Source organism: Mytilus galloprovincialis, chromosome 3 (assembly GCF_965363235.1).
Source record: "Mytilus galloprovincialis chromosome 3, xbMytGall1.hap1.1, whole genome shotgun sequence".
Classification (NCBI taxonomy): Eukaryota; Metazoa; Mollusca; class Bivalvia; order Mytilida; family Mytilidae; genus Mytilus; species Mytilus galloprovincialis.
Genome location: NC_134840.1, coordinates 4328449 through 4472627, shown reverse-complemented (window position 1 = coordinate 4472627; position 144179 = coordinate 4328449). Strand labels below are relative to the sequence as shown.

At 31.2% G+C, this 144179-nt stretch overlaps 1 protein-coding gene and 1 long non-coding RNA gene across 2 annotated transcripts; both read right to left on the bottom strand.

Moving 5' to 3' along the window:
- Nucleotides 1–44049: 44049 nt before the first annotated feature.
- Nucleotides 44050–88429, bottom strand: LOC143066997 (uncharacterized). The gene is made up of 24 exons (XM_076239918.1): nt 87912–88429; nt 84917–84987; nt 84176–84210; nt 83266–83326; nt 82578–82641; nt 81516–81596; nt 80589–80698; nt 78982–79019; nt 67753–67835; nt 67456–67495; nt 66592–66663; nt 64432–64562; nt 58411–60779; nt 57348–57423; nt 56678–56750; nt 55666–55793; nt 55237–55383; nt 54562–54650; nt 52139–52170; nt 50775–50897; nt 50180–50256; nt 49207–49339; nt 46953–47132; nt 44050–45936 (listed from the first exon to the last, which is right to left on the bottom strand). The coding sequence occupies exons 1-24, from the start codon at nt 88029–88031 to the stop codon at nt 45647–45649; spliced, it is 4623 nt and encodes a 1540-aa protein (XP_076096033.1). The 5' UTR covers nt 88032–88429; the 3' UTR covers nt 44050–45646.
- Nucleotides 88430–101419: 12990 nt separating this feature from the next.
- On the bottom strand, nt 101420–102629 carry LOC143066981 (uncharacterized). The gene is made up of 2 exons (XR_012975823.1): nt 102063–102629; nt 101420–101837 (listed from the first exon to the last, which is right to left on the bottom strand). It is a non-coding gene; the product is annotated as an uncharacterized LOC143066981 (long non-coding RNA).
- Nucleotides 102630–144179: the final 41550 nt, after the last annotated feature.

The following is a 144179-nucleotide window of genomic DNA, read 5'->3' as shown; positions in this document are numbered from 1 at the left end:
AACAAACAGCTCTACGTTGTTTTGACATTTATCAATTTTCAGGAAACATTGCGAAAAATGATCTTCAATATTTCGAAAACATGTGAAATAAAATTGCTAACACGGTGGACCGTCGAGTGTCAACAAACGTAGTAGACTTGTTCACTGAAAAGACGAGGATAATTGGTTTCATCTGACATTTGTTATGCATTTCCAGTTTTGATCATGATATTTAAAAAGACGTACTTTTTTTCAATCTATGTAACTAGAAAATTCCAAATTGAAATATCTCTTCATCTGGACCGACTTGGCATCTACTACGTTTGGACGGGTCCATTTCATTAGTAAGGTGATCGATAAATATTACGGAGTTTGACAGAAAAGGAAAACGAACTTATTGTTATGTGTTTTCAACAAGGGTTTCGTTCCGCTAAATTATTTGCGCAAACAAAGTTTGTCTATTTTTAGATTACAGGTAATCATTGACACTACGCATTAACCTGTGTAGTGATTTTGATTTTACGATAAATGTATGAATGAACGATAATTTTATGAATGAACAAGAGCACCTGACCTCTTAAAGAAACACAAATTAAACATATAAAACCGTATTTAATAGGAGATAATTCAGTTAAATTTTCAATACTAAATCAACAACTGAAATGAATCCATATTTTGTTGAAACATCGTACGAACGGCGGAAAACGGAATCGCAGTTATAAAAATGTACTTTTTTTCACTCGGACTTCTATGTTATTTGATAGTCAAACGGTTGACCCTTTAAATACAAAAATACATCTACAAGAACATATTCTGAAACTTCTTAAATCCACTAACGTTTTTTTAAAGTTTCAAGCTATGTATTGCATTAGAAAACATACATAGGTGTTAAAGAATGACAGACCAGGAGCCTGTTTAACAAAATACTATGGCTTGATATGGGCGGAGTCTCTGATCTGGGTCACAAAGATGGCCATACGCGATAGCATAAAAGCAATTGCTTTAAAAAGGATATCGACTTGTAGCACAGGAACAGGGCAACAAATTCATACCAGTAGATGTATGCTTTGTTGTGACAAATTTCGGCATTTTATGACAGTCTGGAAAGTCACTTCCGTTTAATGAATTGTGGACAAACTATACATGCGACCCCCTATAAATAGCGGCAGAAAGTTAGCAAACTGCCAGGACAACTAACTAATAACACTAAAGTTGTGCTCAGCCGATAAACTCGCCGAAATACAATTGACTTATTATAAGTCTTTCCCTTTAAACAAACTTAACAACAAGCATGAACTTATAAACTATGTAAAAGTTTCAAAGTCAATAAATCGTGATAATATAATTTCTATTGAAATGATACTTACAAATACCAACAAATTTGCATAGCATGACTGAGGGGGCAGGACCAAATTATCTCCATGGAAATGAGATGTGCTAATGCTTATACAATTGAATACCAATTAACATTGGCCTACCACTTATGGTTCCCTTGAACTGACCTAATCCCAAACTAATACATGTAAACTAAGCTTAATTTTCAAAGTCAATAGACCATGACTTAGGGATGGAGCCAAATAATTTCCATGGAAAAGGGATATGCCAATTCTTATACAACTGCATACCAAATATCATAGACCTTCCACTAGTGGTTCCCCATAAACTGACCTAATCACCAACTAATACATTTAAACTTAGCAAAATTTAAGTCAATAAACCATGACTGATGGAGCAGGGCCAAATGAGATGTGCCAATGCTAATACAACTGCATACTTATCTTGCAGATTTTTTAAGTGTGTTATTTTCTGATGTCTTCCAGACATTGTAATATTGTAGTCAACATTTTCATGGAAGATTCTTAATCTACTTTTATGTGTTAGGCCAATTAAAATTAATTGATAGATTTTCATCCCCGCCCGCCCCTCTGAAATCTTCCCGCCCCGATTTTTTTTATTTTTGAAAAAATTACGATTTCCGGATTTTGTTCATTTCCGTTACCGGTAACCATCGATATTTCGTTTCGTGTAAAGGGAAAACGGTAGTATTTAATTTTCCCAGCATTAGGTTGGCCTTTTGTGTACCCAAGGCAGGTGAAGGAAGTCAAATTAGGAGCGCTGTGATTGGATGTAAGGGTACAATATATTTTTTATTTATCTATGAATAACTGCAGTGTGTATATTTACAACATAAATTTTGAAACCTATTGAAATATTTTCTAGAGAATTATTTGAAAAGACTTGCAAAATTTCATAAATTTGGTGCAAAATGACGGTGGGCATGGATAACATAAACAAGCTCCGTTGGAAGTTGGTCATGCTACTATTTGGCTTTAATTTTTAAAACACAATAATAAAGTACTAACACAACATTTTACTGTTTTATCCAAGTTTTTATCTTAAAAAGTTGTAAATTTAGAAAATGTTAATATTGTCGCCTATGGCAGAATAAATAGTACCGTTTTCCCTATACTGAAGATAGCAAGGGAAATCAAAGTCACTAAGACTTCAATTCTTTTATACTATTTTGAAGCTTTTGATTAGTACATTTGATTTTTATCACAAAGAATAGAATTTTTTCACTGAGAACAATACTGTGTTGAGAAAAGTGCTGAGTCATCATGATAGGTCAAATTGATTGGTAATGATATAAAACTTTATTCTAGGATGTCAATCCTAACTATATTGTGTAAAATGCACCATATTATAGTTCTTTTGTATTTGATTTCACCTTTCGCAATGATTTTTTCAATTGGAAACACCAGAATTCAAGTCGCGACAAATATTTTTTACTGAAATGTTTGCCTTTTTTGCTGCGTAATTCCCTAAATGTATCACTTGGGTATTTCTGTAAACATAATCTATTAAAATGGGAAATTGTCTGGTTTAGTTTGTACTGTTTATGGAATTAGGCAATATTTGGTCACATTGGAAGCATTTTCAGTGTTAGAATTGTTCATCTAAGAAAAAAAGAGGCCCACTTGAGGCTAAATTTACATAGAATTTATACTCTCCTGTGTAAAGAATTGTTCACATTCTTGATAATGCATGCAGCAAATATTTCAAAAGTGCTTCATTTTGTAGTTTCTTTCTTTTATTATATCAGACATAAATAATTTTTCATTTTCTACTGTTTGAAAGGACTTTTGTTGGAAATTAATACTCCCAAGTGACATAATTCAGCTTTTTCATTGATTAATACAGGCAACAAAGACAACTTTACAGCTGAGTAGTTTGCATATTTAATGTTTAAAGTGTCTAATATCTTTGTTTTCATCATCTCAAGACAGAATAATAGATTTTAAAACAAGCTCTAAAAATTTTAACCACAATATGGCATATACTAAAGCATGGAATGGAGATTAGTATGAAAAATCTTGAATTTGTGCATTTCTTGTAAATTTTTGATAAAATGAATACAAATTGAATGGAACTGTCCATTTTATCTGTTTAAATGGAACTATTTATCATTCTTTTTAAATAAGATAAGATATGATTGGATACAGGTTGTTTATTAAGGCTTTTCTGAAAGAAGTAGAGAATGAGGTAAACCAGCATGTAGGGGTGGGGACATAAAATGATCTATGTTTCTTTAAGTACTGGGGACATACAAGTATTTATTATAGCCAAGGTTTTCACAATAGCCCAGTATTGCATTAATAATGTCATAAGAATTCTTTATATCTTTATGTCACAGTATAGGGAAAACGGTAGTATTTAATTTTCCCAGCATTAGGTTGGCCTTTTGTGTACCCAAGGCAGGTGAAGGAAGTCAAATTAGGAGCGCTGTGATTGGATGTAAGGGTACAATATATTTTTTATTTATCTATGAATAACTGCAGTGTGTATATTTACAACATAAATTTTGAAACCTATTGAAATATTTTCTAGAGAATTATTTGAAAAGACTTGCAAAATTTCATAAATTTGGTGCAAAATGACGGTGGGCATGGATAACATAAACAAGCTCCGTTGGAAGTTGGTCATGCTACTATTTGGCTTTAATTTTTAAAACACAATAATAAAGTACTAACACAACATTTTACTGTTTTATCCAAGTTTTTATCTTAAAAAGTTGTAAATTTAGAAAATGTTAATATTGTCGCCTATGGCAGAATAAATAGTACCGTTTTCCCTATACTGAAGATAGCAAGGGAAATCAAAGTCACTAAGACTTCAATTCTTTTATACTATTTTGAAGCTTTTGATTAGTACATTTGATTTTTATCACAAAGAATAGAATTTTTTCACTGAGAACAATACTGTGTTGAGAAAAGTGCTGAGTCATCATGATAGGTCAAATTGATTGGTAATGATATAAAACTTTATTCTAGGATGTCAATCCTAACTATATTGTGTAAAATGCACCATATTATAGTTCTTTTGTATTTGATTTCACCTTTCGCAATGATTTTTTCAATTGGAAACACCAGAATTCAAGTCGCGACAAATATTTTTTACTGAAATGTTTGCCTTTTTTGCTGCGTAATTCCCTAAATGTATCACTTGGGTATTTCTGTAAACATAATCTATTAAAATGGGAAATTGTCTGGTTTAGTTTGTACTGTTTATGGAATTAGGCAATATTTGGTCACATTGGAAGCATTTTCAGTGTTAGAATTGTTCATCTAAGAAAAAAAGAGGCCCACTTGAGGCTAAATTTACATAGAATTTATACTCTCCTGTGTAAAGAATTGTTCACATTCTTGATAATGCATGCAGCAAATATTTCAAAAGTGCTTCATTTTGTAGTTTCTTTCTTTTATTATATCAGACATAAATAATTTTTCATTTTCTACTGTTTGAAAGGACTTTTGTTGGAAATTAATACTCCCAAGTGACATAATTCAGCTTTTTCATTGATTAATACAGGCAACAAAGACAACTTTACAGCTGAGTAGTTTGCATATTTAATGTTTAAAGTGTCTAATATCTTTGTTTTCATCATCTCAAGACAGAATAATAGATTTTAAAACAAGCTCTAAAAATTTTAACCACAATATGGCATATACTAAAGCATGGAATGGAGATTAGTATGAAAAATCTTGAATTTGTGCATTTCTTGTAAATTTTTGATAAAATGAATACAAATTGAATGGAACTGTCCATTTTATCTGTTTAAATGGAACTATTTATCATTCTTTTTAAATAAGATAAGATATGATTGGATACAGGTTGTTTATTAAGGCTTTTCTGAAAGAAGTAGAGAATGAGGTAAACCAGCATGTAGGGGTGGGGACATAAAATGATCTATGTTTCTTTAAGTACTGGGGACATACAAGTATTTATTATAGCCAAGGTTTTCACAATAGCCCAGTATTGCATTAATAATGTCATAAGAATTCTTTATATCTTTATGTCACAGTATAGGGAAAACGGTAGTATTTAATTTTCCCAGCATTAGGTTGGCCTTTTGTGTACCCAAGGCAGGTGAAGGAAGTCAAATTAGGAGCGCTGTGATTGGATGTAAGGGTACAATATATTTTTTATTTATCTATGAATAACTGCAGTGTGTATATTTACAACATAAATTTTGAAACCTATTGAAATATTTTCTAGAGAATTATTTGAAAAGACTTGCAAAATTTCATAAATTTGGTGCAAAATGACGGTGGGCATGGATAACATAAACAAGCTCCGTTGGAAGTTGGTCATGCTACTATTTGGCTTTAATTTTTAAAACACAATAATAAAGTACTAACACAACATTTTACTGTTTTATCCAAGTTTTTATCTTAAAAAGTTGTAAATTTAGAAAATGTTAATATTGTCGCCTATGGCAGAATAAATAGTACCGTTTTCCCTATACTGAAGATAGCAAGGGAAATCAAAGTCACTAAGACTTCAATTCTTTTATACTATTTTGAAGCTTTTGATTAGTACATTTGATTTTTATCACAAAGAATAGAATTTTTTCACTGAGAACAATACTGTGTTGAGAAAAGTGCTGAGTCATCATGATAGGTCAAATTGATTGGTAATGATATAAAACTTTATTCTAGGATGTCAATCCTAACTATATTGTGTAAAATGCACCATATTATAGTTCTTTTGTATTTGATTTCACCTTTCGCAATGATTTTTTCAATTGGAAACACCAGAATTCAAGTCGCGACAAATATTTTTTACTGAAATGTTTGCCTTTTTTGCTGCGTAATTCCCTAAATGTATCACTTGGGTATTTCTGTAAACATAATCTATTAAAATGGGAAATTGTCTGGTTTAGTTTGTACTGTTTATGGAATTAGGCAATATTTGGTCACATTGGAAGCATTTTCAGTGTTAGAATTGTTCATCTAAGAAAAAAAGAGGCCCACTTGAGGCTAAATTTACATAGAATTTATACTCTCCTGTGTAAAGAATTGTTCACATTCTTGATAATGCATGCAGCAAATATTTCAAAAGTGCTTCATTTTGTAGTTTCTTTCTTTTATTATATCAGACATAAATAATTTTTCATTTTCTACTGTTTGAAAGGACTTTTGTTGGAAATTAATACTCCCAAGTGACATAATTCAGCTTTTTCATTGATTAATACAGGCAACAAAGACAACTTTACAGCTGAGTAGTTTGCATATTTAATGTTTAAAGTGTCTAATATCTTTGTTTTCATCATCTCAAGACAGAATAATAGATTTTAAAACAAGCTCTAAAAATTTTAACCACAATATGGCATATACTAAAGCATGGAATGGAGATTAGTATGAAAAATCTTGAATTTGTGCATTTCTTGTAAATTTTTGATAAAATGAATACAAATTGAATGGAACTGTCCATTTTATCTGTTTAAATGGAACTATTTATCATTCTTTTTAAATAAGATAAGATATGATTGGATACAGGTTGTTTATTAAGGCTTTTCTGAAAGAAGTAGAGAATGAGGTAAACCAGCATGTAGGGGTGGGGACATAAAATGATCTATGTTTCTTTAAGTACTGGGGACATACAAGTATTTATTATAGCCAAGGTTTTCACAATAGCCCAGTATTGCATTAATAATGTCATAAGAATTCTTTATATCTTTATGTCACAGTATACTGAAGATAGCAAGGGAAATCAAAGTCACTAAGACTTCAATTCTTTTATACTATTTTGAAGCTTTTGATTAGTACATTTGATTTTTATCACAAAGAATAGAATTTTTTCACTGAGAACAATACTGTGTTGAGAAAAGTGCTGAGTCATCATGATAGGTCAAATTGATTGGTAATGATATAAAACTTTATTCTAGGATGTCAATCCTAACTATATTGTGTAAAATGCACCATATTATAGTTCTTTTGTATTTGATTTCACCTTTCGCAATGATTTTTTCAATTGGAAACACCAGAATTCAAGTCGCGACAAATATTTTTTACTGAAATGTTTGCCTTTTTTGCTGCGTAATTCCCTAAATGTATCACTTGGGTATTTCTGTAAACATAATCTATTAAAATGGGAAATTGTCTGGTTTAGTTTGTACTGTTTATGGAATTAGGCAATATTTGGTCACATTGGAAGCATTTTCAGTGTTAGAATTGTTCATCTAAGAAAAAAAGAGGCCCACTTGAGGCTAAATTTACATAGAATTTATACTCTCCTGTGTAAAGAATTGTTCACATTCTTGATAATGCATGCAGCAAATATTTCAAAAGTGCTTCATTTTGTAGTTTCTTTCTTTTATTATATCAGACATAAATAATTTTTCATTTTCTACTGTTTGAAAGGACTTTTGTTGGAAATTAATACTCCCAAGTGACATAATTCAGCTTTTTCATTGATTAATACAGGCAACAAAGACAACTTTACAGCTGAGTAGTTTGCATATTTAATGTTTAAAGTGTCTAATATCTTTGTTTTCATCATCTCAAGACAGAATAATAGATTTTAAAACAAGCTCTAAAAATTTTAACCACAATATGGCATATACTAAAGCATGGAATGGAGATTAGTATGAAAAATCTTGAATTTGTGCATTTCTTGTAAATTTTTGATAAAATGAATACAAATTGAATGGAACTGTCCATTTTATCTGTTTAAATGGAACTATTTATCATTCTTTTTAAATAAGATAAGATATGATTGGATACAGGTTGTTTATTAAGGCTTTTCTGAAAGAAGTAGAGAATGAGGTAAACCAGCATGTAGGGGTGGGGACATAAAATGATCTATGTTTCTTTAAGTACTGGGGACATACAAGTATTTATTATAGCCAAGGTTTTCACAATAGCCCAGTATTGCATTAATAATGTCATAAGAATTCTTTATATCTTTATGTCACAGTATAGGGAAAACGGTAGTATTTAATTTTCCCAGCATTAGGTTGGCCTTTTGTGTACCCAAGGCAGGTGAAGGAAGTCAAATTAGGAGCGCTGTGATTGGATGTAAGGGTACAATATATTTTTTATTTATCTATGAATAACTGCAGTGTGTATATTTACAACATAAATTTTGAAACCTATTGAAATATTTTCTAGAGAATTATTTGAAAAGACTTGCAAAATTTCATAAATTTGGTGCAAAATGACGGTGGGCATGGATAACATAAACAAGCTCCGTTGGAAGTTGGTCATGCTACTATTTGGCTTTAATTTTTAAAACACAATAATAAAGTACTAACACAACATTTTACTGTTTTATCCAAGTTTTTATCTTAAAAAGTTGTAAATTTAGAAAATGTTAATATTGTCGCCTATGGCAGAATAAATAGTACCGTTTTCCCTATACTGAAGATAGCAAGGGAAATCAAAGTCACTAAGACTTCAATTCTTTTATACTATTTTGAAGCTTTTGATTAGTACATTTGATTTTTATCACAAAGAATAGAATTTTTTCACTGAGAACAATACTGTGTTGAGAAAAGTGCTGAGTCATCATGATAGGTCAAATTGATTGGTAATGATATAAAACTTTATTCTAGGATGTCAATCCTAACTATATTGTGTAAAATGCACCATATTATAGTTCTTTTGTATTTGATTTCACCTTTCGCAATGATTTTTTCAATTGGAAACACCAGAATTCAAGTCGCGACAAATATTTTTTACTGAAATGTTTGCCTTTTTTGCTGCGTAATTCCCTAAATGTATCACTTGGGTATTTCTGTAAACATAATCTATTAAAATGGGAAATTGTCTGGTTTAGTTTGTACTGTTTATGGAATTAGGCAATATTTGGTCACATTGGAAGCATTTTCAGTGTTAGAATTGTTCATCTAAGAAAAAAAGAGGCCCACTTGAGGCTAAATTTACATAGAATTTATACTCTCCTGTGTAAAGAATTGTTCACATTCTTGATAATGCATGCAGCAAATATTTCAAAAGTGCTTCATTTTGTAGTTTCTTTCTTTTATTATATCAGACATAAATAATTTTTCATTTTCTACTGTTTGAAAGGACTTTTGTTGGAAATTAATACTCCCAAGTGACATAATTCAGCTTTTTCATTGATTAATACAGGCAACAAAGACAACTTTACAGCTGAGTAGTTTGCATATTTAATGTTTAAAGTGTCTAATATCTTTGTTTTCATCATCTCAAGACAGAATAATAGATTTTAAAACAAGCTCTAAAAATTTTAACCACAATATGGCATATACTAAAGCATGGAATGGAGATTAGTATGAAAAATCTTGAATTTGTGCATTTCTTGTAAATTTTTGATAAAATGAATACAAATTGAATGGAACTGTCCATTTTATCTGTTTAAATGGAACTATTTATCATTCTTTTTAAATAAGATAAGATATGATTGGATACAGGTTGTTTATTAAGGCTTTTCTGAAAGAAGTAGAGAATGAGGTAAACCAGCATGTAGGGGTGGGGACATAAAATGATCTATGTTTCTTTAAGTACTGGGGACATACAAGTATTTATTATAGCCAAGGTTTTCACAATAGCCCAGTATTGCATTAATAATGTCATAAGAATTCTTTATATCTTTATGTCACAGTATAGGGAAAACGGTAGTATTTAATTTTCCCAGCATTAGGTTGGCCTTTTGTGTACCCAAGGCAGGTGAAGGAAGTCAAATTAGGAGCGCTGTGATTGGATGTAAGGGTACAATATATTTTTTATTTATCTATGAATAACTGCAGTGTGTATATTTACAACATAAATTTTGAAACCTATTGAAATATTTTCTAGAGAATTATTTGAAAAGACTTGCAAAATTTCATAAATTTGGTGCAAAATGACGGTGGGCATGGATAACATAAACAAGCTCCGTTGGAAGTTGGTCATGCTACTATTTGGCTTTAATTTTTAAAACACAATAATAAAGTACTAACACAACATTTTACTGTTTTATCCAAGTTTTTATCTTAAAAAGTTGTAAATTTAGAAAATGTTAATATTGTCGCCTATGGCAGAATAAATAGTACCGTTTTCCCTATACTGAAGATAGCAAGGGAAATCAAAGTCACTAAGACTTCAATTCTTTTATACTATTTTGAAGCTTTTGATTAGTACATTTGATTTTTATCACAAAGAATAGAATTTTTTCACTGAGAACAATACTGTGTTGAGAAAAGTGCTGAGTCATCATGATAGGTCAAATTGATTGGTAATGATATAAAACTTTATTCTAGGATGTCAATCCTAACTATATTGTGTAAAATGCACCATATTATAGTTCTTTTGTATTTGATTTCACCTTTCGCAATGATTTTTTCAATTGGAAACACCAGAATTCAAGTCGCGACAAATATTTTTTACTGAAATGTTTGCCTTTTTTGCTGCGTAATTCCCTAAATGTATCACTTGGGTATTTCTGTAAACATAATCTATTAAAATGGGAAATTGTCTGGTTTAGTTTGTACTGTTTATGGAATTAGGCAATATTTGGTCACATTGGAAGCATTTTCAGTGTTAGAATTGTTCATCTAAGAAAAAAAGAGGCCCACTTGAGGCTAAATTTACATAGAATTTATACTCTCCTGTGTAAAGAATTGTTCACATTCTTGATAATGCATGCAGCAAATATTTCAAAAGTGCTTCATTTTGTAGTTTCTTTCTTTTATTATATCAGACATAAATAATTTTTCATTTTCTACTGTTTGAAAGGACTTTTGTTGGAAATTAATACTCCCAAGTGACATAATTCAGCTTTTTCATTGATTAATACAGGCAACAAAGACAACTTTACAGCTGAGTAGTTTGCATATTTAATGTTTAAAGTGTCTAATATCTTTGTTTTCATCATCTCAAGACAGAATAATAGATTTTAAAACAAGCTCTAAAAATTTTAACCACAATATGGCATATACTAAAGCATGGAATGGAGATTAGTATGAAAAATCTTGAATTTGTGCATTTCTTGTAAATTTTTGATAAAATGAATACAAATTGAATGGAACTGTCCATTTTATCTGTTTAAATGGAACTATTTATCATTCTTTTTAAATAAGATAAGATATGATTGGATACAGGTTGTTTATTAAGGCTTTTCTGAAAGAAGTAGAGAATGAGGTAAACCAGCATGTAGGGGTGGGGACATAAAATGATCTATGTTTCTTTAAGTACTGGGGACATACAAGTATTTATTATAGCCAAGGTTTTCACAATAGCCCAGTATTGCATTAATAATGTCATAAGAATTCTTTATATCTTTATGTCACAGTATACTGAAGATAGCAAGGGAAATCAAAGTCACTAAGACTTCAATTCTTTTATACTATTTTGAAGCTTTTGATTAGTACATTTGATTTTTATCACAAAGAATAGAATTTTTTCACTGAGAACAATACTGTGTTGAGAAAAGTGCTGAGTCATCATGATAGGTCAAATTGATTGGTAATGATATAAAACTTTATTCTAGGATGTCAATCCTAACTATATTGTGTAAAATGCACCATATTATAGTTCTTTTGTATTTGATTTCACCTTTCGCAATGATTTTTTCAATTGGAAACACCAGAATTCAAGTCGCGACAAATATTTTTTACTGAAATGTTTGCCTTTTTTGCTGCGTAATTCCCTAAATGTATCACTTGGGTATTTCTGTAAACATAATCTATTAAAATGGGAAATTGTCTGGTTTAGTTTGTACTGTTTATGGAATTAGGCAATATTTGGTCACATTGGAAGCATTTTCAGTGTTAGAATTGTTCATCTAAGAAAAAAAGAGGCCCACTTGAGGCTAAATTTACATAGAATTTATACTCTCCTGTGTAAAGAATTGTTCACATTCTTGATAATGCATGCAGCAAATATTTCAAAAGTGCTTCATTTTGTAGTTTCTTTCTTTTATTATATCAGACATAAATAATTTTTCATTTTCTACTGTTTGAAAGGACTTTTGTTGGAAATTAATACTCCCAAGTGACATAATTCAGCTTTTTCATTGATTAATACAGGCAACAAAGACAACTTTACAGCTGAGTAGTTTGCATATTTAATGTTTAAAGTGTCTAATATCTTTGTTTTCATCATCTCAAGACAGAATAATAGATTTTAAAACAAGCTCTAAAAATTTTAACCACAATATGGCATATACTAAAGCATGGAATGGAGATTAGTATGAAAAATCTTGAATTTGTGCATTTCTTGTAAATTTTTGATAAAATGAATACAAATTGAATGGAACTGTCCATTTTATCTGTTTAAATGGAACTATTTATCATTCTTTTTAAATAAGATAAGATATGATTGGATACAGGTTGTTTATTAAGGCTTTTCTGAAAGAAGTAGAGAATGAGGTAAACCAGCATGTAGGGGTGGGGACATAAAATGATCTATGTTTCTTTAAGTACTGGGGACATACAAGTATTTATTATAGCCAAGGTTTTCACAATAGCCCAGTATTGCATTAATAATGTCATAAGAATTCTTTATATCTTTATGTCACAGTATAGGGAAAACGGTAGTATTTAATTTTCCCAGCATTAGGTTGGCCTTTTGTGTACCCAAGGCAGGTGAAGGAAGTCAAATTAGGAGCGCTGTGATTGGATGTAAGGGTACAATATATTTTTTATTTATCTATGAATAACTGCAGTGTGTATATTTACAACATAAATTTTGAAACCTATTGAAATATTTTCTAGAGAATTATTTGAAAAGACTTGCAAAATTTCATAAATTTGGTGCAAAATGACGGTGGGCATGGATAACATAAACAAGCTCCGTTGGAAGTTGGTCATGCTACTATTTGGCTTTAATTTTTAAAACACAATAATAAAGTACTAACACAACATTTTACTGTTTTATCCAAGTTTTTATCTTAAAAAGTTGTAAATTTAGAAAATGTTAATATTGTCGCCTATGGCAGAATAAATAGTACCGTTTTCCCTATACTGAAGATAGCAAGGGAAATCAAAGTCACTAAGACTTCAATTCTTTTATACTATTTTGAAGCTTTTGATTAGTACATTTGATTTTTATCACAAAGAATAGAATTTTTTCACTGAGAACAATACTGTGTTGAGAAAAGTGCTGAGTCATCATGATAGGTCAAATTGATTGGTAATGATATAAAACTTTATTCTAGGATGTCAATCCTAACTATATTGTGTAAAATGCACCATATTATAGTTCTTTTGTATTTGATTTCACCTTTCGCAATGATTTTTTCAATTGGAAACACCAGAATTCAAGTCGCGACAAATATTTTTTACTGAAATGTTTGCCTTTTTTGCTGCGTAATTCCCTAAATGTATCACTTGGGTATTTCTGTAAACATAATCTATTAAAATGGGAAATTGTCTGGTTTAGTTTGTACTGTTTATGGAATTAGGCAATATTTGGTCACATTGGAAGCATTTTCAGTGTTAGAATTGTTCATCTAAGAAAAAAAGAGGCCCACTTGAGGCTAAATTTACATAGAATTTATACTCTCCTGTGTAAAGAATTGTTCACATTCTTGATAATGCATGCAGCAAATATTTCAAAAGTGCTTCATTTTGTAGTTTCTTTCTTTTATTATATCAGACATAAATAATTTTTCATTTTCTACTGTTTGAAAGGACTTTTGTTGGAAATTAATACTCCCAAGTGACATAATTCAGCTTTTTCATTGATTAATACAGGCAACAAAGACAACTTTACAGCTGAGTAGTTTGCATATTTAATGTTTAAAGTGTCTAATATCTTTGTTTTCATCATCTCAAGACAGAATAATAGATTTTAAAACAAGCTCTAAAAATTTTAACCACAATATGGCATATACTAAAGCATGGAATGGAGATTAGTATGAAAAATCTTGAATTTGTGCATTTCTTGTAAATTTTTGATAAAATGAATACAAATTGAATGGAACTGTCCATTTTATCTGTTTAAATGGAACTATTTATCATTCTTTTTAAATAAGATAAGATATGATTGGATACAGGTTGTTTATTAAGGCTTTTCTGAAAGAAGTAGAGAATGAGGTAAACCAGCATGTAGGGGTGGGGACATAAAATGATCTATGTTTCTTTAAGTACTGGGGACATACAAGTATTTATTATAGCCAAGGTTTTCACAATAGCCCAGTATTGCATTAATAATGTCATAAGAATTCTTTATATCTTTATGTCACAGTATACTGAAGATAGCAAGGGAAATCAAAGTCACTAAGACTTCAATTCTTTTATACTATTTTGAAGCTTTTGATTAGTACATTTGATTTTTATCACAAAGAATAGAATTTTTTCACTGAGAACAATACTGTGTTGAGAAAAGTGCTGAGTCATCATGATAGGTCAAATTGATTGGTAATGATATAAAACTTTATTCTAGGATGTCAATCCTAACTATATTGTGTAAAATGCACCATATTATAGTTCTTTTGTATTTGATTTCACCTTTCGCAATGATTTTTTCAATTGGAAACACCAGAATTCAAGTCGCGACAAATATTTTTTACTGAAATGTTTGCCTTTTTTGCTGCGTAATTCCCTAAATGTATCACTTGGGTATTTCTGTAAACATAATCTATTAAAATGGGAAATTGTCTGGTTTAGTTTGTACTGTTTATGGAATTAGGCAATATTTGGTCACATTGGAAGCATTTTCAGTGTTAGAATTGTTCATCTAAGAAAAAAAGAGGCCCACTTGAGGCTAAATTTACATAGAATTTATACTCTCCTGTGTAAAGAATTGTTCACATTCTTGATAATGCATGCAGCAAATATTTCAAAAGTGCTTCATTTTGTAGTTTCTTTCTTTTATTATATCAGACATAAATAATTTTTCATTTTCTACTGTTTGAAAGGACTTTTGTTGGAAATTAATACTCCCAAGTGACATAATTCAGCTTTTTCATTGATTAATACAGGCAACAAAGACAACTTTACAGCTGAGTAGTTTGCATATTTAATGTTTAAAGTGTCTAATATCTTTGTTTTCATCATCTCAAGACAGAATAATAGATTTTAAAACAAGCTCTAAAAATTTTAACCACAATATGGCATATACTAAAGCATGGAATGGAGATTAGTATGAAAAATCTTGAATTTGTGCATTTCTTGTAAATTTTTGATAAAATGAATACAAATTGAATGGAACTGTCCATTTTATCTGTTTAAATGGAACTATTTATCATTCTTTTTAAATAAGATAAGATATGATTGGATACAGGTTGTTTATTAAGGCTTTTCTGAAAGAAGTAGAGAATGAGGTAAACCAGCATGTAGGGGTGGGGACATAAAATGATCTATGTTTCTTTAAGTACTGGGGACATACAAGTATTTATTATAGCCAAGGTTTTCACAATAGCCCAGTATTGCATTAATAATGTCATAAGAATTCTTTATATCTTTATGTCACAGTATACTGAAGATAGCAAGGGAAATCAAAGTCACTAAGACTTCAATTCTTTTATACTATTTTGAAGCTTTTGATTAGTACATTTGATTTTTATCACAAAGAATAGAATTTTTTCACTGAGAACAATACTGTGTTGAGAAAAGTGCTGAGTCATCATGATAGGTCAAATTGATTGGTAATGATATAAAACTTTATTCTAGGATGTCAATCCTAACTATATTGTGTAAAATGCACCATATTATAGTTCTTTTGTATTTGATTTCACCTTTCGCAATGATTTTTTCAATTGGAAACACCAGAATTCAAGTCGCGACAAATATTTTTTACTGAAATGTTTGCCTTTTTTGCTGCGTAATTCCCTAAATGTATCACTTGGGTATTTCTGTAAACATAATCTATTAAAATGGGAAATTGTCTGGTTTAGTTTGTACTGTTTATGGAATTAGGCAATATTTGGTCACATTGGAAGCATTTTCAGTGTTAGAATTGTTCATCTAAGAAAAAAAGAGGCCCACTTGAGGCTAAATTTACATAGAATTTATACTCTCCTGTGTAAAGAATTGTTCACATTCTTGATAATGCATGCAGCAAATATTTCAAAAGTGCTTCATTTTGTAGTTTCTTTCTTTTATTATATCAGACATAAATAATTTTTCATTTTCTACTGTTTGAAAGGACTTTTGTTGGAAATTAATACTCCCAAGTGACATAATTCAGCTTTTTCATTGATTAATACAGGCAACAAAGACAACTTTACAGCTGAGTAGTTTGCATATTTAATGTTTAAAGTGTCTAATATCTTTGTTTTCATCATCTCAAGACAGAATAATAGATTTTAAAACAAGCTCTAAAAATTTTAACCACAATATGGCATATACTAAAGCATGGAATGGAGATTAGTATGAAAAATCTTGAATTTGTGCATTTCTTGTAAATTTTTGATAAAATGAATACAAATTGAATGGAACTGTCCATTTTATCTGTTTAAATGGAACTATTTATCATTCTTTTTAAATAAGATAAGATATGATTGGATACAGGTTGTTTATTAAGGCTTTTCTGAAAGAAGTAGAGAATGAGGTAAACCAGCATGTAGGGGTGGGGACATAAAATGATCTATGTTTCTTTAAGTACTGGGGACATACAAGTATTTATTATAGCCAAGGTTTTCACAATAGCCCAGTATTGCATTAATAATGTCATAAGAATTCTTTATATCTTTATGTCACAGTATAGGGAAAACGGTAGTATTTAATTTTCCCAGCATTAGGTTGGCCTTTTGTGTACCCAAGGCAGGTGAAGGAAGTCAAATTAGGAGCGCTGTGATTGGATGTAAGGGTACAATATATTTTTTATTTATCTATGAATAACTGCAGTGTGTATATTTACAACATAAATTTTGAAACCTATTGAAATATTTTCTAGAGAATTATTTGAAAAGACTTGCAAAATTTCATAAATTTGGTGCAAAATGACGGTGGGCATGGATAACATAAACAAGCTCCGTTGGAAGTTGGTCATGCTACTATTTGGCTTTAATTTTTAAAACACAATAATAAAGTACTAACACAACATTTTACTGTTTTATCCAAGTTTTTATCTTAAAAAGTTGTAAATTTAGAAAATGTTAATATTGTCGCCTATGGCAGAATAAATAGTACCGTTTTCCCTATACTGAAGATAGCAAGGGAAATCAAAGTCACTAAGACTTCAATTCTTTTATACTATTTTGAAGCTTTTGATTAGTACATTTGATTTTTATCACAAAGAATAGAATTTTTTCACTGAGAACAATACTGTGTTGAGAAAAGTGCTGAGTCATCATGATAGGTCAAATTGATTGGTAATGATATAAAACTTTATTCTAGGATGTCAATCCTAACTATATTGTGTAAAATGCACCATATTATAGTTCTTTTGTATTTGATTTCACCTTTCGCAATGATTTTTTCAATTGGAAACACCAGAATTCAAGTCGCGACAAATATTTTTTACTGAAATGTTTGCCTTTTTTGCTGCGTAATTCCCTAAATGTATCACTTGGGTATTTCTGTAAACATAATCTATTAAAATGGGAAATTGTCTGGTTTAGTTTGTACTGTTTATGGAATTAGGCAATATTTGGTCACATTGGAAGCATTTTCAGTGTTAGAATTGTTCATCTAAGAAAAAAAGAGGCCCACTTGAGGCTAAATTTACATAGAATTTATACTCTCCTGTGTAAAGAATTGTTCACATTCTTGATAATGCATGCAGCAAATATTTCAAAAGTGCTTCATTTTGTAGTTTCTTTCTTTTATTATATCAGACATAAATAATTTTTCATTTTCTACTGTTTGAAAGGACTTTTGTTGGAAATTAATACTCCCAAGTGACATAATTCAGCTTTTTCATTGATTAATACAGGCAACAAAGACAACTTTACAGCTGAGTAGTTTGCATATTTAATGTTTAAAGTGTCTAATATCTTTGTTTTCATCATCTCAAGACAGAATAATAGATTTTAAAACAAGCTCTAAAAATTTTAACCACAATATGGCATATACTAAAGCATGGAATGGAGATTAGTATGAAAAATCTTGAATTTGTGCATTTCTTGTAAATTTTTGATAAAATGAATACAAATTGAATGGAACTGTCCATTTTATCTGTTTAAATGGAACTATTTATCATTCTTTTTAAATAAGATAAGATATGATTGGATACAGGTTGTTTATTAAGGCTTTTCTGAAAGAAGTAGAGAATGAGGTAAACCAGCATGTAGGGGTGGGGACATAAAATGATCTATGTTTCTTTAAGTACTGGGGACATACAAGTATTTATTATAGCCAAGGTTTTCACAATAGCCCAGTATTGCATTAATAATGTCATAAGAATTCTTTATATCTTTATGTCACAGTATAGGGAAAACGGTAGTATTTAATTTTCCCAGCATTAGGTTGGCCTTTTGTGTACCCAAGGCAGGTGAAGGAAGTCAAATTAGGAGCGCTGTGATTGGATGTAAGGGTACAATATATTTTTTATTTATCTATGAATAACTGCAGTGTGTATATTTACAACATAAATTTTGAAACCTATTGAAATATTTTCTAGAGAATTATTTGAAAAGACTTGCAAAATTTCATAAATTTGGTGCAAAATGACGGTGGGCATGGATAACATAAACAAGCTCCGTTGGAAGTTGGTCATGCTACTATTTGGCTTTAATTTTTAAAACACAATAATAAAGTACTAACACAACATTTTACTGTTTTATCCAAGTTTTTATCTTAAAAAGTTGTAAATTTAGAAAATGTTAATATTGTCGCCTATGGCAGAATAAATAGTACCGTTTTCCCTATACTGAAGATAGCAAGGGAAATCAAAGTCACTAAGACTTCAATTCTTTTATACTATTTTGAAGCTTTTGATTAGTACATTTGATTTTTATCACAAAGAATAGAATTTTTTCACTGAGAACAATACTGTGTTGAGAAAAGTGCTGAGTCATCATGATAGGTCAAATTGATTGGTAATGATATAAAACTTTATTCTAGGATGTCAATCCTAACTATATTGTGTAAAATGCACCATATTATAGTTCTTTTGTATTTGATTTCACCTTTCGCAATGATTTTTTCAATTGGAAACACCAGAATTCAAGTCGCGACAAATATTTTTTACTGAAATGTTTGCCTTTTTTGCTGCGTAATTCCCTAAATGTATCACTTGGGTATTTCTGTAAACATAATCTATTAAAATGGGAAATTGTCTGGTTTAGTTTGTACTGTTTATGGAATTAGGCAATATTTGGTCACATTGGAAGCATTTTCAGTGTTAGAATTGTTCATCTAAGAAAAAAAGAGGCCCACTTGAGGCTAAATTTACATAGAATTTATACTCTCCTGTGTAAAGAATTGTTCACATTCTTGATAATGCATGCAGCAAATATTTCAAAAGTGCTTCATTTTGTAGTTTCTTTCTTTTATTATATCAGACATAAATAATTTTTCATTTTCTACTGTTTGAAAGGACTTTTGTTGGAAATTAATACTCCCAAGTGACATAATTCAGCTTTTTCATTGATTAATACAGGCAACAAAGACAACTTTACAGCTGAGTAGTTTGCATATTTAATGTTTAAAGTGTCTAATATCTTTGTTTTCATCATCTCAAGACAGAATAATAGATTTTAAAACAAGCTCTAAAAATTTTAACCACAATATGGCATATACTAAAGCATGGAATGGAGATTAGTATGAAAAATCTTGAATTTGTGCATTTCTTGTAAATTTTTGATAAAATGAATACAAATTGAATGGAACTGTCCATTTTATCTGTTTAAATGGAACTATTTATCATTCTTTTTAAATAAGATAAGATATGATTGGATACAGGTTGTTTATTAAGGCTTTTCTGAAAGAAGTAGAGAATGAGGTAAACCAGCATGTAGGGGTGGGGACATAAAATGATCTATGTTTCTTTAAGTACTGGGGACATACAAGTATTTATTATAGCCAAGGTTTTCACAATAGCCCAGTATTGCATTAATAATGTCATAAGAATTCTTTATATCTTTATGTCACAGTATAGGGAAAACGGTAGTATTTAATTTTCCCAGCATTAGGTTGGCCTTTTGTGTACCCAAGGCAGGTGAAGGAAGTCAAATTAGGAGCGCTGTGATTGGATGTAAGGGTACAATATATTTTTTATTTATCTATGAATAACTGCAGTGTGTATATTTACAACATAAATTTTGAAACCTATTGAAATATTTTCTAGAGAATTATTTGAAAAGACTTGCAAAATTTCATAAATTTGGTGCAAAATGACGGTGGGCATGGATAACATAAACAAGCTCCGTTGGAAGTTGGTCATGCTACTATTTGGCTTTAATTTTTAAAACACAATAATAAAGTACTAACACAACATTTTACTGTTTTATCCAAGTTTTTATCTTAAAAAGTTGTAAATTTAGAAAATGTTAATATTGTCGCCTATGGCAGAATAAATAGTACCGTTTTCCCTATACTGAAGATAGCAAGGGAAATCAAAGTCACTAAGACTTCAATTCTTTTATACTATTTTGAAGCTTTTGATTAGTACATTTGATTTTTATCACAAAGAATAGAATTTTTTCACTGAGAACAATACTGTGTTGAGAAAAGTGCTGAGTCATCATGATAGGTCAAATTGATTGGTAATGATATAAAACTTTATTCTAGGATGTCAATCCTAACTATATTGTGTAAAATGCACCATATTATAGTTCTTTTGTATTTGATTTCACCTTTCGCAATGATTTTTTCAATTGGAAACACCAGAATTCAAGTCGCGACAAATATTTTTTACTGAAATGTTTGCCTTTTTTGCTGCGTAATTCCCTAAATGTATCACTTGGGTATTTCTGTAAACATAATCTATTAAAATGGGAAATTGTCTGGTTTAGTTTGTACTGTTTATGGAATTAGGCAATATTTGGTCACATTGGAAGCATTTTCAGTGTTAGAATTGTTCATCTAAGAAAAAAAGAGGCCCACTTGAGGCTAAATTTACATAGAATTTATACTCTCCTGTGTAAAGAATTGTTCACATTCTTGATAATGCATGCAGCAAATATTTCAAAAGTGCTTCATTTTGTAGTTTCTTTCTTTTATTATATCAGACATAAATAATTTTTCATTTTCTACTGTTTGAAAGGACTTTTGTTGGAAATTAATACTCCCAAGTGACATAATTCAGCTTTTTCATTGATTAATACAGGCAACAAAGACAACTTTACAGCTGAGTAGTTTGCATATTTAATGTTTAAAGTGTCTAATATCTTTGTTTTCATCATCTCAAGACAGAATAATAGATTTTAAAACAAGCTCTAAAAATTTTAACCACAATATGGCATATACTAAAGCATGGAATGGAGATTAGTATGAAAAATCTTGAATTTGTGCATTTCTTGTAAATTTTTGATAAAATGAATACAAATTGAATGGAACTGTCCATTTTATCTGTTTAAATGGAACTATTTATCATTCTTTTTAAATAAGATAAGATATGATTGGATACAGGTTGTTTATTAAGGCTTTTCTGAAAGAAGTAGAGAATGAGGTAAACCAGCATGTAGGGGTGGGGACATAAAATGATCTATGTTTCTTTAAGTACTGGGGACATACAAGTATTTATTATAGCCAAGGTTTTCACAATAGCCCAGTATTGCATTAATAATGTCATAAGAATTCTTTATATCTTTATGTCACAGTATACTGAAGATAGCAAGGGAAATCAAAGTCACTAAGACTTCAATTCTTTTATACTATTTTGAAGCTTTTGATTAGTACATTTGATTTTTATCACAAAGAATAGAATTTTTTCACTGAGAACAATACTGTGTTGAGAAAAGTGCTGAGTCATCATGATAGGTCAAATTGATTGGTAATGATATAAAACTTTATTCTAGGATGTCAATCCTAACTATATTGTGTAAAATGCACCATATTATAGTTCTTTTGTATTTGATTTCACCTTTCGCAATGATTTTTTCAATTGGAAACACCAGAATTCAAGTCGCGACAAATATTTTTTACTGAAATGTTTGCCTTTTTTGCTGCGTAATTCCCTAAATGTATCACTTGGGTATTTCTGTAAACATAATCTATTAAAATGGGAAATTGTCTGGTTTAGTTTGTACTGTTTATGGAATTAGGCAATATTTGGTCACATTGGAAGCATTTTCAGTGTTAGAATTGTTCATCTAAGAAAAAAAGAGGCCCACTTGAGGCTAAATTTACATAGAATTTATACTCTCCTGTGTAAAGAATTGTTCACATTCTTGATAATGCATGCAGCAAATATTTCAAAAGTGCTTCATTTTGTAGTTTCTTTCTTTTATTATATCAGACATAAATAATTTTTCATTTTCTACTGTTTGAAAGGACTTTTGTTGGAAATTAATACTCCCAAGTGACATAATTCAGCTTTTTCATTGATTAATACAGGCAACAAAGACAACTTTACAGCTGAGTAGTTTGCATATTTAATGTTTAAAGTGTCTAATATCTTTGTTTTCATCATCTCAAGACAGAATAATAGATTTTAAAACAAGCTCTAAAAATTTTAACCACAATATGGCATATACTAAAGCATGGAATGGAGATTAGTATGAAAAATCTTGAATTTGTGCATTTCTTGTAAATTTTTGATAAAATGAATACAAATTGAATGGAACTGTCCATTTTATCTGTTTAAATGGAACTATTTATCATTCTTTTTAAATAAGATAAGATATGATTGGATACAGGTTGTTTATTAAGGCTTTTCTGAAAGAAGTAGAGAATGAGGTAAACCAGCATGTAGGGGTGGGGACATAAAATGATCTATGTTTCTTTAAGTACTGGGGACATACAAGTATTTATTATAGCCAAGGTTTTCACAATAGCCCAGTATTGCATTAATAATGTCATAAGAATTCTTTATATCTTTATGTCACAGTATAGGGAAAACGGTAGTATTTAATTTTCCCAGCATTAGGTTGGCCTTTTGTGTACCCAAGGCAGGTGAAGGAAGTCAAATTAGGAGCGCTGTGATTGGATGTAAGGGTACAATATATTTTTTATTTATCTATGAATAACTGCAGTGTGTATATTTACAACATAAATTTTGAAACCTATTGAAATATTTTCTAGAGAATTATTTGAAAAGACTTGCAAAATTTCATAAATTTGGTGCAAAATGACGGTGGGCATGGATAACATAAACAAGCTCCGTTGGAAGTTGGTCATGCTACTATTTGGCTTTAATTTTTAAAACACAATAATAAAGTACTAACACAACATTTTACTGTTTTATCCAAGTTTTTATCTTAAAAAGTTGTAAATTTAGAAAATGTTAATATTGTCGCCTATGGCAGAATAAATAGTACCGTTTTCCCTATACTGAAGATAGCAAGGGAAATCAAAGTCACTAAGACTTCAATTCTTTTATACTATTTTGAAGCTTTTGATTAGTACATTTGATTTTTATCACAAAGAATAGAATTTTTTCACTGAGAACAATACTGTGTTGAGAAAAGTGCTGAGTCATCATGATAGGTCAAATTGATTGGTAATGATATAAAACTTTATTCTAGGATGTCAATCCTAACTATATTGTGTAAAATGCACCATATTATAGTTCTTTTGTATTTGATTTCACCTTTCGCAATGATTTTTTCAATTGGAAACACCAGAATTCAAGTCGCGACAAATATTTTTTACTGAAATGTTTGCCTTTTTTGCTGCGTAATTCCCTAAATGTATCACTTGGGTATTTCTGTAAACATAATCTATTAAAATGGGAAATTGTCTGGTTTAGTTTGTACTGTTTATGGAATTAGGCAATATTTGGTCACATTGGAAGCATTTTCAGTGTTAGAATTGTTCATCTAAGAAAAAAAGAGGCCCACTTGAGGCTAAATTTACATAGAATTTATACTCTCCTGTGTAAAGAATTGTTCACATTCTTGATAATGCATGCAGCAAATATTTCAAAAGTGCTTCATTTTGTAGTTTCTTTCTTTTATTATATCAGACATAAATAATTTTTCATTTTCTACTGTTTGAAAGGACTTTTGTTGGAAATTAATACTCCCAAGTGACATAATTCAGCTTTTTCATTGATTAATACAGGCAACAAAGACAACTTTACAGCTGAGTAGTTTGCATATTTAATGTTTAAAGTGTCTAATATCTTTGTTTTCATCATCTCAAGACAGAATAATAGATTTTAAAACAAGCTCTAAAAATTTTAACCACAATATGGCATATACTAAAGCATGGAATGGAGATTAGTATGAAAAATCTTGAATTTGTGCATTTCTTGTAAATTTTTGATAAAATGAATACAAATTGAATGGAACTGTCCATTTTATCTGTTTAAATGGAACTATTTATCATTCTTTTTAAATAAGATAAGATATGATTGGATACAGGTTGTTTATTAAGGCTTTTCTGAAAGAAGTAGAGAATGAGGTAAACCAGCATGTAGGGGTGGGGACATAAAATGATCTATGTTTCTTTAAGTACTGGGGACATACAAGTATTTATTATAGCCAAGGTTTTCACAATAGCCCAGTATTGCATTAATAATGTCATAAGAATTCTTTATATCTTTATGTCACAGTATAGGGAAAACGGTAGTATTTAATTTTCCCAGCATTAGGTTGGCCTTTTGTGTACCCAAGGCAGGTGAAGGAAGTCAAATTAGGAGCGCTGTGATTGGATGTAAGGGTACAATATATTTTTTATTTATCTATGAATAACTGCAGTGTGTATATTTACAACATAAATTTTGAAACCTATTGAAATATTTTCTAGAGAATTATTTGAAAAGACTTGCAAAATTTCATAAATTTGGTGCAAAATGACGGTGGGCATGGATAACATAAACAAGCTCCGTTGGAAGTTGGTCATGCTACTATTTGGCTTTAATTTTTAAAACACAATAATAAAGTACTAACACAACATTTTACTGTTTTATCCAAGTTTTTATCTTAAAAAGTTGTAAATTTAGAAAATGTTAATATTGTCGCCTATGGCAGAATAAATAGTACCGTTTTCCCTATACTGAAGATAGCAAGGGAAATCAAAGTCACTAAGACTTCAATTCTTTTATACTATTTTGAAGCTTTTGATTAGTACATTTGATTTTTATCACAAAGAATAGAATTTTTTCACTGAGAACAATACTGTGTTGAGAAAAGTGCTGAGTCATCATGATAGGTCAAATTGATTGGTAATGATATAAAACTTTATTCTAGGATGTCAATCCTAACTATATTGTGTAAAATGCACCATATTATAGTTCTTTTGTATTTGATTTCACCTTTCGCAATGATTTTTTCAATTGGAAACACCAGAATTCAAGTCGCGACAAATATTTTTTACTGAAATGTTTGCCTTTTTTGCTGCGTAATTCCCTAAATGTATCACTTGGGTATTTCTGTAAACATAATCTATTAAAATGGGAAATTGTCTGGTTTAGTTTGTACTGTTTATGGAATTAGGCAATATTTGGTCACATTGGAAGCATTTTCAGTGTTAGAATTGTTCATCTAAGAAAAAAAGAGGCCCACTTGAGGCTAAATTTACATAGAATTTATACTCTCCTGTGTAAAGAATTGTTCACATTCTTGATAATGCATGCAGCAAATATTTCAAAAGTGCTTCATTTTGTAGTTTCTTTCTTTTATTATATCAGACATAAATAATTTTTCATTTTCTACTGTTTGAAAGGACTTTTGTTGGAAATTAATACTCCCAAGTGACATAATTCAGCTTTTTCATTGATTAATACAGGCAACAAAGACAACTTTACAGCTGAGTAGTTTGCATATTTAATGTTTAAAGTGTCTAATATCTTTGTTTTCATCATCTCAAGACAGAATAATAGATTTTAAAACAAGCTCTAAAAATTTTAACCACAATATGGCATATACTAAAGCATGGAATGGAGATTAGTATGAAAAATCTTGAATTTGTGCATTTCTTGTAAATTTTTGATAAAATGAATACAAATTGAATGGAACTGTCCATTTTATCTGTTTAAATGGAACTATTTATCATTCTTTTTAAATAAGATAAGATATGATTGGATACAGGTTGTTTATTAAGGCTTTTCTGAAAGAAGTAGAGAATGAGGTAAACCAGCATGTAGGGGTGGGGACATAAAATGATCTATGTTTCTTTAAGTACTGGGGACATACAAGTATTTATTATAGCCAAGGTTTTCACAATAGCCCAGTATTGCATTAATAATGTCATAAGAATTCTTTATATCTTTATGTCACAGTATACTGAAGATAGCAAGGGAAATCAAAGTCACTAAGACTTCAATTCTTTTATACTATTTTGAAGCTTTTGATTAGTACATTTGATTTTTATCACAAAGAATAGAATTTTTTCACTGAGAACAATACTGTGTTGAGAAAAGTGCTGAGTCATCATGATAGGTCAAATTGATTGGTAATGATATAAAACTTTATTCTAGGATGTCAATCCTAACTATATTGTGTAAAATGCACCATATTATAGTTCTTTTGTATTTGATTTCACCTTTCGCAATGATTTTTTCAATTGGAAACACCAGAATTCAAGTCGCGACAAATATTTTTTACTGAAATGTTTGCCTTTTTTGCTGCGTAATTCCCTAAATGTATCACTTGGGTATTTCTGTAAACATAATCTATTAAAATGGGAAATTGTCTGGTTTAGTTTGTACTGTTTATGGAATTAGGCAATATTTGGTCACATTGGAAGCATTTTCAGTGTTAGAATTGTTCATCTAAGAAAAAAAGAGGCCCACTTGAGGCTAAATTTACATAGAATTTATACTCTCCTGTGTAAAGAATTGTTCACATTCTTGATAATGCATGCAGCAAATATTTCAAAAGTGCTTCATTTTGTAGTTTCTTTCTTTTATTATATCAGACATAAATAATTTTTCATTTTCTACTGTTTGAAAGGACTTTTGTTGGAAATTAATACTCCCAAGTGACATAATTCAGCTTTTTCATTGATTAATACAGGCAACAAAGACAACTTTACAGCTGAGTAGTTTGCATATTTAATGTTTAAAGTGTCTAATATCTTTGTTTTCATCATCTCAAGACAGAATAATAGATTTTAAAACAAGCTCTAAAAATTTTAACCACAATATGGCATATACTAAAGCATGGAATGGAGATTAGTATGAAAAATCTTGAATTTGTGCATTTCTTGTAAATTTTTGATAAAATGAATACAAATTGAATGGAACTGTCCATTTTATCTGTTTAAATGGAACTATTTATCATTCTTTTTAAATAAGATAAGATATGATTGGATACAGGTTGTTTATTAAGGCTTTTCTGAAAGAAGTAGAGAATGAGGTAAACCAGCATGTAGGGGTGGGGACATAAAATGATCTATGTTTCTTTAAGTACTGGGGACATACAAGTATTTATTATAGCCAAGGTTTTCACAATAGCCCAGTATTGCATTAATAATGTCATAAGAATTCTTTATATCTTTATGTCACAGTATACTGAAGATAGCAAGGGAAATCAAAGTCACTAAGACTTCAATTCTTTTATACTATTTTGAAGCTTTTGATTAGTACATTTGATTTTTATCACAAAGAATAGAATTTTTTCACTGAGAACAATACTGTGTTGAGAAAAGTGCTGAGTCATCATGATAGGTCAAATTGATTGGTAATGATATAAAACTTTATTCTAGGATGTCAATCCTAACTATATTGTGTAAAATGCACCATATTATAGTTCTTTTGTATTTGATTTCACCTTTCGCAATGATTTTTTCAATTGGAAACACCAGAATTCAAGTCGCGACAAATATTTTTTACTGAAATGTTTGCCTTTTTTGCTGCGTAATTCCCTAAATGTATCACTTGGGTATTTCTGTAAACATAATCTATTAAAATGGGAAATTGTCTGGTTTAGTTTGTACTGTTTATGGAATTAGGCAATATTTGGTCACATTGGAAGCATTTTCAGTGTTAGAATTGTTCATCTAAGAAAAAAAGAGGCCCACTTGAGGCTAAATTTACATAGAATTTATACTCTCCTGTGTAAAGAATTGTTCACATTCTTGATAATGCATGCAGCAAATATTTCAAAAGTGCTTCATTTTGTAGTTTCTTTCTTTTATTATATCAGACATAAATAATTTTTCATTTTCTACTGTTTGAAAGGACTTTTGTTGGAAATTAATACTCCCAAGTGACATAATTCAGCTTTTTCATTGATTAATACAGGCAACAAAGACAACTTTACAGCTGAGTAGTTTGCATATTTAATGTTTAAAGTGTCTAATATCTTTGTTTTCATCATCTCAAGACAGAATAATAGATTTTAAAACAAGCTCTAAAAATTTTAACCACAATATGGCATATACTAAAGCATGGAATGGAGATTAGTATGAAAAATCTTGAATTTGTGCATTTCTTGTAAATTTTTGATAAAATGAATACAAATTGAATGGAACTGTCCATTTTATCTGTTTAAATGGAACTATTTATCATTCTTTTTAAATAAGATAAGATATGATTGGATACAGGTTGTTTATTAAGGCTTTTCTGAAAGAAGTAGAGAATGAGGTAAACCAGCATGTAGGGGTGGGGACATAAAATGATCTATGTTTCTTTAAGTACTGGGGACATACAAGTATTTATTATAGCCAAGGTTTTCACAATAGCCCAGTATTGCATTAATAATGTCATAAGAATTCTTTATATCTTTATGTCACAGTATAGGGAAAACGGTAGTATTTAATTTTCCCAGCATTAGGTTGGCCTTTTGTGTACCCAAGGCAGGTGAAGGAAGTCAAATTAGGAGCGCTGTGATTGGATGTAAGGGTACAATATATTTTTTATTTATCTATGAATAACTGCAGTGTGTATATTTACAACATAAATTTTGAAACCTATTGAAATATTTTCTAGAGAATTATTTGAAAAGACTTGCAAAATTTCATAAATTTGGTGCAAAATGACGGTGGGCATGGATAACATAAACAAGCTCCGTTGGAAGTTGGTCATGCTACTATTTGGCTTTAATTTTTAAAACACAATAATAAAGTACTAACACAACATTTTACTGTTTTATCCAAGTTTTTATCTTAAAAAGTTGTAAATTTAGAAAATGTTAATATTGTCGCCTATGGCAGAATAAATAGTACCGTTTTCCCTATACTGAAGATAGCAAGGGAAATCAAAGTCACTAAGACTTCAATTCTTTTATACTATTTTGAAGCTTTTGATTAGTACATTTGATTTTTATCACAAAGAATAGAATTTTTTCACTGAGAACAATACTGTGTTGAGAAAAGTGCTGAGTCATCATGATAGGTCAAATTGATTGGTAATGATATAAAACTTTATTCTAGGATGTCAATCCTAACTATATTGTGTAAAATGCACCATATTATAGTTCTTTTGTATTTGATTTCACCTTTCGCAATGATTTTTTCAATTGGAAACACCAGAATTCAAGTCGCGACAAATATTTTTTACTGAAATGTTTGCCTTTTTTGCTGCGTAATTCCCTAAATGTATCACTTGGGTATTTCTGTAAACATAATCTATTAAAATGGGAAATTGTCTGGTTTAGTTTGTACTGTTTATGGAATTAGGCAATATTTGGTCACATTGGAAGCATTTTCAGTGTTAGAATTGTTCATCTAAGAAAAAAAGAGGCCCACTTGAGGCTAAATTTACATAGAATTTATACTCTCCTGTGTAAAGAATTGTTCACATTCTTGATAATGCATGCAGCAAATATTTCAAAAGTGCTTCATTTTGTAGTTTCTTTCTTTTATTATATCAGACATAAATAATTTTTCATTTTCTACTGTTTGAAAGGACTTTTGTTGGAAATTAATACTCCCAAGTGACATAATTCAGCTTTTTCATTGATTAATACAGGCAACAAAGACAACTTTACAGCTGAGTAGTTTGCATATTTAATGTTTAAAGTGTCTAATATCTTTGTTTTCATCATCTCAAGACAGAATAATAGATTTTAAAACAAGCTCTAAAAATTTTAACCACAATATGGCATATACTAAAGCATGGAATGGAGATTAGTATGAAAAATCTTGAATTTGTGCATTTCTTGTAAATTTTTGATAAAATGAATACAAATTGAATGGAACTGTCCATTTTATCTGTTTAAATGGAACTATTTATCATTCTTTTTAAATAAGATAAGATATGATTGGATACAGGTTGTTTATTAAGGCTTTTCTGAAAGAAGTAGAGAATGAGGTAAACCAGCATGTAGGGGTGGGGACATAAAATGATCTATGTTTCTTTAAGTACTGGGGACATACAAGTATTTATTATAGCCAAGGTTTTCACAATAGCCCAGTATTGCATTAATAATGTCATAAGAATTCTTTATATCTTTATGTCACAGTATAGGGAAAACGGTAGTATTTAATTTTCCCAGCATTAGGTTGGCCTTTTGTGTACCCAAGGCAGGTGAAGGAAGTCAAATTAGGAGCGCTGTGATTGGATGTAAGGGTACAATATATTTTTTATTTATCTATGAATAACTGCAGTGTGTATATTTACAACATAAATTTTGAAACCTATTGAAATATTTTCTAGAGAATTATTTGAAAAGACTTGCAAAATTTCATAAATTTGGTGCAAAATGACGGTGGGCATGGATAACATAAACAAGCTCCGTTGGAAGTTGGTCATGCTACTATTTGGCTTTAATTTTTAAAACACAATAATAAAGTACTAACACAACATTTTACTGTTTTATCCAAGTTTTTATCTTAAAAAGTTGTAAATTTAGAAAATGTTAATATTGTCGCCTATGGCAGAATAAATAGTACCGTTTTCCCTATACTGAAGATAGCAAGGGAAATCAAAGTCACTAAGACTTCAATTCTTTTATACTATTTTGAAGCTTTTGATTAGTACATTTGATTTTTATCACAAAGAATAGAATTTTTTCACTGAGAACAATACTGTGTTGAGAAAAGTGCTGAGTCATCATGATAGGTCAAATTGATTGGTAATGATATAAAACTTTATTCTAGGATGTCAATCCTAACTATATTGTGTAAAATGCACCATATTATAGTTCTTTTGTATTTGATTTCACCTTTCGCAATGATTTTTTCAATTGGAAACACCAGAATTCAAGTCGCGACAAATATTTTTTACTGAAATGTTTGCCTTTTTTGCTGCGTAATTCCCTAAATGTATCACTTGGGTATTTCTGTAAACATAATCTATTAAAATGGGAAATTGTCTGGTTTAGTTTGTACTGTTTATGGAATTAGGCAATATTTGGTCACATTGGAAGCATTTTCAGTGTTAGAATTGTTCATCTAAGAAAAAAAGAGGCCCACTTGAGGCTAAATTTACATAGAATTTATACTCTCCTGTGTAAAGAATTGTTCACATTCTTGATAATGCATGCAGCAAATATTTCAAAAGTGCTTCATTTTGTAGTTTCTTTCTTTTATTATATCAGACATAAATAATTTTTCATTTTCTACTGTTTGAAAGGACTTTTGTTGGAAATTAATACTCCCAAGTGACATAATTCAGCTTTTTCATTGATTAATACAGGCAACAAAGACAACTTTACAGCTGAGTAGTTTGCATATTTAATGTTTAAAGTGTCTAATATCTTTGTTTTCATCATCTCAAGACAGAATAATAGATTTTAAAACAAGCTCTAAAAATTTTAACCACAATATGGCATATACTAAAGCATGGAATGGAGATTAGTATGAAAAATCTTGAATTTGTGCATTTCTTGTAAATTTTTGATAAAATGAATACAAATTGAATGGAACTGTCCATTTTATCTGTTTAAATGGAACTATTTATCATTCTTTTTAAATAAGATAAGATATGATTGGATACAGGTTGTTTATTAAGGCTTTTCTGAAAGAAGTAGAGAATGAGGTAAACCAGCATGTAGGGGTGGGGACATAAAATGATCTATGTTTCTTTAAGTACTGGGGACATACAAGTATTTATTATAGCCAAGGTTTTCACAATAGCCCAGTATTGCATTAATAATGTCATAAGAATTCTTTATATCTTTATGTCACAGTATAGGGAAAACGGTAGTATTTAATTTTCCCAGCATTAGGTTGGCCTTTTGTGTACCCAAGGCAGGTGAAGGAAGTCAAATTAGGAGCGCTGTGATTGGATGTAAGGGTACAATATATTTTTTATTTATCTATGAATAACTGCAGTGTGTATATTTACAACATAAATTTTGAAACCTATTGAAATATTTTCTAGAGAATTATTTGAAAAGACTTGCAAAATTTCATAAATTTGGTGCAAAATGACGGTGGGCATGGATAACATAAACAAGCTCCGTTGGAAGTTGGTCATGCTACTATTTGGCTTTAATTTTTAAAACACAATAATAAAGTACTAACACAACATTTTACTGTTTTATCCAAGTTTTTATCTTAAAAAGTTGTAAATTTAGAAAATGTTAATATTGTCGCCTATGGCAGAATAAATAGTACCGTTTTCCCTATATATACTGATCCTTTTATACTATTTTGAAGCTTTTGATTAGTACATTTGATTTTTATCACAAAGAATAGAATTTTTTCACTGAGAACAATACTGTGTTGAGAAAAGTGCTGAGTCATCATGATAGGTCAAATTGATTGGTAATGATATAAAACTTTATTCTAGGATGTCAATACTAACTATATTGTGTAAAATGCACCATATTATAGTTCTTTTGTATTTGATTTCACCTTTCGCAATGATTTTTTCAATTGGAAACACCAGAATTCAAGTCGCGACAAATATTTTTTACTGAAATGTTTGCCTTTTTTGCTGCGTAATTCCCTAAATGTATCACTTGGGTATTTCTGTAAACATAATCTATTAAAATGGGAAATTGTCTGGTTTAGTTTGTACTGTTTATGGAATTAGGCAATATTTGGTCACATTGGAAGCATTTTCAGTGTTAGAATTGTTCATCTAAGAAAAAAAGAGGCCCACTTGAGGCTAAATTTACATAGAATTTATACTCTCCTGTGTAAAGAATTGTTCACATTCTTGATAATGCATGCAGCAAATATTTCAAAAGTGCTTCATTTTGTAGTTTCTTTCTTTTATTATATCAGACATAAATAATTTTTCATTTTCTACTGTTTGAAAGGACTTTTGTTGGAAATTAATACTCCCAAGTGACATAATTCAGCTTTTTCATTGATTAATACAGGCAACAAAGACAACTTTACAGCTGAGTAGTTTGCATATTTAATGTTTAAAGTGTCTAATATCTTTGTTTTCATCATCTCAAGACAGAATAATAGATTTTAAAACAAGCTCTAAAAATTTTAACCACAATATGGCATATACTAAAGCATGGAATGGAGATTAGTATGAAAAATCTTGAATTTGTGCATTTCTTGTAAATTTTTGATAAAATGAATACAAATTGAATGGAACTGTCCATTTTATCTGTTTAAATGGAACTATTTATCATTCTTTTTAAATAAGATAAGATATGATTGGATACAGGTTGTTTATTAAGGCTTTTCTGAAAGAAGTAGAGAATGAGGTAAACCAGCATGTAGGGGTGGGGACATAAAATGATCTATGTTTCTTTAAGTACTGGGGACATACAAGTATTTATTATAGCCAAGGTTTTCACAATAGCCCAGTATTGCATTAATAATGTCATAAGAATTCTTTATATCTTTATGTCACAGTATACTGAAGATAGCAAGGGAAATCAAAGTCACTAAGACTTCAATTCTTTTATACTATTTTGAAGCTTTTGATTAGTACATTTGATTTTTATCACAAAGAATAGAATTTTTTCACTGAGAACAATACTGTGTTGAGAAAAGTGCTGAGTCATCATGATAGGTCAAATTGATTGGTAATGATATAAAACTTTATTCTAGGATGTCAATACTAACTATATTGTGTAAAATGCACCATATTATAGTTCTTTTGTATTTGATTTCACCTTTCGCAATGATTTTTTCAATTGGAAACACCAGAATTCAAGTCGCGACAAATATTTTTTACTGAAATGTTTGCCTTTTTTGCTGCGTAATTCCCTAAATGTATCACTTGGGTATTTCTGTAAACATAATCTATTAAAATGGGAAATTGTCTGGTTTAGTTTGTACTGTTTATGGAATTAGGCAATATTTGGTCACATTGGAAGCATTTTCAGTGTTAGAATTGTTCATCTAAGAAAAAAAGAGGCCCACTTGAGGCTAAATTTACATAGAATTTATACTCTCCTGTGTAAAGAATTGTTCACATTCTTGATAATGCATGCAGCAAATATTTCAAAAGTGCTTCATTTTGTAGTTTCTTTCTTTTATTATATCAGACATAAATAATTTTTCATTTTCTACTGTTTGAAAGGACTTTTGTTGGAAATTAATACTCCCAAGTGACATAATTCAGCTTTTTCATTGATTAATACAGGCAACAAAGACAACTTTACAGCTGAGTAGTTTGCATATTTAATGTTTAAAGTGTCTAATATCTTTGTTTTCATCATCTCAAGACAGAATAATAGATTTTAAAACAAGCTCTAAAAATTTTAACCACAATATGGCATATACTAAAGCATGGAATGGAGATTAGTATGAAAAATCTTGAATTTGTGCATTTCTTGTAAATTTTTGATAAAATGAATACAAATTGAATGGAACTGTCCATTTTATCTGTTTAAATGGAACTATTTATCATTCTTTTTAAATAAGATAAGATATGATTGGATACAGGTTGTTTATTAAGGCTTTTCTGAAAGAAGTAGAGAATGAGGTAAACCAGCATGTAGGGGTGGGGACATAAAATGATCTATGTTTCTTTAAGTACTGGGGACATACAAGTATTTATTATAGCCAAGGTTTTCACAATAGCCCAGTATTGCATTAATAATGTCATAAGAATTCTTTATATCTTTATGTCACAGTATAGGGAAAACGGTAGTATTTAATTTTCCCAGCATTAGGTTGGCCTTTTGTGTACCCAAGGCAGGTGAAGGAAGTCAAATTAGGAGCGCTGTGATTGGATGTAAGGGTACAATATATTTTTTATTTATCTATGAATAACTGCAGTGTGTATATTTACAACATAAATTTTGAAACCTATTGAAATATTTTCTAGAGAATTATTTGAAAAGACTTGCAAAATTTCATAAATTTGGTGCAAAATGACGGTGGGCATGGATAACATAAACAAGCTCCGTTGGAAGTTGGTCATGCTACTATTTGGCTTTAATTTTTAAAACACAATAATAAAGTACTAACACAACATTTTACTGTTTTATCCAAGTTTTTATCTTAAAAAGTTGTAAATTTAGAAAATGTTAATATTGTCGCCTATGGCAGAATAAATAGTACCGTTTTCCCTATACTGAAGATAGCAAGGGAAATCAAAGTCACTAAGACTTCAATTCTTTTATACTATTTTGAAGCTTTTGATTAGTACATTTGATTTTTATCACAAAGAATAGAATTTTTTCACTGAGAACAATACTGTGTTGAGAAAAGTGCTGAGTCATCATGATAGGTCAAATTGATTGGTAATGATATAAAACTTTATTCTAGGATGTCAATACTAACTATATTGTGTAAAATGCACCATATTATAGTTCTTTTGTATTTGATTTCACCTTTCGCAATGATTTTTTCAATTGGAAACACCAGAATTCAAGTCGCGACAAATATTTTTTACTGAAATGTTTGCCTTTTTTGCTGCGTAATTCCCTAAATGTATCACTTGGGTATTTCTGTAAACATAATCTATTAAAATGGGAAATTGTCTGGTTTAGTTTGTACTGTTTATGGAATTAGGCAATATTTGGTCACATTGGAAGCATTTTCAGTGTTAGAATTGTTCATCTAAGAAAAAAAGAGGCCCACTTGAGGCTAAATTTACATAGAATTTATACTCTCCTGTGTAAAGAATTGTTCACATTCTTGATAATGCATGCAGCAAATATTTCAAAAGTGCTTCATTTTGTAGTTTCTTTCTTTTATTATATCAGACATAAATAATTTTTCATTTTCTACTGTTTGAAAGGACTTTTGTTGGAAATTAATACTCCCAAGTGACATAATTCAGCTTTTTCATTGATTAATACAGGCAACAAAGACAACTTTACAGCTGAGTAGTTTGCATATTTAATGTTTAAAGTGTCTAATATCTTTGTTTTCATCATCTCAAGACAGAATAATAGATTTTAAAACAAGCTCTAAAAATTTTAACCACAATATGGCATATACTAAAGCATGGAATGGAGATTAGTATGAAAAATCTTGAATTTGTGCATTTCTTGTAAATTTTTGATAAAATGAATACAAATTGAATGGAACTGTCCATTTTATCTGTTTAAATGGAACTATTTATCATTCTTTTTAAATAAGATAAGATATGATTGGATACAGGTTGTTTATTAAGGCTTTTCTGAAAGAAGTAGAGAATGAGGTAAACCAGCATGTAGGGGTGGGGACATAAAATGATCTATGTTTCTTTAAGTACTGGGGACATACAAGTATTTATTATAGCCAAGGTTTTCACAATAGCCCAGTATTGCATTAATAATGTCATAAGAATTCTTTATATCTTTATGTCACAGTATACTGAAGATAGCAAGGGAAATCAAAGTCACTAAGACTTCAATTCTTTTATACTATTTTGAAGCTTTTGATTAGTACATTTGATTTTTATCACAAAGAATAGAATTTTTTCACTGAGAACAATACTGTGTTGAGAAAAGTGCTGAGTCATCATGATAGGTCAAATTGATTGGTAATGATATAAAACTTTATTCTAGGATGTCAATACTAACTATATTGTGTAAAATGCACCATATTATAGTTCTTTTGTATTTGATTTCACCTTTCGCAATGATTTTTTCAATTGGAAACACCAGAATTCAAGTCGCGACAAATATTTTTTACTGAAATGTTTGCCTTTTTTGCTGCGTAATTCCCTAAATGTATCACTTGGGTATTTCTGTAAACATAATCTATTAAAATGGGAAATTGTCTGGTTTAGTTTGTACTGTTTATGGAATTAGGCAATATTTGGTCACATTGGAAGCATTTTCAGTGTTAGAATTGTTCATCTAAGAAAAAAAGAGGCCCACTTGAGGCTAAATTTACATAGAATTTATACTCTCCTGTGTAAAGAATTGTTCACATTCTTGATAATGCATGCAGCAAATATTTCAAAAGTGCTTCATTTTGTAGTTTCTTTCTTTTATTATATCAGACATAAATAATTTTTCATTTTCTACTGTTTGAAAGGACTTTTGTTGGAAATTAATACTCCCAAGTGACATAATTCAGCTTTTTCATTGATTAATACAGGCAACAAAGACAACTTTACAGCTGAGTAGTTTGCATATTTAATGTTTAAAGTGTCTAATATCTTTGTTTTCATCATCTCAAGACAGAATAATAGATTTTAAAACAAGCTCTAAAAATTTTAACCACAATATGGCATATACTAAAGCATGGAATGGAGATTAGTATGAAAAATCTTGAATTTGTGCATTTCTTGTAAATTTTTGATAAAATGAATACAAATTGAATGGAACTGTCCATTTTATCTGTTTAAATGGAACTATTTATCATTCTTTTTAAATAAGATAAGATATGATTGGATACAGGTTGTTTATTAAGGCTTTTCTGAAAGAAGTAGAGAATGAGGTAAACCAGCATGTAGGGGTGGGGACATAAAATGATCTATGTTTCTTTAAGTACTGGGGACATACAAGTATTTATTATAGCCAAGGTTTTCACAATAGCCCAGTATTGCATTAATAATGTCATAAGAATTCTTTATATCTTTATGTCACAGTATAGGGAAAACGGTAGTATTTAATTTTCCCAGCATTAGGTTGGCCTTTTGTGTACCCAAGGCAGGTGAAGGAAGTCAAATTAGGAGCGCTGTGATTGGATGTAAGGGTACAATATATTTTTTATTTATCTATGAATAACTGCAGTGTGTATATTTACAACATAAATTTTGAAACCTATTGAAATATTTTCTAGAGAATTATTTGAAAAGACTTGCAAAATTTCATAAATTTGGTGCAAAATGACGGTGGGCATGGATAACATAAACAAGCTCCGTTGGAAGTTGGTCATGCTACTATTTGGCTTTAATTTTTAAAACACAATAATAAAGTACTAACACAACATTTTACTGTTTTATCCAAGTTTTTATCTTAAAAAGTTGTAAATTTAGAAAATGTTAATATTGTCGCCTATGGCAGAATAAATAGTACCGTTTTCCCTATACTGAAGATAGCAAGGGAAATCAAAGTCACTAAGACTTCAATTCTTTTATACTATTTTGAAGCTTTTGATTAGTACATTTGATTTTTATCACAAAGAATAGAATTTTTTCACTGAGAACAATACTGTGTTGAGAAAAGTGCTGAGTCATCATGATAGGTCAAATTGATTGGTAATGATATAAAACTTTATTCTAGGATGTCAATACTAACTATATTGTGTAAAATGCACCATATTATAGTTCTTTTGTATTTGATTTCACCTTTCGCAATGATTTTTTCAATTGGAAACACCAGAATTCAAGTCGCGACAAATATTTTTTACTGAAATGTTTGCCTTTTTTGCTGCGTAATTCCCTAAATGTATCACTTGGGTATTTCTGTAAACATAATCTATTAAAATGGGAAATTGTCTGGTTTAGTTTGTACTGTTTATGGAATTAGGCAATATTTGGTCACATTGGAAGCATTTTCAGTGTTAGAATTGTTCATCTAAGAAAAAAAGAGGCCCACTTGAGGCTAAATTTACATAGAATTTATACTCTCCTGTGTAAAGAATTGTTCACATTCTTGATAATGCATGCAGCAAATATTTCAAAAGTGCTTCATTTTGTAGTTTCTTTCTTTTATTATATCAGACATAAATAATTTTTCATTTTCTACTGTTTGAAAGGACTTTTGTTGGAAATTAATACTCCCAAGTGACATAATTCAGCTTTTTCATTGATTAATACAGGCAACAAAGACAACTTTACAGCTGAGTAGTTTGCATATTTAATGTTTAAAGTGTCTAATATCTTTGTTTTCATCATCTCAAGACAGAATAATAGATTTTAAAACAAGCTCTAAAAATTTTAACCACAATATGGCATATACTAAAGCATGGAATGGAGATTAGTATGAAAAATCTTGAATTTGTGCATTTCTTGTAAATTTTTGATAAAATGAATACAAATTGAATGGAACTGTCCATTTTATCTGTTTAAATGGAACTATTTATCATTCTTTTTAAATAAGATAAGATATGATTGGATACAGGTTGTTTATTAAGGCTTTTCTGAAAGAAGTAGAGAATGAGGTAAACCAGCATGTAGGGGTGGGGACATAAAATGATCTATGTTTCTTTAAGTACTGGGGACATACAAGTATTTATTATAGCCAAGGTTTTCACAATAGCCCAGTATTGCATTAATAATGTCATAAGAATTCTTTATATCTTTATGTCACAGTATACTGAAGATAGCAAGGGAAATCAAAGTCACTAAGACTTCAATTCTTTTATACTATTTTGAAGCTTTTGATTAGTACATTTGATTTTTATCACAAAGAATAGAATTTTTTCACTGAGAACAATACTGTGTTGAGAAAAGTGCTGAGTCATCATGATAGGTCAAATTGATTGGTAATGATATAAAACTTTATTCTAGGATGTCAATACTAACTATATTGTGTAAAATGCACCATATTATAGTTCTTTTGTATTTGATTTCACCTTTCGCAATGATTTTTTCAATTGGAAACACCAGAATTCAAGTCGCGACAAATATTTTTTACTGAAATGTTTGCCTTTTTTGCTGCGTAATTCCCTAAATGTATCACTTGGGTATTTCTGTAAACATAATCTATTAAAATGGGAAATTGTCTGGTTTAGTTTGTACTGTTTATGGAATTAGGCAATATTTGGTCACATTGGAAGCATTTTCAGTGTTAGAATTGTTCATCTAAGAAAAAAAGAGGCCCACTTGAGGCTAAATTTACATAGAATTTATACTCTCCTGTGTAAAGAATTGTTCACATTCTTGATAATGCATGCAGCAAATATTTCAAAAGTGCTTCATTTTGTAGTTTCTTTCTTTTATTATATCAGACATAAATAATTTTTCATTTTCTACTGTTTGAAAGGACTTTTGTTGGAAATTAATACTCCCAAGTGACATAATTCAGCTTTTTCATTGATTAATACAGGCAACAAAGACAACTTTACAGCTGAGTAGTTTGCATATTTAATGTTTAAAGTGTCTAATATCTTTGTTTTCATCATCTCAAGACAGAATAATAGATTTTAAAACAAGCTCTAAAAATTTTAACCACAATATGGCATATACTAAAGCATGGAATGGAGATTAGTATGAAAAATCTTGAATTTGTGCATTTCTTGTAAATTTTTGATAAAATGAATACAAATTGAATGGAACTGTCCATTTTATCTGTTTAAATGGAACTATTTATCATTCTTTTTAAATAAGATAAGATATGATTGGATACAGGTTGTTTATTAAGGCTTTTCTGAAAGAAGTAGAGAATGAGGTAAACCAGCATGTAGGGGTGGGGACATAAAATGATCTATGTTTCTTTAAGTACTGGGGACATACAAGTATTTATTATAGCCAAGGTTTTCACAATAGCCCAGTATTGCATTAATAATGTCATAAGAATTCTTTATATCTTTATGTCACAGTATAGGGAAAACGGTAGTATTTAATTTTCCCAGCATTAGGTTGGCCTTTTGTGTACCCAAGGCAGGTGAAGGAAGTCAAATTAGGAGCGCTGTGATTGGATGTAAGGGTACAATATATTTTTTATTTATCTATGAATAACTGCAGTGTGTATATTTACAACATAAATTTTGAAACCTATTGAAATATTTTCTAGAGAATTATTTGAAAAGACTTGCAAAATTTCATAAATTTGGTGCAAAATGACGGTGGGCATGGATAACATAAACAAGCTCCGTTGGAAGTTGGTCATGCTACTATTTGGCTTTAATTTTTAAAACACAATAATAAAGTACTAACACAACATTTTACTGTTTTATCCAAGTTTTTATCTTAAAAAGTTGTAAATTTAGAAAATGTTAATATTGTCGCCTATGGCAGAATAAATAGTACCGTTTTCCCTATAACTTCCTGTTTTAAATTTCGGTTTTCGTATTGCTTAACTGGATGATTAAGTCGATATATTCTGCTGATCTATGATGACAACATCATTTACCGAGAATAAATTAAAAGATTGATTATGAGAAGGGCGTGAAATATTCGCTGTGTCCAAGAACGCAAATCGCCGTACACTATGTCACAAATGACAAATGTTTGCGAGTAAAACACCTTGGATTTATTTTATTTATACAATGACTTTGTGTCAAGAAATTTGGACTGTGAAGGAAACCCAAAAGCGTCAGAATCGTGAAACACATTTGACTGGAATAAAGAAATTGACACAAGCATGAACTTTTTAGATTAATGACCGTATATTGAGTTCAAAAAATCGACAAACATACGCATTTTTAATTTATTAATTTACAGCAAGCTCTTAGGAATAAATTTATCCATGCCTTTCGTTTTTTTGTAAAAAAAAAAAACCCAGCAAACATCCTCTGTCCCAATACCCACGATAGAGTCATTAAACAACTATGTTCTACATTGTAATTATATTTGCATCTTGCATATTAAGGACCAACCCTATTATTTCAACACTGGTTGAGTTTTCATTTTATTCTGTACTTATCGTACTCATGTTGCATACCAATGGATTTGCTTCATTTTATTCGGACAACAGAACATAGCTTAGAAAGCAAAATATATTTCATGTAGGTAGTCCAACTGAAGAGAGCATTTCCTCACATTTCTGCTGTTTACTATAAAATAGGTTTCTAAAGCGGCAATTACATGTAGAACAGTGGTGGCCAATCAGAGATATATACTTGAATACGAATTAGAAAAAGCGGCACCAGCATATGGAGTAAATGTGTCTCAATATTGATACGTTACTCTAGAGCTAGCTCAAAGTACATGTACGCTGATTTTGTTGAACGAGGAATACTGCTTTCTCAAAAGTTGCTAAGACAGGGCTATGAATCATCAAATTAAGGTCATCACTCAAGTATGGTTGCCATCATGAGCTGATTGGCCATTATGACAAAAGTGTGTCAGAAATTATATCTCAGTGATATTCTTCCTCAGTCATAACAACCTTCCATCATTACCGAACAGAACAAACAAATAACATGACAGGTGCCGTATACGGTACAGGAAATGCGTACCTTTCCGGAGCACCTGATTTCATTCCTGGTTTTTTGTGGAGTTTGTGTTGTTTCCTACTTATTATTTGTAACTGTTGGTGCAAATGTTTTTTTGTTTTATGAGTCTTTGGTTACTCCTTGGTTTTGATTGTTATTGTCTTATACACGATACCTAATGATGTATTTACATGATATAATCTTATTATTACACTTGCATATATGATCGAATAACACGTGAAAAAAAGGTTTCATATGAAATAAAATTTAAAAAATAAAATCCTCCCACCCGCCCCATTTTTTTCAAAAATTTGGATGAAAATCTACTAATTAATTTTAGTTGGCCTTACATATCAATTTTTGTTGAAATCAAACAAAGTTTAATTTTGGACCCCCATTTGGACCAACTTGAAAACTGGGCCCATAATCAAAAATCTAAGTACATGTTTAGATTCAGCATATCAAAGAACCCCAAGAATTAAATTTTTGTTAAAATCAAACTAAGTTTAATTTTGAACCCTTTGGACCTTAATATAGACCCATTTGAAAACGGGACCAAAAATTAAGAATCTACATACACAGTTAGATTCGGCATATCAAAGATCCACAATTATTCAATTTTTGATGAAATCAAACAAAAAGTTTAATTTTGGACCCTTTGGGTCCCTAATTCCTAAACTGTTGGGACCAAAACTCCCAAAATCAATCGATCATCCCAACCTTCCTTTTATGGTCATAAACCTTGTGTTTAAATTTCATAGATTTCTATTTACTTATACTAAAGTTATGGTGCAAAAACCAAGAAAAATGCTTATTTGGGCCCCTAATTCCTAAACTGTTGAGACCAACACTCCCAAAATCAATCCCAACCTTCCTTTTGTGTTCACAAACCTTGTGTTTAAATTTCATAGATTTCTATTTACTTATACTACAGTTATTGTGCGAAAACCAAGAAAAATGCTTATTTGGGCCCTTTTTTGGCCCCTAATTCCTAAACTGTTGGGACCAAAACTCCCAAAATCAATCCCAACCTTCCTTTTGTGTTCATAAACATTGTGTTTAAATTTCATAGATTTCTATTTACTTAAACAAAAGTTATAGTGCAAAAACCAATGTGTCTTCGGACGACAACGATGCCACGGCCAACGTCATACCAATATACGACCGCTTTTTTGCGGTCGTATAAAAATTTCACCCGTTTGTTCAACATGTGTAGAAAATTTCTATGCATACATTTTTGTCACATGGTAATGGAAGTCACGTGAGAGATTCATCTGAAAACTGTATCCCAGAACTGGCCTATTGAGAATAACATTCATGTCAAAGGTAACATTTGTATGAAGTAAGATCTGTAGAGAATCATACAATATCAACTTATTGTTCAAACACAATTCATCGTAGTTTGGTGAGTGTCATAGTTTTGAAGTTATCTAAAGTAGTAATACTGAAATTTATTTGCAGGAGTAGTGCATCTTTAAACTAGTCCAAAAACCTTTTGGTGCAATTTTCATTAGCATGCAGGCATAATGAAAACAAAGATATTTTAAGCTGTCATATAAATTTATCAAATATAACAAACAAACAAGTTCAAATGCATATTTAAAATCATAGCACTGGTTTATACGCAAAAAATAACAACACAATTCAACTTCACATTTTCAACCTTAACTGAAAATATTATCTTCACGAAACTTTTTAAGAAAATTTTTCAATATAATTGAAAAATAATAAAAGATATGAATGAAACAGCTCCTCAAATATCTTGATACATTTCTAAGAAAACAATTCTGTTTTATTAGTCAATTGCAGTAACTTAAATGAGTTATCTAAGTGTGTCTCAATACATATACATGTAGGTGCTTCACTTGATAACTTGCAAACAAGTATCAAACAAAATTTATTCATTCCTGTTAAAATTGAAAAATAAGTGATCTAAGATTACAAAATTTGTCTTGTTCCGGAATAATAAGTTAACATTCAAGCCAAGAAAAATGTGTATGAATACATCTAATATTGAAGCTGCCACTTTATTGCACAATTATTCTTATCCAAGTATATACTTAGTATTTCTATGTAATATACATATGATGATAATATTTAGTTTTTTATTCAACATTCTGATGTCTACAGTTCATTTTTCCCCAAAGTTTCAAGATACAATTTCATTGAATATGAATATTATATAATACAATAACTGTGGTGTAAAGCTTCATGAAGATTCATTTTACGTTTTCATGAGCAATGTATGTACTCATTTGTTAAACAAGATTTCAGTCTTTTGAGAAAATAAAAATAAACAAGATAAAATTTCACAGAACTAATCTCTGCCTAGCAAGTGTTAAGAACATTTTCCTTTGATGACAACATCAATATAAAAAATACAAATTTCAAAGAACATGAATTGGTACTATAAATTTTTCACAATAGAAAAACAAATGGTGATGATTAAGTAAGTATAGAACATTTGAAATGTGTACCGGATATATTTTATTGAAATTTCATTGCATCCAGTGATTTTTTAAAACTTTTTTACAGTGAAATACTAATAAATGGGATACCATGGATTTTTTGTTTGCCTAGCTGTCAATATATGGTATCCACATCTCTGTTAAATCTTCTAAATTAATAAATTAAGAACAAGACTTCATAACTCATAATATTTTCTACACTTTTACATGAATCACTGCAAAATGGTAAAATAATGAACATCAAAGAAAATTGGTTTTTAATTTTGCATCTTTTTTTTTAATATCTTTTCTTCAGGAAATGCAGTTATGAAAGACCTCCAAGTTTATTTAATTGTATATTGAAAAATATAACAAGTTAAATAAGGTTTTGTACACATTGAAATAATTACATTATCCGTAATTATTTTTTTCATTAGAAGCCTTGGCTTCAACAATAGTAATTTGAAAATATTGTGATCCTTCGTTCTGAAATGTTAGATGCTAATTAAACATAGAACATGAAAATTTGCCACAACTGATTCCTATATTATAGGAAACGATTAATAAATATGGTTAACGATTTAAATGCATACATGAATTCAATAATAAAATACAACAAATATAAGAAAATTCTAATACTGTTATAAATTTAAAACATGCATAAATGGTAAAAAGAAAGAGATTGGGGACATCATTTAAAAGAAAAGGAAGACAATTTCCCTTCATATGATGTCAACACAGTTCTAGTATGTTCAATACGATGTTTCAGTTGAGAAGATATGCTTTTCTGGTCTTTCTGAAACCATTCTTTTAACTGAGTAAAAATAGGCATAGGAGTTATAAATGCTATATCCAACAAAGCATTGGCAATAAGTTCTTTTGCTTCCATGGAAACTGTTGCCAATAACAACAGACCAAGCATAAATTTTCTAGTATTTTTTGCTGCAAATTTAGGATCCATTTTTCTTCCCAATATAGTAGCTGAAATTAAAAGAGGAATAAAAAATGTAAGTTATATTACTATAATTTTTCAGATAATAAACTATATTTTAAACATTTGTACTTTCATTTGCTAGATATATTCATTGCCTTTATCTTTATCTTAGTGAGCATAAAAGTTATATGTAACATTTTCAAAATTAAATTTATTTATGTGAGCCTTGGTTGCATTCAAAATGTTGAAATAAAAAATATTTGAGAATCTTGTAAAATGAAAATTAAAGGCATATTCAAATATAAAATATCTTTAAAAAAATCTTTATACAATCTTAAATCATGAAATAATAATCTATATACTACTGCTGCATAATAAGCAACTGACATATTAATGATTCATTTTGGTATCCATGGTAATAACAAATGTTTAGAAATTCCTAGCAACAAATACAATGTCAAACCACAGTAAATATTTTTTTTGTACAAAGGGTATAAGCAAATCCAGGGCCCCATTCTTTTGTGGGGAAAAATGGTTGATTATATAGAGAATCATTGAAACATGACTTAAGCAGGACCCCCCTAAGGTCAGTCAGAGGGCCCCTCTTATAAAAAGTTGTGGATCCGCCACTGAGGTCACTGACAGATTTTATTCAAGAACCTTATCTTGATTTTGTATTAATTCTTGCTCTGAATTTTTCTGAAGTTAAACTTGTTTTGGATGAATTGAATCTTAATTTTCTTGTATTTTTGTGTTGTTGATTCCTGTTTGAATCTTGCTCTGCATTTTGTGTTATTTTATTAATATCTGGATACTGATTTTGAAGATGTCAACTTTTAATATCTCTATTGTGTTAGGAGTGTGTGTTGTCATTCTTACATTAGTCAGATTTTGTATGAACTATTAGAAAATAGTGGAACAGTGTGTTTTTTACTAGTAAAGAAATGGAATACAGAAGTGTTTTGTAGGATTTAAGGGGACCTCCTTTTGTAAAAATTAAGTAAAATATGAATTGTCTCCTGCTTTGGTCTTTTGGATTCCTTGATTTCAAACAATTACTTACCAGCAATGTTGACAATACTTTTAATGTACATTAGAGGAAATCCTCCATTCATATTAGCATTTCCCTTTATTTTTTGGAAAAACTGATTCAAACAAATTGGAGTAAAACTGTTTTTGAAGAATTCTGAGTCCTCTGTTAACAGCAACAATTCCAAACTTTTGTAAACCTCAAATTGTTGGTCTGAAATATTAAAATCAAAAGAAAGTAATATATTTATACATCAAAAATTATGGCTTGTCTATAAGAGAATCATTCATACTGCTAACAATTCTTTACTTTATTGTAAATATATCAGAATATATCAAGTCAATTTTCATTTGGGTTTCCAATCTAATCTTACCAATACAATGCATTAACTTTTTAAATGACCTTCTGATTTTTTTAATCAGAGCAAGTTTCCTTCAAGTGAGAGTATTTAATCATTAATTCAGCTGTATATTCTCTAAACATGTATTTATTAAAGTACTTAACACTATTTACAGTGTTCAATTGCAGTCATCAATAGAAACAACATAAAATGAAGTTAAATGAGTAAATATTTACCAGAAATAACATATGTAGTGTATTCATCAATGTGTTAACACTTAGTCCCCCCACCCACACACACAAAATATAGGGCATACACCAAGCATCAATGAGTTAATATTTACCAGAAATAAAGATGTATCTGATAAGAACCAATGAGTTAATATTTACCAGAAATAAAGATGTATCTGATAAGAATCAATGAGTTAATATTTACCAGAAATAAAGATGTATCAGATAAGAACCAATGAGTTAATATTTACCAGAAATAAAGATGTATCTGATAAGAATCAATGAGTTAATATTTACCAGAAATAAAGATGTATCTGATAAGAATCAATGAGTTAATATTTACCAGAAATAAAGATGTATCTGATAAGATACAATGAGTTAATATTTACCAGAAATAAAGATGTATCTGATAAAATACAATGAGTTAATATTTACCAGAAATAAAGATGTATCTGATAAGAATCAATGAGTTAATATTTACCAGAAATAAAGATGTATCTGATAAGAATCAATGAGTTAATATTTACCAGAAATAAAGATGTATCTGATAAAATACAATGAGTTAATATTTACCAGAAATAAAATATATCAGATAAGAATCAATGAGTTAATATTTACCAGAAATAAAGATGTATCTGATAAGATACAATGAGTTAATATTTACCAGAAATAAAGATGTATCTGATAAGATACAATGAGTTAATATTTACCAGAAATAAAGATGTATCTGATAAGAATCAATGAGTTAATATTTACCAGAAATAAAGATGTATCAGATAAGAACCAATGAGTTAATATTTACCAGAAATAAAGATGTATCTGATAAGAATCAATGAGTTAATATTTACCAGAAATAAAGATGTATCTGATAAGAATCAATGAGTTAATATTTACCAGAAATAAAGATGTATCAGATAAGAACCAATGAGTTAATATTTACCAGAAATAAAGATGTATCTGATAAGAATCAATGAGTTAATATTTACCAGAAATAAAGATGTATCTGATAAGATACAATGAGTTAATATTTACCAGAAATAAAGATGTATCTGATAAGAATCAATGAGTTAATATTTACCAGAAATAAAGATGTATCTGATAAGATACAATGAGTTAATATTTACCAGAAATAAAGATGTATCTGATAAAATACAATGAGTTAATATTTACCAGATATAAAGATGTATCTGATAAGAATCAATGAGTTAATATTTACCAGAAATAAAGATGTATCTGATAAGAATCAATGAGTTAATATTTACCAGAAATAAAGATGTATCTGATAAAATACAATGAGTTAATATTTACCAGAAATAAAATATATCAGATAAGAATCAATGAGTTAATATTTACCAGAAATAAAGATGTATCTGATAAGATACAATGAGTTAATATTTACCAGAAATAAAGATGTATCTGATAAGAATCAATGAGTTAATATTTACCAGAAATAAAGATGTATCTGATAAGAATCAATGAGTTAATATTTACCAGAAATAAAATATATCAGATAAGAATGAATGAGTTAATATTTACCAGAAATAAAATATATCAGATAAGAATGAATGAGTTAATATTTACCAGAAATAAAGATGTATCTGATAAGAATCAATGAGTTAATATTTACCAGAAATAAAATATATCAGATAAGAATAAATGAGTTAATATTTACCAGAAATAAAATATATCAGATAAGAATGAATGAGTTAATATTTACCAGAAATAACACTGTCAGTTTCATCTTGTTTAGTAATTTTCAGTAACTCTTGTAACAATATCCTCATCACTGCAGGAGCCTCCATGTTTTGTGGTTTTGACCAATTACACAATGACGAGTAACAGACAATCACCTACAATATAAGTATCATTATCATTATAACAACAAAACATTATTGCATAGTACTATCGATCAGCTCAATCGTTTCTATTACTTTCTTGTTTAAAATGAAATAGATCAGTTGTTGGTTTTTTTTCTGTACTTATTTATTTTTTGATTGTGTCAATTGTAATGATCTTTTCTTAGTTGATTGAATTGACATCTGATGTACTGATGTATCAATTGTGCCTTCAGTTCTATATTATTTAGAGTACATTCCTGATCAATTGTGCCTTCAATTCTATATTATTTAGAGTACATTCCTGATCAATTGTGCCTTCAGTTCTATATTATTTAGAGTACATTCATGATCAATTGTACCTTCAGTTCTATATTATTTAGAGTACATTCCTGATCAATTGTGCCTTCAATTCTATATTATTTAGAGTACATTCCTGATCAATTGTGCCTTCAGTTCTATATTATTTAGAGTACATTCCTGATCAATTGTGCCTTCAGTTCTATATTATTTAGAGTACATTCCTGATCAATTGTGCCTTCAGTTCTATATTATTTAGAGTACATTCATGATCAATTGTACCTTCAGTTCTATATTATTTAGAGTACATTCCTGATCAATTGTGCCTTCAGTTCTATATTATTTAGAGTACATTCCTGATCAATTGTGCCTTCAGTTCCATGTACATTCTTGATCAATTGTGCCTTCAGTTCCATGTACATTCTTGATCAATTGTGCCTTCAGTTCCATGTACATTCTTGATCAATTGTGCCTTCAGTTCTATATTATTTAGAAAAGTATCACCTTACTATAACACAGTTTTGGACTTCATCCAAACCATAAACAATTTCTTACCTTTTCATGTTTTTCTTTATCTGTTAGTAAAATTTTCATAATGCAAAATTCAAATGTTGTCAGCAAAATACTTGGATCTGAAAAGAAAAAACAAAATGGACTATGAACTATGCTCACTAATGATCACTATTTACATTTTTGGTAAACAGGAAGATGACAGCCAACTGATATGAAAATGCATAACATATTGTAGCATGCTCTTATAAAGCTTAATACAAGATTTGAGCAAGCTTTGGTATAGTTCCTGTGAAAATAAGAGCAAAACTTGATCACTTAAACCTGGTTAAACTCCCCACAATTGTGCCTACACATGGTCAGGCTACCTGCACTATGTAATGGTCATTGTTGTCTGTCTTTGTGTATGAAAAGTGTGGTCTGTTTTGCTATCAAATTTAATGGGCTATTTTTGATAATATTTATTATGCATTATCTAATTAATACTAGAAAGACCTTAAGTAAAAGGTTTGAGATATTAAACTAGAACTTTATATTGTCTTATTTTCATGAAATGCTGATATTTAATTTGTAGATTTCAGGCTACAATGCCCCAATGATTGATAGAATAAAGTTTGCACCACTTAGATATCCAACTGACCTGTATTAGTTTTGTACAAGACTTCAGGCCAAACTCCTATTATTGACAAACCAAGGGTTATATACCTTGGATAACCACTGGTTACTATACGGTAAAACAGTACTCTGACAAAGTCAACATTTCCTGAAAAAAACATCAAATAAATGTAAACAAAATTAACCGCAAAGTGAAAGTACATTCATCGGTTTATTCCTTGAATGCCAACATCTTTTGATCTACAGACAATTTACCTGTTAAATTATGTTGGCATTCAAGGAATAGGTGCAAGTAGTTATCACAACAAAAGTGCATGCTTATCAAAACAATCATATTAATTAAACAATAGGTAAATTCCAGGAAGCTAAATCAAATGGGCAGCAATCCTATTGCACCAATTACTGTTTTTCAGGGGTATCATTTGCGCCAATTTTTGTTTTCCAAATGTAAGAAATGAATTCAAATGCATTAGACAGTCAATGTACAGAGAGAATAAAACGTATTGCTTTGCTGAATATTTAATAAAGATATACAAAAAGAGAAGAAAATAGAAGCTTTTGCTGGTTATGTTTTAGCCACATAAATTATGTTGATGACACAGTTCTTGGTTCCTACCATACATATGGGCTTTATTATTATAAGAATTACAAGCAATTACCACATTAAGTCCATTACAAGCGTTAAGTTTAATTAATTGTTCAATTAAAAGTTCATATAGTTCATATCAACTAATAAAATATTTAAAATGATATGGAATTAAATAAATCTCTAATATCCTTTTAGTAGTTTGAAATTATTGATTTTTTTTTGTTGGCGTTCAAGGAATAGGTAACATATAAAATGTTGGCATTCGAGGAAGACACCCATTCATCAAACCATTCTGTTATACAAAATGTAATAAACAGATATGTCAGAAGCACAAGCTGCATATTGAAATTGTTGCAAATTGTATAAGATAATTAATCATAAGTCAAAATAAAAATAATTGTCACTGAAGCATGAAGTGAGTGAGTCGGTGATATTATTAAATTGGGAGACTGCTATATACCCCTGAACAGGCAACATCTCACCATGCTATAGGATTACAGGTTCCTTTGTATCTTTAAAAGGAATTTTGTTTTATGATTCAAATACCAAAAAACAATCAAATTATGCTGTTAGTTTTCTAAGTGGAATTATTTCATATTTTTCATGTCAGGGCCTTTATAGCAGACAACACAGTATGGGTTTTTCTCATTGTTGAAGACTGTATGTTTGCCTATGATTGCTAACATCCACTTCATTTGAACTTTGTGGATAGTCGTCTCATTTGTAATCATACCACATCTCCTTATTTGTAAATATATACCAATGATAATTTTTTTTGATAGATTTTTTAAATCACTTACCTTCTTTCTGGCATATTCCTGTGAACATTCGACTGAAATTGAGAAATAAAAGTTGTTACAAAACTGTAATTTTTCCGGGAAATATTCAAAACACATTGCTGGAAAGAATAATTTAAATTGCAAGCTAATTTATCAAGTTACAGTTAAAATATTAAAGCATGCAAACCAAGAGTTTAAATGCCTTGCTTGCCAACTTTGTTTGGTTGTTTGCTCAGGCATTGTAATTAAGATTGACACCTAAATTTAATGGAGAGGTGGGGTAACAGTTTGTTTACTATATAAAAAAGAGTTGATTGGACAATGGATATTATATTGGAATAAATTTTGATATTCATTGACCAATCAAACCAATTATTTTAAAGACATAAAATTGGCTCATAGTTAATAACTTATTTGTTTTCTCTTAACTAATCATATGATAACAACACTTAGTTAAATATTACATGGAAAGGAGACCAAAATTTTTCACAAACTTGGACTTTATCATTTTTCTTTGCAATATGATATTAATAATAATAATATCTTTATTTAAAGTAAGTAACTCATTTGGATTGAACCAATTTTCAATAAGGCTCTCTACATACAATTTTAACAATATGAATAAAACATAATTAATCTATTATTACACACATGTAAACAATAGATGTATATAAAGTAATATAACAACAACCAGATGCTCCACAAGGCGCAGCTTTATACGACTGCAGAGGTAGAAACCCTGAACAGTTGGACACAACATTTAAGCTTGATACAGCTCTGAATTTGGATTGTGATTAAATAGTTGACACAACATAGGTTTCTGACACAGAATGAATGTGGTCTAAGAACTTAAACTTACAAACTTAAAAATTTTAAATCAGACATTTACCTATTATGGTCCAATATCCTAACTCTAAATACATGGTTAGATTCAGCATATCATAGAACCCCAAGAATTCAATTTTTGATGAAATCAAACAAAGTTTAATTTTTGACCCTTTGAACCTTAATGTAGACCAATTTGAAAACGGGACAATACTGTGCAATTGAATATTTCTTGCTATTGCACAAAACTGTGCAATTGAAAATTTCTTGCTATTGCGCAATATTGTGCAATTAGATCTCTCTTGCTATTGCACAATATTGTGCAATTAAAGATTTCTTGCTATTGCACAATACTGTGCAATTGAAGATTTCTTGCTATTGCGCAATACTGTGCAATTGAAAATTTCTTGCTATTGCACAATACTAAATATAATAATTTTGGACAGCGATTTGGACCGACTTAAAAACTGGGCCCATAATCAAAAATCTAAGTACATGTTTAGATTCAGCATATCAAAGAACCCAAAGAATTCAATTTATGTTAAAATCAAGCTAGGTTTAATTTTGGACCCTTTGGACCTTAATGTAGACCAATTTGAAAACAGGACCAAAAACAAAGAATCTGAATACACGGCATATCAAAGAGCCCCAATAATTAATTTTTTGATGAAAACAAACAAAGTTTAATTTTGGACCCTTTTGGCCCCTAATACATTGAGACCAAAACTCCCAAAATCAATCCCAACCTTCCTTTTAAGGTCATAAACCTTATGTTAAAATTTCACAGATTTCTGTTAACTTATACTAAAGTTATTGTGCGAAAACCAAGAAAAATGCTTGTTTGGGCCCTTTTTGGCCCCTAATTCCTAAACTGTAGGGACCAAAACACCTGAAATCAATCCCAACCTTCCTTTTATGGTCATAAACCTTTTGTTTAAATTTCATAGATTTCTATTTACTTTTACTAAGTTAAAGTGCGAAAACCAAATGTCTTCGTACGATGAGGAAGACGAAGCCAATGTGATACCAATATACGACCAAAAAATTTTCAATTTTTGCGGTCGTATAAATACACCTATGGTATACATTGTGGCTTAACTTATAAATTTAACACTTCTAACAATATAATGACTTATAAGAGTCTATTGTATCTATTCAAGAAATTGGTATTTATTTATTTTATTCTTCAACTCAACCATATTTAGTTTTGTTTCATCTAATTAACATTTACATATATATTCTTTGTAATTATGATTGGCCGATTCAATAATAAACTTTCATGTTTGCAACCAAGAAACACATTATAGCTTGCTGTTCGGTGTGAACCAAGGCTCCGTGTTAAAGGCCATACTTTGATCTTTAATGGTTTACTTTTATAAATTGTTACTTGGATGGAGAGTTGTCTCATTGACAATCATACCACATCTTCTTTCATATAAAAGGAAAAAACTTAATGACAGAAATGGAAGATTTGCTATAAAAATTTTTATTTGGCTATTTAAACAATTCCGCATGGGTATTTTTTTATTTTTTTACTGAATTATTGAACTTACAAAAATTCTTTTAGAAAAAAATAATGATAAAACCTCCCTAAAAAAAAACCCAATGCTAAATATTACCAGAGTGCTGTTCTTCCTAGTATGGTTACCACATCTCTCAGCATGATACAATTCCACAAAGCATCCAACAATCTCGTCTTAAACTCAACCTAAAATTCATCAAAAATGCAAAATAATGCAGACATTTCTAAAACAATATGAAATACATCTGTAATCTTTCAAAGAAAAATGCTTATGACAAATAGAACTTGGAGTCCAATAAATATCTATCTACAGTTTTCATAGTCTTTTAAAATTGTTACTCATTAAAAAAGTTGCAGTCAAATAATATCTTTCTCATTTTATTCATGAAATTAGTTGTCTTCCTATAGAAAAATAAACTCAGCCTCAAATATTGACTACCTGCCAATAAATAAATATATAAACCTATAATGGTTTACTTTTACAAATTGTGACTTGGATGGAGAGTTGTCTCATTAGTACTCACACCACATCTTCTCATATCTACTGTAAATTCAGAAATTATTGCGAGGTTTTTATTATTGGGGAAAATGCAACAGAGTTGTAAACGCAATAATCTAAACTCGCATTTTGAAATATTTTATATGAATTAAACACAACTTTTCTCAAAATCGTAAAAATAAAAATCGCATTTAAGTCTTAAATGACAAAATCACAATAATAAATGCGCACAATAATTTCTGAATTTACAGTACTTGAATACATTAAACATACCCAAATGTTGTTGTGTATTATGTAAACAAATAGATCTACAAGTCTTGACTCCTGTGTAGTGAGGAATGGTCCTGGTTTGGTTTCCTCTTTATTTTTACAGGATCTATACATACTGTTTAACATCTCCTCCTCACCACTTCTCAAATACTGCAAAAATTAAAGTATAGATTAATTGTTATATCACATCACACAAATGTACATTTAATGAAGTTTGGCTCCAAGTTTCAAGATTATAGGGTATACTTTGATAGAAAGCTTTCAGATTAGAGTTTGAACTTAATATATATCCATCAACATTGTAAGGCAACCACTTATAACTTTCATTTTGGGAATCAATATTCTAACCTCTTATTTAGATGGGCAATATTTCTTTCAAAACTTGATAATCCAATAAAATATACAGAATAATATGTTAAAGATAATATATACCTGTGTTGTCCATAATATAACAGCAGGCAGTACAGCGGCAGGATCTTTGTCTGTCAGTAACTTGACCTTGATATCCTCTGGGGTCATGTGGTACAAACATATATACTGCTGTAGGTATATTTCAACATCTGAAAATGTAATGAAAATCTGGAAATTTTGATACAACATATAATATTTGTAGATTAGAATTATATACCATATCTATAACCTGGTTTCAGATTGCTGTACTTTTCAAATATTTTCTTTATTAAATAAAGTTGATAATATTTCACCATTGCAAGAGAATAAAAGAGATTGCAGCAACTTGATAGCAAATGAATAATGCTATATATTAAATTCTGAATGTTTAACTTAACTATATCAAACAATATTAATTTTATTTAAACTGACATATCATCTTAAGGAGGGGTATTGGCAAACAATATCAGTCAAGAGAAGGTAAATTTTATTGCAGTCTCTCTTTTCAATATTGGTGTTTGTTATCAGTTTATAACATTGTATTCAAAGAAAAGCACTTTAAATACATAAAATCACTAAATAAAAATATACATACATTTGTCATAAATAATATTTCATATTGCTAATTAAAAACAAAATTTCGTTAGCTTTTTAAAAATGGTTAACTGTAGCTTGAAAAAACATGTATGGTGACCAACAGTAAGAAATTACAAGATCATATGACCCTTACAGAGTTTATAAATAGAATGTTTCATACTTTATAGTAGAGGCAACATGTTTTACCCACAACATTCTGTATGTAAGTACCTGTCCAAAATCAGGAGTCTGTAATTCAGCGGTTGTTGTAGTGTTACAGATTTTTTTTTTCTTCATTTTTTGTAGATAAATTATGCCATTAATTTTCTTGTTAGAATACTTTTACTTTTGTCATTTCAGGGCCTTTAAAAGCAGACGATGCAGTATGGACATATCTCATTGTTGAAGGCTGCATTATGATATCCATTTGACTTTTCAATTTTAATTGTTACTGACGTTTTAGTCCAGATCATCTTACCTTTCCAATACCCTGTTTCCTGCTTTAAGACAACCTTCTCCTCTTGGGTTTCAGATTTCTTTTCTTTTGTACACTGTAGAATCGAACATAAATAAATTGATATAAAACAATGTATCTTCCCTAGAGAATCAAACATGTTTATAGTTATCATTCTACAGCACGAGGGATTTCCTTTTAAAAATGGTCTGACAGTGATATTTGGCTTATAATTCAAAATACAAAATACCAGGTTGTTTATCCTTGCCACATTGTCATGTGAACGTCACTATCCAATAGTCGCGAACCTTGTCAGTACTTGTCTTATGACATATCTTGACATTTTCCACGAGTTGCAGAATTGGTTGTTAATGGCATTTTTTTATTACTGCAATTTAATTAATACATTTACCCAACATCTTATTATATTCATATCAAACATGAGGTATAATTATAATAAATATAATTTTAATAAAGCAGAGACCACAGAGATATCTTATATGTATGCTTATGATAAAAGGTATGTCTAAAAACAGATGAACAGCTGCCAATGGTATAAATCCGTGAAGAAAAGAATAAATCTTAAAAAGTGTAGTTAAAGTTACTGGACTGCATTCTCTATACCATTAGACATGCTAGAGTTAAAACACATTAAAAACCCTGTCAACATAAAATATATGACAGAAAAGCAAACCTTTTTCTTGTCTTTGATTTCACTTGCTATAGGTTCTAAACTTTTTCGCTTTAGGGCTGCTCCTTGTTTTGGAACTCTGAAAAAAAATATTATAAGGTTAATTTACCATGTTGACACTTTTTAAATGTGTATGATTTGCATAATTAAACCATCTGTCATTCTAAAAATTCCAACAATTGTGTAAAGTTCCAAGTGAATTGAACAAAGCATGCTCATGTTATGGTTCAACATGTGAAAAATTTGAAGTCCTTAACTTCGAAACAACAAACTGTGAAAATTTCAAAACCAAAACAGTGCTTTATTTTGTCAATCTTAACAAAAGTGTAATGTTTTGAAGAAATAAAATTAAGCATACTAAACAAAGTAAGTGTTCATTATGGGATTTTTTTTCATGAACAAAATCCCATGTCTCTGGAATGACCAAAAGGGTATATGAAAATTGAATGGCAATACATAGTCAACCGACTACTGGTTTAATTTCAATTGTACTGGAACAAAATGCTAATTTGATCTATAACTTGTGGTTATAAAACTATATAACAAATATCAAATCAATATTTTCAAGCATGACAAAAAAAGTATGGAAAACCCATTATTTGAGTGAAATTTCAAATTCCATGGACCATAACTCTGTACAAAATTATCAGACAGGAACAAAATTTGAACTTGATCTGTAACATGTCATGTTCAAACAAAATACCAAATATCAAATCAATATTTTCAAGCAAGAAGAAAACAGTGTGGAAAACTGATTTGTAGGACTGACGGATGAACACACATATAAACAGAGTGCAAACCTAAAGACCCCCTTCAACTTTGTCGGTAGTGGACTAATAATGCAATCATTATAAATTCAGGTAAAAACCGCCCATGGACAACTGTGACCACAACAAAAAGGATTACAGACTGAAAATCATGACGCCAAAAATTTTAGTATTAATGAAAATACCGAACTACCTGCCCAATTTTTTTATTTCAAATGTTACTTAAACAGACATTTGTTTTGTTTTTTGGCTTAATGTTTTCTATAGGAAATGTACTATTTCTAACAACGAATAACTACCTGCTAATTCTTTGCTTTCTGTTTAATGTTAATGGATCTCTCTCAGCAGGTACTGGTTTCTTGGCACTGCTGGTCTGGTCAGTACTAGTAGAGGCTGAGGTACAGGCACTGATAGGTTTAACATGTATAGCATGTATTGGCACACTTGATGAGAAGCTACATGGCCTACTCTTGGTTCTTTTCTTTGGAACATTGATGGGTGTACTCCTGTTTGAATGAGTTTCTGAGACATCATCCTCTATCCACGGGGAACCAGGTAGTGGTGAAACTGGTTCACTTTGTCGAGCTGGTGATGGAGGTAGTGGTGAAATCATCATTGGAATGGTAAAATCAAATGGTGAAACAGTTAATGGTGAAAGTGGTAACGGTGAATGTAAAGACTTTGGTTGACTGTCAATCTTTAAACAAACATTGTGTATATCTGGTGATATAACTGTCGACGAAGGAACAGTTTTAGTATTTAATCCATGTAGAACTAACTGATGGAGAGTCTTTGTTGGAATGTTTACTTGACTAGATTCACTTGCAGAATTACAAATCTGTCCAATGGCATTTATTTTGTTTTTCTCAATAACTTTCTTCTTATCCTTATTTTTTTTCTTAACTTTTGCTGTAGGTAAGTCTTCTTTCAAATCTATAATTTTACTTTTCTCACTTGAGTTTGTTTGATAATTATCTCTCTCCGTGTTTTTATCACCATTTTTATTATCTCCCTTAGAAGACATTTTCAGTTCAATATCAGCAGAAATCCTTTCTGTATCTGCAATACTATCCTGACTAGATCTTCTTGATTCAATAAATTTCAAATATTTTTCTTTTAATATGTGATTTTCACTCTTTTCACAAATAACAGAGGAAACTATTTCCTTATCAACATTTGGTTCACCGACATTAACCACCTCCAAACCAGCATGTGCTGTCCTCAATTCAGTATTTAAATTACAATCTGAATTATCCACATGATTGTCAATGATATCAACTTTAAATCCTAAGCTATCCTGATGAGATATTTTTCTATCTGAATGTTTAGCTGCACTTTCTTTCTGCACTATTTTATTTACAGTCATTTCATCCTTTGTTTTGAGGTTTTGATCTTTTTCTATATCAATTTTTTCTTTCACAACTGCATCCAAGTTCTCATTAGAATAAAGATCACCAGTTCTCGATATTTCATTTTGTATAACTTGACTACTTGAAGATTTTGAATACAAATTCTCACTTTCTAAAGAAGATTGTGATTTCAATGCAAAACCACCACTTTCCTGTCTGATCATACTCCTAGTCAATTTTTCAGAAGTTTGTATTCTATTTTCATCCTTAGCACACTTTTTGTGTAAAGAATCTTTTTGAGTATTTTCTGTATGAGATCGCTGTTGACTGTCATCTGATTTGCATAGAGGTTTTTCTTGCTGATGTATAATATTTTCATCCTTTTTCTTTACCAAAGGGAGATCATCCAAATTTGGAGTTTCACAAAACTCTCTCGTTGAATTATCTTCCAAATTACAATTGTCATAAACTAAGTCGTCTAAATCAAATCCATTATCACCAGAATCTTTCTTCTCTTTTAAACTATTATTGTCAATAAAACCTGTATCAGTCCTCTGGTTTGTATCACTTTTATTTATTTTGTCTGATAATCTATTTGCATTCTTTGTTTTCAATTCATCACCAGCTGGTTTCTCAGCAAATTCAATTTTACGAGATGTATTCAAAGAGGGCTTGTTTTTATTTATTTTGTCAACACATTTGTCCTCTGAAGGTTTGACTGGTATGAATTCATTAGGATAAACTTCTAAGCAAGCTGCTTTTTGAACAGGTTCAGTTATTTTTACTGCTTTAGATTTTATAGGCATATCTTTTATTGTTTTAGGGTTGAATTTCTTAAATGCAGAATGTTCACTCAGTTCAACTTTGCTATCAGATTTTTCACTTCTTGTCTTCTCACTTTCTAACACTTTTTCTAAATTGTCACCTTTTTCATTAGGTTTCTCCAAACTATCCAATGATAACACTTTAAAGTTGTCATGTGATTGTTTTGCAGTGAAGTTTACATCCATTTCATTAGATATCACATTTTCAGAATCTGAATCTGACAAACTTTCACCTTCACCTTCAGTCATCTTTATAAAAGAGTTTGATTTGAGTAACTCTATTTTTCTGTCATTTTTACTAGTATTTGAAACTTTATTTTTTGGTTTTTGTTTGATTTCCACCAATGGTGATAGTGTTTGAACTTTCCTCAGTAAGGACTGTGACCTTGATGTTTGCCAAACAGGTGATGACCTAAGAAGTTCAGATTCCAATATATTTGCCATATCATCAATGTTTTCTTCATCACTTTCCATATTACATATCAAAGGCTTGTTCTAAAAAAAGTTTAGAAGAATTAATTAGGAAAAGAGGATTTTTTTTTGTAGTTTCATTGTAATGTTAAACTAATAGACTGAGTAAAAAACTAAGAAGGTGTGGTATGACTGCAAAGGGGGTCCATTAAATTTTAACATTCTGTGTGTGCTTGCCTCAGGTCAGGAGCCTGTAATTCAGTGGTTGTAGTTTGCTGCTGTGTATTATTTCTATTTTTTGTTCATTATTTTGTACATAAATCAGGTCTTTCCTTTTCTGATTAAAATTGTTTAAAAATTGTCATTTCAGGGTTTTTTATAGCTTGCTATGCAGAATTGGTTTCCTGTTGATGTGACCTATAGTTGCTAACTTATTAGTCAAATGGTCTTTGGTGGAGAGTTATCTTATTGGCGATAATACCACTTCATTTTATTTTCTATGCAAAAGTTTCAAAGCAATGAACTATGATGAGGGGTTGGGTTCAATTTTAAATGACCTAATCACAAACTAATACATTGTTGACACTGCCCGAAACAGCAGGACCAAGTCCCAATTTTTTTGTTAACCCTTTACTCCATGGATATTTTTTTTTAAAATACTTGATTCGCATAGGATTTTTTTCTGTAAAAAAATCATCAGGTTTAAAGTGTTAATGCATTGTGAAAACTAATATTTCATCAATAAAATTCAAGTCAGATATTCCTATGAATCTCCTTTTCATATTGGATACAATTTTTTTTAAGTCTGATGCAGACATTTTGGAGACATAGCGTTTCAACTGAGGTACTACACAGGCGTCAAAAGGCGTCATTATGGAGTAAAGGGAGTGGCCACTTACTACAGGTGTTGGTGACATGACCTATATTTATATGTTTACAATCCTACAAACAGGGGTGTGGAAATGCTATGGCCGACTCGCCCGACTCGTACATTTGAACAACCAGACAAGTATTTGTTTTTGTCTAAGCTGCCCGTGGACGAGTAAAAAGTTATAGAGACAAAGTTCAAATCCAACAAAAATATAGAATACATTTAAAATGTGTAAAGATGTTCAATTTATGTAAAAGAAACCAATGGTCAGCAAGTAAAAACACCAATGTTCATGATGTTGAATATTACATAAAGGAAATAGATCAATTAACCAAATAAATAAAAATAAGTATGTGAACCCGAGTCGCGTAGGATGGAAATTTGGAAAATAAAATTATTTTCAGTTTGTCTTTATATTTATTGTCAGAGTGGTAAATAGAAGGGATGCTTTAATTGCCCATTAAGACAATTATAAAAAAAAAAAAACCAAGTGTGTCAGTTGACAGAAACACCAAAAAATTCAATAGTTAATCCATTATTTAATTTTCATTTCTTCACTCACTGTCCTCTAAATTAGTGCACGTATGTATGTATATCATTATATGTATCTACTGGCTACAATTCTTATTCAAAAACTGCTGCAAAAATGACTTTTACATGTCATTTCATTGGTTGGTTTGCTGTAAGGTTTTTGTCCCATAGATGTTAACCTACTTTCCTATGCAAAACAGTGCTAAGAATTATGTATTAGCTAACACTGAAATACTTCAATATTTATTGGAACCATCAGGGCAAGTAACTTTTTTCCAGACAAGTGAAATTTACAGTTTTACTTGCCCAGGGACAAGTGCCCACAGCAAATATTTCCTCACCCCTGAGGCCAAAATAAAAAACATGTTTGTTTCCCCTTGCCCCGACCGGGTCAAAAATAAGCCCCTGAGTCAAAAAATTATTTGCCCCAAAAAAATCGGATTTTTTTTTATTCCCGAAAATAATTCGTTTCCATTCCGACATTGGTTCCGATATTATCGGAAGTCTTCCCGGAACTCTCTGGAGTTATCTATCAATTTAGCGGTATGTATCGAGGGTAAACTGTCTGCTTGAAAGATGGGCGACAAGATCGCATTGTCGTCTTCTGTACGAATTAAGTACAAGGACGCGTCAAAGGTATTACTCATCGTGGTAAATAGATTATACAGCTTTTCAAAAAGGTGCACATGGAACGACGTGTTGAACGATTTAACTACAGTTGATGGTCACAACATAGATAAATAAGATGAAGTGACAGTTTCTGTGTCTGATAAGATGGCTAACGGTGTGACTTTTGAGCCCGATTTTGCTGATGAAATAAGAGTTGTTCATGGTTTTGACAAGAGACTCAAATACGTCCAATTGGACACTATAAGGGACGCACCACCTTCAAATGACAAAAACAATAATCAGACTAATAGTTATGCACAAAATGCATTTGACGTCCTAATGAGAAAAGCTAATACTCAGGCAAACTCGAAAGTGCCTTCCAAACTTGATGAAACAGCACCAAGATTTACTGGTAGGTATGTTAAAATTATTTACGGTAAGAATTTTCTTTATTTTCTTGAAGGCTTGAGATGGTGTATGGTTCATGTCATTATAAATTAACTTGCCCCACACCAACTCAATTTCTATCTATATCCCAAACTTTTGGCCTGGAAAAATGGTGTGGGAGGGGCTAAAATGGTAACTTCCTAGGCGGAATGCTGCCGAAATATTTTACAGGTGTGGACTTTGTCATTTTTTATACCCCGCCACACGTTGTGGCGAGGTATTATGTGATACCCTCCGAAAAATTTGTAGGTGTAAAGGGGAAATATTATATACCAAACATGATGGTGATTAATTGTTTAGCTCATCTATGTGGGCTATTGCTATTCACTATATGTCCGTCGTCGTCGTAAACTTACCTTTGAAGATGGACATATAGTAAATAGCAAAGTCCACACCTGTAAAAAATTTCGGCAGCATTCCGCCTAGGAAGTTACCATTTTAGCCCCTCCCACACCATTTTCCAGGCCAAAAGTTTGGGATGTAGATAGAAATTGAGTTGGTGTGGGGCAGGTTAATTTATAATGACATGAACCATACACCATCTCAAGCCTTCAAGAAAATAAAGAAAATTCTTACCTTAAATAATTTTAACATACTTACCAGTAAATCTTGGTGCTGTTTCATCAAGTTTGGAAGGCACTTTCGAGTTTGCCTGAGTATTAGCTTTTCTCATTAGGACGTCAAATGCATTGTGTGCATTACTATTATCAAAAGGATTGATAATCTAAATAAATACACTCAAATTGAGCACTAACAACTGATAAGTGGCCTCCAGTGGACAAGTCAAACCATCCATGACATCCAGTTGGAAAAAAAAAAATATTACCTATCGCCTGGTCTGTTTACAAAGAGTAGACCCGAGGGAGGGGAAACAGACATTCTTTAAAATGTGGCCTGACAAAGCATTGGTGATTGAGGTAGCGGTGACACCTACTTATAGGATAAGATTTATACACAGTAACTTACCATCTGACAAAGCATTGGTGATGCAGGTAGCGGTAACAACACCTACTTATAGGATAAGATTTATACACAGTAACTTACCATCCAACAAAGCATTGGTGATGGAGGTAGGGGTTACAAGGCCTACTTGTAGGATAAGGTTTATACACAGTAACTTACCATCCAACAAAGCATTGGTGATGGAGGTAGGGGTTACAAGGCCTACTTGTAGGATAAGGTTTATACACAGTAACTTACCTTCCAGCAAAGCATTGGTGATGGAGGTAGCTGTGAAAACGTCTATTGATAGGATAAGATTTATACACAGTAACTTACCATCCGACAAGGCATTGGTGATGGAGGTAGGGGTGACAAAGCCTGAACCAAAGGACTGAAAATCCACGGAAATTTATTACTCTCATTCGATTCTTCTTCCTCTTCTTCTTTGTTTTCCTCATCTACATTTTCTGAAAGATAACATTTCTTATCAAAAAACATATCACAACAAGATTATTCTACTTCCTATGTATTCAGTTCAATTTGTCCAATTTAATCTGTGGCTCCTCATTTAAGACCAACAAGAGCAGTGTTATAGCTAGAAATTGAAAGGGGCAGATGAGGGTGTTACTGCACTTTTTGAGGTTTCACTGTCTGTATCATCATGCCTTTTATCACATGTTAACATTGTATATTAATGTAAAGAAAGATTACATAAGTTGTTGTTGATTATATATCGTATTTTAAAACCTGCAAAACATGGCTTTACATTTTTTGACATTGTGTTAGAAATTTGCTCACCGAGAAGGTAAATCAGCCAAACATTCCTGTCCTTATAATAGGCTTATATGGACTATGGTGTATATATACTATAGAAAAGAGAGAATGTTTTAACTTATATGCACTATGGTGTATATATACTACAGAAAAGAGAGAATGTTTTAACTTATATGGACTATGGTGTATATATACTACAGAAAAGAGAGAATGTTTTAACTTATATGGACTATGGTGTATATATAATACAGAAAAGAGAGAATTTTTTAAAATCATTAATAAAGAAATGAGAACAAGAGGCTGTCACAACGACAGCAAACCGGATTTATTAATATTTATTTGTGTCCTGGCAATATCACAAGAACCATTACTGATGAATGGTGAAAGTGAAAATCGTCAATATCAAATTTGACCTCCATTTTGTCATCAGTATCAACATATTAAAATTTGAAAAGCTTAGATTGAATGGTTCATGAGTAAATGCAACAACGTGAATGGAAACACCATTTTACAATTTTTCAAGAACCATAACTCCTGAACGGTAAAAGTCAAAATCGTCATTATAGAACTTGACCTCTATTTTGCCATCAGTAACAACATATAAAAATTTCAAAAGCTTTGGTTGAATGGTTCATGAGAAAATGCACGGACACGACTGGAAACACCATTTTTCAATCTTTCAAGAACCATAACTCCTAAACGGTAAAAGTCAAAATCGTCTTTAATAAACTTGACCTCTATTTTGTCATCAGTAACAACATAATGAAATTTGGGAAGCTTTGGTAGAACAGTTCATGTGTAAATGCACGGACACGACTGGAAACTCCATTTTTCAATCTTTCAAGAACCATAACTCCTGAACGGTAAAAGTCAAAATCGTCATTATTGAACTTGACCTCCATTTTGTCATCAGTAACAACATATTAAAATTTGGGAAGCTTTGGTAGAACAGTTCATGCGTAAATGCACGGACACGACTGGAAACTCCATTTTTCAATCTTTCAAGAACCATAACTCCTGAACGGTAAAAGTCAAAATCGTCATTATTGAACTTGACCTTTATTTTGTCATCAGTAACAACATATTAAAATTTGGGAAGCTTTGGTAGAACAGTTCATGCGTAAATGCAGGGACATGACTGGAAACTTTATTTTTCAATCTTTCAAGAACCATAACTCCTGAACGGTAAAAATCAAAATCGCCATTATTGAACTTGACCTTCATTTAGTTGTCAGTAACAACATATTAAAATTTTAAAAGCTTTGGTAAAACGGTTCATGAGTAAATGCACGGACAACATTTGATTGCCGCCCGCCCGCCCGCCCGCCCGCCCGCCCGCCCGCCCGCCCGCCCGCCCGGCCGCCCGCCGTACATCCCCAAATCAATAACCGACATTTTTGTCACAAAAATCCGGTTAAAAATGGATAAAAATATGAAGACAGAATAATGGGTACTTAAATATACACAGTGCAGAACATTTGAATACTCCCCACCCCCCCAAAAAAAATCACCTCTGAAATTCAGAGTGAGACCTTCAAAGAGAAATAAAACTCACACCTCACTGCAAAATTCCAACTGGCCCCTCAGTTTCAGTGGAATTCTATACTTTTTGTCAATCAAGCTAAATCTGTGTATTTATGAACATATGTGCAGGGTAATATCAATAGATTTTTAATCATACTAGGCAAACAAATTTAAAGTCAATTTATACAATTACTGTACCTTCTTCATCTTGTGACACTGAGAAATCTCCATAATCTGTAAGAAGTTTCTTTTCTCCCTTTGGTAACAATCCTGTTGATATATAACAAAAAAGCTTGCACATTACATTGTTTTACATTGTCATTTCGGGGCCTTTAATAGCTGACTATGCGGTTTGAGATTTGCTCATTGTTGAAGGCCCTACAGTGTCCTATAGTTGTTAATTTCTGTGTCATTTTGGTCTCCTGTGGACAGTTGTCTCATTGGCAATCATACCACATCTTCTTTTTTATATGTACAGCTCATCTTAACCAAGAATTGATCTTAACCAAGTATTGGCCTCACAGGTTTCAGTTTTGCCTATACTAAACATATTTGAGTTGTCTAGTAGATGAGTTTTATGAAGGTCCTTAATATTATGTTTAAGCTTATTGTAGTAAGCTGTATATTTTCAGAGAATAGGATGTAAACTGGTATATTTTCACAGAGTTTATACTTTTCCATTCCAAGGAGCACATCTGCTAGCCAAATTTTATTTGGAAGTTTTGTCCAGATTTAAATCTCCCCATTTCAAGTCACACTTGTTACCAATGTTTTACTTTTGTTTTTTGGTCACTCATGCTGGTTTTTCCTTACAGATCAAATTCACCAAAAGTGGGAAATTTTAGGGATTTCAACTTTATCACAAAATTAGTGAGAAAAAAATACCAAATTTCTCCGTTTTTCATCCATTCCTACTTTTACTCCAATAGGGTTAACTTGCATTACTGTAAAAAAGTATGTCACACGATCAGCACTTATTTAGGTAACTCTGTATAATCATATTCCTATGTACAAATAAAAAAAAACATAATTTAAAGGATACATTGGTACTTAAAATCTTACCATTTTGTCTCAGTATCCCCCAGTATCTTTCCACTCTATCCTATAATATAAAAACAATCTGTCAAAGACTTATAATTCAATTACATTATGGTAACTAATATGTGTGTGATAAATTACACTCACACAAAAATAAAGAATAATTCAACAAAATAGCATTTTATTCATCTTAGCATTTTATCTGCTCACAAAAACACATAGAAGATGTAAAAAAATCTGCTATCACAAAAAAAAACCAAAATAAATAAATATTTTTTTAAATAAATTAACTCATGATAAAAGTAATGTTTCAGTACTCACAGCAAGCCTTTTCATTTTCTCTTCCAATTTTCTTTGTTTTCTCAACTGATTTGAACCATCTGACCGTAAATTCTTGTTTTCATCTGAAGAAAAATTATTTTGTTAAATAAAAATATGCAATCCTAAAAAAAATTACAGTTTATATGCATAATTATCTTCTATTAAAACTCATTAACCCTTCAAGGACCTCTGATGAAATACAGGAAACCAAGGCATTGTTGTCTATTTTGATATGCTCCCTTGTATATAGTATATCAACATGTGACAACTGATAAAAATTGTCTCTTCACTTACCCTAATCATTTGAATAATGTAGTGCAGGTAAGGAGATTAAATGAACTGTGTCAGATATCTTAATATATGGAGTATAGAATACACTGAACAAGTTGTGTTTATTTAAATGATGTGTTTACCGAACCTAAACAGTAAAATTATATAGCTTTGATATCAGCCAAAATAACTCAAATACAGGTAAGAAGTCTTAACATTTGCATCATTTCATTTATATTTTACAATAAACGGGGATAACTGACAATGAGACAGCAACTTAACAAAACAAAAGTACCATAAATAGACATAAATATGTCCCAATACAGTCTTCAATAAAAGTCAAGCGACCATACTCTATGGCAAGTTATTAAAATAGTTCTAAGTCTAAATAGATTCTTGGGCATTAACTAAAATATCCACAATCATTGACTGGATTTTATCTAATAGAACATATTCAGCTATAGATCAGTTGACCCATGGGGAAAATATCAAAATGTATAAAAATATTTATAGATAGTTTAACAGAGAATGATTCAACATAAGCGTAACATTGCCAATTTCATATTTAATCAAACAAAAACCACTTTCAAATAACATTAATATGAAAGTGGATTAATTAGTCCTTATTATTATCTTTATTATCATTTTCTGCTTGTTTAACATTAGATTTCATTTTTTTTCTTTTTCAGAACAATTATACATTTCCTTAGAAATTGTGAAGATGGAATTACCAGTTTTAGGCCTTTTTACTTTGATTATTTGTTTAACATTCCAATCGGCCTCAGGAGAGGAAGAAGAAATGGACAAGTTAACAATAGAACCAGCTGTTTTAGCTAAAAATGTTGGTGAATCAGCAGAATTTGTGTGCTCAAATAACTCTGCAATCAATTCCGATATCGTGTGGATGTATACCAATGAAACCCTCATTCCACAAGTCAGAGCTAATATTAGCATTGTTACAGAAAATACTTTACACATCGAGTCAGCTGTGGAAACTGATGGAGGAGAATACATCTGTACAACTAAAATGAGAGAATTTAATGCCACTGCTGAGCTCAAGGTTTACACCATGCCAACATATTTCACGGAAGGGATGATTGTAATAGGAATTAATGCAGCTTTGCTAGTTATATTTTTCATGTGTTTTGCATATCATACAGTGAAAAATCGTAAACATAATGCCAAACTTAAAAGAAATGCTTTATAGTTGGATGTTTCCATCAATGCAACTTTTACTGGCATCATGCAATTATAGTACACCTTACTCATAACTTTTTTCAAAGAACTTTCAAAGAAATGGCATTTACTTATACTAAATTACATTCTTCACTATAAAATAAATAATTTCTGAAAAAGGATTCAGCCATTCATGTGGAAAAAAAATATCATAAATCTCTGTGATGTAAGCTTGTATAACTCATCTGTGAAGAATGTAATATCCATTGATGTATAAACATCATTTTATGGTGTCATTATATATAATAAATTATCAGGTGGTTCTCAGTCTTGTGGTCAATTTTATAAATTATTTGATAATTTCCCTATCTCTTTAAATTTGTAATTTTAACATAGAGTAAAATACATGTTAATCTACTAATGACTTCTCTTCCACCGATTCATTTATTTCAAACACAATTCATCAAATTTTATTAAAGCGACCTCTTGCTTTTAAATGAGGTGTGGACAGGGAGAAAATGTCATGGAATGTTGAAAGAATACTATTAAAATATTAATGGTAGAAGAAATGTTCAAATCGCTCATACTATTTTTTTTTAATATTTCATTGGAAAATTTTATTAAAATATTAAAGAAATAAATTGAAATAACCTGTTTATGCTTTTACAATTTTACAACTGTTTTCTTCTAATGGAATTTGAAAAGATCACTGATGATAACCGATGTAGCTCGGTAGTTCTAGGTGACTACACAAGATATGGTTTTTGATTTTTATGTTTTTTTCTGAAAGTTATTTCCAAAATAAGTTTAACAATACATTGTACAAACAAGAATGTGTCAATAGTACACGGATGCCCCACTCGCACTATCATTTTCTGTGTTTAGTGAACCTTGAAATTTGGGTAAAAACTCTTATTTGGCCTTTAAATTAGAAAGATATACCACAGGGAACATGTATACTAAGTTTCAAGTTGATTGGACTTCAATGAAAAAATACCTTGACCAAAAACTTTAAACTGAAATTTGCACTATCATTTTCTATGTTCAGTGAACCGTGACATTGGGATCAAAACACTAATTTGGCATTAAAATTAGAAAGATCATATCATATGGCACATGTGTACTGAGTTTCAAGTTAATTGGACTACAACTTCATCAAAAACTACCTTGACCAAAAACTTTAACCTGAAGCGGGACGAACGGATGGAAGGACAGACAGACAGACGAACGAACGAACGGAAGCACAGACCAGAAAACATATGTATTTGTATATTTCACTGAGTATAGTTTTCCTCTGACATGCATCTACTTAAAAATATGTAAACAGGAAACATAATTTCCTTGTTCATTCTCAACAAGCTAGGTAAGATAAGCTTTATTTATTAATTTATATAATTTGTTTATGTAAAATTGAGAAAGGAAATGGGAAATGTGTCAAAGCGACAACACATACTAGTACTATCAGTGGCAGACCCAGGGGGTGGGGTGAGTTCAAGGGGGCTGGAACTTGGACCCCCATTCTTTTTTATGATCAATGCATTTGAATGGGGACATATAGTTGGAACACCCCTTTATCTTGGGTAAGGACCCTCTCCCCCTTTATTAATGGCTGGATCCGCCCAGAAATATTTTAGACATCAGGTCTGGTTCAACTATTTCAAAATACTTTCTGAGGATTTGACAGCATACATTTTTTTTATAAATCATAATAAAAATTGGTCCTTCTCCGATATTTTTTGTAATATACAAGTGGAAAAAAAAATCCTGCATAATTTTTATTGACTGACCTTACACTTGTTGTACAATGTATATCAATATAAACATTTTGAACAGATTTTTATCTTCATGCATGTCATTTTATCATGGTCTGAATGTTTATTTAAAAGAAAACTTATCATTTTAAACATCAATGTTATCTGTTCAAATCTGGTTTACATTATCATGATTATATTAAACAGAAATAAAGATATATATTTAAATAGGTTAGGTGGTTGTTTTTATTAATGCACCTATGAGTAGCTTCAGGGTACAGAGTTATTTTAGAGTGAACTTCTTATGTAGGTGCAATCACTTCAGCTCTGAATAGGAAGTTAAAAAGTGGCAGCTTTGGCCTGTGTCAGTCTCTAGGCCATGAGCATACAGTACATTATGGAGAAAGTTATTCATCATTTAAACTTAAGGCCATGAGCATACAGTACATTATGAAGAAAGTTATTCACCTTTCAAACTTTAGGCCATGAGCAGACAGTACATTATGGAGAAAGTTATTCATCATTTAAACTTAAGGCCATGAGCATACAGTACATTATGGAGAAAGTTATTCACCTTTCAAACTTTAGGCCATGAGCAGACAGTACATTATGGAGAAAGTTATTCACCTTTCAAACTTTAGGCCATGAGCAGACAGTACATTATGGAGAAAGTTATTCACCTTTCAAACTTTAGGCCATGAGCAGACAGTACATTATGGAGAAAGTTATTCATCATTTAAACTTTAGGCCATGAGCAGACAGTACATTATGAAGAAAGTTATTCACCTTTCAAACTTTAGGCCATGAGCAGACAGTACATTATGGAGAAAGTTATTCACCTTTCAAACTTTAGGCCATGAGCAGACAGTACATTATGGAGAAAGTTATTCATCATTTAAACTTTAGGCCATGAGCAGACAGTACATTATGAAGAAAGTTATTCACCTTTCAAACTTTAGGCCATGAGCAGACAGTACATTATGGAGAAAGTTATTCACCTTTCAAACTTTAAGCCATGAGCAGACAGTACATTATGGAGAAAGTTATTCATCATTTAAACTTTAGGCCATGAGCAGACAGTACATTATGGAGAAAGTTATTCACCTTTCAAACTTTAGGCCATGAGCAGACAGTACATTATGGAGAAAGTTATTCATCATTTAAACTTTAGGCCATGAGCAGACAGTACATTATGAAGAAAGTTATTCACCTTTCAAACTTTAGGCCATGAGCAGACAGTACATTATGGAGAAAGTTATTCATCATTTAAACTTTAGGCCATGAGCAGACAGTACATTATGAAGAAAGTTATTCACCTTTCAAACTTTAGGCCATGAGCAGACAGTACATTATGGAGAAAGTTATTCACCTTTCAAACTTTAAGCCATGAGCAGACAGTACATTATGGAGAAAGTTATTCATCATTTAAACTTTAGGCCATGAGCATACAGTACATTATGGAGAAAGTTATTCACCTTTCAAACTTTAGGCCATGAGCAGACAGTACATTATGGAGAAAGTTATTCACCTTTCAAACTTTAGGCCATGAGCAGACAGTACATTATGGAGAAAGTTATTCATCATTTAAACTTTAGGCCATGAGCAGACAGTACATTATGAAGAAAGTTATTCACCTTTCAAACTTTAGGCCATGAGCAGACAGTACATTATGGAGAAAGTTATTCACCTTTCAAACTTTAGGCCATGAGCAGACAGTACATTATGGAGAAAGTTATTCATCATTTAAACTTTAGGCCATGAGCAGACAGTACATTATGAAGAAAGTTATTCACCTTTCAAACTTTAGGCCATGAGCATACAGTACATTATGAAGAAAGTTATTCAAGTAACAGTTTTGCCAGCATACCTTTACATATACCCTATTAACAACTAAAGATGATCTACCTATCAGCCTTCAAATAAGACTTTTTTACTAACAAGATTAAAATACAGCAAACGTTTCATGCAACCAAACTTCAGGTGACCCACTTGAGAGAATATTTTGAGAATATGCATGAAATATTTGCCACCTAATGTAAAGCATCCAAAACAAACATCTACATGTGACTGAGACTAATTTTCAAGTGTAGCAAGAGTGTATACCCCAATGAAAAGAGGACCATAGATTACTTCTTACTTCTTGAAAAAACCAACAAGCTACAATGCAATACAACACAAACTCTACAATAGTATTACATGTACTATCAAGTTATTAACAATTTAATCTGGTCATCCATCCTGTCTTTACCTATATATTAGCATAGAGTCAAGCTTGTCTCAGATTTCTTATGACATCTTTGAACTAGCTTTCAATAACTGTGAGTACTCTTAGAATGATACTATCATAGATAGATATAGGAAGATGTGGTATGAGTGCTAATGAGACAACTCGCCATCCAAGTAATAATTTATAAAAGTAAACCATTATAGGTCAAGGTACAGCCTTCAACACGGAGCCTTGGCTCAACTGAACAGCAAGATATAAAGGGCCCCCAAAAAATACTAATGTAAAACCATTCAAACAGGAAAACCAATGGTCTTATCTAAATAAAAACAAGAAACGAGAAACACCTATGAACGCGTAAACAGACGACAACCACTGTACATCAGATTCCTGACTTGGGACAGGTGCAAACATTTGCAGTGGGATTAAACGTTTTAATGGTACCAAACCTTCTTCCTTTTCTGAAACAATAGTATAACATCACAACATAGAAAGACAAACTATAAAATATCAATTGGAAGGCTTAACTCTAAACTGTAATTATCCACTTTGTTAGTTGTATATTAACCTATTTGATAAGTGAAGCCCATATTAAATATGTTTGTCTTCTTTAAGGGAAGCCCATATTAGATATGTTTGTCTTGTTAGAACTTGTTTTGATATCTTTCACTATAAATTGAGATTTTGTTTTGGCACAGGAATAAGAATATGTGTTATGATTGCCAATGAGACAACTCTTCATCTAATACACAATGTGATAAAAGTCAAAGAAAGGCGTTCAACACGGAGCATTGTCTCACACCAAACAGCAAGTTATAAAATGCCCAAAATGACTAGTGTAAAACAATTCAAACCAGAAAACCAACTGTCTATTATATATAAAACACAAGAAACAAGATAATTTATTAACCCGATCAGGAAACGACAATCATTGAACAACAGGCTCCTGACTTAGAACAGGTGCATGTGTGAGTCATAAAAGTATCCCGTGAAATAGATAATAACATATAGCTTTTTTAAATTTCACACACCATATCAATCCTCAACCAATATAATCCCTCGAGCAGATATAATTTTTAAAAATGTAAATATGGAATGTTGAATAAATCATCAGTAAAACTATGTTTATGTCTAAGTAATATAACATTTCAAAGGCTTTTTTGCAAACCAGACTTTGTGTAGGTTTGCTCACAATTGTGCTTAATAACATTAATAAAGTAGTAACCTAGGACCCCTGCATCTAAATACATTTTTCTAAATCAAAAATGATTTCATTCAAATATCAAAAAGTAAAATCACAAAAATACTGAACTCCTAGGAAAATTCAATCAGAAAGTCCCTAATCACATGGCAAAATTGAATGTCAAAACACATCAAACGAATGGACAACAACTGTCATCTCCTGACTAGGTACAGGCATTTTCAAATGTAGAATATGGTGGATTGAACCTGGTTTTGTAGAGCTAAACCTCTCACTTGTACGACAAAACATCATCAAGAACTTATATACATGTGAGGAGAGAACCAATACAAAGAGGGATAACTCTAATTAATTTTTTTTTCCTTGCTGACTTGGAAACAAAAAGGCTCTCAAAATTGACAGAAAACCATATATTTCTGGAAAAAAATACTTTTGCAAAACTGAAACCCTAAATTGGATAAAAAAAAAAATGATTTTGTGTAGGGTTCAGAAATGGAAAGGCCTTAATCAATCTAAGTATCATTGTTTACTACTTAAAGGTCTACAACTCAACAATGATAAAAGCTGAAATTGTGATAATTAAACTTGACCTTAATTTAGTCAAAGGAAACAATTTTACTAAATTTTGAAAGCTTTCTTCAAGGTGTCTTCAAGTTATTGCACAGACACTGTTTGTCAGCAGCCTGCCCACCATACATTACCAAATTAATTAATGAAATCTGGTTTCAGAAAAAAAGCAGGTGCTCCGCAGGGCACAACTTTATACGACCGCAGATGTCGAACCCTGAACAGTTTGGGCAAGTATAGACACAACATTCAAGTTTGATACAGCTCTGAGTTTGGATTGTGATTAGTTGACACAGATTGAACCTAAAACAAATTTTTGCTTTTGAGCAGTACACTATTTTGTTGAATATTAATCCCCTTAAACAATAACTACTAATTTAAATACATCATAAAATATTAAAATATAAAATGACATACAGTCATGATTAAAATTATTATTAATTAAAGTAGTAACTTCTAACATTTCTAAATAAATATATCTCAAGACAATCATCATTTCTTAATACATTATTTTTAAGCAGTATAAGGGAGGTCATCAAACATATATATATAAGGCCAACCTTAAAAATATGTTTGTTTGCAGTTTTCCGACTGTACCTTCAGACTGAAGGGTCGGTAGGTAGGAAAAATATTTCATTTTATCAGCCAAAATACAGTTTAAACAAGCAGTTACACTAAACCAAGTTTCTTGTGAAGAAAAAAAAAACATTTTAAAACAACAAACACTGGACATGCTGAAAACCAACATCAAATGAACAGGCATTTTCAGATAAAAAAACTTTTTAACCAAAACTGAAACTTTAACATAGTGTCATTATCCAATTTATGACATAAAATATGGTATAATTATTAAATACTGGAACACTTATAAACAAGGAATGTCATTATGACTAGAACTGTTTTAAAGAAATATATTCAGACATGTATGCTTCTTGACTAGAATGTTTTCATGAGTAGAGTATAATCATCAGAAAAATGTAGATATTAAAGATTTGTAAGACAACGTATTAAAGAGTGTATTTTTAATAAAAAAAGAATAACCATTGAATCTTCCTCAATTGAAAAAAAGGCAACTTGAAAAAAAAGTATTAAGACATTTGACTGTTTTCATATTTCTAACAATATTTAATCATATGTGATAAGGTTATATTTTTGCCAGGCTTTAATGAAAACCAAAGAAATCTAAAGTTTGGGGTGAAATCCATAGCACCCCATTAAAAGTAAATGGTCTGTACTGAAATGTTTTTAATGCATAAAAAAAATTGGCAGCATAGCTCCTAAGGACATGTTTTAATTGAATTCACACAGGCCACACAGTTTGGGTATATTTAATATTGTAAGAAAGAGAATAATTGCAATGAGTGGGGCAGCCCCCCTTATCCTAAAGGAGCATACTCATTGCAATCGAAGATAGATTTAATATAGAGAGAGTATATTTATTTTTCAAGCTAATCATTCATTTTATCTACATCTTTGTGTAGTTAGGGTTGCTTCTTATTGATTTGGCATGATCTATATCCATTAACATTTCAAATGAGCCCTTCCTCCGTACAGGCATGTTTACAGATATCCATGAAGATTTAAGTCACGGAGGAGTGGTTTCATCTTTGTCGTCTTCACAACGATTTGTAGAAAATATGCCATACTTCAAGCTGCTGTCGAATTATTTAACCACTGAAATTGGTTCCATAAAGTCAGGCTCCACAGATTCTGTACCCGATTTGTTTGAGACAGAATGGTTATCGTGTCAGTTATGAATATCCGCTGCATCATCGTCAATGATATCATCACACATCATTACATGTGCCTGAATCTGTATAAACAGTTTACTAATAAACTTTTTTGTTTGTTATTTGTCTTAAAATTGACACGAGACGACAGCGTAAAGTACTCCTCCGTGACTTCATGAATACCTGTAAACAATTTCCATGTGCTTTATCATTAAATGGTCACATGAACGCTTGACGGGAAGCTAAGAAAAACCGAACTTGAAATGCGTAATTGACCCAGACTTTAAATCATTTCTGGAAAGGACCCAAAGTTCCGGATCGCATCAATAGAAGTATTAAAAAAAATTTCTTCAAATATAAAGCAATAAAATTTTCACAGTCGGGAGGATTTTCAAGGGTCGGTCGGTAAACTGCAAACAAACAATATTTTAATTTATGCCTAACAGTATTCTTTAAACAGAATTGGCTTACTTCCCTTACATTGCTTTTAAATTGTCTAAATTGTCCTTTAACCAGAAAAACCCTTGTTTTCCCCCTTTTTTGCCCCTAATTGGTAAATGATTTGACTCTTAACCCCCCATAACCATCCCTTTGTAGTATGGACACTTGTGGTATAATTTCAGAGAGATTTATACACTTAAATACAAGTTATTGACTGGAAACTACAAAAATGCTTATTTGGGCCCCTTTTTTTGGTCCCAAATTCCTAAACTATTGGGACCATAACCCCAAAAATCAGTTTAAATCTTCTACCTGTGGTATAAAATATTGTGGTACAATTTCAAAGCAATTGACATACTTATACACAAGTTGATATCCTAAAAGTAGAAAAATGCTTGTTTTAGGCCCCTTTTGGGCCCCTAATTCCAAAAAAGTTGGGACCATGATCTCCAAAATCAATCCCAACCTTCCTTTTGTTGTATCGAACCTTCACATTAAATTTCATAGAGATCCATTAATTTAAACTAAAGTTATTATCTGGACATGAAATGTGTCTTTGGACGATGCAGACGACGACGACAACGACACAGATGATGACAACATCATACCATTATACGAACGCCAAAAAATTTTGAGGTCGTATAAAAAATTGCTTCGTTGAGCTCAGCTGGATACAACCCCAGAGGTCCAACCCTGAACAGTTGGGCCAAAAACAGTTACAATATTTGCACTTGATAAAGGTCTGATTGGATTGTAATTAGAAATTTGACAAGTAATAGGTTTCTGACACAGAAAAACTGTAGTCAAAGAACTTAAATTGGTTATGTGATTTCAATTTATATTCATTTTTACTTTTGAGCAATACACTATGCTGTTGGGAATTGACCCCCCCACCCCCCCCCCCCCCCCCAAAAAAAAAAATTGTTGTTTCTATTTTCTTGTAAATTGACAGCCAATCATCTCAAGACAACACAACATTTCTTTATACATAATCTAAATGCAGTGTAAGGGAGGTAATCAAAACATATAATTGTGTTGGGATTACCTCCCTTCCACTGCTTTCAAATTATGTTTTATACTGAAGTAATTGTCCATTAACCAGGACACTCTTGTTTTCCCCCTAATTCCTGAACATTTTTAGCCAAAACCAAAAAAAGCCAATTTTTACCATCCCTTTTTGGTATGGAAACTTGTGGTATAATTTCAGAGAGATCCATACAACATAACATAATGTGTTTTCTGGAAACTAAAAAAATGCTTATTTGGGCCCCTTTTTGCCCCTAATTCATAAACTGTTAGGATCATAACCCCTAAATCAATCCCAACCTTCCTTTTGTGGTCATAAACCTTGTGTTTAAATTTCATAGATTTCTATTTAATCATACTAAAGTTATTGTGCAAAACCAAATGTCTTCAGATGACGACAACGTGAAACCAACATACGACTGTGAAATTAATTTTGTGGTCATATGATATTTTTTTTTAAAGTACTAAACTCCAAGTAAAATTCAAAACAGATGGTCCCTGAACAAATAATAACATTTTTATTTAAGGTCTAGATACAGACTAAATACTGTATTATAATCTAAATCTGCATTTATCAAGATCCAGATAAAAAATAATTTCTAAATGTATTTTTATGTCTATAGATCTAGTAAATATATTTAACATTAAAAAGAAATATCCACATATTTTTGTAAAATAGGAAGTTGTAATCAAACATAAATAAAAACATGTACTTATGAATAATATTTGCAAGATTTCTTCTTTTATTTCTTGACTCAGCAAATAGATATCAAGTCATCTTAATACTAAGTATGTCCCATGTGACCTAAAAACTGATTGGTTAATTAATCATCAGAATCTTACCTCTCACTTTATTCAGCAGCGCTTCATTTTTCTGATTTCTGAAAATAAAATAGATATTGGTTATATACATTTTTTTAAGAAAAGTGATAGAAAAGCTATAGCACTCAAAATCAATTCCTTTTGGAGATTTTGTTCAGATCTCAACCCTTGACTTTTGAAAACAGTATTATGTTAAAAACACAGACTATTGTATATAAACAATTTTAAAAGTTTATTTTTTGTTCAATCATTAATAAAAGTGAAATAGTGAAATAATAATTTGCTTTAAGCAGCAAGTATGGTTAAATTTTGTCCAAATAAGCTAGGAAATATTGATCATGAATTATTCACTTGCAAGTGAATAATTAGACCTCATTGCATCTGTATTCATGTGAACTGCAATTTAACCTCTTAGCTAGAGATAGATTACGCATGAATCGTGGGTGATCAGTTATTCAAAGGTAAAGAATGACAACATTGAAAGTGAAATAAAGGTAAATCATTTGATTGACTGATTCCATACACAAAAAAATCATTCTTATGCATGTAAAAACAATGACAAATATTTTTTAATCTATAATATGAAATTAAATAGACCTAGAAAAATCCAATTGCACGAGTTCACTCAATCTTTTTATATCTATATTTATGTTTATATCCCTTATATGGCCAAAATGTCTTCAGAGGTCCTTATACAAGAACTATTTCTTAATTCGGGGAAGGGATAACAGATCCCAACCATATGAGAATAAATTCAAATGACAGTCTATTACAACATTTTGTTAACTTTGTTGGGTTGCTTGCTCAAGCATTGTAATTAAGATTGACGCCTAAATTGAATGGATAGGTCAATGATTTGTATTGTAATATATAGTAAACAGACTGTTACTCCACCTACCCATTGAATTTAAGGAGACTCAAGGGTACAAAAATTTCAACAAAAATTAAAAAAAAAAAATTCATTACAAATTTTATTTATTACTTTATCAGTTGTAAGTCGATCAAATGGAACAAAAATCAAGAAAATCAATTTGTTTTTGCCCCAGATGACATTTAAAATGTATATGTCATTGAAAAAGCTCCAAATTATCTCCCTTTGGTGCAAAAATGCCATATTTTTTGCATTATTATTGAAATATCTTTTTTTTAACTCATCGGTGACCTATATTTTTTATCATTTTTTTTCTAATAAGCTGTACTCACAATAAACTATTGTAAAATTAAGGCAATATCTGTAATTTAGTTCTTTTTTTATTTCGATATTACCTCTATTTCTCCTATAAGTTCAACAGAAAAAAAGTAACTATACAAAAATGTATGCTTCTTTCAAAGGCAGATTGTTAGCTTAAATGAATGGTGACCCCATTTTTTTTATTTTATTTTTCTATTTAGTATATGATAAAGTTCATATATAGAAAAATAAAGCGAAATCCTACATTAAAAAAAATGATTTGTACCCGCGAGCCCCCTTAAGTGTCAATCTTAATTATAATGTCTGATCAAACAGCCAAATAAAGTTTGCACACAATGCATTTAAACTTTTGATTTGCATGCTTTACTATTTCAACTGTAAATTCTTTTTTAAATAAGAATAAAATTTCTGGAATAAAACTAATTATTTAAATTACATTGTTTCCAAGTTCTGTATTTTCTTCTGGTTTTCTTTCTTTAATACATCATATCTGTCTTTGTAAGTGGATGTCTCTCTACTCATTTCTTCATACTGTCGTAGTGTCAACTGAAATTTTAAAACTTAAATTTTACACAGTATAGGTCTTAAATGTTTGATCCATGTCGAACCTCAATCTTTCCCTGTTTTCTAAATATTCGCTACATAGTGCAATTTGACTTTTGCACAATCTGTAATGTTTACTTGAATTCTATCTTGCATGGAACAATAAGTATGAATAGAATTCTAAGGGCATTGCAGGAGACATATAGAAGCTAAATCTATCAATGTAAGTGTTTTTATTAAAAGAATTTAGACAAAGGTGTCACTTTTTACATTTAAAGTCAAACTAAATGTGAAAACTTTATGGTAGATGATTAAAATAGTGTTTTATACTTTTTGCAGATCTTTTATACATTTTGTTTGTTTTTCATTTATGCTTTGAATTCCGATATAGGCTGGCAAAAACACCCAGACATTCCCATTATAACTTTTTAAAGAAATTATCATATAAAGTATATACCAAGATTTTATGTATGCAATCAACAAACAAAATATAACGAATCTGTGCATTTTCACCACAAAAAGATAAACTGACTAAAATACAAAGAGGAAAAGAATTTATTTTCACCCTCACTGCATTGTGATAGAATAATTATATGCAATTACGTGAAAATAAAACTTCCCTTTTTTTTTTAGCATTGAGATGACTTTAACTCTTAAATAATAATAAAAGCTCTGAATTGATTCAAGTCTCAATACTTTTTGCATTTATTCTACAAATAACCAAAATAAAATTCCTGCATATTAGCAGTATATACTAAGTATGAGTGTTGTATAATTTATTTGATTATAACCATGCTAACCTTTGCAAATGACTACCTACCTCTAATCCAGCCAGTCGATCTCTCAAGGACTGTACTTCCTGTAATTTCTGTTTATTGTCAGTGTCTAGGATGGTCTTGGCCTGAAGAAGAAAAAACAAAACTATTATTTATAAATTACATTCCGTACGTATTCATTACAACTAATGTGGTTTTGTTTTGAATGATAATGCAGTGACATCTTGATAAAAGCAGTTTTCTTATTTCTGTGGATTCATTATTACTGTGGATTCATTATTATTGTGGATTCATTATTATTGTGGATTCATTATTATTGTGGAATCATTATTACTGTGGATTCATTATTACTGTGGAATCCTTATTATTGTGGATTCATTATTACTGTGGATTCATTATTACTGTGGATTCATTATTACTGTGGATTCATTATTATTGTGGATTCATTCTGTGGATTCATTATTATTGTGGATTCATTATTATTGTGGAATCATTATTATTGTGGATTCATTATTACTGTGGAATCATTATTATTGTGGATTCATTATTATTGTGGAATCATTATTATTGTGGATTCATTATTACTGTGGGTTCATTATTATTCGTTGGATACCAATTTTCTTGGGTTTTGTGGGTACAGGTAAACCCTGAATTCAAAAGTTCAATGAATAGCATATTTCCAATAGGCTTTGTATACAGAGATTGGCAAAACCATGAAATTAAATATCCAAGAAAATGCAAGATTTAAAGCAATCCACGAAAATTGATACCCACGAAAATAAATGATTCCACAGTATTCCATGCTTCAGATTTTACACAAATACTACATGTATTCATACTACATGTATTCATATCAATGTATCAATGAATTTTCAATTTCAATAAGTATAAAAAAGAAGATGTGGTATGATTGCCAATGAGACAACTGTCCACAAAAGACCAAAAGGCATATTTAAGTATTTCTAATAAATAATTATACAAAGAAGGTGGCATTCAGGAATTTATCTTGAAATTCTGTATTCGGATATAAACTTTATCTAAATGATTCCCAGAAATCAGTCTATATCTTGTGATTATTCCCATATAAAGAATATTTGCATACTGACCTTTCGCAATGGTTCCAGTTGTTGAAGAGTAGATCCTAGCTGTGTATTCAAAGTTTCTGATTCCCTGAAAATTTAAAAGGATTTGTATTAAAAAAAATATTTTCATAAATCTAAAGTTCAGTTTTTTCTATTAATTACCATTGAAATAAAAAGCAAACAGTTGGAACTTGGAGCTTTTCCTCTGAAAACCTTTTTTGACTTTTTTTTTATTGTATATACATTAAAATATGTTTGTTTCAAATGTTATCTAAATACTTACAGAATAACTTATCGAAGAATTCAAATAGAGAAAAATATTTAACGAGTGACTGAACAACACATTAATTCACGAATGCACAAAGCGCATGAGTTAATTATCAGTGTTGTTTGGTCACGAGTTGAATATTTTTTTTATATTTGAATTCTTTGATTAGTTATTCTTTTTTATTACAATGGCAAATGGCTTTTTTTAATGAAATTAATATAGAAATTGTAAGGAACTGTATCTTTTTCTACGCATTCACAATTTGTTTTGATCCGACGTCTTGACAACTTCTATTGTTGTATGACGTCAGAGGAGTGAAATAACCACTTATATTTCACATGTGAAATTATCGGTTTTTATTTCACTGGGAAATCAGTGTAATTCATTGCAATCAATGTAATAATATCAATTTTCTGAAGAATTTTTTTTTTTATCAATACTCACCTTTGAAGGTCTTCATATTTCTTAAAGAAATCTTCATGTCTCTTGTTTTGCACGTCATAATGTATCTTGTTAAGGAAACTTTCATTTAAAAAAGATCACAGTTGAAAACAAATTTAAACGAGAATAAATAGTAGAGTTCTAATAGTACATGTACCTTATAAATTGATTCAGAGCAAATAACACTTACTCATCTTTAATTAATTAAGATACACATGTGTTTAAAGCCTTTGGCACATAGAACAGGTTATTTTCATCAAATTTTGTCACTAGGCTTATGCATAAGTAACTCTGACTATATTGTAAAAGTTCCCAAATTCCATGATTACCTAATTAAGAAGCAAAAACGTTTCGTTTCTTACTTTTTCTACATGTGTGTGAGATCCTTCAATAGGTTGAGGTATACAAAAAGAGTACCAAATCTATTAGAATTATACTTTTATGAAAAAGTACCAAATTACCCATAATCAAAAATACCCTCTTTTATTTTCATGTAAAATTTCTGTTTAAACATTCAGAATGACTTACTTTGAAATTTAATGTGTGTTTTACAAACAAATTAAGTGGTATGAACTATTGCAAAATTATACTATTGCTTTAATTTTAAAAGAAAAGAACTATATATACCAAACATAGTGGAAATAGAAAACTGAAACTAGATAAGCACATAATAAACTTTGTACCAATTTATAGAAGCTATATGTAATTGGTAAGAACAAAAGAATAAAGTGCAACAAAACTTCATCAATGTAATGTACATAATCATACATGTAACTGGCAACTAGGAAGTAAAAAAGTAAGGGATCTGAAAATGTGTAACAGGATATAGCTTACAAATATAAAGATTTGATTTGAGGGATAGAGTAAAACCAGTATATCATGCCAGTTACAGATCATAATATCAAAAGGATATCATCACACTTAGACTTGTACTTCTTTATCAGCAAACTGAAGTAGAAAAATAAATATTTGTTAATGATTTCCTCATACACGACTTGAATACAAATCACATTATTTTTTGTAACAAAATCCCCCATACATACATGACATAAGCTGCTGCTGGTTAAGTCTTAATAAAGACATAACAGATACATATTTATGTGTCAGCACCAAGTCAGTGGTTGTCATACATATATATGTGACTGTCATAGGACATCTCTAAATATTTTTTGTTATTTGAGGAATTTAGTGTGCATCTTCTTGGTTACTAATCTTATTTGTTCATTGCTTTTATGGACTATAGATTACTAGAGATTGAAATAGAGTTACGATGACTTTCTAATATTGATAAAAACGGTATTGTATGTTGCCCTCTTGATATATTTCTATTCTGTTGTTGCTGTCTCCTTGTCATACAACCCATATCTCCTTTTATTGATAAATAAAATAAACAGTTAAATGACAGGAATAGAGTAAAAAAAATAAATCAGTTGCTTATAATCTGTAATTCTGCATGTATTATATTTGTTTATTGTTTGTTTATGCATAACATTTCTAATTTATACATGTATATACATAAATGTTTTTCCTTCAAATTACATTACTTATTAATGTCTCATGTGAATGCAACTTTTCATCAGTATTTCCATTTGTACTCTGTAAATAAAGCTTATCTAAATCTTGTATTTAAGACAGATTGAGGTGTTGAACTTACTCTGTAGATATAATCTTCTTTTTAAGAGTGCTGTAATTCAAGGCATGTTCATCTTGCAATTTTTTTAATTCCTGTAATAACAAATGAAAATATTAGACAGTGTGAATTTAATGTAAAAATACAGTCAATGTTCATGTACAAATGTGTGTATATATCTCTGAAGAATTTTGGAGAGTATCCTGGAATTGACCTGAAGAAATGTTATATTAGCATCTATATATAAATTCAAAGAGAACAGCATTAGGGTAAAATTAAACCTAAGAAATTATTTTTTATTGAATAAGGATAAAAATTGTACTTTTTCAAGAGCAAGATTCTGTTTTTTGAGACAATCGATAAACATCTTTGATTCGTTTGTGGTTCCTCCTTACTCAATTAAGATGATGGGTATGAAGTATTGTAGTAATAAAATGCTTTGTAGGATCTTAATCAAAAAAACAAAGGATATGCACAAAGTATAATAATAAGCATCAATGAGCATGATAAGTATCCATCTGTAAGGGGAGTAAGTTTCCTACAGACTTTGTATTTCCATTGTCACCCAAGTTCTGTGGTATTGGATGACCTACATAACTACATTAATATACAAAATTTATAAACATTCATAACAAAAAATCAAAGAGCAGATTGCTCTGAGGGATACGATTGCCATTGTTTTCATTGACACATGTATACATGTAGCTGGATAATATTATTTTCAAAGACAACTGCACATGTAAAATGTAATTTACGTAATCTGAATAGTTACAAAATAACCAATCCCAGATACAAGTGTATGAACAATGTACTTAGGCCTATTGTGTTTTATTTTTGTACTATCAATTCCAAGTTTACTTTCCACAGCAGTCACGAGAGAAGGTATTTCACTTCGTATCTTTATAATCTTATCACCTATTTTCCTACGTTAATTCTAGGAGGAACCCATTCCTAACTCTTTAAATATTTAATTTCCTTTGGGGGAGTGGTCATGACTTCTTTCCGTACACATCCCTCGTTTTTAATTGCGATCATTTTGAATATAATACGACATATATCGACAGAAAGAGTTAATTTGTATCGTATATATATTTATCTCTCAGATTTGACGGAATTTACTTCCGGAAGGGAGACAACTCGAAACGATATATGGAAGACTTCATTTCGCCTGAAGGGCTGTTGTAGTAAAAGCTCTACGATGTGGACAACACTTATTTTAATTTAAATGATGCATATGATTTAAAACAAGAGTGCACACGCTGAAATGTCTCGCCTTCTATACTTATCATTGATATTATGTTGTTAGTCCTAAGTATAAAGCTAAGCTTTATAACAACTGTCACATAAACTTAACGTTAACCAAGATAACTAAACAAAGACCAATGAACCTTGAAAATGAGGTCAAGGTCAGATGAACCATGCCAGGCAGACATGTACAGCTAACAATGATTCTATACAACATATATAGTTGACCCATTACTTATAGTTTAAGAAAAATAGACCAAACACAAAAACTTAACACTGTGCAATGAACCGTGAAAATGAGGTCATGGTCAAATAAAACCAGCGCGACTGACATAAAGATCATAAAATATTTCCATACACCAAATATAGTTGACCTATTACATATAGTATTAGATAAAAAGACCAAAACTCAAAAATTTAACTATAACCCCTGAACCATGAAAATGAGGTCAAGGACAGATGACACCTGCCAGTTGGACATGTTCACCTTACAGTCCTTCCATACACAGAATATACTAGCCCTATTACTTATAGTATCTGAGATATGGACTTGACCACCAAAACTTAACCTTGTTCACTGATCCATGAAATGAGGTCGAGGTCAAGTAAAAATTGTCTGACAGACATGAGGACCTTGCAAGGTAGGCACATATCAATAGCTATCCTATTACTTATAATAAGAGAGAATTCAACATTACAAAAAATTTGAACTTTTTTTTCAAGTGGTCACTGAACCATGAAAATGAGGTCAAGGACATTGGACATGTGACTGACGTAACATGAAGCATCTATATACAAAGTATGAAGCATCCAGGTCTTCCACCTTCTAAAATATAAAGCTTTTAAGAAGTGAGCTAACACCGCCGCCGCCAGATCACTATTCCTATGTCGAGTTTTCTGCAACAAAAGTTGCAGGCTCGACAATTATGCAACGACAATAACCCTCAATAGCAGACATACATAGAAAAGATCACATGGGTTTTGAATTAATCAATTGAGTAAGGAATCCAGAGCAACCATTCAATCTAATATCCTTTGAAGTCAGGAAAACTATACGCATGCACACAATTAGTATTACCTTAACAAACCCTGTAGTAAACCTAAATGGTTCTCTATTTCTGGAGCGAGAACGTATTAAATGTTAATTAAACGACCTAGATGGTTCTCTATTTCTTTATTGAACTACAATATCAAATATCAGTTTCATAACGGTGACATATAAGAAAAACTTCACTTCAGTTCTTATATGACAGAAATAGTTTTATCGGAATTCAGAGAACTCTCGCATTTTTATCAAAACTGGAGAATTCCCTCTGATGTGTTTCTAAATTTATAAAAACACTAAATATAAATACTGCTCAAATCTGATTTTCCGTGTTGTTAAAAACAGGCATATAAGTCAAGGGAAATGTCAAACATGAAGATTATGAAAAGAACACAATAGGAAAGTTGTTCAAGTTTAATCCCTTTGTTTGTCTCTACCTTTTAAAGCAAGACAATCATAAGAATCTAAGCTGTTCCTTAGTGTTTAGAATAAAATGGTTGATGTTATAGATAGACCTGAGCCACTGGTATAAGTCTACAGATTGCTTGAAAGCAATCGTATCCCAAAAATCATTACATGCACAGCAAATCTAATCAGCATGCTTAGTGGAAGTCAGCATGTCACAAAACAAGAACATTTATAAGCTCTTATAACTGACAAAAACAAAGTGTAAAAGAACCACACTGCTGTTTTTCATTCAGAGGGTATAGTCTTTGACAAATAAATTACCTGTTTAAGACTTTTACACTGATCACACCATATATGATTTTCTTGCAAATCAAAATCCTGAAATCCCAATGCCTGAGATAAACCAAGATCTGACGAAGACCTGTGATTATCATTCTCCATTCTTCTTAATAGCGACCAAATATTTCACTGTCTTTACATCAAGTTATATGTACATGCAAGCTAGAACTGCTCAGTACGCTTCGATGCCTGTGTGGTTCCATGAGGAAGAAAAAGGGAAATTTTCTACGTTCAGTATGAATCTGTAAATGTATCCTTATTTTTTTTCACATGTAATTAAATTTGCATATGATGTAACCTTTTCGTAAATAGTTTGTGGTTTTTCCACGTGAGGGAAACGTTTAAGAGTTCTTTCTGAAAAGGAAACAGGTTCTAAGATTTATACGAGAAGTCAAGCTTTTCTATACGTAATGAATGATAGATTCGGAGGATGGCAATGGTTGTCAGTACAAGATAAGACTGTTTTCCTTAATCCCACCAGAATAATGTAAACATTTCGTCTGTAAATTGTCCTTTTCTACACCGGAAATATCAATATTTTATAAGGTGTGTATAAAAGAAAGAATGTATAAAAGAAAGATTTATTTTAATCTAAAATCAATATTTCTTTCACAATTTATATGTAGGTTCTACATCGTTTAATTTAAGTTAATCATTAACCAATCACATTAAAATTGAGATCTACAAATGAATGACTTTTTTAAAAAGATACTCCCAAGAGAATCCGTCTCATTTCGTCCCACGTTGATTCGGCCCCAAGTTGATTCGACCTCATAGTCATAAGGCACTGGCTGCGGTTACATGGAAATGTAACAATAATAAAAATATTATTGTTACATTGGAGACTAATTGCTGGAATGCAAAGTTGGGTAAGGAACCGATTAATTACGAATGTAACAATAATTATTGAGGCTACGGTTACATTGCGTTATTGTTACATGAAAAACAGCAATGTACGCTAGATTTATTAAACTTAAATCTTCTATATAGCTTTGTTGCTTAATTCATTTATGTCTACTAAATAATACTTGTTATAATAATAAATAATGAATATTATTATTCAACAAATGGTGTTTAAATAGTTTTAGGTATTAATGGATTTGATGTTCTTAAAAGATACTACTTCAAATTAGTAGTGCTATAGGCGAAAAATATAGTTCAATGGTTTGTTGTTGAAAACTCGGGCTGAGAAAACTGTTCACTTTTAAGTATTTAACTGCACACCTACTCGTATAACTGTCATTATACTTTGAACAAAAGATGAAGAGATTCCTATTACCAATTTTGTTTGGGTGAAAAATTCAAAACTTAACATGGGATGCGTTTGAAACGAAACTGAAACAATATCAAGACACAAATTTCATACAGCTATACAAACGCACTTACCAAAAATTGATACATCAAAAGCAAAGTTTGCTAACTGTGAACTAACACTGTGAACTTCTGTATACATGTATAAAATTGAGAATGGAAATGGGGAATGTGTCAAAGCGACAACAACCCGAACATAGAGCAGACAACAGCTGAAGGTCACCAATGGGTCTTCAATGTAGCGAGAAACTCCGCACCCGTCGGAGGCGTCCTTCAGCTGGCCCCTTAACAAATATGTATTCTAGTTCAGTGATAATGGACGTCATACTAAACTCCGAATTGTACACAAGAAACTAACAATAAAAAATCATACAAGACTAACAAAGACCATGCAAAGGCTCCTGACCTGAGAAAGGCGCAAAATTGCGGCGGGGTTAAACATCTTTATGAGATCTCAATTTAACCCTCCCCTATACCTCTGGCCAATGTAGAAAAAACAAACGCACAACACTACGCATAGTAAAACTCAGTTTAAGAGATGTCCGAGTCCGATTTCAGAATCCATGGAGGACGTACTATAAAAAAATCAAAAAATTGTATGGTTTACTTGTATGTATTGTAAATATGAGATAATGTCCTCAACTTTTATTATTTAGTACATATTACTAGTCCCATCGAACATTGCTGTTTTTCATGTAACAATAACGCAATGTAACCGTAGCCTCAATAATTATTGTTACATTCGTAATTAATCGGTTCCTTATCCAACCATGCATTCCGGCATTTAGTCCCCAATGTAACAATAATATTTTTATTATTGTTACATTTCCATGTAACCGTAGCCAGTGCCTAGTCATAATGGTGAATATTATATTGTTCGTGCCGTAGGAGGTCCACCGGAATTTTAGCTAGGATTTCTTGGCATGTTTTTGTTTTATTCAAACATCACACATAATGTTCTATGCATTAGGCGAAAAAGATAATCCTAGAAGCCTTTTTGATGACAAATTATAAATGTAAAAAAAAAAAAATGAACTGTAAACGGAGACATTTTGTGTTTCACCGGATTCCAACACCATACAACGATGAATGGATTATATCGTAACTACTATACAGTAATAAAACTTCAAATTTTCTTTTCATGGCCTCAAGTTTTTATGAGGCAAGATTGTTTAAAACACTATTTTTCAAACTTTCAAAAATCTGTGCTATTCAATCATTTCAGATGAATACATAGTTTTCCATAAATATTTTAAAATGGTATTTACTAGTTTTTGTTGATGTTTAATTGCAATGATATGTTTTATTTTTTTCGATGAATTATGGCACTGGCTACGGTTACATGGAAATGTAACAATAATAAAAAGGCAGTGGCTATTTGACCGGCACAGGCAAAATAGCAAATTTGCTATTTGACCGGCACCGGCAAAATAGCAAATTTGCTGTTTAGCCGGCACTGATTAAATTGTATCTCAATAATCTCACTGGCATTAAAATGTAAGAAAAATAATTAAATATCAAATTTTTTTATTCAAAACCTTTTGTTACTTTTGCTCATATAAACACTTAAACTTCTTATCTAAAAAAAACTAAGAAAAAATATGTTGCGTACACATGGAAAATTTGAAAAAAATAAAAATATGGTGAATCTATTAAGAATAGAAGTGAAATAATAAGATAAATTTAAAAGTAAAAAATACAAATATGATAATAGTCACTTTGTAGCCGTATATACTACATTCTGGAAACTAGTATACTCTTTTAATTTACAGAACCAGCATTGTAATTGTGTAGCCGATGCAATGGCAGAATGGTCTTAGCTTTCAGTACCATGAGAAGACTTGAGAAATACAATTATAATGAAGCGATTATCTGATCTGGCTTGGTCTTTTGAACATAAACTGTGAAAAAAATTTCATCAGACACCTTTTTTTTCAGTATAAGAAAGGAAAGCCTGGGAAATGGTCCTTGATTTTTATAATTATCATGATTATATTTGAGAATTAAAAGTTGAAAAAAAGATTAAAACATAAAAATGTAATTGTATCTATTTTTGTATTTTCTCATTTAAAAAATGTCATGTAAGTTACACAGACGCTGTTCCTTATTAATCTAGCTCAACCAAATACACATTAGAAATTTGTTTTTCTCTAATTATTTTTTTCTTCAAATTTATTTATCATATATTGAGTTTCAAAAGTTGATTTTTAACTACTGAAAATATGATTTTTGTGAGGTCATGTTAAGTCCGAGGAAATTGTGAGAATGCAGGATTTTTCATGATTAACACCAAGCAAGCAACTATGGTATTGTCTGTCATGTCTGTTATATGATGTAGTTTTGCATAACACTATTTTTATCACTGGCAGGATATTTAAACCATAGATTTTACACAGATTTGAAAATCAACTTTTTTATAAATATTTTAGAAAAAAATATATTTTAATAATGTATTTACAAATGTGTTTTTGGAGTTTTATTCAGTGCCGGCTAAATAGCAAATTTGCTATTTTGCCGGTGCCGGTCAAATAGCCACTGCCTAATAAAAATATTATTACATTGGAGACTAATTGCCGGAATGCAAAGTTGGGTAAGGAACCGATTAATTACGAATGTAACAAAAATTATTGAGGCTAATGTTACATTGCGTTATTGTTACATTAAAAATAGCAATGTACGTTAAGGACCGATTTTGGCCTCAAATTTCAGGTTTATCTGACGAAACTCGATTTTAACCACTTTTTAAACACTTAAGTAAAATTGAGAATGGAAATGGGGAATGCGTCAAAGAAACAATAACCCGACCATAGAGAAGACAACAGCAGAAGGTCACCAACAGGTCTTCAATGCAGCGAGAAATTCCCGCACCCGGAGGCGTTCTTCAGTTAACCCCTAAACAAATATATATACTAGTTCAGTGATAATGAACGCCATACTAAACTCCAAATTGTACACAAGAAACTCTAGTAAAATTAAAAATAATACAAGACTAACAAAGGACAGAGGCTCCTGACTTGGGACTGGCGCAAAAATGCGGCGGGGTTAAACATGAGATCTCAACCCTGTCTATTTGATTTGAATCAATTAGTTTATGTGAAAGAATTTAACTGATTTAGTCATTAAAAACGATCCGATTCAAGCTCAAATATGGAATAGTTATCAAAGGTACCAGGATTATAATTTAGTACGCCAGACGCGCGTTTCATCTACATAAGACTCATCGGTGACGCTCATATCAAAATATTTATAAAGCCAAACAAGTAAAAAGTTGAAGAGCATTAAGGATCCAAAATTCCAAATAGTTGTGTCAAATAATGCTAAGGTAATCTATGCCTGGGATAAGAAAATCCTTAGTTTTTCAAAAAATTCAAAGTTTTGTAAACAGGAAATTTATAAAAATGACCACATTATTGATATTCATGTCAACACCGAAGTGTTAACTACTGGGCTGGTGATACCCTCTGGAAAATCTACCAAATATGCCGAAAAATGTCATTTTTCATATGGTTTTTGTCAAAAATAAAAGTGGCCGCATCCGTGTTCATCCTCAACCTTTATATATGTTATGTATTATCATCAAATACAACTTATATTTCAATATTAAGAAAGAACACGAATGCGGCCACTTTCGTTTTACACGAAAACCGTCTAAAATTTAACTGAAATGCTAGAATAGTGAAGATTTCAGTAATTTAGCATGACGTAATGGTGCTATTTCCCGATATATGTGCATTGTATTGTCAAAAACAGGCCATATTTATGTAGCAGAAACATTCTACTGTCCAATAAATAACTAAAAGTTTAGATTTTAACAATTTTGTAAAGCTGCTATATTTTGGGGCCAAAAAGGGGTCTTACTGGACCTACTCCTTTACATAATACTTTTCTGTATTCAAAAGATTTTAAATTCATATACTCTTCAGTAAAAAAGTTATCTTTGAAATCAATTTTCCAGTTATTTTTCCTTCATCCCTTCTTTTATACCAGTACCTTAAAAAAAAATTTCTTTAAATATTTCTTTAAGTTACTCTTTAAAACAGATAGACTTAATGTCTTACAACATGATAATTTAATAACTATTTTTTCACTAAGGAACATAGACTTGTACCAACTAACATAACGGTTTTAACAGTTCGCACTGCAAGTTGAAACATTTCTTTCAATGTTACATGTTTGTAGTGTTTAATGCCTATCGTTTCAAGTGTAATTAATATGCCTGTCTGTCTGTTTGTTTTAGTTTTTGTTTTGTATTTTAGTAACAATCCTATTGTTTGGATTTTATACTAATAAAATTCTTATTCTTATTCTTAGTTGAAATGCAAAACCATTCAACGACCTAAAGACAAGAATGCACTGAAATCGGTCTCGCCTTCTTTACTAATCATTGATAGTTCTGAGTAATTATAAAGCTTTACTACAACTATCATATAAACTTAATATGATCCAAGAAAATGAGGTCAAGGAACATATCATAACAAAACATTTTAATTAACGACTTTAGAAAAAAACCAACCTATTATACGACCTCCAGCACGGCTTCAGACACTCTAGATCATGTGAAACACAAATTCTATCTTTCATACAAGAACTAGTTTCAAATTCAGACAATAACACCCAAACAGAACTTATAATTGCGGACTTTGCCAAAGCCTTCGACAAAGTCCCACATCAAAGACTCTTATATAAACTACATTTTTATGGTATACAAAATGAAACAATTAACTGGATCGCTGCCTTTTTATCAAACCGAACACAAACAGTTGTCTTGGATGGAGAGTCATCAGATGTTGCTCCAGTTACTCCTGGTGTCCCACAGGGAACAGTTCTGGGTCCAGTCTATTTCTGGTATATATGTAACACTTAGAAACGTATCCTTCCCCCCAAACGTGTCCAATTCCCCCAAACGTGTCCACATCGACGTCACTGAACTGCAAAACATCGGTAGTATGACATGTATGGGCACCACAGTGTGTCAACTGTATAAACGCCCAAAACTGTCCATTTTTCAACTAATCCCCAAACGTGTCCAATCCCCCAAACGTGTTCATATCACGTGTATTTGGTTATTGCTATTTCATTATCGTATAATAATTTTACCATTTCATTAAAAAAAACAGATAAAGTCGTAAGGTCTTTTTTAAACAGGCAGTATAAACTGGGTAAAAGTGGGGGTGTCATTTCGGCTATGTCGTATATAAATTGTAAGCAATCATGTTTATCAAAACTGTACATATACCTGGTCAAAATTTCCCTTTCTCTGCGCAATAAAACTTTTGTTTTCTCTCTAAATATGCATGAATCAATTGCAGATTCAGATTCAGATTCAATATTTTATTATAGTCTCACCACATACAAACATAAAATGAGATTCACATACATAGATTTAAAACATTAAAACATTTGCATTGCATGTACCAATCTTAAAAAGATTTATGAGAGACTTTTAAGATATACATTGTATTATATACATATAAAAATATTTTTACAATTTATAATTAAAATTCACAATATACATTTTTACTAAATGATAGTAAAACATTTGTTTCATTAAGAACTAGTGAAATAAAATACTATTTCTTCTTAATAAAATATTGTTGCAGGTTTTGGCAACTATAGCAGCAACATTGCCATTACTAAATAAAAATATAAATTTTTCATTATCTGATAAAAGGTTAAAATGTTCATTAAAATGTATCGCTTCATGTATCATGATTTGTCTTAGATCCACATACAATGGGCATTTTAAAATGACATGTAGTTCATCTTCAACAATAGAGCTACAGTTAAAACATGTCCTCTCGTGGACTTCTTTCCTTTCATATCTTCCAGTTTCTATTTTTAGTGGAGCTACCCCACATCTAAATTTAGCAAATGAACTTCTGTTTTTTAATGACAAAATATTTTGCAAATAATTTTCAGTACAATAGTTATTTTTAAACAATTTGTAAGTCCTCAATTTACTTCCCTCTGCATATGCAGCAACTCTTGTACACCAATTTGATTTAAAATTATCAAATACATCTTCTTCAATTTGTTTAATACAATTTTTGTTCAATACATTTAATTCAAAATTACAATATTGCTCATAATTATACAATTTTAACATTTCTATAACTCTAAAACTCCAGTTTTTAATTCTAGTATTACACTTTCGTATAGACCACTTAAAAATTTTAAAATTTATCCTGTGTGGGTCCATTATGGAACACCTAGCCCAATGTCTCAAGACACTTGACCATTGTTTAACGCATGGAGGTTTCCAGCCCATATCACCTGCTATGGCATCATTTGGAGTGTATTTGCCAACCCCCATGAAAAATCTCATGGCCCTGTTTTGGACTGCATTTATGCAGGAAAAGTCTCTGGTTCCCCAAATACCTGCACCATAACTAATAACTGACCATACCATTGTATCATACAGTTTTGAAAAAATTTTGTGCTGGAAACCACCATGCATTTTACTCTTTACAATTAATAATCCTAATGCTCTACTGGCTGACTTCGCTACTGCCTTAGCCATTAACTGATAATCTAAAAATTCAGTCAGTAATAAGCCTAAATATTGGTAACTTTTTACACATTCCAAACCATTACCACCAATAGAAAAAGTACATTTACTTTGTAAAACAGCTGGATTTCTAAAATGCATGATCTTAGATTTATTTATATTAACTGTCAGCTCATTGTTCAGACACCATGTATTAAGCACATTCAACATTTTTTGCAAATCTTCTTCATTCTCTGCCATTAAAATAACATCATCAGCATATAACAATATAGCTAATTTTTCTTCATCTATGTTAATACCAATATTCAAAGCATTAATATCCTCAACCAAATTATTTATATATATATTAAACATTATAGATGATAAAACACAACCTTGTTTCAATCCAGAATCAACATTAAACCATTCAGTCATATTACCATTAATACGTACACTACATTCTACATTAGAGTATAAAGCTTTTAAAGAATACATAAATTTTGAACTAATACCTAAATTTTCCAGTTTGTTAAACAAAAAAACTCTATTAATTGAGTCATATGCTTTCTTAAAGTCTATAAAAGCTACATATGTTGACAATTTACACTTTTTCCTGGTTTCTATTATTGATGTTATAGTGCTTATATGATCAATTGTACTTTTGCCTTTCATAAAACCGTTTTGCTCGTCGTTAATTATTCCCCTTTCATCTAACCATTTGACTAATCTTTCATTTAAAATACTACAATACATCTTGTATGTGAATGGGGCTAGAGTTATGCCCCTATAAGATAAGGGGTCTCTAGGATCTGATGTAGAACATTTTGGTATTGGGGTTATAATTCCCTTATTCCATATATTTGGTACATTACCAGAACTGAAACATAAGTTAAATAATTTATGTAAAATAGAAATAATAGAGATATTTTTACAAAATTCAGCTTGAATAAGGTCAATTCCTGCACTTTTACAATTTTTTGCATTCATTACAACTTTATGAACCTCATCAAAAGTAATTTCCTTATCTAAATCAATACAAATAACTGGACAATACGCAATCAACAGTCTAAAGTTAATTTATACACTAGAAATGTAAAATCATTAAAACTTGGATATTCCCTCTAAATATGCATGAAGTACTTGCGACTGGACAATACGCAATCAACAGTCTAAAGTTTATACAGTACAAATTTTTGCAATTACGGTAGTTAACAACCAGTGTGGATCATATTGATAAAATGAACCAGTGCTAGTAAAAATACATTTTTATTGTACCATTTTTATCTGGTGTCTGTTTATATGAAATAAAAAAATATATTATATCATCTTTAACAGTGTGAAATGTGCCTCGTCTAGGACACTTATCTATTTGTATTACTACACCTCTTCTCCAGAAACCGCTACTAAAATAGCAGTCCCTTTTTTCATAGCAGGATTGTTTTTTTGTAATCAACGATATATCTCCTTTATTGTAATATTTGTAGCTGGTAATATCGTCCATGCAGGGAGTTTGTACTAAACAATTCAACAGGATACATGTATTCATTATCACAGTACTGTATGATACCAGTCACGTTGAAAAATGTGGACTGGCTCCCGGTATGATAATACATTTGTAGAACCTATCTACCGTATATGTATTGTTAACATGATGTCGTTTAAATAATGCATGAAATATTTGGCACTGGACGTTATGTTCGTGATCGTGTGAGCTTTTAAAATATCAGAACTGTGGAAAAAAATAGAAGTAAATTTTGCTGAAAGATCGCCGTTGGATTGATACAAAAGACATCACCGGAGTTTATAATTAACAAATAATTTACACAGTAAACGATTAATTCAACTGCACTATATTTTTTGTATGTTCGCTCTAAACGAGCATGAAATACTTGCAACTGGACAATAAGAAATTTCAGTCAAAATTTAATTCATATATGATACAGATTAAATTTCATTTATGATCAACAATATATAAAAACCGGCAGTGATCAAACTTATGCTAAAAAATGGCTACCTCATCAACTGTTTCCCCCTTTATAACGTTATGATATCGATTTCATTTAGGACATACATGTATTAGCGCTAAAAGACGCGAGACGTTCTGGCGTATAACAATGGACACGTTTTGGTGAATAACAATTATCGGACACGTTTGAGGGAAAATTGAATATTACGGACACGTTTGGGGAAAATATACACGTTGGTTTTATCGCACAATGTGGTTATATTTTTTCCTGTAATTTTAAACATTTTAAATACAAAAGTCTCTCTAATACTGGAGTAACCTGTGCAGTGTGGCAGCATGTGCTGTTCATTTTCAATTTCGCCACTTTTACAGATTATACAAATTCTTTGATCTCTGGGCACTTTTTAATATCTTCCTCTTTCAATGGCAAGGTAATGAGCACCAACTCTTAATTTTACACAATGATGATCGATCTGATCTATAACAACATAACCTGCCCGTTCACTCATTTTGTAAACACTCTGGAAAAATGTTAATTTTGGAGATGCTGAAATATTTGCATGTTGTTCCGGAAAACCCTGGTCAATTAGTCTTTGTTTTATAAAACCAAACAGGGGTTTAATAGTAAGGTTATCATTTGACAAATATGATATACCTAAGTTTTGAATAATAATATTTAACCTTTTAACCCATGAGTTGCTTTTTTTGTAGCATTATATATTTGGTGAACTAAACTTCCTTCTGAAGTGATTAAATAGTCCAAGAATTTAATACAAGATATCATTATCCTATTTTTCAATGGCAGTCTTGCAAATTTGGAACGACATGCATCATGGCATTCGGGGCCTTACAGTGCACTCCTAAGATTTTGTTAATAAATTTTATATGCAACATTTCATAGGCATCACTGTTTTTAAATGTGAAAATAATCCCCCAGATTTCGCTACAATAAAGGAGAATAGGGGCTGCTAAGGAACCAAAAAGTTTTTTCAGAATATTACAAGGGTTAATTTAATCCTATTGTTTTCTTTATTTTAAAATATGCTTTCCTATCTTTTTCCATAAGCGAAGTGATGGCGACATTAAAACTGCTATAATATCTAATATTAATACCCAAGTAACAATAAGTACTAACTGTCTCTAAGGATTTGCCATTATTGCCAATAAAATTCGTTTAGAAAAGACTTTCCGTTTGAATTAACAAGAGTGCACACGCTGAAATGTCTCGCCTTCTATACTAATCATTGATATTATGTTGATAGTCCTAAGTATAAAGCTAAGCTTTATTACAACTGTCACATAAACTTAACATTAACCAAGCTAACTAAACAAAGACCAATGAACCTTGAAAAAGAGGTCCAGGTCAGATGAACCATGCCAAGCAGACAGGTACAGCTAACAATGCTTCTATTCAACATATATAGTTGACACATTACTTAGTTTAAGAAAAATAGACCAAAACACAAAAACTTAACACTGTGCAATGAACCGTGAAAATGAGGTCACGGTTAAATAAAACCTGTTCGACTGACATAAAGATCATAAAATATTTCCATACACCAAATATAGTTGACCTATGGCATATAGCATTAGATAAAAAGACCAAAACTCAAAAACTTAACTTTGACCACTGAACCATGAAAATGAGGTCAAGGTCACAAGGCATCTGCCCGCTAGACATGTACACTTAACAATCATTCCATACAACAAATATAGTAGACCTATTGCATATGGTATGAGAATCAAAGCGCGAAAGCGCTGTAAAGGCAGTTAATTACAGGTTGTGTGTATTTCTAGTCCAGTTATATCATTATCTTCCATAGAACAGAGGTGGTTTGTAGAATTTAAGATTTAGAGTTCTTTTGTACCTAGTTCACCTATATCTATAGTCTACTGTTTACAGTATATTTTCTGTGCCTCGCCATGAAATGCATTTTTAGCCATGGCCTTGTCAGTTTGCTTTAAATTTATGAGTTTGACTGTCCCTTTGGTGTCTTTCGTCCCTCTTCTTTAGACATATAAGAACTTTTCCTTTTCAATATAAATAGACTATTTTTAATTATTGATTGTATACGCATATTCTATGACTCCCATAAAAAATAGTTCACAAAGATTGACTAGTCTCTGTACTGTGTGTATAGCAAGAACATCAAGTAACATAATGGTAAATGTACATAGTAACACATCAACTTTTTTGATGACCATACCTGCCATCTGTCAGTATTTGCAGAGTATTTCCCCCATCGAGCTCGAGGCTCCCAAATGAAAATTTTGTAAGAGCAATTTTGTCGACTATTTTAAAGAAAACAATTAATTCAACAATGGCAATGAGCTTGTTTATGCACGAAGAAGCCAAAAACCACATTAGAATATATTTGAAGGGAATCCATGACAAATCGCCCCATTAGCAAATAGCCCCACTTTTTCACTAACTCGCCCCACTTTAAAAAAAAACTGCCCCAACCTGGATAACCAAATCGCCCCACTTGTGAAATGGGTTATATCCCTTAATATTACTCCTGCCAACTTGCCCCACCTAATAGAAAACGATAATATCTAGATAAATATATTATTAACCAGGAAGAATTTACTAATGCCAACTCGCCCCACTCATGTAAAAAGATGTTATCCCGTTGTATATAAGTTAAATTCCGTTAATATTACTCCTGCTAACTGGTCCAACCTAATGGAAATCGGTGAAATCTAGATAAATATATTATTAACCAGGATGAATTTAGTAATGCCAACTCTCCCCACTTATGGAAAAAGATGTTATCCCGTTGAATATAAGTTAAATTCCTTATATTGCATTATGATACAATTAACAGGTTTCTTTTCAATTGTTATGCAAATAACTAAGCTTCAAAACTTAGTTATTCTTCAACAATACATTTTTTTTTAGAATTATAATTTCAGTACAAATGTATATCAATAATAGTAATTAAATAAATTTTCGGTTTGTTTGTATTCTGTGTAGATTAGTTTTCATTACAATGCATTAAAGTGGTGCGAGTTTTTATTTTTAATTATATATATATATATATTAATCTAAATATTACCGTTTTTTTATAAGTAGGGCGGGTTGGCAGGAGTAATATTTAACATGATTTAACCAATTTCACATGTGGGGCGATTTGATAAATCAGTTTGTGGCGTTTTTTTTAAAAGTGGGCGATTAGCCAGTGGGGCGACTTGTCCTGCTTCCATTTGAAGGCCCCCTTGAAGGTTTTGTATGACTTTATGAACCATCTTTCACGTAAAACCCCCATGTGCATTTTGAAAAGTTGGCAGATATGTTTCTAACTCCAGGCAAAATCTACCGGTATGAATGAAAAAGAAGTTTTCAATTAAGGCTCTGTGGCCATAACAGCTGTCTCATTAGCATTTTAAACACTTCCCATATTTGCAATTAAAACAATAGAAGAAAATTATTCAACGCAAAAACAAAACTTACTTGTAAATATGAAATTCTCTTTACGGTATGAGTTTTTCTCATAGTTTGAGATTGTACAGTAGTACCTGTAACTGCTTATACCTATTTCTTATTCACTTTTGCTTGATAAACTCACTAAATATCATGTATATACATTGTACCACATCTCCTTATTTTTATATGCATTCCAATAACATGAACAATTGTAATTCAATTCTATATACCAAAGCAAAATGAACTGCACCACTTTCATTCACTAGTATGCATCTTTTGGCAAAATACAAGTTCTTAAATGACACAAGATATATTTATTGATAAAAAAAATAAAATTTAGTATACATCTCTTTAACAGGTATAAAAAAAAGCACAGCTGTGTCATAACTTGTGAAATCTGTGCTGAAAACATAGACATTGATGGTATTTGAGTAATTCCATATGGGAAGCTCAACATTAGCTCGTCAGTTGGTGGTGGACAGTTATAGTTCCTTTCTGCAGGCTAGGATGAATGACTTTTCAGGAAAACCAATTTCACAAATCAAAACTTTCCTCTAGATTTCTCCTACAATATTCATCCAGTTTAATTCTTTTGGTTTAATTGGACACCGTCCTGATTTTTAATTTTGCAAACCGTTCAGTCTCTTGCTTGCAAATGGTGCATGAAAATAGGATGGGTATGGCAGTAGACAAGTCTCTTTAAAGTGGGTTTGTGCCCTGAAAAAAAGTTTTATAACTTAAGTTTTTTTGAAACTTGTGCAACACACATACCTAAATAACTATAACATAGAAGAGAGCATCATTCGTGTCAATGTTTTGTTCCTGTTTACATTGTCATTGATATTTTTTCAGAAAGCCTGAGGCATAGCTCATGAATTCCTGTCATTACATCCTAAATTAACATAATTACTGCTAGAATAATTATCAGTATGATATACGTACACTATCATTGTACAGCCCATGTCTTCAGTATATGGGCGTTTTTCAATAAAAGCGTTCCTTTCAGACCTAAAAAAAATGGAAAATCAACTAGTCTAAAATTTATTTTCAAGAGTTATTTTGAATATCTCTATTATAGACTTGTTTGTAAACAAAAAGTGCAATCTTAAATACTCTTTAAAATTATATTATTTTCATAATTTGTGTACTGTTTCGTAGGGGACTTTTGTCCCCTACGAAACTGCTTCTAAACACACATATTTTTGCAATTTTAAATGTTTCCTATAGACATTCCAGTTTGTTTACTTTATATACTAGAAAATCTCATTTTTTTCTGAATTGGAGAACCATTTTTTATCGATAAAGATTAGACAGTACTTCACATATGAAGGTACAACTCATGTTACGTAGTGGACATTTTGATGCGTTTCGTAGTTGACAAAACCGTTTCGTAGTGGACAAAAAGTTTCGTAGTTGACATCAACCCTATTCTATGTTAATAAAAACATAATAAAAATTACATGAAACTAACCTTTGTTATTTGCTTTTCACGAATTTAATTGAAAAAGAGTAAAAAAAGACTGCATGGTAGTGGTAGTGTCCACTACGAAACGTTTTTCTCCCAAACTTGTTTCATAGGGGACCGTTTCATAGGGGACCGTTTCGTAGGGGACGTATTCACATGTTTTATTTTTTTCTCACAACCCCAATATTGCAATAGTAACAAGGCTGACTGTATTCATCAAAGCGTTATTAAGCTGTACACTGATATTTTTTTCATAAGTTTTAAACCAGTTACTGAAGGAGATTTGACCCGTTTCGTAGTGGACATTTACAAAAATACGGTATCACTCTGGTCCATTTGATGTGCTCAATTTTTCTTACCAACAGTTTAATTGCCGTTATAAAAGCATCACTTCTTTTGTAAGACCCTAATGTTTATATCTCTTGCAAACAAAAAATTACATTGATTTTATAAAACTGTTTATAAGCAAGTTTTAATGACTTCGTTTCGTAGTGGACATTGTGTTAGGGACACACCTTCTAAAATAAAAAATCCTATGTTAAAAGCTGTTTATTAAAATATGTTGGCTCTAAACATACTTTTGAATTATTGAAGAACTTATATTAAGTAAAATTAATATTTATTTCTACATTTTTTTACGATATTTGAGAGTATGAATGTTGAACAGGCGGTCTAGGGACATGCCATTTTGGTTGTTTTGGACCATTCAGGAATCAATATCTTATCAATCCCTCTAAAAAATAAACTGTTTCTTTGCTTAAAAATGTTATATCTAATTCAATGTACTGACTGCACAAAAAATTACTTGCAAAGATCAAACACATTTTTTTTAAAGTGGCTAGGACAAGAAAGTACGTTTTTATTGAAAAACGCCCATATATAATTGTTGCATTCATTCACTCCTGTGTTCAGTCGTTCAAAAATATTTAAACATCAACAAATGAACTTTAATAAGGACAAGAAAACACTAGAAAAGATACGTACATACAACCCGTGTTTAAGTGTATTTGAAAGAGAAATATATCTGGTTAAACGATGTATAAAGGAGGGAAAAATTGTAGATATTGCATTACGATGCTTTCTACCTAATAGCACGTGGATATGTTTACATATTTAGACTTGACCCAGTATGACCCGTACCTTGTAGGTCACCGCCGTCGTTTAAACACTAGACTACAGTCGTGTATAAGACAATAAAATGCTTAAGCCTGTACTATTTGTGTGAAGTAAATGTGTTTTTTCTGTACATTTAAATTGTTTTACCTGATAGCAAGGACGTATATCTATCCGTTTCCTTCTCAATTCACTTTGTCAATTTCTTCGAGTTTCTTCAAAACATACGTATTACTGCGCCCGGAAGTGAAAAAAATATTAGAAATCCTCGTAAAATAATGCTATTTTCAATTTTGTGGAATCCATTTTGTTATATTTATTATATAAAGATAAAAAAAGTTACGATTAATTATGAATTTGCATATCATTATACGGAAAGTTTATGGACTATTTTTCCATAGCGGTAAGTCGGTCATTTTGGCGAGAAATCATGTACACATACACACGTAGATTGGCTGGTACCTGATCGTAATGTTACACATCAGATATATCAAATAGCTAATACCCAGAACGTAGTACCGGGAACCAGGATAATACGTAGACAACATACATAACTAATACCAAAATTGAAAACGCTTTACGGTTTCTCGTTTATAAACCGAATTCCGCTTTGAAGTATAGAAGATGCAATATTAATCATGTTCAGTCGACTTTTCATTGTTATATCAACGTCTGAACTAATTAAAAAATCTTTAGATGTCAGATAACACTCGAAATTGACCCGACCTCTTTCCACACGGAATACAAATAATGATAGTTTGTAGTCAGGTTGACTGCTTATAATGCAAAATACACATTAATAACAAGTTCTATAAAACGAACAATACACACTGATCGTTTCTTTAGTCCCCAATGTAAATGAAAGAAACAAAAACCATATCATACCACAAAAAGAAGAGGAGAAATTCGAACATTTCCGGATCTATTTCAGGCCAAAAGACCCCCTGCATAGATTGCGTATGAAAAGATGAACCTCATGACTTGAAAGTCAGGCCTTAAAGCACTGCCTTTAAAAACAGACCAAAACACAAAAATTTAACTATAACCACTGAACCATGAAAATGAGGTCAAGGTCAGATGAAACCTGCCAGTTGGACATGTACACCTTACAGTCCTTCCATACACCGAATATACTAGCCCTATTGCTTATAGTATCTGAGATATGGACTTGACCACCAAAACTTAACCTTGTTCACTGATCCATGAAATGAGGTCGAGGTCAAGTGAAAACTGTCTGACAGACACGAGGACCTTGCAAGGTACGCACATATCAAATATAGTTATCCTATTACTTATAATAAGAGAGAATTCAACATTACAAAAAATTTGAACTTTTTTTTCAAGTGGTCACTGAACCATGAAAATGAGGTCAAGGACATTGGACATGTGACTGACGGAAACTTCGTAACATGAAGCATCTATATACAAAGTATGAAGCATCCAGGTCTTCCACCTTCTAAAATATAAAGCTTTTAAGAAGTGAGCTAACGCCGCCGCCGTAGCCGCCGCCGGATCACTATCCCTATGTCGAGCTTTCTGCAACAAAAGTTGCAGGCTCGACAAAAAACCATTACTTTTGATTTCTCTGTATTGACTTGTAATTTCCAAGAAGAACAATAATTACTTAATGTATTGAGACAATTTTGCAAACCCTCTTCAAGTGCTATCTGATAATAATGCAATATCATCGGCATACAATAGTGCATTTAATGAAACATCATCAACTACAAATGGATCTGCATTGATATTTTCCAAGTCTTTAACTATGTCGTTTATAAAAAAATTTTAAAAAAGAGGACTCAATACATCTCCTTGTTAAACCACCACAGTTTGATTCAAATGATGGGTTAAGACCATTAGAAAATTTAATTCTACATTTTGTATTAGAGTGCATTGAAAATATTATATTAAAAATATATTTTGGTACAATACTTTGAAGTAGTTTATGAAATAACATTGTTATTTCGGGGCATTTTATAGCAGACTATGTGGAATGGGCTTTGCTCATTGTTGAAGGCCGTACGGTGACCTATAACTGTTAATTTCTGTGTCATTTTGGTTTCTTGTAGACAGTTGTCTCATTGGCAATCATACCACACCTTCTTTTTTTGGTACTAACTAAGTAAACCAAACATTGCCCAATGAACCATGAGGTCAAGGTCACATGAACCATGCCAGGCAGACATGTACAGATTTCAATTCTGCCATTAAACAAATTCAGTTGATCTCTTTGGTGTTCAAACTACAGTGCATACATACATTTTTACAAGACATAAGTGAATGACATGACATGTATTGCATTGTTATACTATTGACATAATGCAAATAAGACCAAGGCCGTAGCGGGGGGCCTGAAACGGGAGAAGCTTATTTCAGCATTACTATTTATAATAAAACAAAACAAAAATAACAGAAATGCGTTATTTTTATTAGCTAGCCTAGTAAGTAGCAAAACAAGTTTCAATATTAAAGTTAATCTCTGTTGGTCAACCAAAACTTTCCGATTCTCCTGTAACCTGTACTATCAAAAAGCTTCAACACACGTTTTTATGTATATATATATATTTATGTTCAACAGCAAGGAGGGGGGGGCAAGGGGTTTAACTGTTATGCTGTTATGGGGCAATTTAATTCTTTGTTATCTGTTATTCTGAAAATATATTTGCTGTTAGCTGTTATTGTCTTATTCATTGTTAGTTGTTATTGGGATTTTAGTTTTTTTTTGTTATCTGTTATTGTGATAATGTATTTGCTGTTAACTGTTATTGAAAATTGGAATGTTAGCATTTTTTTGACAGCCAATATTCGGTAGAAATTGAAGATCATTGGACATTGGGGTCTACCACTAGTAATATGTTGGTCCCGTAATCGGAGAAGGATTCCATTAACATATACCCATTACAGAAGTGAGGTCCAGGACAATCCCTGTATGATATCCAGTATACCTTATGATTATAAATTCCATTTTTTTGGAACATGTATTTAGAATTATCTTATTTTTTTGTATGAGGATAATGTTCCTTGTTTCCCGTACCAACATATTAAATCAGAACAATTATTAATATGACAAAAAGGAAAACATATGGCCAGGAATATCTGACAAGAATCTCAATTAAGGACTTGGTCCTTAAAACCAGTTAACCTTTTATATAATATGGTACATTGACTCAGCTCTGTGATTCTTTTCAAAGCAGAACCAAACACATTGTACAATGAAAGTTCTAACCATGTACTGGGTCCCGAAGCAGCACATAGCTCATTACAAACAAAGATTTATTTCGTCTTCAAGCCATTGCTCCTCTACTAAACTATGTATTCTACTTACTAGTACACTTGGTCCAATCAATAGCCTGATAAAAAATTGTTCAAATTGAGCCTTTGAAAATAATGGAATAAATTACTTTTGGAGTGTTAAAATTGGTTCGAGGTACTTGATAAATGACATGCTTATAATTGGTGCTTTTGATTTTTCTACCCTATATACTGACCACTTTGCCTCATAGTCTTATTAAAAAAAAATTCACACACCTCATTAAATGGGCATTTAGAAAAAGTCAGAATGCGAATATATATATTCAAACTCTTTTAGGTCATTTTTTAGTAGCAAAAAACACAAGAACTATGTGAATTCAGAGACATATATTTTGTATTATATGTCTCTGGTGAATTGAATACCATAACAGCCCTTGAATTTTTACTAAATATCATTTTTGTCTCTTTGACATATTCCTCATTTCCATTCTCAATTTTATTACACACTATTTAAATTACAAGCATGTGTGAGTTTCTATAACTGTATAAAAATAAATGCTGAAAAAAAGTATTCTATTACAAATAAACAGCTACGCCATGAGCGCATGATACGCCCGTCGCCCTTTTTGAAATATTCGTTAACTTCTTTATGTCATATCAGATATTTATAAAAATTTAAAGTGAGCTTCAGTCAATATATATAAACAATACACCAAAGTTTCATGCGAACTGCTGAAAACATTTTTGAGTTATTGACCAAAAACTGGAAAATACCACAATTTTTAATGAATAAAACCCCTTAACTTAATAACATAAAATCTAAAATGAATGAAAATAAAAAGGGCGCTTACAACAATAGCTATAAACAATTCAGCAAAGTTTCATGAGAACTGCTGAAAACGTTTTTGTGTTAATGTCCGAAAACTGGAAAATCCCCCCTTTTTAATTAACAAAACCCCTTAACTCGGAAACGTAAAATCTAAAATTTATAAAAATTGAAAGGGAGCTCATGTCAATAGATAGTAACAATTCACCAAAATTCCTTGCAAATTTGTGAAAGGATTTTTGAGATATTATCAGAAAACTGAAAAAAAAACACCATTTTTATTGAATAAAACCCCATTTCGCAGAAACTTAAAATCTGAACTTTATGAAATACGAAGAGGAGCTCACGTCAATAGATATAAACAATTTCCAAATGTTTTATGCAAATTGGTTAAAGAGAGTTGGAGTCAATATTAGACATATTGACAACAGACAGACAACAGTATTCCATAATACATCCTGTAAACGAGCGTATAAAAATATATTTAGTAGTAAACACATTCTAGATACATAATTTTAAAAACATGTTCATAGAAAATGGAATTTATTACAAAGGATTATACCCGTAATAAGAAATACTGGATTTGTCAAGGTCCAGAATAATTTTAATATTTCATTTACTGTTATCTGTTTTTGTCCATTTTATTTCCTTGTTATCTGTTATAAGCCAAATCAATTTGCTGTTTTGCTGTTATTGTGACCCCCCCTTGCCCCCCCCCCCCTCAGCAAGTTATAAGCTTCTAAAATACGAGAACTTGTTATAAGCATCATTAGGATATATTTATTATACATAATCATTAACCATAAGAATAGGTACAGAGAAGACTCTAAACCAACATTGTTACTTAACCGGATTGTTGACGTTCTAATGTCACAGGTGATCACAAGTTACCTGCAAACATTCCGCTGGAAGACATGGACACATTATTCTACCAATTTTCAAGTCATTGGTTTGACCTACCAGGGTTCGAAACCACGACCTACCGTACGGCAAGAATCAATTGAACACACTAGCTAGCATACAACCAGATAATGCTGATCATAATCAGAAAAAGAAAGTTACACGAAAAAAATATTTTCAAACAATACCAAAAATATATTTCATACTTTTATTAAAGATAAAAAAAAAAATCATGAATTGCCTTATGATTATTAAAGACTTCCATAGAAAGGCGCTTCATGATTTTGTTTGAATTAATTATAAATAATTATTATATTTTTGGTCAATGATTTATTTTAGCAATATTATAGCATTTGTTGTTCAGTGAGTTGATAGTGTAAAAATTGGTAACTATATAGCGTTATCGATTCAAAAATACCAAGGAAAGTAATAAGCCAGCATACTTATAGGGGTGTTTATACTCATGAGTTACCTTTTTCATCTTTTTTTTTCTCTTTAAAGAACCCGTCTTCAACCAGTTTTGTAACGACATTAAGATTTGTTTCAATTTATTTATTTTGATTTGTATTCGAACAATTATTTTTTTACCCCACCGCTATGGTAATAGCTGCAATCGCTGCTACAGATTGGACACACTGTATGTAGTGTGCCGGTAGATTATTTGAAACTCGAAACTCGCATAATGATAATGTAAAATACATAATAAAAAAAAAAAAAACACTTCAAAAGTTTGGTCGTCGTTTCAAAAGTGAGGCATTTGCCTCATTTGCCTCCATTACGCTACGGCCCTGAAGACATAGTAAACATTTACAAGTTAGTGGTGTGAATACTCAGTATATGATACGTCTTAAGAATACTTTGGAACACATTATACTATAACCATATTAAAAAATAAATAAATCAGTTGAACTATTGCTTATAATTTAAGAAAAACAGACAAAAACACAAAAAGGTTACACTGAGCAATGACAGTGAAAATGAGGTCAAGGTTAAATAAAACCTGCAACACTGACATGTACATCATAAAATATTTCCATTCACCAAATATAGTTGACCCAAAAACTTAACTTTGACCACTGAACCATGAAAATGAGGTCAAGGTCAGATAAATCCTACCAGCTAGACATGTATAACTTGCAATCATTCCATATACCAAATATAGTAGACCTATTGCTTACAGTATTAGAAAAACAGGCCAAAATGCAAAAACTTAACTGTAAACACTGAACCATGAAAATGAGGACAAGGTCAGTTGGACATGGACACCTCAACAAAAACATTTTGCTCAATTCTTTGATTTCAAAGTCAGATATATTGAAGATTTCCTGTTTCTCTTTAACCCAATTGTGAGTCAATCAGTACTTACATTTCATATACCCCAGTGAGCTTGTGATAAAGGATACTACAGAAACCAAGATGTTTGCTTCATATTTTGACCTTTACTTTGATATTGACACAGATTGACGCCTTCAAACCAAAATCTTTCTAAAAGGATGATTTTAACTTTCCAATTGTCAATTTCCCCATGTCTGAATAGTACTATCTATTTAGTACCATCATATAATGTGCACATATCTCAATTAATACCTTAAGCTCATGCATGTTGAGTCAGTACAGACTTCATTAATAGGGGTATACTCCTGACTACTTAAAACAGGCCGCAGATTTCAAAGGGATTTTAAACTTATTAGTTGGCAACAATATCAAAACATCATGGCAAAAGTTGAAGAGCAATGTATGACAAACAAAATTCTACAAAACACTACATAGGAATCAACACGACCCTTACTGAAAACAAGAGTGGACACACAAAAATGTCTCGCCTGTCTTGTATTTGCATTGAAAGTAAATGCAATCTGAATCAGACAAACATTATATATTTTAATCTGTAAATAATGAGATAATGTCGCTGCTGCTGATGCCTGTATGAACAAAAGCGCTGCTGATATTGCTGATGACACAACTATCAGAGTGTATTCATATTACCATTTGTATTTGTTCTATATAGAGGTATGATAGATAACTGTGGTTAAGATTGAAACAAGTGATATTCAATTATATTGATAATGGTAACTAAAGATGGAGGTGAACAATGATAGTGTAATTGTTAGATTTCAATATAGGAAAAATATCTGAACACAAGCATTGGAAGTTAAGTGCTGAAAAGTAACATAGTATGGCATGTGATAAAGTTATGTTATGAAAACATTATGAATACTGAAAAGGAAAGTTATTATTATCAACTGTTACTGGATTAAAGGAATTTTCTTGATACCAGATCCACAAGAAATGCTGTTACCTTTTTGTGGTCTGTGATGGATATCTAAAGGAAAAATCATTTATTAAAAATGTTTATAAACAAAGATGTATTTTTCTTACATGGATATGACAAACATTATAGTTTACAATACATATCATTATACTGAAGACAAATTACAATAGTAATATAAATATAATCAGTTCATAGTGGCATTTCTGGCAGCTGACTCAGTAGAGCATCTTCTTCCTCACTATCAGTGGTATCATCATCACCATCAACTTCACTATTAACCTATTAGGGATAATATAATTAGAAACAAACTGGTCATATGTAAAATCTGTAATGCAATAAATCTCTTGGAAATATTTTGTTGTAACAATTTCATTCAATTTAATTGAGATACTTTAGTTATTTTACTTTTTTAAATATTTTTTTTTTATATGAATGATTGATTTCAATTGAACATTGATATGAGTAATTAAGATAGAGAATATCATGCCTTTTCATCATTATCACTTGGTTCCACATTACTTGTGCCAGTGCTGTAACTAGTAGATGGGGTATCTTCAGGCAATATTTCTTTCTGTTTAAAATCATAAATGTGAGATTATTTGTGGATCTTATGTATATCAAATTAATTAATTGAAGTTTTTTATTCTTAATGAAATGATTGTAAAAAACAGTTCAAGTCCAAACATTAATAATTTGCACATCTTTTATCAAAAAGTTAGTTTGGGTTTATTATTACATTGTAATATGCATCAGAAGAATAACTATTTTTGAATTTATTATAGCTATCAAAATTTTAAAATGTGAACATGCCTTTTGAGGGGTAATCAAATTGCCAGCTTCTAAATGGTGTTGTATCTTGCGAATCCTGTTGTGAAAAAAATATTCATTAAAGCAATGAAAAATTGATATTAACTTTCTTATACCATAAATCTTAAAAAGATATCTGTAGGGGTAAACACATTTGTTAGATTTTGAATGTCTTATCTATTTGGACTATAAAATAAATCTTAAATCTTGTTAGTGTCTTTTCAAAAGAACAAGGTAATATAATAAATTGCTAATTGAAACATTACTTCACAGATTAAAAATGTTATTTGTATTTAAATATTAATTGTTTTGGCTTTGTAATATTTTTATGCATTCAAATTGGTTTATATCATGTATATACTATGTTGTTATTGATAAATCTAGTTACATATTAAATACTTGTTTCATCAAATAAAATTATTAAGTTATTAATTTGAATTTGTGAAGACTTGCCTTAAATTGTGGAAAATTTTCAAATGCTGTTATGAAATCTTGAAGTTGGTCAATTTCCTTTGGCAAGAGTTCTGAATTGTTTTCAATTTCATTCAGAGATTCTTCCATTAAAGGTAAGTTCATATTTCTATGAGCATCCTGCAACTCTTTTGATGATTTTTGAACCAGTTGCAGGGAACTATCAATATCTCCAATAATGAAGTTAGCGAATAAGGAGGAAAAAGACCTAATGGAAGCCTTCATTATCCTGGCAGATTTTGTAATATTTTTTACACAATCTGCTGTTTTGTTTGGGTGTTGTTTGCGAATTACTTTCAGTTCATTAATATTCCTACTGAGATTTATTGCATTTGATTTGACCTTTTCTAAGGCTTTGTTTATTTTCCCCATTGTTTACTGAAAAAAAAGATGATGTTAATAAAGGAAAAATAATCATCTCTTTTTAATTTACATGAAAGAAGTTGAAGATGATGATATTACATATGGATAAACTTTATCTTTTTACAATAATTTGAAAAGATTAATTGGGAATTGAAAGTAATATAAATGTCTAGTTTTCCTTAAAGGGAAGTAATGCATGTAAATTAAAAAGAGACAGTAAAAATTAATCATAATAATAAATAAACATTGATAGCTGTAAATGATTAACTTGAAAAAATAAACAATATATTTCAGAGATATATAATACTTAAATAGAACTTGTATACAAGTCATCATGTAGTGCCTGTGGATTGCATTGCTAGTACTATCACATTTCATGCAAATTCCAAATTGGACTATAAAATCATGATATGATACAAGGTAACAAAAAAGTCAAATCAATATCTAAAAATCAATAGCTTATCATACAAAGCTTGATTTATATCTGTTTAAATAAACATATATCTTGGATAGTATGTTATATTTGTATTTCATAAATTGAATTGCTATAAAATAGACCATTTGGATTGTTTTATTCATATAATAATAGGGCATTTTCCTCATGGTTGAAGGACGTACAGTGATCTAAGATTTCATATTGCCATAAAAAATATTTGATACTTTAAACATTTGATACATATTTTATAGAAATCTGGCAAGAATTGTACATTTAAGAGCATTTACAAGATCCGACACTGACAGACAGACAATCTTTGTTTGAATAATCTCCGACCTTGCATGTAACCCAGATGACAAAATATGATTCTGTTTAATACACAACCCTTGAAATGCATTACAAATTAGCTATGGTACATATAAATGAAACAGGATGTACATATTTTTTTTTTAATATATTCTGAATTGGAGGCCTATTTATATACCGCGGGCACTCCACGCGGTTTGTTAATTAAAGCTTTATTTCGAATGACAATTGGTGTTTTATTTTGAGAAATTACAAGATTTTAAAATTTAACATAATAAGTTACGTTATTGCTAATAATATTACCTGTCTAATTAACATGTGATATCAGGATCCTCAACTGAGAATGATACTTCATCAGAGGAGTGAAGATTTACAAAACATTCTTTGTATGTATCTTTCAGTAGATATTTAGTCCAAGATAAACTTAAATATTTTCCAGGGTGGATTCCATCTATATTCAAATTTGCATTTACTGAATACCTTGTTTTTTTTCCTTTTTTTTTCCTGCTTCTGAGAAAATACTGATTAAATGCTAAATTGTTTTTTGACAATCTTTGATTTAAAGTTTTTATTTCTTGATTTAAATAATTGATTTGTTTTGTAGCAATTTTATCATCCCATATATACAAATTTGAATCAAATTTTCCATGATTTTTATTCCATATTTTAAATGAAATTGTAGGGCATTCCACAAATTTGATTTCTGCTTTATTTGGATATTTATTTACAATCCCTATTGCTCTATGATATTGTTCAATGACTCTATCTACTACTGAAAAGTTTTTGGATCGAATTTCAATGTATTTTCCAAATTTCGAACTAATGTCGCATGTTCCTGACCATATATACAAAATTATATGACCATGGCGTTTAATTGCCTTTTCAATACGTAGATCTATAATATCCACTAATTCTTTAGTCCTTGCAGATGATAAACACCACAATTCTAAAGGAAATTCATAATCTAAACAATTATTCCTCAATGTAAATCCTTTACTGTCAGATACTAATATTGGAGTTTTAAGTTGCAGTCCCTCAGGTTTTTCAGGTTGTTCATTAATATATTTCTTTAGTTTAGAAACACTCATCCTATTCCTTATGAATTTAGAATTATAAGACTATACTCACTTTAAAATTGTTTTTACTTTTAATGAGTAGATTTAAGAAGTGAACTAAAAATCATCATTAGGTCAGGATTAGGTAAATAAATTAAAAGTAGATGTGTAATCAGTCAATAAAATATAAAATAAAAAGACATTTCATTGTTGATCATATAATATTCTTTATACTTTACATAAATAAGTGTTAGTAATTTTTTTAAATTTCAACATGCTTATTGAATACATATTGTATACATATTACATCAAGTATGATACAAAATGCAACTATCCATAGGGTTTTTAATTTTAAATTAACTTTCGTGAGCACCTATTTAAAAAAAAGTTTAATTGACCCCAATGTCACTTCTTTTTCTTTTGAATCTTGATTGGAAGGTATGTTTTTAAGTTATGTTTTGGTCCCTTAGAATGGACATTGATCAGCACAAATTGGCTATTTTTAAAAGGTCATAATGTTCTGTTTAATATTTTTTCCAACAAGTATTACAAAATATCAATAGTAAAAGGAAGACCCAGAAACAGATTGTTTATGGGATGCAAAAATGTTGACATAACCAACATTATGTGGACAGACAAACATATGGACATAGCCATGACAATAGCCCCAACAGTGAGTTTTTCTCTTGAATGAGGCAAAAAGTAGTGATAGTATTGTAGAAAAAATATATATATATATATAAGGATATACAAAATTATTAGATAAATAAAATTAATTAAACTGACTTACATATACATATAAGGTTCAAGTTGATCCCTCAAGTACCTGAAGTTTGTTGCGATGTTTTATATCAGTTAAAATGCCCGAAAATGCAGATGATGTTCAATATTTCATACAAATGCTCATATTGCCCAGGAAGTATTAAAATATCATGAAGAACTGTTAGAATACTATTTGCCAAGTTATAACTGATAGTGTTTCACCACCTAGTTATAATTCAAAATATAGTCTTATTGTGAAGTATAGCTTTGTATGTAGACATGAAGAACTGCCAGAGATGGTATTCTTGTTAATATAAATAACTGTCAATGATGTTATTTAGGTTGACATGAAGAACTGCCAGAGATGTAGGTTTGTAAACATGTAGAACTGCCAGAATTGTTATCTATGTAGACATGAAAAACTGCTAGAGATGTTATCCATGTTGACATGAAGAACTGCTACAGATGTTATCTATGTAGACATGTAGAACTGCCAGAGATGTTATCTATGTAGACATGTAGAACTGCCAGAGATGTTATCTAGCAGAACTATGTAGACATGTAGAACTGTCATGTACATCTTTTGAATATTCATTTTATTAAATTTATATCATGTACATCTTTTGAATATTCATTTTATTAAATTTATATCATGTACATCTTTTGAATATTCATTTTATTAAATTTACTGTTTGCAAAAGTATAAATTACTCTAAATTATAGGGATTTTCTGGTAACTTAACAGAAAACCCTTGCCGTTTTTGGCACAACCTTTTTGATCTTTTGGTCCTCGATGCTGTTCAACTTTGTACTCGTTTCGGCTTTCAAACTTTTGTATCTGTGCGTCACACATAGGTCTTGTGTGGACAAAATACACTTCTGGCGTATTAAAATTTTGAACTTGTTGCCTTTTGTTGGCTGTTGTTCGTGTGATTCTTTGTCAATTGTGTTCTCCAATTTATTTATATTGTAGTCCTGTGTTGTCATTTTGATGTTATATTTCACATGGCCATAAAAGTGCGAGGTTTGGCATGCCACAAAACCAGGTTCAACCCACCATTTTTTCCTTTAAAAATGCCCTGTACCAAGTCAGGAATATGGTCATTGTTATATTATAGTTCGTTTCTGTGTGTATTACATTATAACGTTGTGTCGTTTGTTTTCTCTTATTTTTGAGTGTAAATTCACATTGCGATAAGACGTGTCACGGTACTTGTCTATCCCAAATTCATGTATTTGGTTTTGATGTTATATATATATGTTATATTTGTTATTCTCGTGGGATTTTGTCTATATGTGTTACATTTTAGTGTTATGTCGTTGTTCTCCTCTTATATTTAATGCGTTTCCCTCGGTTTTAGTTTGTTATCCCGATTTTGTTTTTTGTCCATGGATTTATGAGTTTTGAACAGCGGTATACTACTGTTGCCTTTATTTATCTATGTTGACATGAAGAACTGCCAGAGATGTAGGTTTGTAAACATGAAGAACTGCCAGAATAGTTATTTATGTTGATATGAAGAACTGCCAGAGATGTAGGTTTGTAAACATGTAGAACTGCCAGAATTGTTATCTATGTAGACATGAAAAACTGCTAGAGATGTTATCCATGTTGACATGAAGAACTGCTACAGATGTTATCTATGTAGACATGTAGAACTGCCAGAGATGTTATCTATGTAGACATGTAGAACTGCCAGAGATGTTATCTATGTTGACATGAAGAACTGCCAGAGATGTAGGTTTGTAAACATGAAGAACTGCCAGAATAGTTATTTATGTTGATATGAAGAACTGCCAGAGATGTAGGTTTGTAAACATGTAGAACTGCCAGAATTGTTATCTATGTAGACATGAAAAACTGCTAGAGATGTTATCCATGTTGACATGAAGAACTGCTACAGATGTTATCTATGTAGACATGTAGAACTGCCAGAGATGTTATCTATGTAGACATGTAGAACTGCCAGAGATGTTATCTATGTTGACATGAAGAACTGCCAGAGATGTAGGTTTGTAAACATGAAGAACTGCCAGAATAGTTATTTATGTTGATATGAAGAACTGCCAGAGATGTAGGTTTGTAAACATGTAGAACTGCCAGAATTGTTATCTATGTAGACATGAAAAACTGCTAGAGATGTTATCCATGTTGACATGAAGAACTGCTACAGGTGTTATCTATGTAGACATGTAGAACTGCCAGAGATGTTATCTATGTAGACATGTAGAACTGCCAGAGATGTTATCTATGTTGACATGAAGAACTGCCAGAGATGTAGGTTTGTAAACATGAAGAACTGCCAGAATAGTTATTTATGTTGATATGAAGAACTGCCAGAGATGTAGGTTTGTAAACATGTAGAACTGCCAGAATTGTTATCTATGTAGACATGAAAAACTGCTAGAGATGTTATCCATGTTGACATGAAGAACTGCTACAGGTGTTATCTATGTAGACATGTAGAACTGCCAGAGATGTTATCTATGTAGACATGTAGAACTGCCAGAGATGTTATCTATGTTGACATGAAGAACTGCCAGAGATGTAGGTTTGTAAACATGAAGAACTGCCAGAATAGTTATTTATGTTGATATGAAGAACTGCCAGAGATGTAGGTTTGTAAACATGTAGAACTGCCAGAATTGTTATCTATGTAGACATGAAAAACTGCTAGAGATGTTATCCATGTTGACATGAAGAACTGCTACAGATGTTATCTATGTAGACATGTAGAACTGCCAGACATGTTATCTATGTAGACATGTAGAACTGCCAGAGATGTTATCTATGTTGACATGAAGAACTGCCAGAGATGTAGGTTTGTAAACATGAAGAACTGCCAGAATAGTTATTTATGTTGATATGAAGAACTGCCAGAGATGTAGGTTTGTAAACATGTAGAACTGCCAGAATTGTTATCTATGTAGACATGAAAAACTGCTAGAGATGTTATCCATGTTGATATCAAGAACTGCCAGAGATGTTATCTATATTGACATGAAGAACTGTCACAATACTATTTGCCAAGTTATAACTGATAGTGTTTCACCACCTAGTTATAATTCAGAAAATCAGTCTTATTGCGAGGTACGGCTTTGTATGTAGAAATGAAGAACTGCCAGAGATGTTATGTTTGTTATCATGAAGAACAGCCAGAGATGTTATCTATGTTCACATTTAGAACTGCCAGAGATGTTATCTTTGCAATCACGAAGAACGTCCAGAGATGTTATATATGTTGATATGAAGAACTGCTAGAGATGTTATCTATGTAGACATGAAGAACTGCCAGGGATGTTATATATGTAGACGTGAAGAACTGCCAGAGATGTTATATATGTAGACATGAAGAACTGCCAGAGATGTTATCTATGTTGACATGAAGAACTGCTAGAGATGTTATCTATGTAGACATTAAGAACTGCAAGAGATTTTATATATGTTGATATGAAGAACTGCCAGAAAACTATTTGCCAAGTTATAACTGATAGTGTTTCACCACCTAGTTATAATTCAAAAAATAGTTTTATTGCAAAGTACGGCTTTGTATGTAGACATGAAGAACTGCCAGAGATTGTATTTTTGTTATCATGAATAACTGCCAGACATGTTATCTAGGTTGACATGAAGAACTGCCAGAAATGTTATCTATGTAGACATGAAGAACTGCCAGACATGTTATCTAGGTTGACATGAAGAACTGCCAGAAATGTTATCTATGTAGACATGAAGAACGTCCCAGAGATGTTATATATGTAGACGTGAAGAACTGCTAGAGATGTTATCTATGTTGACATGAAGAATGACCGGAAATGTTATATATGTAGATATGTAGAACTGCCAGGGATGTTATATATGTAGACATGAAGAACTGCCAGGGATGTTATATATGTAGATATGAAGAACTGCCAGAGATGTTATATATGTAGACATGAAGAACTGCCAGGGATGTTATATATGTAGACGTGAAGAACTGCCAGAGATGTTATATATGTAGACATGAAGAACTGCAAGAGATTTTATATATGTTGATATGAAGAACTGTTAGAGAGGTTATCTATGTAGACATGAAGAACTGCCAGGGATGTTATATATGTAGACATGAAGAACTGCCAGGGATGTTATATATGTAGATATGAAGAACTGCCAGAGATGTTATATATGTAGACATGAAGAACTGCCAGGGATGTTATATATGTAGACGTGAAGAACTGCCAGAGATGTTATATATGTAGACATGAAGAACTGCCAGAGATGTTATCTATGTTGACATGAAGAACTGCTAGAGATGTTATCTATGTAGACATGAAGAACTGCCAGAGATGTTATCTATGTTGACATGAAGAACTGCTAGAGATGTTATCTATGTAGACATTAAGAACTGCAAGAGATTTTATATATGTTGACATGAAGAACTGCCAGAGATGTTATATATGTAGACATGTAGAACTGCCAAAGATGTTATCTATGTAGACTTGAAGAACTGCCAGAGATGTTATCTATGTAGACTTGAAGAACGTCCCAGATATGTTATATATGTAGATATGAAGAACTGCCAGAGATGTTATCTATGTTGACATGAAGAACTGCCAGAGATGTTATCTATGTTGACATGTAGAAATGCCAGAGATGTTATCTATGTAGACTTGAAGAACTGCCAGTGATGTTATATATGTAGACATGAAGAACTGCCAGAGATGTAGGTTTGTAAACATGAAGAACTGCCAGATATGTTATCTATGTTGATATCAAGAACTGCCAGAGATGTTATCTATATTGACATGAAAAACTGTCACAATACTATTTGCCAAGTTATAACTGATAGTGTTTCACCACCTAGTTATAATTCAAAAAATCAGTCTTATTGCGAGGTACGGCTTTGTATGTAGAAATGAAGAACTGCCAGAGATGTTATGTTTGTAATCATGAAGAACAGCCAGAGATGTTATCTATGTTCACATTTAGAACTGCCAGAGATGTTATCTTTGCAATCACGAAGAACGTCCAGAGATGTTATATATGTTGATATGAAGAACTGCTAGAGATGTTATCTATGTAGACATGAAGAACTGCCAGGGATGTTATATATGTAGACGTGAAGAACTGCCAGAGATGTTATATATGTAGACATGAAGAACTGCCAGAGATGTTATCTATGTTGACATGAAGAACTGCTAGAGATGTTATCTATGTAGACATTAAGAACTGCAAGAGATTTTATATATGTTGATATGAAGAACTGCCAGAAAACTATTTGCCAAGTTATAACTGATAGTGTTTCACCACCTAGTTATAATTCAAAAAATAGTTTTATTGCAAAGTACGGCTTTGTATGTAGACATGAAGAACTGCCAGAGATGGTATTTTTGTTATCATGAATAACTGCCAGACATGTTATTTAGGTTGACATGAAGAACTGCCAGAAATGTTATCTATGTAGACATGAAGAACGTCCCAGAGATGTTATATATGTAGACGTGAAGAACTGCTAGAGATGTTATCTATATTGACATGAAGAATGACCGGAAATGTTATATATGTAGACATGTAGAACTGCCAGGGATGTTATATATGTAGACATGAAGAACTGCCAGGGATGTTATATATGTAGATATGAAGAACTGCCAGAGATGTTATATATGTAGACGTGAAGAACTGCCAGAGATGTTATATATGTAGACATGAAGAACTGCAAGAGATTTTATATATGTTGATATGAAGAACTGTTAGAGATGTTATCTATGTAGACATGAAGAACTACCAGGGATGTTATATATGTAGACATGAAGAACTGCCAGGGATGTTATCTATGTTGACATGAAGAACTGCTAGAGATGTTATCTATGTAGACATGAAGAACTGCCAGGGATGTTATATATGTAGACGTGAAGAACTGCAAGAGATGTTATATATGTAGACATGAAGAACTGCAAGAGATTTTATATATGTTGATATGAAGAACTGTTAGAGATGTTATCTATGTAGACATGAAGAACTGCCAGGGATGTTATATATGTAGACATGAAGAACTGCCAGGGATGTTATGTATGTAGATATGAAGAACTGCCAGAGATGTTATATATGTAGACATGAAGAACTGCCAGGGATGTTATATATGTAGACGTGAAGAACTGCCAGAGATGTTATATATGTAGACATGAAGAACTGCCAGAGATGTTATCTATGTTGACATGAAGAACTGCTAGAGATGTTATCTATGTAGACATGAAGAACTGCCAGAGATGTTATCTATGTTGACATGAAGAACTGCTAGAGATGTTATCTATGTAGACATTAAGAACTGCAAGAGATTTTATATATGTTGATATGAAGAACTGGCAGAAAACTATTTGCCAAGTTATAACTGATAGTGTTTCACCACCTAGTTATAATTAAAAAAAAACAGTCTTCTTGCGAAGTACGGCTTTGTTTGTAGACATGAAGAACTGCAAGAGATGTTATGTTTGTAATCATGAATAACAGCCAGAGATGTTATCTATGTTGACATGATGAACTGCCAGAGACATGAATTAAATTCAGCAAATTATAACTGGAACTGACAGAGACATGAATTATATTTGGCAAATTATAACTGATAGTGTTTCACCACCGAGTTATAATCTTTAAAAAAGTCGTATTGCCAAGTACGGTTATGTATGTAGACCCGAAGAACTGCCAGAGATGTTATGTATGTAGACATGAAGAACTGCCAGAGATGTTATCTATGTTGTAATGATGAACTGCCAGAGATGGTATCTATGTTGATATCTGTGTAGAGATGATGAACTTCCAGTCTGATTTTTGTGTAGGAAGAAAGTGCTGCTAGAAATGATATGTTTGTAGAGATCAACAACTGCTGAGATGTTATTTGTGTATAGATGGAGAGACCATTTAGATGATATTTGTATAAGTACCGTCATAGACAATATGTGTGATGAGATAGTGAGCTGCTAGAGATGCTGGTACTGCTTGTCCAAGTTATAACTGATAGTGTATCACCACCTAGTTATATATTGATAAATTTTTATTATAATCTTTTGCTTAGAAACTGGTATCAAAACTATCTAAAGCTATCCAAACTGGTTTGTGATAACTATAATATGCTTCTAATGTTCCAAATTGAATTCCTGCACAACAGTTTGTGAATATTAAGTCCAGAATTGTTTTCCCGTCTGTAGTAATGTGATTAACAATTTGAAAAAGCCCCTGAAGCTTCATATATTCTAATAACCTTTTCGTACTTTGTGATGGATTCTGAATATCACAGTTGAAGTCCCCGCCTATGACAATAACTTTTTTATGATCTAAAGAAGAACATAGATTCTGCATTGCACTAAACAGATTGCCAACTGATTCTTTAGGACGGGAATATATACAAACAATTTGAAGAAATGGATTGATAATTTTCATAATCTCAATACTTTTAATGTTCATTTTGACTATGTCTGCTTTCAATGATTCTTTGAGATATGCAACAGTGCCATAACTTGTTCTCTTTTTAGAAAAGTCATTGCGATACAATCTAAATCCTGGTAGATTATAGTCAATGTCACTATCTTCTGAACACAATCTAGATTCTACAAACATATTTACATCTGTTTCTCTAAAGTTAAAATCAGCTCTAACATCCTCTATATGTAAGTGTAGTGATTGGCTGTTATGAAAGCATATGACAAATTTTGATTTATCTAAACAATACAAGGGAGTAAAGGAAAGCAACATATTTCTTTCTGTTCTGAGTCTTTCCATTTCTTCTTTTACCTCTTGAGATACTGTAATGTTGTTTTCATATACATTTTCCAGTATAAACATGTTTTCAGCCTTTTCAGCACGACTAAATGCAACATAATGCATATGACATTCTTTTCGTGTTGGCAACTGTATTACAACTTCAGTCAGAGTGTCACCTTGAGATCTATGTAAAGTTTTTGCAGCTGCTAATCTCAATGAAAACTGTTTTCTTGAAATTTTGATACTTTTGTACTTTCCTACAGGAAATTCTCTGGATATTTTTCTGATAGGAGTCCAATTTTTCTTTTTTTTCATGAAATCTTTTCTCAAATTTTTTCCAATTTCATCATTATCAAATATTACCCATATAACATCTGGTTGGGAACACACACATTCAATATCTTTGATAACTCCAGCAGCTCCATTAACTAATCCATCAAATAGATCAATGTTAACTGTTAACTCTGTACGCATTCCAACAGCTATACCACACATTTTGGACAGTCCCATTTCAAAATCCTTTGCTTTTCCTTTAATTTCCTCTTTTGTCTCTGCAGATATATCTCCTATTACTATGTCTTTGCATTTCACTATGACTTTATGGTTTTTGCACTCATTGTACAGTTTGTTGTTATACATATCTACACTTTTGTTGTGGTAAAGCAGATGAGTGGCAAATGTAGGATACTCTGGAATATCAGATTGTATTACTCTTGTCTTTAAAAAATTCACATCTTCAACAGTTTGGTTTCCTTCTCTTATTCTGTTAAGTATCTCTGCAAATGTTTTATCATTTTTCTGTCTCATTATATCTGTCAGTTCATAAAACATGAATTTTTCTTTCCACACATTTTGTGATAAAATTTCAGTAGAATTGCCAGAAGGTTGCTTAAAAATCCAGGAATCCATTACTGGCCTAAGTTGGAAAAGATCTCCAATAGTGATGATATTAATCCCTCCAAATGGTTTTGATACACCCATAATTTCTTGCATTCTCTGATTGATAAAACAAAATAATTTTGATCCACACATTGAAATTTCATCTATGATAATAAGATGAAGATGTTCAAGTTGATGTCTAAATGTATTTAAAAGTTCATGTTTTAATGGACGATACTGAAATCCCTGGTTTGCTGGAACTCCAAATGCTGCATGCAATGTAACACCTCCTATCAAATACGCCGCTTTACCTGTTGGTGCAGCCAGGATAATAGACTTCTGATTTGGATTTTCTCCCTGTGTTGTATTGTAATATTTTATTAGTGCTTGGTATATGCATTTTGTAAGTCTTGTTTTTCCTACTCCTGCTCCACCACTTAAAAAAAGCATAAATTGTTTGTCATCAGATTTTGATATGTTAAGCACATGATAAAAAAACTCAATTTGTTTCTGGTTTAATGACCTACACATATTTCTAAATTCTGTATCAGTTAATCTGTTTCTTAATTTTTCTTCTTCTATATCTGTTCCTGTACACTGTAAATCATTGGCAATATCATATTGTGTGAAGATGTCTTCACCCATCTGATGAAGGTCTTCAGATTCTTTTTCATCTTCATCCTTCAGTTCTATATGCTGTGTTACAGGGGCAACTTCGTCAAATGCTTCTTCTTCTAACTCATTTTCAATAAGATGTTCAGCTTCTTCAATTTCTTCAGCATGATGTTCATATTGAGTTGCATTGCAGTCAGTACCTTCTTTTACACTGTTGTATTTATCTTCATATGTGTCAAAGGGATATATAATCCTTTCTTCTTTTCTCCAAGGTTGAAAAAGAAGAAGTTTTTCTCGATGGAAATTTTCAGGGTCTTTTGTCTTTGAATATCTTACATATCTGATGACTTTTTTCTTCTTTCTGTGTTTTAAAATTACTCCATTCCTATATTTTAAAGTTTTAGGATCATTTTCAGGGTCATATTCATCTTGACTTAAGTTTTCATCTTCCAAATTATCTTCAATGTCAGTTTCCTCAATTTCTTCTTCATTTTTCAATTTATCTGTTTTTGCTTTCTTTTCTGATCTAAGGTCATACCATGCTGCAAAATCTGCCAAACATATACTTTCTACCTTCTTGGGTCTCTGAGAATATCGTTTTATAATGTTGTCACATTGAACGTTCGTGCTGTTATCTGGCAACTTTTGTAACTCCTCATTTGGTTTTATAATAAATGGACGTTCTTCTGGGGGAGATGTATTTATGAAAATATGTCCACAGCTTGAATTTTTCAGCTTCATTTGTAAAACTATGTAAACAGCCTCCTGTGCAGATATTTCGACATGTTTTAAAAATTTGTTACCCATAGTTTTTACTTGATTGTTCATAGAGCTATTTTGCTTGTGAGCTTCCTCACATGCTCTTCTTAAAAGGTTACTCATCCCTCTCTGTCCTTTACTAACATAGTTTACAATATACATTAAGCATGCAAATGCATTGGTAACAAATTGTATGTCCATGTTAGCCATCCATGCTTGCAATACAGTATCATTGTACCCATTGATGCGAATGCATTCTGGATCTCTCTTTAAAAAAACCTTTGTTTCTTTTAAAGATGATCTAATGGCAAGAATATAGTCATCTTCGGTCATTTTGATGTCTTGCAAAAATTCTTCAAAAGTACAATCTAAGGACATTTGTTGTGCTAAACGTTTCTGAATAAGTTCATAGCCCTTTGCGTGTCTCTTCACTTCCTTAGGAGTCATATTTGATGGCAGTTTATCTAGAATGATAGTCTTTTTCATAGGTGGTAGTGGAAAATTGAAACGGCAGGTTTTTTTCTTTTGCTTTCTACATGTATGTGTATGCCTATGCATTTGCAATTTTACTAAATCTTGTTGTCCATCCTGAACTGGCAAATTTCTATTTGTGGTGATATATTTAGATATAAAGTCTTCAATATCTTTGTTTTCGTTTATTTCCAAGAAGGGTGCATTCTCAATCCATAAAACTGAATGAACATGTGGTGAACCTCTTTGTTGGAATTCTATTCGATAAAAAAAATCTTTAACTTTCCCAAGAGGCATTAGAGATGAGTTCAAAAAAGAATGGAAAAACTTTTGTACTTTGTAATCAAAGTAGCGAGCAGTGGTGACTGGATCAGATCGCACCAATCGGCATTTAGTTTGCCAGGTCATGGTATTTATATCTGCATCTGAATACTGTACTCCATCAATTATTTTTCCAAGTGACCTTAATAGTGGTTTCCATCTTGTTTCTGCTGATGACAGGGAAATAAACCAAGTTGGTAAACCTAATTGCCTAACCATAGCAAATAAATCTTTTTTGGCAGATTCCCAGTACGGTGGTGATCCTCGTAGTGTTCTAAATATTCTGTAACCATCATCTAACTTTACCAAAGTATCGACATTGCTTTCGTCTTTTAAATCTTTTGCTGTAATTTTCTTTCCTTTGGTTTTTACTCGTCGTAGTGACAACCAAACCTTATCTTGAATTTGTTTCATTTGAATTTTTTTGGCTTTGAAAAAGATATTAGTAATATTTTGTGCTGCTCTTCGATCATTTTGGCGTAGTTCGGACTTGCATATTTCGCTATATTTCACCGACACTGTTCGTTCTTTGTTTGATGGACGTTTTTCACCACAAAATAAACCAGGAAATGACAATTCTTCAATAGCATCTCCAAAAGGGCTAACTGGTAAGTTACCTTCACTTGGTGCAAATGACAGTATATTTCTCTGACTATCTAAGTTTTCTGGGTATAACATTGTGTCATAGACCCCATCACATTCCTGCTGTTTTTCCATATCATCTTTATTAACAAAATCATCATCATATTCACTCCATAGGTCATCTTCTTCTGTCTTGTCTGTCTCTTGTTTCATTTTAGTTTTTTCTTCATTCTGTTTGTTTTTTATTTCAGGTGATTTAACGGGATGAGGATGATTTGTTTCTGGATTTTTTTCAATAAATGTATCCCAATCTGTGTTTTCTAAACTTTGCATATGTTCAGTAAGCCATTTCTCATCAAGTCCATCCGTGACGTACTGCTTAAACAAAGGCTTAGTCAGAAGATATTTTGTTGCATCTATACATTTTTGTGGTCTTATATTCTGAAACATTACATGTGATTTGTATCTTAATCTTCTTTTCAATTTTACTGGTATTGTCTGTGACTCTGGCAGTCTTCTTGGAAGCATTTTAACAGTTGACATATTATCAGCTGGAACATTGACTACATTTCCTTGAATACCAAACTGACCTCCACTGGGAAGTTCACGCATTTGAAAAAATGTTGATACTGGTGCCACAAGCTTTTCTTCCAGAGAATTTAGCATCAAAACTTGTGGTTTTAACGGGAAATTTAGTTTATTATAAATTGCTAAATTTGGCAGTTTACCCTTCTTCAAAGATTTTAAACATGTGCGACAGACATACTCAAATCCATCAATACTATTTTTCTTTCGAACACACTGTGAAAATAAGGGTTCTTTCAAATTTTGTAGTTTTTCAACTGGTTCAACAGATTCCTTAAACCACAGCTGGTCGCATGATGTACATCTGTAAATGCAAGCTGTTGAAACCTCATGATGAAATGCATCAATCAATTCATGTAAATCTAAAGCTTTGTTAATACTACTATTGCGTTTCCTGTCAATGTCATGCTCAAAGGCTTTAAAGGTTGGGTCACTTCTTCTTTTATTATTGTAATCTTTTTCAAATTTCATAAAAATTGGATCAGTTCTTCTACTTTTATTATGGTTTTTCTCAAATGTAACAAACTCTGGATCAGTCCTTCTCTTTCTATTGTGCTCCTTCTCAAATGCAATAAACTCTGGATTTGACCTTCTGTTTTTGTTGTGCTCCTTCTCAAATGCAACAAATTCTGGATTTGACCTTCTGTTTTTGTTGTGCTCTTTCTGATTGGCAACAAACTCTGGATTTGTCCATCTCTTTTTGTTGTGCTCCTTCTCAAATGCAACAAACTCTGGATCAGTCCTTCTTTTTTTATTGTGCTCCTTCTCAAATGCAACAAACTCTGGATTTGACCTTCTCTTTTTGTTGTGCTCCTTCTCAAATGCAACAAATTCTGGATTTGACCTTCTGTTTTTGTTGTGCTCTTTCTGATTGGCAATAAACTCTGGATTTGTCCATCTCTTTTTGTTGTGCTCCTTCTCAAATGCAACAAACTCTGGATCAGTCCTTCTCTTTTTGTTGTGTGCCTTCTCAAAAGCAACAAACTCTGGATTAGTCCTTCTCTTTTTATTGTAGTCTACTTCAAAATGTTTAAATTTACTTTCTAGTCTTCGATTTTGATGACTTATTCTTTCCTTTTCTGCATAATCTGTATTGGATCGTTTCATTTGCATGAATTTTCTCATATACTCTGTTTTCCTTATTTTCTTTTCTCCAAATTTTTCAGATTCTTGTTTTTTTGGTTGTCTTTGTTCCCTTTTTTCATCAAAATGTCCACAGGGTAATGTTTTATGAACTGTTGAGGTTGACAAAACAATATCATAATGATTACCATTTGTATGGTTTAGATAAATACCAGTTTCATCTGTTATAATATTTGGATTTAGGTAGTTTGCATCAAATTTGGTCCACTTATATGAGTTATTGCCAGTGTTGACATAGGTGAAAATATGAGTTCTTAATAAATTAGATGCTACAAAAATCTCAACTTCTGTTGCCCAACTTCCTGGAATATTTATTTGATTTTGCAGTACATAAGAAAAACATGTTTGACCATGTTGTAGAAGGGAATGAAGATTTGTCCCTAAGTGATGGATATGATTAACTATTGCAGATCTTATTTTGATATGATTTGTCTCAGTTCCTGTAATAGCATAAGAAATGGCTCTGTAAAAGCAGTTTCCATCACCTATAATTTTCTGTAAGTCTTTAGGATTTCCAATTATGTTTGGCGCAGTTAAATCATACAATGGATATGATGATTTCTCAAACCTTAACCCTAAATTTGTGCAATGTTTCATTTGCCATGTCAAGTTTATCGGTTTAAATTGGAAGATTTCATGTATAACATCAAGTGCAACAAGATCTTGATCTGTCTTCTGAGTGTTATTCTTGACTTTATCTGTCTTCTGAGTGTTATTCTTGACTTTATCTGTCTTCTGAGTGTTATTCTTGACTTTATCTGTCTTCTGAGTGTTATTCTTGACTTGATCTGTCTTCTGAGTGTTATTGTTGACTTGATCTGTCTTCTGAGTGTTATTCTTGACTTGATCTGTCTTCTGAGTGTTATTCTTGACTTTATCTGTCTTCTGAGTGTTATTCTTGACTTGATCTGTCTTCTGAGTGTTATTGTTGACTTGATCTGTCTTCTGAGTGTTATTCTTTACTTTATCTGTCTTCTGGGTGTTATTCTTTACTTGATCTGTCTTCTGAGTGTTATTGTTGACTTCATCTGTCTTCTGAGTATTATTGTTGACTTCATCTGTCTTCTGAGTGTTATTCTTGACTTTATCTGTCTTTTGAGTGTTATTCTTTACTTTATCTGTCTTTTGAGTGTTATTCTTTACTTCATCTTTTGTTTCATTTTCTGTATTCAAGGTTTTTCCTGCATGTCGACAGATATGATTGGAACATTTTTGGTATGTTGAGAAAAGAATTGAACACATCTGGCAATATGAGCATTTATGAGATCTTAGTCTATTCTCTGTAGAATATTCCTTTTTACAAAGTTGGCATTTCAGCATCTCCTTGTTTAATATCTGTTGTTTGCAATTATGTCTTTTCAATTTTTGTGCTGATGGAAAGGTTTTTCTACATAGTTGGCATATATTACATGCATGGTTTTGAAGACCTTTTCTAGTCTTGTAAGATTTGCTGCATTCATTGCATATATACATATCTGTAAAACACAATGTATAAGGGACGACATCAAAAATTCAATGAAGGATAAAAAACTTAATTCAAATAAATTGCTGGGGGAGGGGGTCAAAGTTGCAGCAAGTTTCATTTAATTGCCATTGATTTTATATATATATCCATATTGGTCAATCTATTTTTCGAAAATTAAGTTTAGAGGGGGTAAGGGTGTCAGCGAAAAAAACTATATGAATTAAGTTTTTTATCCTTCATTGACCACTTGATGTCGTCACTAAATGACACATGTGCAAATCGCAACAAAGAGTTGCTCACTATGTCATGCATATGATAGAGGGTGGTAATGTAGGTACCTTCAGGACCAATTACGGTAAAAATTCTTGCCAATAACCGTTAACGGTAGTTTTTGGTGCATGATGATAAAATATGCACTTTCTTTTAGACAATACAAAAATCAAATGATTTCGACGTAAAGTCGACTCTCGTTATGTCGAAGTCAGCCGGACCAGAGAAATATTTCGAGATACACGTAGTTCGACTCAAACGAACACCGGAAGTTCGACAATCTAAGGGACACAACTCTTGCTTAGCTTGGTAAAGCTAAAATAAATCCGGGTGAATATGGCGAGGGGATCAATATTCTAGTATCAGATCGATGTATTTGTATGTCACAGTCTTTTATTATTATAATGACATTATTTTTACTTATTCAATTGTTTCAATTAAAAAAAATCCTATGGCTTTTCCAAGAGAGTATAACAAGATCAAAGACGCCGTTTGAGTAGTTTTTAGGTGATCATCAACGGAAGCCATAATCCTCACTTTATACACACCCAAGCTCATTAGTGTAAATCACAAATTAATTGTTTTGTAAACATTTTAAATACTTTTTCATGAACATTAACAATGCATCACTAATTATTTATCAAAATTCTATAAAAGATAATCTTAGGTAAATATATAAACACTCATGGAAATAGCATGTCATAAATCAATACAGTGGTCAGTGACTGGAAATTTAATTACACGTGTATTGTCAGATTAACTCTGCAATCCATTTAAATCCCGGAGGTCATGTTTTGACATATGTGTATTAGTTCGAGATAAAAAATGAATTTTGAATACTTAGTTTACCTTGGGACCGTAAATTGAGTTTGACTCAACCGAAATTTCGACTCATCAGGAATTACATACTTTTGTATGGAATAAAGTTTGGGACCACGTGAAAACTTCGACTAATCCGAAATTTCGGGTCAACCAAGTTCGAGACAACGAGAGTTAACTGTATCACATTAATTTTTTGTCTACAAAAGACTCATCAGTGACGCTCGAATCCAAAAAAGTTAAAAAGCCAAATAAAGTACGAAGTTGAAGATTTTAATCAATTTGACGCTAACGGTAGCTGAAATTGCCTTTTGACGCCTGATGGTAAAGGGCATTACTACCCTCATGATACTTACCTTTGTGTATCAGACATTTGATATAAAAAGGTAATATGTAGCTAACTTTGCATGGCCATGTGTATTTAAAGGTGTACTAGCTGTCAAATTCATGTTCACCAATTTTAATCAAATTCTCATATCTGATTTAAAACAATGTAAAACATTTGTCCAAACTATTAAAAAGTTCTTTTCCTTTAAATAACTTTACATATACATTTCACTTGTTATCTATCTCAAGCTAAGGGGTTAAATTGAAGGTCACTTGAATACAAATTCAATGAAATTAAATTATTCACTTGCAAGTAAATAATTCATAATCAATGTTTTTTAGCTTATTTTGACAAAATTGAACTATACTGGCTGCTAAAAGTGAATTAATATTCACTTTTTGCATTTAATTATTGATTGATAAAAAAATAATAGATTAGATTTTTTATATATCTCGTAGCTAGTGCCCCTTTAATATGAATATTTATTATAACCAAATAGAAAGTAACTGTCTAGCAATAAAGGGCAATAAATATTTGATGACATTCTTTTGTTTTGCTGAGCCCTAAGCAAATTAAAGAACCTTAGTGAGCACGCTCACATACCCCATGTCCCCACATTGTCATTGGAGAAATTAAATAAGTATAAGAAAAAAAATTGTATAAGAAAAAATATTAAATAATAATTTTCTGTCAATATACATAGTATGTCCTTATTATCTACAAAATTTCATGAAATTCTGTTGTGTGTTTTCAGAGGAGTTGAAATGACAAACTGTTGCAGAAGTACATTGAAGCAAATAAGTTCAAAGGGGCATAACTCCTAGAAAAAAAATTGAACCGTAATTTCCTGTCGATATGCACATCTACATAGTATGTCCTTATTATCTGAAAAGGTTTCGTGAAATTCTGTTGTGTGGTTTGAGAGGAGTAAAGATGACAAACTGTTGCAGTAGTACATTAAAGTAAATAAGTTCAAAGGGGCGTAACTCCTAGAAAAAAAATTAAATCGCAATTTCCCGTCGATATGCACAACTACATAGTATGTCCTTATTATCTGAAAAGGTTTCGTGAAATTCTGTTGTGTGGTTTGAGAGGAGTTGCGATGACAAACTGTTGCAGTAGTACATTAAAGTAAATAAGTTCAAAGGGGCGTAACTCCTAGAAAAAAAAATTGAATCGCAATTTCCCGTCGATATGCACAACTACATAGTATGTCCTTATTATCTGAAAAGGTTTCGTGAAATTCTGTTGTGTGGTTTCAGAGGAGTTGCATTGACAAGAAACAGGACTGACGGACTGACGGACGGACTGATGGACAGACGGACGGACGGGTCAAAAACATTATACCCTCCGCAACTTCGTTGCAAGGGGTATAACAAGTGAAACTGTGAGCAACTGGTTTTAAAATATTTTCGTAAACAGGAAAATCTTGAGTGGTGAATCTAAAAACACATCACATGGTGAACTCAAATTTCAGAAATCCTTGTATTGCAGTTCCTGGGAAAAATGTGACGAAACTTTTCAACTGGGCTAATATGTGTAAAATGATACAAGTATTCAGTAAACAGGAAGTTGTTGAGTGATGAATCTCAAAACGCATCACAAGGTATAGCTAACTTATATAAACCCTGAAACCAAATTTCAGAAATCCTTGTAATGTAGTTCCTCAGAGAGATGTGATGAAAATATTCATGTGATGGACAGACAGACAAAAGGACAGACGGATGGATGGACGGAGTGGTAGATGGATTGATGGACTGACCAATGAACAGACAGAGGTAAAACAGTATACCTGCATTTTTTTAAAGTGAGGGTATAATTGTTTATTGTAAAAGGACATTGTTACATAATATAATTAAGCTTAAAAATATTATTAATTGATATTTCTCACATCTATCATTCTATATACTTAGTAAGGCCACGGTTTTTTAATTTGTTGGTTTACGGATTTTCTCCATGAAAAAGTCGGGTCGGTCGGTCGGAAAAAAAATAAAAAAAATATTTTCAAGACAGAAAACTGATATGCAAAATAAAAATATATTTCACCTTTCTAATAATATGTTTGTCATACTATTTTGACATCGTTTTTAAATTTTAGTTTGATGAAATAATTATATTATTGCTCAGCTGTAAGAGACATCGCATGACATTGTCTAATAATTTCCGGTAAAAAAAAAAGGTGGTACACGTGTAAGACATAATAGTGTCCTGGGAAATAGTGTCCATATGGACACTTTTTCATAGAATTAAGGTATTCAATAATGTCCATTGCCATGGAATATTGTCCCCTAAGTAGACACATTATCATAGCAATATCTATGAAATGGTGTCCACTTGACTACAAAATGTTATGAAATAGAGGACTCTATTTCATGGGGGACATTATTAAATCCTACTATTATTAACAAATTGTGTCCTCCAAGGGAAGTAATACAATGGTCATTATAATGTTTTATTATGCTTGAATTTTGATAAAACAAGAAAGTTTCATTAGAAATTGATTAATATAAACAAAACAAAAAATGGATGGAAAGGAATACAGAGAAATGTATAATTATATAAGTTATAAGAAATATCTTGATAATACAAATCTAAGCATATATGAATATTTCTAATGATATAAATGTTTGTAATTCAATTATTAATTGTTTGACATGAAGTTTAGAAAATGATTTTTTTTTTTGTTTACCTACACCTGCTTCTTATTTCATTTTGAATAATTGTATATATATATATATATATATATATATATACATATATATATATATATATATATATATATATATATATATATATATATATATATATATATATATATATATATATATATATATATATATATATATATATATATTATAATAATCTAAATTAAAGAAGATCAGCATGGTATGAGTGCCAATGAGATAACTTAAGTAATTCCTGTCAAAGTAACAAAATTAGTGTATTAAAAATTAGCAAGAATTGATAAGAAAACATTTAGTAATATAACTTAGCAATGGATGTTATTTAATCATATATATAAAAAAAAGTTCAAAATGTGGTGGACATCTTATCACAGAAGTAAAGTATTTAATTATGTCCACTTTCATGGACACTTTTTCGTACCCGAGGACAGTTTTTCATAGAAAAATGTGTCCAGGACACATATAAATAAGTAAATATTGTCCAGGGACCATATTTACTAGGGAATAATGTCCGATGGACACTATTTCATTGGGGACATTATTAAATCCTACACACGGACAAAGATTTCACAAACAAGAAAAACAGATTCACGGCAGTTATTTGACTTAGCTTTTAATCAAAACTTGGTGAAAAATAATAAGCACGAAAACTGATAAAGAAAACAAAATAAAAACGTCGTACGAAAATAAGTTTCAACACGTGTCAAAACCGTAATAGACTCGTCCACTGGAAAACGAGATTCAGAATATCAGGTTAAATAATCTGTTGTCATGCATTCCCGTTTTTTATCCAAATGGACGATATTTTTTTATTATCTATGAAACAAGAAAATATCAAATGATTTGTTAAAATTCAGTACTTTAACTTGATGTCTTGAACTTCCACCTGTCCACATTTGGACAAGTCTATTTCTATGAGAACATGCATCTTACGGACCGGTGACAAATAAGGGAAACGAAGTTATTGTGTAATTGGTTTTAAACACCGGTTTCGTTCCGCAAAATTATTTGCGCAAACGACATTTCAAGGTCATTAATAATTGATTTGTCTATTTTTAGAAACGTAAACTGGAAGTTTCATTTTTCACAACAGAAAGTGTCATCACTTCTGTTAGTGATTAATGCATTTCATTTCTTTAAAAAGGATATTTTAATTATTTTTCAGGGATAATGCATTCGTAAGGGTCGGCGAGAATAAAAAAAAGCCTGAAAATTCGATTTTATTTTTATTCTCGAAATCGGCAAAATCGGGTCGGCGGATCCGTAAACCAACAAATTATAAAAATCCTGGCCTAATATTACTATTTTATGCTTTTAATAAAAAAAAATAACTAATTTAATCAATAAGAATACATGTATCTATACTATTAAACGAGAAGACCTCATTTTTGGTGTCGCTTCTCTTCTTTCCACAATAAATTAATCAACACGACTCTGTGTCCTATATATACAGTGCATAGTCGCATTTGTCATCCATTCATATGATTATTCAGATTGAGTTATTTTGGGAGAAAAACGAGAAAAAAGGAATCCGGATATTGTCCCGTCATTGGACGAAATTTTAAGTCAGATTATACTTCCGGTTTGCGTTTTTCTGTATACTTTGAACAAACAAATAGTACGAATTAAGTGTATTTTAATTCTGTTCAGAGTTTATTAAATGGAGAGGGTCTGTATACTATGTCAATTGACCACCATGGATCGATTACTAAACTAAGAATTGAAAGTAAATACACTTTATTTATATAGTAATATACAGATAAGCGCTAAAATTATTCATGTGAACTTTTGATACCTTTTCTGAAATTCTCCATTCATTAAATATTTTACAAAATTCATTGATTACAAAAAAAAGATGTGGTATGATTGCCATGTTGAGACAACTATCCACAAGAGACCAAAATGACACAGAAATTTACGACTATAGGTCACCGTATGGCCTTCAACAACGTGCAAAGCCCATACCCCATACTCAGCTTTAAAAGGCCCCGAAATGACGATGTAAAAAAATTCAAACGAGAAAACTAGCGGCCTTATTTATGTACTAAAAAGGAACGAAAAACAAATATGTAACACACAAACAAACGACAACCACTGAACTACAGGCTCCTTACTTAACTTGATGTTCATAACATACTAAATGTATGTTCATATTGAAATTGATAGAAAACCAAAAATTGGGAATTTTGGAAATGAAGGAGGAGGTATAAAACTTCTAACAACACTTTACATACTTTTAACTCCGCTCTGAATGCCCGCGATTTCGCGGGTGTGTTCTAGTAATTATTGAAAATAATAGATCTGCAAAAAGGATAAATTTTAACAATATGTTAACTTAAGCCATTTAATTTATATTTGCTACCATCAAATCATGATTATATTTAAAACCAAAGTATACTTATCTTAGATCATATGTATAAAACAATTCTGTAAATGTTATTCTTTAACTTTGTGGAAAGAAAATATTGTTCAATCTGTACACATTTAAACGATTAATTAATATGGTTGTGGTGAACTGTAGTACAGGACAAATGTTCATGCATGAGTGAGCTAATGCTCTAACATTTCCACACCTTCCAAAGTTTCATTTAATCAGTGTTCAGTAATTATTACTTATAACAAAAATGTATGATTTATTCATATTTCCATTAAAAAGATTCTTGTATTCAATATTCAAATTGTTTCTGATTAAAAATAAATAAATGAATATAAAAAGGAATTACACCTTCCATACAACAAATATGGTTGTTTGCTTATAGTTTAAGGAAACAGACCAAAACACAAAAACTTAACACTGAGCAATGAACTGTGAAAATGAGGTCATGGTCAAATAAAACCTGAGCAACTAAGATGTAGATCATAAAATATTTCCATACACCAAATATAGTTGACCTATTGCATATATTATAAGAAAAACAGACCAAAACACAAAAACTTAACTATAACTACTGAACCATGAAAATGAGGTCAAGGTCAGATGACACCTGCCAGCTAGACATGTACACCTTACAATCATTCCATACACCAAATATAGTTGACCTATTGCATACAGTATAAGAAAAACAGACCAAAACACAAAAACTTAACTATAACTACTGAACCATGAAAATGAGGTCAAGGTCAGATGACACCTGCCAACTAGACATGTACACCTTACAATCATTCCATACACCAAATATAGTTGACCTATTGCATACAGTATAAGAAAAACAGACCAAAGCACAAAAACTTAACTATAACTACTGAACCATGAAAATGAGGTCAAGGTCAGATGACACCTGCCAGCTAGACATGTACACCTTACAATCATTCCATTCACCAATTATAGTTGACATATCGCATACAGTATAAGAAAAACAGACCAAAACACAAAAACTTAACTATAACCACTGAACCATGAAAATGAGGTCATGGTCAGATGACACCTGCCAGATGGACATGTACACCTTACAGTCCTTCCATACACCAAATATACAAGACCTATTGCTTATAGTATCTGAGATATGGACTTGACCACCAAAACTTAACCTTGTTCACTGATCCATGAAATGAGGTCGAGGTCAAGTGAAAACTGTCTGACGGGCATGAGGACCTTACAAGGTACGCACATACCAAATATAGTTATCCAATTACTTATAATAAGAGAGAATTTAACATTACAAAAAATATTAACTTTTTTTTCAAGTAGTCACTGAACCATGAAAATGAGGTCAAGGATATTGGACATGTGACTGACGGAAAGTTCGTAACATGAGGCATCCATATACAAAGAATGAAGCATCCAGGTCTTCTACCTTCTAAAATATAAAGCTTTTAAGAAGTTAGCTAACGCCGCCGCCGTAGCCGCCGCCGCCGCCGGATCACTATCCCTATGTCGAGCTTTCTGCGACAAAAGTCGCAGGCTCGACAACCAGGGGGTTAACTCGAGTGCCCACGGAAGGTTTAGCAGATTCGGTTCTAATTGTGACACCAAAGTGTCGAACATGGAAATTAAGATTTGGTGACATGTACTAAATTATGAGGAAGAACTGGCGACTGAAGTAGACACAAAATAAGTGTTTATATCATCATATCCAAGAATAATGTTACCTTTATATGTTGTGACCCAACTCACTAGCAACATCTTTTCGCAAACTACAAATATATATTGCCAATAACCCAGACAGCTAGTAGGGTACTGGATTTTAATATTTATTAAAACAATATATATTAATACAACTCATAAGCATAAGCATAAATAACAATTATTAATAAGAAAATGTATTTGAGAGAGAAAGAAATGGCAAAATCGTTATCATCGACAACCCTGCTGGTCAGGAAAAACCAACTAAAACGAGTGAACTCGTGGAAAAAAGTTGGAAACCTGTGTCTTCACCTATCAAATGCTTTGATAGTATTAAAAAAGTCTATTATCATTAAAAAAAAACAACATTCCATATTTTAAATAATAATTAAACAAAAACTTAACACTTCTTAACAAGTTTTCTTGCTATTCCTTGAAATGAGGGAAACTTTTGCATCATAATTCAAAATGCATAAATGACACTACCTGCCTCCCTAATGTTTTTATAAAAAATAACAAGTGCACATGTTCATGCTGTCTAGTTGTTATAAAAAAAAACAAGAAAACTATTGTCAAGCTTGTACAATTTTGTGCGAGGCATATATATACAAACAAAATAAGCAGTAGTCCGGTGAAATTTAAATTGGTACTATGAAGCAGAGAGGAGCGTATTAGTTAAGGATCAAAATAAGCTAAAAATAGTGATGATTGTTGAACTCCTTTTCAAGATATTTGATATCTAATACATGTATTTAAAAAATGATGGGAAATGGCTGACTCAGACTTTTACCTTCTAATTAGCATTGGCATTCTTTGGGTCTAAAATCTTAAGAAAAGAAATATAGAATCTGCTTAGATTTTGGTAAATGACCTTTTATGAACTTTTGAAGTCTTAAATGTGAAAAGAAAAGTGGGTGATATAGTGCAAAATATTTTACACTGAATCATAGGAAGAAACCATAGGAGTTCAAAAATAATAATCTGACCAAAATTCCTAAACCTGATGTGACTGCTTCTTTAAAAGGGTTTCAAATTTCATGAATTTTATTTTAACACTAGAAAATAAAAATTCATAGGATATGATCTTAGTAAATATAGTTTCATAACAGTTTTGACATAGCAAATCAATTTGGAATTATAAGCAGCACATACCTATATATAAATTTTCATAACAATCCTAGCACAAAAATAACATTTCTAACAAATACTAAGTTTAACTCATCACATTTGACACTGGAAATCTATTTGTAATAGCATATTGTATCTATATATATGTATAATTTATTGTGTGTATACAACTCGTCTTAAATATCAACCCAACAATGTTAGATCTGTAAATTTGCTTTCGAAAACTTTTTGTTCTTCCCTCGCCAGGATTCGAACCCATGCTACTGAGATATCGTGACACCAAATCGCCTGCACTGTAGCCGTCCCGCTAGACCACACGACCATTTATTGTGTGTATATATATGCATTTTGATTACAATCTCAGCACTGTTTTGATTTTTTTTTAACAAAAACTATGTTTTTACTATAATGGATTATTCCCCTTTTTTATCCTTACTTAACACTAAGTATCATAAGCTTTAACAATGACAAAATAGAAAATAGATAAAAAAAAATGAATTCTTTGTGTTAAAACAAAGGAAAATAGATATATTTGTTCACAAATTATGATGTTGTAATTTGCATACAGATTAATTAACTAAATACAATGAAAACATGCAATAAGTTTTTTTTTTTGCCAGATACAGAGCTCATGCATCAATGAAACAGATGTTTTTACATTATGTTTGTTATGATAAATGAACTATTTCATACTATTTGGTGCCATATACAGTACCTTATGTTTCTATTCAAATCTATATGGTGTTATTTTAAGTACTTATAAATAGTAAAATCTAACTGGTGTCATATTAAGTACTTTATGCTTCTGTTCAAATATATTTTGTGCCACATTTTAAAAGTACATGTACTTTGTTTCTAGTAAATTCTATTAGGTGCCTTATAATTACTTGTATTTCAAGGATATTATGATTATTTATATTTACAAATGTTAATAAACAAACTGATATAGTTGCAGACAATTTGTTCTTATGAATTCATAAACCCAAGTAGATTGATTGATTGGTGTTTAAAGTCACTATAAGCTCTGTTGCTTTCCTTATGGCAGGATGAAAGGAGAGAAGACAGATGTATTGGTAGGAAGTTTGAGTTGAACGCACCACCTGCTACGTGGATAATGCATATTAAATTTCTTTTTTCATTTGAAAGGTCTATAAGGCAGCAACCATTTGATTTTCTGGGGGGGGGCTATGGTTTTTTTTTCTGTGCAAACTTTTTTTTTCGCCTTCGGCGAAGAACAATCTATTTTTTTAGCGACAAATTGAAGACAATTTTTTTCTTTCAATTTTAGCATTACATATAGTGGCAGCTGAGGGTGAAACAAACAATTTTTTTTACTCAGGGTCCAAAACAAACTATTTTTTTCACCAAAACCTGGAAACAAACTTTTTTTCCCAAAAAAAACCATAGCCCCCCCCCCCCCCAGAAAATCAAATGGTTGCTGCCTAAAAGATTCATTTATGATAATTGTAAATCATTTATAACAATATGTCAGGGATTGTTGGAGTATTTAACGATGTTTGCATGTTTTAATTTCTAGGACACCTTCATCAGAATAAGAACTACAGATGAGTACAAAATGGTGACGTGATAATTCGCACTTAAAAGTGTCAACAGGGGGAATAATCATCAATAGAAAATGAAAGTAGGTATGAAAGTAAACTTTAAAAAGAATGTTAAATAAAATTTGTTTAAAAGTGTTTAATTAATTTTGCAGAGGTACATGCTTCCAATTGGCTTCGCTCAGAGTTACATGCCTCTAATTGGGACCGCTCTGCCAGTGGTACATTACTTCCAATTGGCATTAGCAGACAGAGATATATATGCACTGCTTCCAATTGGCTTCGCAAGGACAGAGGGTACACTCCCAATTAGCTTCACTAAGAGGTACATGCTTCCAATTGGCTTCGCTCAGACAACCGTACATACTTCTTCAAGTGTTGAAAAGGGTACGGGACTGCAAGTCTGTACTATGTCCAATGTAGGAAATGATACATAATTGCAAGTAAAATGTCGTCCAAATTTATAAAAAAAACATATTTTATTCAACTTTCTTGATCCAGTTAACTTTCACATCTACTTTCACTCCCTATTGATAATTTCTCCTGATGATGACATTGTGAAATTGTGAAATACAAATTTTCTTTTCAGGCTTTAGTATACCTCTGTAGTTTTAATTCTGATGAAGGTGCCATAGGAATCAAACTATGTCTATCTTATCAAATCACTGCAGCAATCCCTAAAATCTTGCTCTTATAAATCATTTTATTCTGTGATTTCTCAAAACCCAACGCTTCATACATGAATCACTTTCAGATTATATCTATTGGATTTTTGGATTGATTGATTGTTGGTTGCTTTACGTCCAGTGTCATATATTGTATTCATGTTCAGGACGAAGTTTTGGATAGAAGATGATGATGGACAAATAAACAAATGTTATCCTCTTTAACTGATCATTACAAATTAAACAAAGAAAAATCTTATCTTGCAGGTTCCTTCAACTAAAATTTATGTTAGATTTCAAAATATCACTTAAAAAATTGAAATCGTTGTCCGAGGGGAGGGGGCTATTTTCAAATCACACTTAAAAATTTCATGAATGGGCAGACTAGCAATGTTGAATAATCTTGTCAATTAACAAACTAAAAATGGCACATCAGATAAAATAAAAAGGTTGATACAATAAAACTACATAAAATTACATAAATGAATAATCATTACAACTGTAATTTACCTATATACCTTATTAACAAAGGGAGTATTACACACTAAAGATTACTAACTGTGAGCATATTTAATTTGAATTCGTCTATGCATTTATATTAGTCAAACCGGCCTCTAGTCTTTAGTTCATTCAGGATAAACCTCATTATCTTCAGCATAGGAATATAAGTTCATATTGTGACATATGCCGATTTCATCAATACGTTTAAAAAAAACCAAAGAGTACATTTACAATCCTAATAGAGAGCCTTGTGGAACACCAAAATGTAGCTGCATATCATCATTATCAATATTTATTAGAGATAAGTTATGTTCTGTTGTTTCAGTAAAATCTTGTCAATGAAAGGTCATTATCAGATATTCTGTAGGAGTATTCAAGATGTTCAATCAGAATCAGCTGGTCAATAACTTGCAGCACATAAGTCTAACATTACAAGAATAGCACGACAGTTGTTATCAAGTGCTAGCACAATGTTGTGATGAACTTTATTGAAAGCTGTGTCCTTTAAATGTCAACATGCAAGGTTGGCCAACTGTATGTCAACATTAAGACAAAAATTCTTTTATGCAGCCACAGTAATAATGGTAACGATAGACTGAAAAAGAATTAAGATATTTTCAATTTTTCTGGCATATTACATAAGCGGGAGGATTGGTTATAGCCATAACACCAGGTTCCACCCATATTTATTTCTTAAAATGTCCTGTACCTAGTCAGGAATATGGCAGTTGATATCAAATAGTAAATTTCTATGTATGTTTGTTTTTGTTGCACTTTATCGTTCTGTTGTTCTGCTGATATGCTTTTTTTGTAACCCGGATTCGTTTTCTCTCGACCAATTTCTGACTTTTGAACAGCGGTATTCTCAGGGACGACATCAAAAGTTCAATGTAGGATAAAAAACTTAATTCACATAGTTTTTTCACTACCCCCCCCCCCCCCCCCCCCACTCCCCCTCTTAACTTAATTTGGGATAAATCAATTTACCTATATGGATATATGTAAAATCGATTTTGGATTAACAAAACTTGCAGCAATGTTGATCCCCCACCCCCAAACTACTTGATTTAAGTTTTTTATCCTACATCGATCTTTTGATGTCGTCCCTTATACTAATGTCTTTATTTCAGAGATTTAAATTGGGAATTACAAAAAAAAGGTTAAGTTTTCATCAAATATTCTTAAAGAGATCCATATTATACATATTGAACAGCAGGTTTTTATAACCAAGAAAAAACTTTAACCAAATAAACAAACGTTCGATAACAAAAGAAAGAGACACTTCCTTAAATAATTTGTTTTGACTTCCTAAATCTTGGCACATCCTTTCAAAAAACGTTAGATTGTAAGAAGATTATAAAAACCCTGATCATGTACATGCTCTTTAAATACAAACAATTTAAGAATTGAATGCTTCTTTTTGCAACTTCATTGGGTGTAAAGCGTTACCGGAGTACATTTTGTTTCCGCGCTTCATTCTAACAAGAGTGCACACGGTCAACTTTTTTACAACCCTATGAAGTTACAAAAAGAAGCATTCAATACTTATAATTACATTTTTCAGCAAGGATCATGAAAACACGATTTTTATCAAGTTTTTATTTATTTACCTGTGCACTTTATAGTGGGACCTCGTGTCATCATGAATGATAAATCTTATTGTGTAATGAGTTGAATAAGGAATAACGCGAGAATGCTGTGTAGCCAATCAAAATAACGTATTATAATGAAACATACATCTAATGTTATTATAAATCTTTGTAACAGCTATTTCTTACCTTAAAAATCAATGCCAATGGTTATTTCCAACATGAATCCTTGTGGACAAGCTGTAATGCTGTACCCTGGAATATGAAATGTCTTGGTCAATCAAAATTGTTTATAATACCTCTGTTGGTATATTCTTGTACATGATATAGAAATAAGTGATTTATAATATTTCAAGGTAAAAGGAGAAACACATCAATGTGACATCATCCCAACAATACAACACATAACATCTATGTAATCAATTGAAATCTTTAAAACATTTACTATAAGTATAGTCACAAAATAATACTGAAATAAAAACAAGATTGCTTTGCTGTGGTGAAACGTCCCCTGCTCTGTATAAGTGAGGAATGTGTAATGGTGGTACAATAGACAAATAATGGTTAAATTCCTGTAAAAATGGTTGAATCAAAATGGTGATCAACTACACACGATGGCAGACTATCTTACTAAGTTTGAGGGTTGTCTGTCTGCCAAAGGTACTAGGTGTTGCATTCACCAGGGGATACTATTGCAATACCCTTTCTTACCTTAAAAGTCAGCTCCAATGGCTATTTTAAACATCAATCCATACTGACTAATTTTAATAAAGCTGGCCTAAAAAGTAAAATGATAAGTCATTCGAAATTGTTAAAAAAAAATCAGTGTTCAAATATTGTAGGTATATTATTGGGGATTCCTTTAATTTT

Coding starts and splice junctions, on each gene's coding strand:
- LOC143066997 (XM_076239918.1), bottom strand. CDS start 88,031: ATGGAGAATGATAATCACAGGTCTTCGTCAGATCTTGGTTTATCTCAG. Junction 67,836..78,981: donor GCTGCTGAATAAAGTGAGAG/GTAAGATTCTGA, acceptor ATTTTTCTTCAG/ATGAAAACAAGAATTTACGG. Junction 67,496..67,752: donor AGAAAATGAAAAGGCTTGCT/GTGAGTACTGAA, acceptor TTTATATTATAG/GATAGAGTGGAAAGATACTG.